The sequence below is a fragment of the Eulemur rufifrons genome, chromosome 13 (assembly GCF_041146395.1).
Source record: "Eulemur rufifrons isolate Redbay chromosome 13, OSU_ERuf_1, whole genome shotgun sequence".
Lineage (NCBI taxonomy): Eukaryota > Metazoa > Chordata > Mammalia > Primates > Lemuridae > Eulemur > Eulemur rufifrons.
This window is the reverse complement of record NC_090995.1, coordinates 10,184,312-10,328,490: the sequence shown is the minus strand read 5'-3', so window position 1 is coordinate 10,328,490 and position 144,179 is coordinate 10,184,312. Positions and strand designations below refer to the sequence as shown.

General features: G+C 40.7%; 5 protein-coding genes and 2 non-coding genes across 9 annotated transcripts in view; 3 read left to right on the top strand and 4 right to left on the bottom strand.

Annotated features, from left to right (window-relative positions):
- Positions 1–2,787, bottom strand: part of PPM1K (protein phosphatase, Mg2+/Mn2+ dependent 1K) — a 23,994-nt gene extending 21,207 nt beyond the window's left edge. For both annotated transcript variants that reach the window (XM_069485518.1, XM_069485517.1), the window contains exon 1: positions 2,671–2,787. The gene's annotated coding sequence lies outside the window, so the exon portion shown is untranslated. The remainder of the gene's footprint in view (positions 1–2,670) is intronic.
- A 24,282-nt stretch (positions 2,788–27,069) lies between these two features.
- On the top strand, positions 27,070–72,874 carry HERC6 (HECT and RLD domain containing E3 ubiquitin protein ligase family member 6). 2 transcript variants are annotated; one of them, XM_069485357.1, is made up of 23 exons: positions 27,070–27,868; positions 29,255–29,414; positions 31,572–31,648; positions 36,181–36,408; positions 38,454–38,548; positions 41,415–41,542; positions 42,238–42,374; positions 42,905–42,972; positions 47,231–47,346; positions 47,924–47,983; positions 50,262–50,355; positions 54,076–54,265; positions 58,319–58,479; positions 60,324–60,437; positions 60,604–60,711; positions 62,723–62,893; positions 64,998–65,141; positions 66,418–66,584; positions 67,650–67,716; positions 68,518–68,588; positions 70,559–70,742; positions 70,827–70,929; positions 72,282–72,874. In XM_069485357.1, exons 1-23 carry the CDS (start codon positions 27,670–27,672, stop codon positions 72,503–72,505), a joined length of 3,066 nt encoding a protein of 1,021 aa, XP_069341458.1. In that variant the 5' UTR covers positions 27,070–27,669; the 3' UTR covers positions 72,506–72,874. The 2 variants fall into 2 exon arrangements, with proteins under 2 accessions (XP_069341458.1, XP_069341459.1); XM_069485358.1 differs by lacking the exon at positions 60,604–60,711.
- Positions 72,875–76,768: 3,894 nt separating this feature from the next.
- Positions 76,769–76,875, top strand: LOC138394016 (U6 spliceosomal RNA). Its single transcript, XR_011235284.1, has one exon. It is a non-coding gene; the product is annotated as a U6 spliceosomal RNA (small nuclear RNA).
- Positions 76,876–80,383: 3,508 nt separating this feature from the next.
- Positions 80,384–111,254, top strand: HERC5 (HECT and RLD domain containing E3 ubiquitin protein ligase 5). The gene is made up of 23 exons (XM_069485516.1): positions 80,384–80,811; positions 82,798–82,918; positions 83,608–83,684; positions 85,261–85,482; positions 86,637–86,728; positions 86,997–87,127; positions 88,082–88,227; positions 89,500–89,576; positions 90,997–91,100; positions 92,411–92,470; positions 93,637–93,730; positions 96,716–96,905; positions 98,693–98,847; positions 100,078–100,191; positions 101,092–101,193; positions 103,019–103,195; positions 103,518–103,661; positions 104,604–104,770; positions 106,378–106,444; positions 107,383–107,453; positions 109,542–109,725; positions 109,812–109,914; positions 111,034–111,254. Exons 1-23 carry the CDS (start codon positions 80,484–80,486, stop codon positions 111,237–111,239), a joined length of 3,132 nt encoding a protein of 1,043 aa, XP_069341617.1. The 5' UTR covers positions 80,384–80,483; the 3' UTR covers positions 111,240–111,254.
- Positions 99,873–99,999, bottom strand: LOC138394023 (small Cajal body-specific RNA 15). The gene has a single exon (XR_011235290.1). It is a non-coding gene; the product is annotated as a small Cajal body-specific RNA 15 (non-coding RNA).
- Positions 111,255–117,011: 5,757 nt separating the features above from the next.
- PIGY (phosphatidylinositol glycan anchor biosynthesis class Y) lies at positions 117,012–117,692 on the bottom strand. The gene has a single exon (XM_069485515.1). The coding sequence runs from the start codon at positions 117,683–117,685 to the stop codon at positions 117,470–117,472; it is 216 nt and encodes a 71-aa protein (XP_069341616.1). The 5' UTR covers positions 117,686–117,692; the 3' UTR covers positions 117,012–117,469.
- Positions 117,693–117,777: 85 nt separating this feature from the next.
- On the bottom strand, positions 117,778–119,642 carry PYURF (PIGY upstream open reading frame). The gene is made up of 2 exons (XM_069485514.1): positions 119,354–119,642; positions 117,778–117,922 (listed from the first exon to the last, which is right to left on the bottom strand). Exons 1-2 carry the CDS (start codon positions 119,554–119,556, stop codon positions 117,781–117,783), a joined length of 345 nt encoding a protein of 114 aa, XP_069341615.1. The 5' UTR covers positions 119,557–119,642; the 3' UTR covers positions 117,778–117,780.
- Positions 119,643–144,179: the final 24,537 nt, after the last annotated feature.

Genomic DNA, 144,179 nt, shown 5'->3' with positions numbered 1-144,179 from the left:
CTGCATTCTCAGCAGTGAACAAATCTCCACTGGAAACATTTTTAAAAACGAGATAAAATCCAAGCTGGGCACAGTTTCTATAAGCCTGCATAGACTAAAATCAATTATCCATCTGGCCTCCTTCCTCATGTATTATCTGCATAATCATCTCAGAAAGTAGGTAGAACAGTCATAGGAAACATTTACTTTAAGGCATATTATTGGCAGAGTTGAAATGTGACCCGGATTTATAGCTAATTTATCATAAATCAAAGTAGGTCAGCAAACAGGAGACATGAAGTGGTTCCATTTCCTTTTCCATCTGCAATATAACTAAATCCTACCACTCCCTCCCACATTCCCAAGAAAACAATGCAAAGGCAACTGGTGATGCCAAACTAAATAACAACGTTGAATTAAATCTGCACATCAACAAGTTTCCTCCAGGGCTTCAAAATGGGAATCTGCCACTGTAGGCCCCCCCAGCTCTCCAGATGCCCAAGGAAATGACAATGTACTGACAGGCAAGGGGAGTAGAATTTTTGATGTGAAAACCCTTAAAGGAAAAAAAAAGCAATCAGTGTTCTCTATAACAAAAAGAGTGAAAACAAACTGACAAACACCTAAGGACTGTCTTCATTCTTTAGTTCTGTAATTATGAACTGGGTTGAGTTTACCATTCTGCAATCTAAGAAACACCGCCAGAAATCTTTTCTGAGTAGGCAGGGGGGATTTATGTCAATCTTTCAAACAGAAATCAAGGCTAGCTTATTTTTACAAACCATGTTTGGCAATTATAGTCAATCGTTTGAAGTTAAGGCATCTAAAAGAGAAGCACTGGCCGGGCGAGGTGGCTCAGGCCTGTAATCCTAGTACTTTGGGAGGCCGAGGCGGGAGGATCGCTCGAGGTCAGGAGTTCGGGTTCAGCCTGAGCAAGAGCGAGACCTCGTCTCTACTAAAAATAGAAAGAAATGATCTGGACAGCTAAAAATATATACAGAAAAAAATTAGCCGGGCATGGTGGAAGTTTACTTTGTCATTTTAAGCATATGCCAAAGTTAGTTAGGACTTCTAAAAATCAGTATTACAGAAATCTGCTTTGATTTCAACACTGTAGAAAAAAAAAATTTAAGAAAGTATTCCTATCTGCCCATTATAAAGTGGCACTCAGGTATCTTATTCTTTTTAAAAATTTTCTGACAAAAATGGCCATTCAGAAGTACTTGGGTATCTTTATATGAGTAAGTTCCACAATGAAAACACAGAGGCATTTTTAATATTCTTAAACCAAATATTTCTTTATCGACCTTTAAAAAACAACCAACCAATGCATCCCAATACACTCAAATGGTATGGAAACTTCCAGAATGTATTTCAGCAAATTCAGACCCCAATAACTTCTTTATCAATACCCTGCTAAGAGAAAGGGAAAGAAAATTTGCTAGTCTATCTGAGTAAAAAAAGAAAACAAAACTCCCAAAGGATTCCCCTCGGGTTTGATGTGAATATGTGTATGTTTAGATGTGTGGAAGGAGAAAAGAACATGGGACCAGTGAAAAGTACCCATTACTCTAATTTCCTAGATATCTTTTAAAATATTTTGGCTAAAAATGTGCGCAGGCCACAGACCATATTTTAAGCCGATAACTTTATGCAGCATTTAAAAAGAATTTTCCTTTACATTCTATAGTATGTCACCAGCACCTCTCTCCTATTCTTTCCTCCTCTCTAAAGATTCCAGATGATCTGCAGTAAGTGACGAAGGTTGCAAGAAAAAAACCCATTAGTTAGAACTCACATACTCAAAGATTATAACTAAGGTAGGCCAGTGGAGCTTTCCAGACTCCAGATTCCCTGGCTGTTTCCACCTGGAGCGTCATCTTTGCCACCTTCAGTTTTTTCTCTCATCTACAGAAAGCGGCTACTAAAAAAAAGACATCACCAGCCACAAGGCCTGGAGATTACAGCGCTCTCCTGGCAAAGCAAACCCTCCAGGTAAACCAGAGTCTCAGATCAAAAGCAGCCAGGGCTCTGCATCCTTCTCCCTGCCGATCTCCTGAAAAGCTCACCTTTGGGCAGTTCAGGATCCCGGCCTCGGTCCCCCAGCCGGGACAGATGCGTAGCCAGTGTGACACTCGGCGGGAAGAACGCCGGCCTACCCGCGGAGGGCTGGGCTCCCACCGAACCTTCCGCCGCGCGGTCTCCGCCTCCCCGCCGCCCTCCCGGCGCTCACACCGCGGTGTCGCCACGTCTCCCTCTCGCGGCTGCGGCGCAGCGCTGATCCCTGCAGCATCCTCGCGTCCCCAGCTTCGGAACGGAGCCTGCGGGGCGTTGCTGCCGGGAAACGCGGGCAGCCACCACCCCCCTTCCTCTGCCGGATCCCGGTACACCCAACGAGCCCGGCTGGCGCGGCACACGCCCCCCGCCTGTGGTCAAGTTCAAGGCCGAGCGCCGTCTGGGCGCAGCCGCGGTGGACCCCACCCCGACCAGCCGCGGCAGACCTCGCGGGGAAGAAAGCAGCGCGCGGAGAACCCAGACACGCCGGCCGTGGGGGCCGGGGAGCCCAGACCTCATTTCCTCTGCGCCTCCCCGGGAAACCGTCCTCGGTTTACTCTGCATCCCAGGGACCGACAATAAATAACACTGGACACGGCCAACAGGAATAAATGAATCGCACCTCTAGGCTCTTACCTCGTGATGGTTATGTCCCTGGAAATGTTTTAATTAGCTAACGGAGGGCAGAGGAGGGGCTCTCTCAGTCGGTAGGTAAGACTGCCTTCCCCGCTGTCCCGGATCTCCGGAGCACGCAGTCAGAGCGGCCACGGCCTCGGCTGCTGGAAATTGGCGAGAATTATTCGCCCGCAGTTGGCCAGATGGCGAGGGGGAGGTCCGTTCCCGCTGACTGAGGGACGCTCCGGCCAATCGGCGCGCGGCAAGGAGGCTCGCCGGCTCCCCGCCCTCAGCGGCAGCCAATCACAGATCCCGCTGGGAACGAGCCTCCCTGTGACTGCAACTTGACTTCGCAGACTCGGAGCAGCGCTAGCGAGCGGCGTCAGCGCGGGCCAGTAGCCGCTCGCGGTGGCGCCCCCCCCCCCCAAACCGGGGCGGCGCCCGGGCCTAAGAGGGGCCGGGAGAGTTGGTACCTCCTCAGCCGGGTGTCGCTTCGGGCAAGGTTGTGACACTAGGAAACCGAGAAGGAAATGCCAGCTCCGCCCGGGCAAAGAGCTCGAAAGCCATGTGGGTTCGTTGCTCTTTCTTTGAAACATTCATTGCAGCGTCCTTCATGGCTGAACAGGCATCTTGTGATCCCTGGGGAATGATTCATTCATTCAACAAGTATTTCTGTGTTTATTCAAGGACATCTTGTACATGCCAGGCACTTGCTAGGCACTGGGCATGCACTTCTGACCCAGATAGACATGCTAGCTGCCTTCGTTGAATTTGCAGTCTAACAGGGGAGAAGAGGGAGAAAACCAACAAGTAAACAAGCACGTGAAATGATAACAAAACATGTCAAGGGAGGAAATAGACAAGGGGTGGATATAGGGGAGAATGGGGGGGTTGACTTTAGATAGAGCTGTTATATGAGAGGCTGTGATAGTTTGGCGTTTAAGTTCAGTCAGTCATTCAGCCATGGAATCAGTATTGGTTCCATAAATCCAACTGATGAATTGTTCTGGCCAGAGCGGACAGCACACAAAGGTCCTGAGTGGGACAGCTCGGCATCTTGGAAGAACAGAAAGAAAACCACATAAGGAGGGAGGAGGGGAGTAGCACCCCCGGAGGTAGAAGAGGCCGGCAGAGGCCTTGGAGTTTGCATTACATTTAAAATTGAATGGGCCTCAGCAGAGGCTTTCGAAGCAAAGGAATGAAAGGATCTGGCTTAGATTTTACATCACGTTGGTTAACTGTGTGGAGAACAGGTAGAATAGGCTTTTGGGATACTGGTTAGGAGAATATGGCAGATGTAATTTAACATGGGAGATGACATGGATTAAACTATGGTGATTGAAAGGACCGGCCTATAACAGGAAAATACCTAATCTCGAAATTTCCCAGTAACAGTTAAAGATCAATCCTGTGAGTTCTCCCGCTAACAGGCACCCGGCGGGAGTTCTGTTTTGCACAACTTATGAAAAGAGCTGAGACGGAGAAGAGATGTTAATCTTTCTCTTTAACACTGTTTTTTTGAGAATCTGCTTTGGCAGAGTTTCCGAGTAAACAGCAGGAGAACGGGCTACAGCCTCAAGCGTAATTCCTGGGGATAATCCCCGCTCCAAGGAAAGGTGGGGAAAACAACTCTTGGACCTTGACATTCTGCCACCGCTTTTGTTATCAACTGACGGCCACCACTATTTTTTTCTCTTTGTCCCCATTAAAATCAGCCAGCCACTTGGCCTCAGCGCTTCTCTTTCTTTGGGATGCTACGCCCTCTCCCTGCTCTCTCTCTCTTTTCTCTCTCTCTCACTCAGTCTCTCTCTCCTTCTAAAAAGATAAAATTTTTTACTTGTATATATCCTAATCTCTGCATGAGAAACTTTTCTCCACCCCAGCTGTGAACACCTGCTAGCCTTTCCACCCTAACAGTGATATCACCCAACGTAAAGAAAAGCAGAGTGATTGGAGATTTTAAAGGTAAATAATTAACTTGTTTTGACGTTTTGGGTATTCTGGTGCAGGGACAACTGTTCTGAATCCAGCACATTTAAGAATCTGGTTACAGAGTGACTCTCACATTGATGGATGGCTCACAAATTCTAGTAGTGACCTTGAGGATTATTATGTTGGACTGACATTGAACTTTCATAGACTTCCTGGAATTTTCTTTCTTTTTTTAACCTTTTATTGAAATATAATATGCCTACAGAAAAGTGCATGTATCCCAAGTGTACACAGCTGAATGAATTTTCGCAGACTGAACACACCTATGTTTCCAGCACCCAGATCAAGAAACAGAACATTATTAACACCTGGGAATCCCACGAACCTGCCTTCCAGCCACTGCCTCCTTCCAGGAGTAGCCTCTGCGCTGACTTTCGACAACATAGTTTTGCCTACCTTTCTACTTGGTATATTTAAAATCATAAACTATGCATTCTTTTGTGTTTGGCTTCTTTAGGTCACCGTTACACTTGTGATATCCTTCCATATTGTTGTACATAGTTGTAGATCATTCATTTTTTTTTCCAGTCTGTGAATATGCCATAATTTATGAATTCATTCTTCTGATGGACATTAGGGTAGTTTGTAATTTGGAGCTATTATAGATAGTGCTACAGTGAACATTCTAGTACATGTCTTTTGGTGATGGCCTTTTCTTTTGATGGAGCATTTGGTAGCTGAGTTACAATTAAGTTTTTTAAAAAATCTGTTCATTCATAACGTAGTACCATGTACTGCAGTATCTCAGGCATTTAGACCAAAGTCTGGTGCAGATAATGAATGACTTTCATAGATGTAAGAATTTTTGGCAACAACAAGGAACTGTTGACGTGTAAAATATTTTGAATTATCCTTGAAGCTTTGACCTTCTTTATAAACATTTGCAAACTGCATGCCCAGTGTCTGAGAACATCGTGACATTGCCACATCCTTTTACTATAATAGACTATAACCCACACTCATATGATAAACAAAGCCAGTTAAGCTGTCCTGAAGAATATTTTTCATACTAACACAGTCCTTGGAATTACCTTTGAAGATCATGGCATTTCACACCCTACCACTGCTCATTAAAAACAAAGTCAGCAGTTTACTTCTTTTGAATTCTATATTTCTGCTTTTTGAATTTCTGAAACATAGATAAATATGTTACAAAAAGAATTCACCACGAGGCTGAATTGGCATGACAGATCACTGCATAACGTCCAAAAGAATCAAGCGGATAGAGCACTCCATACCTTCACTAAGCTGAGCTTTTTTTTTCAGTTTATATTTTATTTAATTAATTAATTTATTATTATTATTTTTTTTTTTTAGAGACAGAGTCTCCCAGTGTTGCCCAGGCTGGAGTGCAGCGACCATTCACAAGCATGATTATCGCACCCTACAGTCTTGAACTCCTGGGGTCAGGTGATCTTCCTGCCTCACCGGATTAGCTGTGACCACAGCTGTGTTTCACCACATCCAGCACAGTTTATATTTTATAGAATTGAACCATTTGCTGAAAACCAGTGGCTTTCAGGAAATTATACCCAAAACAGATCAGAAGACTTTGGACAGGTGAGTGGTGTGGGCTCTTACAAAATAAAAAGTGAGGACTTATGAGTCTTGAGTAACCCATTTGAGCTTTAGGCTAATGAACCACTAGAATTCTACCTATTTTCCTGATTAGTTGTCAATCCTTCTGGGAACCAAAAGCTGTGCAATAATGAATTGATAATTGTATTAATATTCACTAATGAATAATTAATTTGTTTCTTGTTAAAAATTTGGAGATGAATATTTTTGTATACTCAGAATCAGCAATTCTTCAGAGAAGTATCTGTGTGCTACTTTTGGCCTCATGCCTAAAACATGGTCTTGGGACACTAGGATGTATTTTTCCACAGTTCAGGCTGTTCTGTCCTCAATAGCCAGCCCAGATGTCCCTTCTCGGTGTCACCAGGATAATTGCCAAAACACTGACACAAAGAATTTTTCAATCTTGTCCTCAGACCCAATTAAACTTGCAGTAATTATTTTATTTTAAAATATGATTGTTGCTTGCTCCCAACCCTGCATAATTTATCCCCACCCACATGGAACAAATAAACTTCCATTAGTAGCAGCGGTACAGAGATTTGAATTATCTTTCCATTTCCATCTCTGATTATTTGACTCTTATTCTACTTGAAATATTTATTCAAGTACTTAATTTCACTAAGCATCACTTTCTCATCAGAGCTATTGTGAGGACAATTGCATTTTGTAAATGTATTTTGTAAGAAAGGTTATAAACAAAATTGCATTTTGTTATTTAAATCACAAAAGCTCGATATCAAGAAATGAAATATGATAGTCATTATTAGCTCTGTTTGCCAAATATTTCCTGCTCTCCATCACCCAGGCAGTTCCTGGTCCCCTTGTGGGTGGTGTCAGGGGACGGCCCACACCTGTGCCTAGTTCCACTTTCAATGAATTGTGCGTGGAAGTGACAGGGTCATTTCTGAGTTTGAGCATCTCATGTCCCTATGCAAGACCCTCCAAGGCTCACTTTCCCCTGCCATTGCAACCAACGATGTTCCAGATAATGGCCCCTTAAATCTGGGCACCTGAATGACTATGAAGAAGACAATCCTGCAGCCAGCCTATGATGGCCATGTGGCATGAGCCAGAAACAAACGTTTGTTGTTGTAAGACACTATTTTGATATTGTTTGTTACTGCGTCTTAAACTAACTTCACCTAGCCTTTCTCAAAGGATGCAGATATTAACTCCAACTTAAAGCCATTTGCTTGAATGGCTGGGGGGTGCAATTTTAACCTAAGAGAAATTGTCATTCATGTATTCACTAAATATTCATGAAGTTCATACTATATGTAAGGCACTGCATTAGGTTCTGGGTTTATGGCAATAAATGAACAATATAAACATGGTCTCTGCTCTCATGAAAATTGAGAGGGCCAGAGGGAGACAATATACATATATCTAAGTAGGATGAATGCTACAATTGGGGAAGTGTCTATATAGCGCTTTCAGTTGTTGAATATTATATGAGGCTACCAAGAAAAAATGGAGACAGAGAAAACAAATTTTTAACTCTTTTTCTTTTTTTAAGAATCCAGGGTCTTGCTATGTTGCCCAGGCATGTTTCTAACTCCTTTTTTTTGAGACAGAGTCTCACTCTCTTGCCCGGGCTAGAGTGCCGTGGTGTCAGCCTAGCTCACAGCAACCTCAAACTCCTGGGCTCAAGTGATCCTCCTGCCTCAGCCTCCCGAGTAGCTGGGACTACAGGCATGTGCCACCATGCCTGGTTAATTTTTTCTATATATTTTTAGTTGTCTGGCTAATTTCTTTCTTTTTTTTTTTAGTGGGGGGGGGGTCTCGCTCTTGCTCAGGCTGGTCTCGAACTCCTGAGCTCAAACGATTCGCCTGCCTCAGCCTCCCAGAGTGCTAGGATTACAGGCGTGAGCCACCACACCCGGCCTGTTTCTAACTCTTGAGAAGTATCTTGAAAACATAGAAAATATACCTTACACTTGAGTCTGGAGGCCTCTAGGGCTCCAACATTGCTTTTGACCAGCGTGGGTCCTCAGGCAAGTAACTAACTTCCCTGTGCCTCTGTTTCATCATCTGTACAAATAGCACTAAATAGAACCTGCAATGGCTGACTTACACAATTACGGCAAGAACCCAATTAGGTAGAGAATATCTGTCCCATAAAAATAAGCAGTGTCATTATTCTTTCAAGATTTTACGATGCATTGAAGAAGCCTATAAATACGCAGTTTAAAAAAATAATGAAAACACTTGGAAACCCCATTAAGCAACATATAAACAGATTGAAATTAATATTGTACCTTCTAGCTGTGGGAAATGGTACAGAATGACACAGTGAAAATTATACCTTTGATAAGCTAAAGCTCAGTGTTTATTGCCAAGTAACATCTGCTAATGTACTGCTGTGAGTATGTGGCTGAAACAGGCCAAAAATTCCCTTGTCATCCTCATAAAGAATACGCAGTAAATATTTTTCTTGTCAGTAGAATGAAGTGAATGTATAAATATCTAGTTTTATGCAAGTGGACAACAGCACAACAGTGCACGCAGTTCTAAGAAAAACTGCTATTGTCTTTGAAAACTGTAATACTAGAAGGGTGTACGCTTATGACCTGTTGGAAATGATATCTAATTTTTAAACTCATTGCTCTCTTCTGAGTTTCCTTTAGATTTAGGGTTTGACACGTCAAGATAACATTGTAAGAGATGATGAAAGGCATGTTTTTCACCGACTACCAAGCAACCAAGCCCATGATTTTATTGGCCTGTACGAACACACCTCCTTGTTTTCTGCAGAGTGGGTGTAGGTCTGAACTGATTTTCTATTGGTCAGTTTCTCATCCAATGGCAGAAAAGAAAATATTATCTTTCCAGCTAATTAGCATACTCCGGGAAAGTTACCAACTGTGTTTCTATTCCCTAGCAGTGTTAAATATAGGCTTTAAAACCAGGGTTAGTTTTATAAGTTATTTTGGCTTCGAGGGATCTAGGTTGTTTACACAAAAATAGTCCATAAAAAGTTTTAAAATTCAAATAAACTAATAGCACATAATGGTTATGCTATGAGAAGTATGCAAAAGACATTTTTTTTGTTGTTGACAGAGTCTCACTCTGCCACTTGGGCTAGAGTGCCCTGATGTCAGCCTAGCTCACAGCAACCTCAAACTCCTGGGCTCAAGTGATCCTCCTGCCTCAGCCTCCTGAGTAGCTGGGACTACAGGCATGCGCCACCATGCCCGGCTAATTTTTTCTATTTTTAGTAGAGACGGGTCTCGCTCCTGCTCAGACTGGTCTCGAACTCCTGATCTCAAGCGATCATCCCACCTCAGACTCCCAGAGTGCTAGGATTACAGGTGTGAGCCACCGCGCCCCGCTGCTCAAGGGTTTTAAGGTCTGGACTTGGAACTAGCACATGGTCACTGCTGTCTACATGCCGTTGCCCAAAAAGAGTCACATGGTATAGTAGGCTCAACATGACCACGAATTGACTTCAGTTCCTCTCATAAAGAGGTGCAGTTTCTTTCCCACACATATTCCTTACCCCTTGAATATGGGTTTGTGACTTGCTTTGGCCAATAGAATGCAATAGAAGTGAAGTTTGTGGCTTGTGAGCCCTAGTCTAAAAAGGCCCTGCTGTCCTCCTCACAGCCTCTTAGAATACTGCAGCCAGGGACAGGAGGACGAGGAAGGCCAGCGCAGGTGAGCTTCTTTGTAGATAAAAGCCCACTTGGAGGGAGGCCCAGCCATCCCAACTGGCCTGGGTCAGCTCCCAGGTGACTCTGTAGCTGAATGTAACTTCATGAGTGAGCCCAGGCCCAGATGAGAGCAGCAAAAGAACCCATTATCCAACCTGCTGAATTGTTACATAGTTGTTTTAATCCACTCAATTTGGGGATGGTTTTGGATGCAACAACAGATAAATAATCCATATGGCTAAACCCAAAGTCAAGAGGCAGAGAGAAGTATGCTCTGCATAAGACAAGTATGTGGACACAGGAAGGGCGAAGATTTGAAACCAACAATTCAATCCACTCTCGTGTATAACATCTGAATTTTAATTACTTTTACTGTAGATTGATCTTCAGTGGTTATTGGCTTCTAACATATTAAATCTGTTTTCTAGCTCCCCAACCCTTTCTATTTTCGTAATAGCTTATCTCCAATTCTTCCCTGTTGGTACTCACATGTTATTCCTCTGTCAAGAGGTGAAATCTATTTATGTACATCCTTGAATCTGGGCTGGAGTGTGACTGCTCTGACCTCAGCAACAGAGCGATACTCTGGTTCAAAAAACAAACAAACAAAAAGAAACAGCTAGAGGGACCACTCTCTCAGTTCATCCAGGTCTCTGATCACTTACCAGTGTATCTGAAGGGTCTTCTCTCCTCACCTGCCTGAAATAAATCTCCCTCACCCCCTATCCACTTGCCAATCCCCATCTTCAGAGCTCTTATCAGCACCTGAGATGCTTACTCATTTATTTATTATTTATTTATTTACTTATGTCTGTCATTCCCCAGACTGGTAGGAGGTGGATCTTCGTTGTATAAATTGCAGTACCCCTAGCACCTAGAGCAGAGCCCGAGTGCTCGATATATTTTTGTTAAATGAATTAGCGAATAAGTGAATGAATAAATGAATAAAGAATCCTCGGTTTCCTTCAGCAGCCTTGGCTGCACTGAGGACTGTCCTATGGGAAATGACATCGAGGAAACACCATGCAAACTTGGCTGCTTTCAGAGAATTCCAGGGGACATTAGTGGGCCTACCTCTGAGTAGAAGAAAAGAAAATAGAACTTAAAATTAATCTCAATACTTCTGTTCTCCCTTCATGTCATTGTTTCTGCTGCTTTCCTCTTCAGCTGTTTAGGGAAACATTAGGCCTTTTATAGCCTTCAGAGCTTGCTGTTCTTTAAACATTGTGTGGCACAGAACAGTGGGACTGACCAGAAGCCTCAGATCCACTGAAGCCTTAATTGTTGGTGCAGAGAGAGCTGCCTAATTCTCCCTAAATAGTGCTTTTGAAAATCCTCCTCTCCAGCTTTTCTTCATCTCCCCAGTGGTCTCCTTGATGTGTGTGTGTGTGTGTGTGTGTGTGTTTATTTCAAAGTATTACGGGGGTCCAAATGTTTTTGGTTACATGGATTGCTTTTGTAATGCTTGAGTCATAGCTGTAAGTGTGCCCATCACCCAAGTGGTGTTCACTGTACCCATTAGGTATGTTTTCCCCACTCCCCTCCTCCCCCCTCCCCCCTGTTTGATTTCCACTGAGTTTTACATTCCACCGTGCATGTGTGTGCTCATCAGTTAGTTCCAATTTAATAGTGAGTACATGTTGTGTTTGTTTTTCATTCTTGGGATACTTCACTTAGGATAATGGTCTCCAGTTCCATCCAAATTGTTGCAAAAGGCATTAATTCATCCTTTTTATGGCTCAGTAGAACTCCGTTGTGTGTGTGTGTGTGTGTGTGCCCCCCGCATTTTGTTAATCCACTCATGAATTGATGGGCACTTGGCTTGCTTCCATATCTTTGCCATTGTGAATTGTGCTGAGATAAACATTTGGGTACCGGTGTCTTTTTGATAAAATGACTTATTTTTCCTCTGGGTAGCTATTCAGGAATGGGATTGCTGGATCAAATGGTAGGTCTACTTTTAGTTCTTTGAGGAATCTCCATACTGTTTTCCATAAGGGTTGTACTAATTTGTAGCCCCACCAACGGTGTATAATATAAGTGTTCCTTTATCTCTGTATCCACACCAGCATCTATTGATTTTGGACTTTTTAATAAAAGCCATTCTAACAGGGGTAAGGCGATACCCAGGGGTATCCTATGAGTAGTGGTGGAAGTAGTTCCATTTTTTTTATTGAAGCTAAGCTAAGAGGTAACGTGCCCACAAAAATATTTGTAAAACATAATCTGATAAGGGGTTTGTATTCAAGATATATAAAGAATGCTTGAAACTCAATAATAAAAAGAGAAATAATCCAATTAATAACGGGTGAAGGATCTGAACAGATAGTTCTCCAAAAGAGATATACAAGGCCAGGTTCAGTGGCTCACATCTGTAATCCCAGCACTTTGGAAGGCCAAGGCAGGAGGATCGCTTGAGGTCAAAAGTTTGAGACCAGCCTGGGCAACATATTTAGACCCCATCTCTACAAAAAATAAAATATATATTTTTTAAAAAGATATACAAATTGACAACAAGCTCATGGAAAGATGCCCAACATCATTAGTCATTAGGGAAATGCAAATAAAAAAACCATGATGACATACTTCACACCTACTAGGATGGCTATAATTTAAAAAGAGGGACATTAACATGTTGTGGTACAATATGAGATACATTTGGTTTTTGTCCCTAATTCCTATCACAGAGCACCTAAAACCCTTGGAATCTCCTGAGTGATAGGACTATCTTTTTTTACTCATAATGAACCCCTTTGGGTGATATCTGAGATTACGACAATGATGGGACTTAGGGTGGGGCCCCCAGAAAGCCTCAGCATGGGGCTGATCACCAGAAAGACCAAGTGGTTAGAGATTTGGAACTTTCGGTCCCACTCACTGACCTCTAGAAGGGATTTGGTGGACTGGAGATCAAGCTCCATAGAACTATTTGTCTTTCCTTTACTATATTTACTCTCCTGCCAGTGTAGATGATACCTGAGGTATTATACTAATCCATTCGTTTACATAGTTATTAAACATCTTTGATGTCCTGGCTGGTGAGGAGCTCTCTGGGTAAACAAAGAAATTTGCGCAGTCTGTGTCATTGAGTAGCTCCCAGTCTATGGAGAAAGACAGACTCATAAACACGTAATTCCAGCACACCCTGTTCTGAGTAAAGGCCAGGCCATGTATCAAGCGAAATAGAAACAGAGAAGGAAATGACTAACTTCGCCTGGGGTTGCTGAGAAAGACTTCATAGAAGAGAAAAAATTTTTATTAGTGTCTTGAAGGCTAACTAGCCACTCATTAGTTAAAGAATTATAGGAAGATCAATCCCGAGAAAGGAAAGGAAACATGGGCGGGCCTAGAGTCACACCAGTGCAAGGTGGGTACTGGCAATGATGATGTCATGGGTGGGGAGTAGCAGGATTTGAGAATGAGAGGTTGAGTTGGAAACAAATAATCGATGTTGATCATACTCAGCAGGGTTTAAGCTGGGGAGTAACGCATACGCATCTGTATTCTAGAGGCTCTCTGGCACCATCTTGAAGGACATCAAGGCTAGAAGATGCTGCAGAAAGGAAGAACAAGGCAGTAGCTATTGCAGTGATCTAAGTGAGAGTTAATGAATCAACTAAGGCATTGGAGGGGAGAGGGATATTTAGGAGGATGAATCAACAGAACCTGATTAAGTCTGGGGAGAAAGGAGTGATTGGATGACCCGGTAGATAATGGCGACAACCAAGATAGTATTTCAAATTCTACAAGATTACCTTTGAGCCAGCGTCTGCTCAGGGGACAGTCGAAGTAGCACCAGTTGAACTCTGCAGGCCCAGATAAACAACAGCTAACTCATGCAGAGCTACATATCTCTGAGTCAGACATTGTGTCAGTTATGGAAATGGATTAATTCAGTTAATCCACACAACAACTCCGTAAGGCAGACAGGACGATATCCCCATTTTACAGATGTGGAAATCAGTTCAATGCAAAGAGAGGTGAATTGTATTACCCAAGGTGATGCGGCCAGTAAGTGGCTGATGTCAGGTTTCAAACACAGGCAGTCTGTCTTCACGCTGCTTTTTCAGAGGCCTGGGGGGAAAGTGGAGCTCTGTGCTGGGGGTGGGGCTGAGGGATTCAGCACAGGACAAGACAAACCTTCCTATCAATCCCAGTTAAAAATCTCTTTCCCTTCCCACCGTTTGCACTCACCCTGGCTGCGCAACTCTCCCTGCATCTAGAGGCTGTTGCCGCTGCCCTGTTCTGCCTGAGAGCTTCTTCCTTCTGCCTGGCAGTCTCTGTTCCACGCAGCACTGGGAATGTCGCCCTCCTGGCCTTGCGCCGCACTCCTAGGAGAAGTGAAGTCCCCTCCAGATTGGTCTGTGTTTTTTTTTTTTCTGGAGAAAATCAAACCCTGCATTCACTTTGGGGGAAAGCGGGAGGAGGAGCAGAAGTCTGGGCATGTAAAGAAGCTACAATGTTGCGTTTGGTTTCACACTTGTTTTGTTTCTGGTGTCTCAGGGACAGTCAAGGGAAAATGAGAAGAGACACCACAGGGAGAGGAAGCCCGAGGAGGTTTGAAATTACTTACCAAATGTTTGGTTTCAGACACTTCACAGGAGTATTCGAACAGCATCTCTCTGGTTATTATTAATATTTCTAGCATTTTGGAAAGCAGCCCTTGTACTCAGCTAAATGTTTTTTCTAAGTAACTCTTGAAAAGGAAACTAAACCAATCATGTATCACTGGCCAAGATTTTGAGCCTTTTTTTTTTTTTTTTTAAAGAGGATTTGTTCTGAAAATAGTTTGTGATGCACATTCTGAAACTTGCCCTCTATTCAAAGTTTAAAGACCCATGTAGGACCATGTATCAGAATGTGTACAAAAAAACTGGTAATCACCTCTGTGTAAATGTTGTCATTTTCATTTTAAAATTTTCGTGATTATGAAAATAATGCGTGTTGACTATAGAAAACATAAAATACAGAATTTTTAAAATTCATCTCACTGTTGTATATAAGCACCATTAACCTTTTAGATATATTCCCTTCTAGACTTCCTCCCTCTTTTTCTTTCTTTTTGATTGCTATATTTTATTTTGTTTTGTTTTTGAGACGGAGTCTCACTCTGTTGCCTGGGCCAGAGTGCCATGGCATCAGCCTAGCTCACAGCAACCTCAAACTCCTGGGCTCAAGCAATCCTTCTGCCTCAGCCTCCCAAGTAGCTGGGACTACAGGCATGCGCCACCATGCCCGGCTAATTTTTTTATATATATATATTTAGCTGTCCAGATAATCTCTTTCTATTTTTAGTAGAGACGGGGGTCTCGCTCTTGCTCAGGCTGGTCTCGAACTCCTGAGCTCAAGCGATCCACCCTCCTCGGCCTCCCAGAGTACTAGGATTACAGGCGTGAGCCACCGCGCCCGGCCACAAGCAGGTTTTTAAAGGCAGAAAAGGGGCACTGGGGAGTGGACTGATACAAAGTAGCTTGTCAGAAATCCTCACTGGTTTGTAGAGAGATCATTTATGAGTGATTGGCTATACATTGTTAAGCTACAGGGTATGGTTTGGCTGAGATTGGGTCCATTCAGTCAGAGAGGGGCTTAGGACTTATTTCAGTTCACATCTGTTTTAGGATCCAATTCAGGACATCTTAATACATTTAGTTACTTTACCTTTTAAATTACATTGTTTCATTGCCTCTCTATGAAAGATTGTGGGAAGGGGAAGGGGTTAGAGACAGAACACGTACTAATTCATCGGAGATTGAAGGAAATCGAACTATTTCACCCCAAAATATATTTCCTTGACATAGTTCAAGATAGCTATTCAGAAGGGCTGGGAATATTAAGAGTAGCTGAAAAGCTGTCTTTTGTAGGGAAGATTGGCCTCTGTACAGATCTGCGCTGATGTAGCCAGGCTTTCTCCGAGGTCCTCCTTTGTCACTCTGGGAAAGATTAACTGAGAATCTGACACCTTTAAAGGTCTGAAAGATTCACCATCTGTTCTCTCAGGGGGCTGCAACCTGTGGGGTTTCATGCGCATAACAAGACCACTTTGCTAGCCCGGCCTCCTCTTCTCTCCATAAGCTCTGTTTACCACCATATAACCTGTTCTGGTCTTGCTGTGAGTCCCCATTCTTTCTGTAACTTTGAGCTTCTGTTCCTCCACTGGGGGGGCTGGGGTAATCACTCTGAAAATAGCGTGCCCCTCATGCATGCTAATACACTTGTAGGCCTTTTCTCTTATTAATCTGCCTTTTGTCAGTTGATTTTTCAGCAAAGCTTCAGAGGGTGAGCCGGAAGTTTTCCCTTGGCCCTTGCAAGACCGTGCCGGCAACACGAGGTTGTGATCATTAGAGTTCTGGGATTCTCAGTGAATGTTATTCTAGTTTGTCATCCTGCCTCCTTCAGGCAAAGGTGAGGGGTGGCTATACCGAGTGTCATCTGTGAGTAGAAATTCTCAGAGTATGATGTGAAAGAGGAGAGATGTCAGGCATGAAAGTCAAGGCCTAGACAGTTGCTCCTTAAGAGCGGGGACTGTGTCTTACTCATCTTTGCATCTTCCATAGTGCTCAGTCCTCAGTGCTCAGCGCGCTGAATTGAGCAGACCAGCTGGCTGTATTCCACAAACTTCAACACGTTTGCCCTTCATCTCTGGGTACTGGATAACTGTTTTTCTTTTATTTGTTTTTGTGGGACCAGTGTTTATTTTTACTTCTGCTAAAAGCACCTCGTTTTTCTTATTTTCTTGGGGGAACTGTTCCCTCCCAGTATTCCACTATGTAGTAATACTTCAGATGGAGTGAAATCTACTCCTTGGTTCCAGAAGTGGGAATCATTCCGATCAGCCTTAGAAGAGTAACAAATTCTCCTGGCTGCAGTGATTGGCTCCGAGGTGTGCACACAGCTCACGCTGAGACAGAGGAGTCCATCCTGGCACTAAATTCGTTCTGTTGGGGTTGCTACCCTGGAATCATAAGCTTGGAGCCACAACATAGCTGCCTGGAGGTGAGACCACCACCAGAAGAAAGTAGGGCCTGCAGGTAGGCGAGAAAGACGGTGTCCTGATGACATCATTTGAGTACATGGATCAAGCCTTGCCTGAAGCCCACTCCTTGAACTTTCAGGTCTTGAGCCAATCAATCCTCTTTTTTTTTTTTTTTTTTTTTTTTTTTGAGACAGAGTCTCACTCTGTTGCCCGGGTTAGAATGCCGTGGTGTCAGCCTAGCTCACAGCAACCTCAAACTCCTGGGCTCAAGCAATCCTCCTGCCTCAGCCTCCCGAGTAGCTGGGACTGCAGACATGCGCCACCATGCCTGGCTAATTTTTTCTGTATATTTTTAGTTGTCCATATAATTTCTTTCTATTTTTAGTAGAGACGGGGTCTCGCTCTTGCTCAGTCTGGTCTCGAACTCCTGAGCTCAAACGATCCACCCACCTCAGCCTCCCAGAGTGCTAGGATTACAGGCATGAGCCACCTCGCCCGGCCTTTTTTTTTTTTTTTAAATAATCTATGACACCCAGGATAATGATTTAGAGAGTAGATACTTGATACACAATTATTGAATGAATGGCTGAATAATGATAACAACAACTACATAAATTAGGGAAAACTGTTCTCTTTTTCCATACCTTCTCTCGGAAGGCTACGGAAAATCAGTAGCTACATTCAAAAACTCTACTCATCGATCTTTCATCCTATAAGCCACACTTAGAGATGAATACTGACCAATGGAAGTATTCACCAGCTGCCCCCAGGTGTGAAGTGTTGAAAACATGATAAATAAAAAATAATCGAAGAAAGAAGAAAATTAGGATTTAGGGCAGAAAATATTACTGTCTTCAAATATTTGAAGTGGCTAGGAACCGGGGCACAAATCGGGCCAATACATTCAGACTGAAGTTCTTCTGACAGTAAAGACCTCTAACAATGAGGGCCGTCAGTGATAAAACAAGCTGCCTAGCACTCCCTGAGCTTCTCTTTCTGGAAGGTGCCGCTACAAAGGTAGAACCCAAAGAGCATTTGATGGAGAATCGGTAGAACACATTCCTGCATTAGATGGAGAAGGTCTAGAATTCAGATATCTGGCCTTTACAAAGGTCTTCTGCCACCTCGAGAACATTAAGTTTGTAGATGCTTTTTAAGCATTCTAATAATCACAGAAAATTGTAAGAATTTTTTTTTATTCCACTAACCTCTGCATCTTGTTTAATGACGCAGTTACAGATGAAGAATTCTCCCCACCTCTTGCTCCAGTGCAATGCTGACAGGCAAGGCCACCAGGTAGGCCAAAGGTGTGGCCCTGCATTTGATTAGGACAGGGCTCAGCAGCATGGGATCATCCAACATATGCCCTGCATTCTGCTCAAAGCCAACCTTAGGGCTTTATCAGCAAAACCTTTGCTCTAGTATGTGTGGGTGTTTGTGTGCGTATGTGTTTGTTTAATTTTTGCTTGTCTTTGGATGGTGGCTGATTCATTAATGACACAAGACCTTTACATCAGACCTAAACACTGTGTTTGGTAAAAGGATAGGAGGACTCCCTGAATCAGTTTCTCAGAATGCTGTAGTCATGCATATTCCTGGGTCCTACCCAGACTTAATCAGACTCTTTGGGCTCAGGAATCTGCTTTTTAACAAGCAACCCTAGGTACTAATTGTGAGCTTGAAAATTTGAGGACCATCATGTTAGGAGGTAGCAGGAGGGCAATGAGAAGAACTTCCCTCCCCTCAATACAAACACCATCTCTTTGGAGAAAACCACAGACTGTTCTCAGACGTGAAAAAGCAGACTGGTCCACTAGGAAATGGTCCAGCTGAATCTTTTTCATTGCTAATTCACTGGAAAAAAAAAATGCCTTTAATTAAAATGATAGACTTAAAATTATATTTTAATTACTAAAGTGCTGGAAAGATATTTTAAATGACAATTATACAGTCCCCCACATTATAGAATGCCTTTGGCTTATTTAAAAAAAAAAATTTTAATGCCTTTGGTTTAAAAGAATCGAGAAAAAAATATGGAGCACTTGACATATTTAGAGTCTTCAAACAATATTATTAATTTTCCTTGTTGAAATCTTGTGCAATCACCAAGAAGCATGAGAAACATGGGAAAGTAAGCGACTTGCCCTGCAAGCTCACAGTGACAAAATCTCTTCTACCACACTGGAAACCAAGCCAAAGTTTCAGTGGGAAAACTGTGCAATACTTCTCATTTTACACTGGCACTTCGCGTCTCCAAATGGGCACTGTTCCAGGTCATAGAAAGTAAGCTAAGCTGTTCATGAGAACAAGTCCCGAGATTGACATTTTGTTTTAATGAGGACATGGGCCTGTTCATCAGGACATATCTCCAACCAAGTGGCCTTTGGAAGAGATTGCTACCCATAATCTGACCTATTAGACATGCCCTCACCAATCACACTAAAAACTTGAAATGGACATCAAAAGCCTGGAACTTCCAATGAAAAGATAACTTCCACTGAGAAGATTCATATCTTGATACTTAGGCTTTTAAAGAAACACAGAACAGCTAGCACATCTGCATCTCAGGATTGCGTTTCAGAAACTCTTGTTCTAGTTTTGGCTTTGATTGCTAGTTTCTGCCAAGTATTTGGCCTCGCTGTATCTCTACTTTCTGAGTATGTCATAATGGCAATTATGTTCATTATTATGTACGTTCTAGGGGTATCCATTGTGAAGAGTTTGCAAAAAAAAAAGGTACTATGAAAATGACAAGAGATCATATAAGTAACAATAATTTTTCTTGTGTTTTTATTTATTATTTTATTTATTTTATGTTGCCCAGGCTGGAGTGCAGTGGCTATTCACAGGTGCATCATTGTGCACTGCAACCTCAAACTCCTGGGCTCAAGCAACCCTCCTGCCTCAGCCTCCCGAGTAGCTGGGACTATAGGTATGTGACACTGCACCCAGCTTTCTTGTGTTGTTAATTAGCAGTTTGCTCCACTCTCAATCCATGTTTTTCTTTCTTTGTCTCTATTGCTATTACTAGAACTTATTATATGTGGGCCAAAGGCTTATTTAAACACTGTGTTGTCACTGAGAGCCAAATTGTTCCTCAACATAGCAAGGTTCTGTGTGTCCAGAGAAAAGAGTTTTCAGGTAAACAGGCATTGGTTAGATAAGAATGCTATAAGACTTTTTTAAAACTTTGTTTAGGATTAAAAATTAGAAATATTATCTTGGATTGTGATGATAAAATGAAGGAGGTAAATGTGGAAAGACTAACAGTCAACCTCAGTTGTCCAATATACTTTAGATGAGATTTTGTGGATTGCAATTTTAAAAACTCTTGTATTGAAGTATGGCATATACACACACACATATTCTGAGGGAAACTACACAGGCAAACTCCAAAGAGTCTTTCCTCTGCTCTGATTCAACAACAAGCAACACAGAAGACTTGAAAGTGACCAAATGTGTAGAAGTTTTCCCCCACAAGCCATTAATTCTGCGACGGACACCAACTGGGTGTCCTCCAATTCAATGCTGATGTTATCCACTTGGAGATTGCATCAGATCCTGCAGGTTGAGGGCTCAGTCCCACAGGACTGCCCGCTCCACCTCTCCCCCACCCCCACCACACACCAGGTGCAAGTCTGGGCCTCCAGAACCTCTGACCGACCTGTTGCAGGTTGGAGTGCCCACAATCCCCTCTTGGAGTTTGATTCATTTGCTAGAGAGGTTCACAGAACTCAGGGAACACCGTTTGCAGGCTTATTGTAAAGCAGATTACAAAGGCTACAGATGAAGAGATGCACAGGGCGAGGTGTAAGGGCAGTGGGGCTCCCAGGCCCTCCCCAGGTGCCCCACCCTCTAAGAACCTCCAGGTATTCAGCTGTCTTCTTGGGCTTTTTGTGGAGACTTCATTACATAGGCATGATTGACAACCGTATAGAAATATGCTTGGACAAAAAGGGTACTATCTAAGACAAACAGGCTGAGTGGAGGGCCTCTTCGGATTCTTCCTGGCCTCTGTGCAGTGTTCCTTCCTCCAGGGAATGAGGCAAAACCCCTTCTGAAATGAGGGACTTATGAGCTACAATCAGACTGAGTAGGTCATAGAATTTTTTTTTTTTTTTTTTTTTGAGACAGAGTCTCGCTCTGTTGCCCAGGCTAGTGAGTGCCGTGGCATCAGCCTAGCTCACAGCAACCTCAAACTCCTGGGCTCAAGCGATCCTCCTGCCTCAGCCTCCTGAGTAGCTGGGACTACAGGCATGCACCACCACGCCCGGCCAATTTTTTCTATATATTTTTAGTTGGACAGATCATTTCTTTCTATTTTTAGTAGAGATGGGGAGGGGGTCTCACTCTTGCTCAGGCTGGTTACCAACTTCTGACCTCGAGCGATCCACCCGCCTCGGCCTCCTAGAGTGCTGGGATTACAGGCATGAGCCACCACGCCCGGCCTAGACTAAGTAGGTCATAGAATTTTTTTACGGCCAGCTCTCAGACAGAAAGGTGCGGGAAGATTCCTGCCTTGGGGAGAAAAAGGAACAGGTGATAGGAGGGCAGAGACAGAAAGGGAGAAATTGATTCTGTTTTCTGAGGCTGCTTTTGAGGCCTAGAATGACCTAACACTAGAAAAAGAAGACTGTAACAAGGGCTATGGAAGTTATGGGCCAGGAACCAGGAACAAAAATCAATATATATCATAATATTATACATGTATAAATGTGCATAAGCTCAATTCACTAATCATTATAGAAATGCAAGTTTAAATCATAATGAGATAACATCTTACTCCAGTCAGAATGGCCATTATTAAACAGTCAAAAAACCAGAGATGTTGGCGAGGATGCAGAAAAAAGGAAACGCTTGGACACTGTTGGTGGGAATGTAAATTAGCACAACCTCCATGGAAAACAGTCTGGAGATTTCTCAAAGAGCTAAAAGTAGATCTACCATTCAATCCAACGATTCCACTACTGGCTGTCTACTGAAAGGAAAATAAATCATTCTATTAAAAAGATACCTGTGCTTGTATGTTTATCACAGCACTATTCACAATAGCAAAGACATGGGATCAACCTAAGGGTGCATCAACCAATGACTGGATAAAGAAAATGCAGTGTCCGTGCCCCAGAATACTACTTAGCCATAAAAAAGAACGGACACCTGGAGGTTCCTAGAGGGCGGTGCACCTGGGGAGGGCCTGAGAGCCTGACTACCTCGCCCTGTGCATGTCTTCATCTGTAGCCTTTGTAATCTGCTTCACAATAAGCCTGCAAACGGTGTTCCCTGAGTTCTGTGAACCTCTCTAGCAAATGAATCAAACTCCAAGAGGGGATTGTGGGCACTCCAACCTGCAACAGGTCGGTCAGAGGTTCTGGAGGCCCAGACTTGCACCTGGTGTGTGGTGGGGGTGGGGGAGAGGTGGAGCGGGCAGTCCTGTGGGACTGAGCCCTCAACCTGCAGGATCTGATGCAATCTCCAAGTGGATAACATCAGCATTGAATTGGAGGACACCCAGTTGGTGTCCGTTGCAGAATTAATGGCTTGCTTGGTGTGTGGGGGGAAAACTTCTACACATTTGGTCAAACAAATCAGAAAAAAAAATAACCCCATTAAAAAGTGGGCAAGGCCGGGCGCGGTGGCTCACGCCTGTAATCCTAATACTCTGGGAGGCTGAGGCGGGCGGATTGTTGGAGTTCAGGAGTTCAAGACCAGCCTGAGCAAGAGCGAGACCCTGTCTCTACTAAAAATAGAAAGAAATTATATGGACAGCTAAAAATATATATAGAAAAAATTAGCGAGGCATGGTGGCACATGCCTGTAGTCCCAGCTACTCAGGAGGCTGATGCAGGAGGATCGCTTGAGCCCAGGAGTTTGAGGTTGCTGTGAGCGAGGCTGATGCCATGGCACTCTAGCCCAGGCAACAGAGTGAGACTCTGTCTCAAAAAAAAAAAAAAAAAAAGTGGGCAAAATATGTAAACAGACATTTTTCAAAAGAAGAGAAACAAAAGGCCAACAAACATTAAAAAAAATGTTCCACATCATTAATCATTAGGGAAATCCAAATTAAAACCACGATGAGACACCACCTTACCGTTGTCAGAACGGCCATTATTAAAAAGCTGAAAAACATAGATGCAGTGGAAAGGGAATGCTTATACACTATTGGTGGGAATGTAAATTAGTACAACCTTTGTGGAAAACATGGAGATTTCTCAAGGAACTAAACATAGACCTCTCATTTGATCCAGCAATCCCACTACTGGGTAGCTTCCCAGAGGAAAAGAAGTCATTATATCAAAGACACCTGCACTCGTATGTTTATTACAGCACAATTCACAATTGCAAAGATATGGAACCAGCTGGTGTCTACCAACTCATGAGTGGATAAAGAAAATGTGGTATATGTATGCCATGGAGCACTACTCAGCCATCAAAAAGGATGAAATAATGTCTTTTGCAGAACTTGTATGGAACTGAAGACCATTATTCTAAGTGAAGTAATCCAGGAACAAAAACCCAAATACTGAATGTTCTCACTTATAAGCGGGAAAGCTAAGCAATGGGTATGCATGATCATACAGAGTAGGGGGAGCGTGGGAGGGGCGTGTGGGATGAATAATTACCTATTGGGTACAATTTACATTATTCATCTGATAGGTATGTTAAAAAAAAGCCCAGACATCACTGCTATACAATTCATCTATATAACAAAAAAAATTTGTACCCCCAAGTCTATTCAAATTTAAAAAAAGGAAGCTAAAAAAGAAACAAGAAAAAAAAAAAGAAAAAGAGGTCATGTTGACTACTACTGACTAATACTGCCATCTAGAGTTAAAATTAAAAATTATCATTTCTTGTCTATAAGGAGAATATGAAAGGTCCTGGTTTGAGCAGTTCTTTTTTTTCTCCCATTGACTTATGCCGGGCCATCCTAATTGTCTTGTCCATTTGTGAAAAACTACTAGATGAATTTTCTACCTGGAGGTGAGTGGGATGGCAGTTGCAATATAATCAAAAACTAAGCTAATAGATGGAGTCCGTTCTATTTTCCATTGTCCTAAGGGCTGGGAGCACGGAGTGTGGACTTTGAACTCAGAACAATGGGGTTAAAGCAGGAGACCGTGTAGGAAGAAGAGGGCAATGGAGAGTTGCAACACCCCTACCTCTTCTCGGACACTCTTCTGGCTGATCCTCAAGGATTTCCCTCAGACCTCTTCTCCTCCTTCCTAACTGGTTTATTCTGAATCTCTCCTCAACCCCACTCACTCCAGGGCTGGTTGATGGGAAGAGGGTTTGAATCTGGGATCCCCCACTTATCTTACTATTTATCTTGAGCAAATGGCTTAAGTTTTCTGAGGCTTCAGTTACTCACATCTCTACGGGTGCATAATCTGCTTAGGGTGGTTGCTTAAACTGGGAAACGCATTGTGAAAGAGACTGACGCGTGGTAGGCAGCAAGGAAATTTTCTTTTCCTTCTCTCAGTCTCCTACCCTCCATAAATCACTGTTAGGGGAAAATTAATAAAGAAAAAATTTAGTATGAAATATTTCAAGATATTGCCATGAAATATTAGGTACAAATAACACGCAAAGTTCGATTTTAAAGATATGATGACTATGAATTGCAATTATTTTTATTTTTTCCTGGGTGTTCTCTGGAACAGTGATGCAGTAAAAAGTGATGCAGTAAAAAGAAAAACCATGGGCTATTCCACTACTCATCTGCAAATGTGGGGCAAATGACTTCCACCTCTCCAAGCCCTCTTATGCCTGCTAATCTATGGTTATGAGGACACATGAACTAAAATAGCTGGAAGGATTTTGTAAAGTCTAAAGTAAATACTGATGTGAATAATAATTATTATCTTTTGTTTGCTCCATGTTGTATCTATTGTGAACATTCAGTAAAGATTTTTTTTTTGGTAGAGATGGGGTCTCACTATGCTGCCCAGGCTGGTTTTGAACTTCTGGCCTCAAGCAATCCTCCTGCCTCAGCCTTCTAAAGTGCTGGGATTAGAGGCATGAGCCACCACCCCAGGTGATTTAAAAAAATATATTAACTGAAGACAGAATAATATGGCAGTGCAAAGTGAGATTAGTATTACTAATAAATGGGGGAGGGATGGGTACAAAGGACAGCATTTGTTGTAGGAGCCTAGAGGGAGGAATAATTGATATTGTAGAGTCCAAGAAAGGCTTCACAGAGAGGAGATATTTGAGACATAGGTTTGTTTGCAAACAGAAATGGGAAAAAGGAAATTCCACACAGAAGATACAGAATGAGCAGGGGCACAGATTTAGAAAAAAGCAAGTAAGAGGCTGGGCGCAGTAGCTCATGCCTGTAATCCTAGCACTCTGGGAGGCCGAGGCAGGAGGATTGCTTGAGGTCAGGAGTTCGAGACCAGCTTGAGCAAGAGTTAGACCCCCATCTCTACTAAAAATAGAAAAATTAGCTGGCATCATGGTGCACACCTGCAGTCCCAGCTACTTAGGAGGCTGGGGCAGAACGATTGCTTGAGCCCAGCAGTTTGAGGTTCCTGTGAACTAGGCCGACGCCATGGTACTCTAGCTTGGGCAACAGGGTGAAACTCTGTCTCAAAAAAAAAAAAAAAAAAAGAAAGTAGTTCATTGTGACTGTAGTCTGTGTGTGTGTGTGTGTGTGTGTTATACGTAATTGTTGGTGAGATGAAGATGGAAAGGTTGGTAACAGGCAGATCATAGAGGGCCTTAAATTATATGCAAAGGGTTTTGTTTTGTTTCTTTTTCTGTAGGCAACAGGCTGACAGCCATTTAAAAAGGTAAGGGATATGATCAGGCATGTGTCTCCGTAGATAACGCTTATCAGAGGCTGGGAAGGGTGGGGGACAGGGAGATGAAGAGAGGTTGATTAGTGGGTACAAATATACAGTTAGATAGAAGAAATAAGGCCTGGTTTTCAAAGGATCAGTAAGACAACCATAGTTAACATTATTCTATTGTACATTTCAAAATAGCTACAAGAGAATAATTCAAATACTAGCATAAAGAAAAGATAACTATTTAAGGTGATGAACATCCCAATTACCCTGATGTGGTTATATGAACATATCAAATTATCACATGTACCCTGAAAATATGTGCATCTATTGTGTACCAAAGTTCAAGACATCTTTTAGAGAAATAATATGAAGACTCAGTATCTTATGTTGATAATATCAAACTCTAACAGTTTGTGCCTGAGGAAAAAAATATACATTTAGGAAATTGCTATTCAGAAAAAGGTTATATATGGTATATAGGAAAATGAAACCAGAAATATCAATTCTATTCATTTACTGGCACTCGTCAATCCATTTATCCAGTGTATCTTTATTAGCATCTACCAAGTGCCGGGTAATCCTGAGATAGAAAAACCAATAACATTTCTTCTTATCTTTAGAGAATTTAAAAGATGGTCATAAAGAGAGGTGAGTTGAGATTATATGAATAGATTATGGTTTTCGTCCTCTAACTTCTGCTCTACTGTAGCCACACTCCCGCCCTGGGTAATCTCATTCAGCCATCTGGCTTTAAGTACTGTCTCTGCACTGATGGCTCCCAAATTTTCTGACTCCACCCTGACTTCCCTCTCCAGCTCCTGAATGGTTTGTGCTGTTGCCTCCGTGTGTAGCAAGCATCTCACAGTTGTCATTACGGACCTATAATACTCCGGATCCACGGCCCCAAACCTGCACCGCCCTCAGGGCTTCCCATCCCAGGGGAGGATGCCACGGTTCACACAGTTGCTCAGGCCGACCTTGGAGTCATCCTTACTCCCTTTCTTTCTTTCTTTCTCCCACATCCAATCCATCAGCAAATCTTTCTTTCCAACCACATCTTAGATTTGGTAACTTTTTCTCTCCTCGCCTCTAGGATGTCACCTTACTCCAAGTATCATCCTGACCTGGGCTCCTTCAGCAGCCTCTGCCAACTGGCTTTCTGCTTCCATTTTTGTCCCATTGCTTTCCACACAGTCAGAATGATTATTTCAAAACCAAAGTCAGATCATGGCACTTCTGTGTTCTAAACCTTCCAACTGCTTCTTTTTATCCTCTGCCCGTAGATATATATGATCCTGGTGCATTCCTTCATTCCCCACATCTCAGCTCTTTGCTCAAATGTCACCTCATTAGAGAGAGCTCCCCTGATGTCTCAGAAACACTAGTGCCTTCTGCCTCCGCCCTCTAGTTCCCGTTTTATTTTTCTTCGTGTTGCCGCTTGATATTATGCTGTGTATTTGTCTATTTAGGTTCCCTTTCCCTCAGGAGAACGTAACCTCGAGGATCTTACCTCTCGCCATTCTATTTCCAGTGCTAAAACCTGTATGGCAGAGGGTAGGCACTCAGACGCTTTTATTAAGCACGCTGGGCATTACTGTAACACTTTACACATTATCTACAAAAGTACCCTAACATATTAGGTTTGCTGAGCGCTGCCCATATTTCATGGATGTGACGGCTGAGACACAGAATCGCTAGGTAACCTGACAAAGTGGCATGGCTCACAAGTGCCTTAATTAGGATGTAAATCCAGGTACTTTCCCGCTAGAGTCCTCTCTGCTCTGCAGCACTTGGAGCTCAGGCGGTGGGTGAGGTGTCCAGATGACTTGGGGCCAGGACTGCGCTCCGGGGCGAGTGGCAGGCGGGGTGGCAGGGTGGTGGCGGTGGAGGGCGAGGCCAGAGGGCGGCTGCATCACGCAGCGCCGGATTTCCAGGAAATCGGCACACAGTAGTCAGTAGCGTTTGGGAGGGAGCCTGTGCGGGCGGGACGCACAGAACCCGAGAGGCGGCCGGGCGCAGCAGCGGGATGTACTTGTGCCGGGGCGCCGGCTCCCGGGGGCTGCAGCGCCGGCGGGCGGCGGGCCCCGGGGACGCCGGGCTGCAGCAGGCGGCCAGCGGGGAGCGCCACTCGCTGCTGCTGCTGACCAACGGCACGGTCTACTCGTGCGGAGACAACAGCCGGGGCCAGCTGGGCCGGAGGGACGTGCCGCGCGCGGAGCGGCCCGGTGAGCGCTGGGGACCCAGGTGCGGGGGCGCGCGGGCCGGGCGGTGGGTGCTGGCAGCTTGGGGTCCGCTGGGGCACAGGAGACGGGATAACGATGCTCCGCTCTTCCGGGGCGCGGCTTCATCAGTTTCGTTTTCCGGATGTGCCTCGGGTTTGTTTCTGTTTCCAATTCAAGTCCAAAGCGAAACTGAGAGCAGAAACTAACCTGGACCGCGCCCCCTCTGGGCTGAGATGTAGTTCCTCCTGCTAGCCTTCCGCACCAGTCCTCACCAGCACGCACCTAACTGCAGGAGTCAGTCTGACCTGCCAAAAGCGGTTTGTGAGTTGGACACCTGTAGCTCCCTCAGAAATACCATTGGGCATCTTTTTTCTTAAAATTAAAAAATATATAATAGCATTTTTATCATTACCTATTGCAGAAACACGGGAAAGAAAACATCTGTAATTCCAACATCCAAAAGCAACTGCTAACATTTTGATGCATTTCCTCCTTGTCTTTTTTAAATGTATATATTTAATCTTTATAAAAATCATGTTACTATATAGTTGTTTTTTGTTTGTTTGTTTTGGGTTTTTTTTTTTTTTTTACAGAGTCTCACTTTGTTGCCCAGGCTAGAGTGCCGTGGCGTCAGCCTACCTCAGAGCAACCTCAAACTCCTGGGCTCAAGCAATCCTCCTGCCTCAGCCTCCCGAGTAGCTGGGACTACAGGCATGCGCCACCATGCCCGGCTAATTTTTTCTATATATGTTTAGGTGTCCAGATCATTTCTTTCTATTTTTAGTAGAGACAGATCTCGCTGTTGCTCAGGCTGGTCTCGAACTCCTGACCTCAAGTGATCCTCCTGCCTGAGCCTCCCAGAGTGCTAGGATTACAGGCGTGAGCCACTGTGCCCGGCCTTGGGGAAATTTTTTAGCATTGCACAGATTGAAAGTGAATAGTTGAAAAACATAAGAGCACAAAGATAAAACAAAAAACAAAACCCTAAGTGTTATAAAAACTTTACTGGCAGTGCACAGTCGGGTTAGTTGGTGGTTTCTGATTGGTTAAGCTTAAGTTTCATTTTCCTTGGACTAGGCTAGGACTGTTCACTCTGAGTAGGGTTTCAGTTGGCCTCCAGAGGAACCCAAGGTGCTGGAGTTGTGTCAGCCTTAGGGACTCCCAGTTGATCATTTTAACACAGCTGTATCCTGAGAAGACAGGGTAACACACACTGATTTCCTCCAGACATTTAGCCTGGACTTTGGGTCTTGATTCAAAAGACCATTGGAAGAGACAAGGAATCTGGGTGACTGACGCTTCCCTTTGAAGGAAAGTGCTGTCTTAAACTTGTTGTTAAATTAATTATCTTGGCGGGGGGTTTGTTTTGCTTTGTTTTTGTTCCCAAAGAACCAATTCGGGCCCTGGAGACTCTAAATGTGGATCTGGTGAGCTGCGGGAAGGAGCACTCCCTGGCTGTCTGCCACAAAGGGAGGGTCTTCGCGTGGGGAGCCGGTTCCGAAGGGCAGCTGGGGACTGGCGAATTTAAGGAAATAAGTTTTATACCTAAGTAAGTATTCCCGTTCACTCCACCGTTCGATGTTTTTGAGTACCATGTGCCAGGCACCATGCAAGATGACAGCATATAAAGATAACTAACAAACATGGTCCCTAATCTCAGTGTAGTGGGGGGAAGAAAGCAGGAAAAAATTTACAGTACCAATTGTTATTTAATTAGAGTCCCACGAAGGAAAAAGATAGAGTGAAATGAGAAGAGGTGACCCCTTAATCTTAATCTTGTCTATTGGATTATAACTGTAGGGGTCCACTTGGACCCCCCAGAGTGGTATAAAGATTATTCTAAAGTGAAAACATTTGAGCTAGGGAAGATGCAGAAAGAAATCTTATCTGAATTCTCTTTATCTGACTAAAGCAGAGCCTCCCAAAAACACAGTTGCCGTTAACCCCCCTCAGGGGGAGTTTCCCGCAAATTCAGCTGCCAGGAAGACAAACTACCTGTTACCGTTACCATTAAAAAGCCCAATAGAACCTTCCATTGTCTCCAACTGAAAGGCCTGAAAACTCCCCTTTTATGACATTGATATATATAAACCTTCACTTTGGGCTATTCTGCAATAGAGCACAAGTGTAAAAACACCTTGCCTTTTTGTCCTGTTAATCTAGTGTCAGTTAATTATCAGGCCCCCAAACGCTGGACTCAAGTTGCAAGAGGAAGTTTTGCTCTCAACATAACCTTTTGGCTTGCCATAAGCCACTGGGTCCTAATATTTCACTTAGTAAAATGGGGAGAAATATCACATTTCCTCACAAACAGTTTCCCAGGACAAGTAATACGACAATCAGTTACCTCTGAACTGTGTATTTGTGAATTACATGCTTAGGGAATTTTCAAAGCCATGCTTTTTAATACTAGGAAGTTACCTCTCGTTACCTCCTCTGGTCATTAAATTCCATGAAAAACCAGTGTGACTTGGGGAAATGAGCATGTAACTTGGAATGAAAAGACCAGGGCTTGAGTCTAGTTTTCCAACTTGTGAGCTCTTGGATTTCCGCTGGGTTCAACTGTATGAAATTGCTGGTAGTTATTGTTACCAAACTGAGCTAGGATCTGCCGGCCCAGGGCAATAAAGCCAGACACCGATGCCAAGATCTGCAGCCGGGGAAAATGGTAATTCATTGCATGGCACCAAGCAAGGAGAATGGGCAGCTAATGTTAAGACCTGAATTCCCTGCTAGCTTACAAGCAAGGGTTTTTTAAAGGCAGCAGTACTTTTCAGGAAAGCAGAAGTTGCAGGCAAAATCATAAATCGATACGCAAAAGTTATCTGAAGTGGGGGCTTATGGGTCATGGTGGATTCAGAGAGTGTTTGATTAGTGATTAGTTAAGGGAGGAAGTCCTTGTCTAAAACTTGGGGTCAGCAGAAAGGATTTTTAATGTGGGGATGGCTCTTTCCACACCCCTCGGGGAGAAGTTTAGAACAAAGAGCCATGGTCAGAGTTCAGTCCTCAGTTCTCCCTGGTCTTCATTTTCCACCTGGTGGAGGGTTCTGAAAACTTACTCCAGAACATGGGTCCGGATGTCATCTTTTAGTTTCCATAGGGGGACTGTTGTTACTACTGTCTTGTTGCTTACAAGGTCGCTCATTTACTTTTCAAGGCCATCTAGGTGCCTGGAATTTCCCTTGGCGGAACTCAAGATTTTTCCTTTATTTACATGCCTTGCAGGGAGCCTGGCAGGCTCCTAAAAGGGGTCTCTGCTCCATCTCATTATGTGTTTTTGATCCACAAAAATGGCAATTTTGTATGATTCAACTTAATGATTTCTTTATCTCACAGAGCTCAAATTAGGTGATCAAGGTGTTGGTGTTCTATAACTTCTGAAGCCCTATGCTATATGTGTATAAGGGAATTTATAGACCAATAAGTATAGAGTAAATATTAGTACATTATATAAGGTATTAAAGCCCAGTAAAAATCCCTTTTGCAATATATACTGTTTTGGATTCTGTCCTGTACCTTTGTACATGTTGATGTCATGTTAAAAACAGTTTGAGGGCTTTAGAATAAAGGTACTACAGAAATACAAGCAGATGAAATTGTTTTCCTAGGCCAGACGTATTACTTGAGATTCATTTAGATGTCTGTAGCTCACTTGGCAATTCACCCTGTATAAGGATTAACAGATTTTGTATCATTTTTGTTATAGGAAAATAACAACTCTGACTGGTATAAAAATAATACAAGTTTCCTGTGGACACTACCACTCCCTGGCATTATCAAAAGGTAAACAACACTTTTTGAATCTGTAAGTGTCATTAGGAAGTCATTTTTTGCACAGGAATGATAACTATTGATTTTGAATGCATTAGGATTCATTTTGAATGCATTTAGACATTTTTCACTTTTCAGGTTTTATAAGATATGTTGTTCTAATTTTTTCCCAATTTCTTTGTTCTTATTGTACTCTAAATAGTGCCTAATTCATGTCTTATTGTCATAAAGGGCTATCTTTGTTTACATGACCCCTTTAGGATTAGTGTCTGGGGGCTGAGAATTAAATGAACAGAAGATACATTGACAGAGAAAAGGAACCCAATTTTTATTAATATATTCGAGTAAAGAAGTTCACAGAAAAGTGAAACTAAAAGAAGTGGTTACACTTGGAAACATATACCATTTTAAGAAAGGAGAGGGAGTTTGGGCTTCAAGGGATGATAAATTGTGGGAAAGTGACTAGAAATTACATGCGGAAACTAATGGAAGAAAGGATTATTTTATTAAGATTTGTTTATGCAGACTCATCTCAGTGCCAACTCTTTGTCTCCAGTGGTGAAATTTGCTCTTCTCTCCTTGGTGTGGGAGAATGGGGGCACATTTACAAAGGGAAATTTACACCCAGCTTTTAAAAAAAATTTTTTTATTTCAGGAAATTATGGGGGTACATTTTGGTTATGCGTTATGACTTTGCCACATCCCAACCATGATTTGAGACCTGCCCTTTCCCCTCCGCTACACTGCTCACTGTGTCCATTAGTTTTGAGTTTACCCACCCTAAGTCCCCTGCCCCGAAAGAATATTACTACTGTGTGAGCACCTTAGTGTTGATCAGTCAGTGCCAGCTTGATGGCGAGTACATGTGGTGCCTATTCTTCCATTCTTGTGATACCTCACTTCGGAGGATGGGCTCAAGCTCTATCCAGGAAAATATAAGAGGTGCTAGATCACCATCGTTTCTCAAAATTGAGTAGTATTCCATTGTATACATATGCCATATTTTATTGATCCACTCATGTATTGATGGGCACTTGAGTTGTTTCCACATCTTTGCAATTGTGAATTGTGCTGCCATAAACATTCGAGTGCAGATGTCTTTATTATAGAATGTCTTTTGTTCCTTTGGGTCGATGCCTAATAGTAGTATTGCTGGATCGAATGGTAGTTCTACCTGTAGGTCTTTGAGGTATCTCCAAATTCTTTTCCAAAGAGGTTGCACTAATTTGCAGTCCCACCAGCAGTGTAAGAGTGTTCCTATCTCTCCACATTCTTGCCAGCATTTGTTGCTTTGGGGGTTTTTGATACAAGCCAATCTCACTGGAGTTAGATGATATCTCATTGTGGTTTTGAGCATTTTTTAATGTTTGCTGGACATTATTATGTCTTCTTTTGAAAAATTTCTAATGATTAGAGATGATGAGCATTTTTTTATATGTTTGCTGGCCATTATTCTGTCTTCTTTTAAAAAGTTTCTGTTCGTGTCCTTCGCCCATTTACTTGATAAGGTTGTTTGAGTTTTTCTTGTTGATTCTTTTGAGTTCTAGATAGATTCTTGTTATCATCCCTTTATCGGATGTGTAGAGAGCAAATATTTTCTCCCATTCTGTAGGTTATCTATTCACTCTAATGATAGTTTCCTTGGGTGTACAAAAGCTTTTTAATTTGATGAGGTCCCATTTATTTATTTTTGTAGCTGCTGTGATTGCTTTGGGGTTCTTCTTCATAAATTCTTTGCCTAGGCCAATGTCTGAAAGAGTCTTCCCTACATTTTGTTCTAGGATTCTTAAGGTTTCATGCATTAGGTTTAAGTCTGTTATCCATCTAGAATTGGTTTTTGTAAGAGGTGAGAGGTGTGAATCCAGTTTCAATCTTCTGCATGTAGCTATCCAGTTTTCCCAGCACCATTTATTGAAAAGGGATTATTTTCCCAATGTATATTTTTGTCTGCTTTGTCAAAGATTAGATGACAATATGTGGATGGTTTCACCTCTGGATTCTCCATCCTGTTCCAAAGGTCTATGTCTCTATTCTTGTGCCAGCACCATGCTGTTTTAGTTACTATAGCCTTGTAGTACAGCTTAAAGTCTGGTAGACTGATAACCTCCCAGTTTGTTCTTTTTGCTTAAGATTGCTTTGGCTTTCCACTGCGTTTTGAAGTTCCTTGAAAGCCTCCTTCATTTCCAAGATTTCTGTCTGGTTTTTCCGTAGTATTTTAATTTCTTTAGAGAATTTTTCATTCATTTCCTGTATCCTTCTTGGCAGTTGGGTTACAGTTTGGTTTTATACATTTTTAGAGAGACAGGAGTTGCAGGTAAAATTATGAGTGAATACATAGAAGGTATACATTGATTTGGTCCAAAAAGACAAAACATCTCAAGGTTGGGGGAGGAGCAGGTTATAGGTTATAGGTTATAGATTATAGGTTGTTGGTGGGTTCAGAGAGTCTTTCATTTGTAATTGGTTAAAGAAATAAAGCTTTGTCTGCAGACTTGGAGTCAGTAGAAAGGAATGCTTAAGTTAAGATAAGAAGCATCTGCTTACCATAGAGCAAACTACAGTACCCAAAGTGATTGGTTAAATAAATTGATAGTGTGCAGGTGTTACTTAACCTTTGCCTTGCATGGTCCAGTTTGTAATTAGTTTAAACTTCAAAGGGGAGGAGATATTAGGAGGCGTGTCTGAGCTTCTTCATGGCTGGGAACTCAGTTTTAAAGTTTTTCTGGGGTTTCCTTGGCCAAGAGGGGGTCTGTTCAGTTGGCAGGGGTTTTAGGATTTTATTTTTAGTTTATACAATGGAGAGGTGAGAAATGTTGGGGTGTGAACTCGTGGCACGGAATGAGAAAGAATTCTCGACACAAAGATTAAGATAGAAAGAGGTAAAAAGTTTTTCCTGTAGAGAGGAAAGGGCTTGGCACAAGAAAGAAAGAAAAAGAAAGGAAGGAAGGAAGGAAGGAAGGCAGGCAGGCAGGCCGGCCGGCCGGCCCCTATGCTAAGGGGTTCAGGGTTTCTATGGGGATAAAGAGTAAAAAAAATGATTGCTGCCAGCTGGTAGCAGAAAACAGCTGTGAAATGGCTGCATCTGTTTTCTCTTTTTTCTTTCTCTTCTCTGTGAGGTGGCTTATCAGAGTCCTTGGAATGTGGTCTGGCGAGAGCTGGGGATGGGGGAGCCCACACCCCTGTTGTCTGCTCAGGGTTCTTTAAGGCGGTTAAACAAACTCTCAAACTATTTCAGTGACATGTGTTTAATCAAACAAAGGGGCAATTATGTGTATTGAGTTTCCTCTTCTCTTTTCCTTTCTGTTAGATAGTTTATTTTTCCTGTTTGTTTATTAGCAAGGCCATCCTTCAAGAAATGGTTGGATTCTGGTTAGATTTGGAAGGTAGGAGTTTTGTATTTGTTGGCTTGGAGGGTGTTAGAGGGGAGTCAAGGATGACTCCAAAGCTTTTGGCCTGTGCTGTTGAAGGAACATGGTTGCTCTTAACTGGGAGGGAGAAGAGTGGACATCGTTTCAAGGGACGTTTGAGGGTGACCTTGACCACCTCTTTGCCTTTAGTCAGAATACTTCAATTCAGTTTCCTTCTTTATTCCTGTTTTATATTTTAAAGATTTATAGAATTAAATAAAAATAGAAATAGGAGGAAATCCTGCCATTTGGGGCAACATGAAGGAAATTGGAGGACATTATACCAAGTGAAATAAGCCAGGCACAGAAAGACACACACCATATGATCTCGCTTACATGTCAGATGTAAGAAAGTGAAACTCATAGAATCAGAAAGTAAGGGTGGTTGCCAGGGGCGGGCTAGCTGGGTGGGGGAAAGGGGAAGATACTAGTCAAAGGGTACAAACTTTCAGTTATAAGATGAATAAGTCCTGGAGACCTAAGGTACATCCATGTGACTATAGTTATTACAAAAATACTGCATTGTATACTTGAAATTTGCTAAGAGAGATCTTAAGTGTTCTCCCGACACACACATAAAAAAGGTAGCTCTGTGAGGTGATGTCTATGTTAATTAGCTGATTGTGGCAATCATTTCACAATGTATATGTATTATTAAAACATCATATTATGTATCTTAAATATATGTAATTTTTTTTTTTTTTTTTTTTTTTTTTTGAGACAGAGTCTCACTCTGTTGCCCAGGCTAGAGTGAGTGCCGTGGCGTCAGCCTAGCTCACAGCAACCTCAAACTCCTGAGCTCAAGCGATCCTCCTGTCTCAGCCTCCCGAGTAGCTGGGACTACAGGCATGCGCCACCATGCCCGGCTAATTTTTTCTATATATATTTTTAGCTGTCCATATAATTTCTTTCTATTTTTAGTAGAGGTGGGGTCTTGCTCTTGCTCAGGCTGGTCTCGAACTCCTGAGCTCAAACGATCCGCCCACCTCGGCCTCCCAGAATATGTAATTTTTATTTGTCAATTATGCCTCAATAAAGCTGGAAAAAAAAAGATTTGTAGAATTAGGGTGGTAGTTTCTCCTTGAATTTGGTATTCCAATATGTGCAATTCTGAGTTTCTCTTCATTGCTTTTGTAGATAGCCAAGTGTTTTCATGGGGAAAGAACAGCCATGGGCAGCTGGGCCTGGGGAAGGAGTTCCCCTCCCAAGCCAGCCCGCAGAGGGTGAGGTCCCTGGACGGGATCCCGCTGGCCCAGGTGGCTGCAGGAGGGGCCCACAGCTTTGCCCTGTCTCTCTGTGGGACTTCATTCGGCTGGGGGAGCAACACCGCAGGACAGCTGGCCCTCAGTGGGAAAAATGTGCCAGGTAACCAAACAGTCTTCTTGCAATAAACCATTATTTCTTTCCAGGTGGAAGACCAACTTGGCAAAGGGCAGTCTCAACGGTTAAAACAGTGGTTCCAGAACTTTGTGACACATTAGAATCACCTGGGCAGCTATATTCATTTCCTGTTGCTACTGTAACAAATTACCACAAACTCAGTGGCTTAAAACAACACAGATTTACTGTCTTACAGTTCTGGTGGTCTGAAGTCCGACTCGGGTCTCGCGGGCCTGCCTTCCTCCCTAGAGGCTCTGCGGGAGAATCCGTTTTCTTGCCTTTTCCAACTTCTAGCCACCACCTGCATTAATTGACTCATAGACCCCTTTCTTCTTCAAAGTTAGCAGTGGCTGATTAAGTCTTACTTAAGTCACACAACTTTGACATTGACTTTTCTGCCTCCCTCTTCCTCAGTTAAAAGACCCTTGTGATTACACCGTACCCACCTGGGTAATCCAGGCTAATCTCCCTATTTTAAGGTCAGCTGATTAACAACTTTAATTCCATCAGCTTTCTGAACTCCCCTTTGCCACGTAACATAACATATTCACAGACTCTGGGATTAGGATATGGGAGACCATGAGACTTTGGGAGACCATTATTCTGCCCAACATAGGATCCTTTTTTTTTTTTTTTTTTTTTAGATGATGTCTTGCTATGCTGCACAGGCTGGTCTTGAACTTGTGGGCTCAAGTGATCCTCCTGCCTCAGACTCCCAAGTGGCTGGGATTATAGGCAATATACATAGGATCCTTTAAAATTTCCAATGCCCAGGTTGCACCCAATCCCAACTAAATGAAAATGTCTAGGTATAAAACCTCCTCCCCCCTCCACCACCCGTGGAAAAATTGTGTTCCATGAAACTGGTCCCTGGTACCAAAAAGGTTGGAGACCGCTGCCATAGGTGATTCCAATGTGCAGCAAAGTTTGGGAACCTCTGGATTGGAAGACTGCTAGCATTAGAGGAAACAACCTCTAAACAAAACTCTGTACGAAACTCCTCTAAACAACCAGTTCTCCTAAAAACAAAACTCTCCAAGATGTCATCCCCACAAGCCCCATCCTCCTCTGTTCAATTCTTCACATTCGCCTACATAGTTAGCACTTGTTATGTACCAGTACCATGCTGTTCTCTCACATCTCTTTCATTTAACCATCTCGGCATGAGCTAGGTTTTTCTTGTTATCTCAATTATTAGAACATATTTGCAGGGCACCTACTGTGTGATAGAAATATGTGAAAGTCATCAGAAGCCAAATAGAGTCCCTTATGTCAAACCCGAATAAAATAGGGTCGGGAGGCCAGGAAGGAAGGGTACTCGCACATATTTGCCTGATAACAAGAACTATTGAAAAATATTTTGCCAAAACCACAAACTTGCAGTTAAGCCCCCTTCTACGAGGACATCTTTCCAGTAACAACCTTTCCTAACCTCAGCCTTGCAAGTAGCCTTACTAAATTGCAACCTTGCAGTCAGGGTTGCTTCTGTGAAGACCATCTCCTAGCAACGGCCGGTACACACATTATGGCCTGCCACGAGCCCCTGTAACCAATGAACTTTTGTTTCAAAACAACCTGCATGTACTTCTTCTTTTTGCCTTTAAAAGTTTCCCTTTGCCTCAACCTCCCTGGATAGGACTGTGGCCCACCGTGGTACACATGTCCTGGATTGCAATCCTCTGTCATTCATTTGTGAATAAACTCTTTCCATTGCGAACCTGGCTGTTGTTATCTTAGGTAGACAGATGAATATAACATGATGGCAGTATTATTGGGGAGGAGGGTCTTGAAGCTTAGCTTTCAAGGTCAGTAGCATTCCAGATGGTTAAGTAGCTTCCAGAAATAAATGTTAAAGGACCACTTTTTTCCCCCAAAGCTGGGTTTCCCCTCTGTTTTATACTCTTATTGTTCACTTTGTAAAATTATGTGAATGAATTACAAGAATAATAAAAATATAAAAGATATAAAAATATAAAAACTCATGAAATCCGAGTTTCTTATGCTCTAAAAATTCTGCTTTCTTTCAACAGCACAAAGCAACAAACCTCTCTCAATTGGTGCACTGAGGAATCTAGGTGTGATTTATATCAGCTGTGGTTATGAGCACACTGCAGTGCTTACCCAGGTAATCCAAAATGTGTTGCAATTTTTTAAGTTCCATAGAAATGTTAACAAGGTCCATGTACTAATTATTGTTGTGAGTAAGAGGTCTTAGTATATTTGGGCTGCTATAACAAAATACCATAAACGGAATGGCTCATAAACAATAGAAATTTATTTCTCACAGTTTTGGAGGCTGGGAAGTCCAAGATCAGGGTGCCAGCAGATTTGATGTCTGATAAGGGCTAACTTTCTGCTTCATAGACTATTGAATTTTCACTGTGTCCTCACATGGTGGAAGGGGTAGGGGTCCTTCTTGGACTTCTTTTGTAAGGGCACTAATCTCATTCATGATGGCTCCACCACCATGACCAAATCATCTACCAAAGTCCCCACTTCCTAGTAGCACCACATTGAGGGTTAGGATTTCAGCATATGATTTTGGGGACACACAAACATTCAGCCGGTAGCATAAAATATATGTCAATATCTAGACATATTTATTCAACGTACAAATATCTAAAGAGGAGAAGTGAACCAAACACAAATCATGAGATTTTCAAGCTCCTATAGCAAAAGCTAATTTCAGCTTTAGGAAATATTTTTAGGTTCCTACTAAATAAGATTAATATAGGAACGAATCCTTTTAAGCAATTATTTATTGACAATGTAATTCTACAGATAAAAATTATTATAGAAGCAACAAAGTAATTTTTATAGTTTTCAATAACCCACTTTATTGTTTATGTATTTACTTTATTAAAAAAATTTTTTTAGAGACAGAGTCTTGCTATGTTGCCCAGAACTCTTGGGTTCAAGTGATCCTCCTGCCTCAGCCTACTGAGGAGCTGGAACTACAGCTGGGATTGCAGCCACTGTGCTTGGCTTAATAACCCACTTTATAGACTAGAACATACCTTGTTTCGTTTCTTAGGGGGCACGATTATGACCCAGCTTCTTGAATGTTTTCCTCCCCTTCTTGTCCTGGCCATGCAATATTTTCCAGCAGGATGGATTCTTTCCATAGCCATAAGGAATAGACTTGAAAACTATTTGTGTTGTTGAAATGTTTGTTTAAAAACTATATACACTAAATAATTTTTATTGTTTGTTTTAAACACATGTCTTAAATTAGAAAACTCTCAGTTGTTTGAATTATATTATTTGTAGTTGGAAGGAGAAAGCTAGTTGTTTTTAATCATAGAATCATCTTTTGAAAAAACAGTATTTTCAGGAAAATGATCAAATAAATAAAGCAACTGTATACTTAAATGTTGGTGTTACTCTTGAACCAGTAAATTTGACCATTCATTCATTCCTTCAACAAATAGTTACTAAGTGCCTAGTTCTTTTTTTTCCAGCATATTATTGATGAGTCTTTACTATAGTAAAGGAATTTTTTTCCAGGTTTATTGCATTATAATTGACAAATAAAAATTGTATATGAGGCCAGGCGCGGTGGCTCATGCCTATAATCCTGGCACTTTGGGAGGCTGAGGTGGAATTATCACTTGAGCCTAGGAGTTTGAGACCAGCCTGGGCAACATCGAGACCCCATCTCTACAAAAAAAAAAAAAAAAAAAAAATAGAAAAAATCAGCTGGGCATGGTGGTACATGCCTGTAATCCCAGCTACTCAGGAGGCTGAGGTGGGAGGATCATTTGAGTCCAGGAATTTGAGGCTGCAGTGAGCTATGATTACACCATCACACTCCAGCCTGGGTGACAGAGTGAGACCCTGTCTCTTTTTTTTTTTTTTTTTAGATGAGAAGACATTTATTTTTTTTTTTTTTTTGGGAAATATTCATGATAAATTATTAAGTGAACAGTGCAAGTTAAAAACAATAGTTTCATATTTTTTCCCCACCCCCCCTTTCCCGAGTCAGCACCTTCAAGTGTTACCACTCCCCAAACGGTGCGCAATGCACTCATTGTGTAGGCATACCCCCATCCCCTCCCCCACCCCCCACCTCAGTCTGATGTCCAATTGGTGTCGTTCCCAGATTTGTATTTAGGTGATGATCAGGGAAACCAATTTTCTGGTGAGTACATGTGTTGCTTGTTTTTCCATTCTTGGGATACTTCACTTAATATAATGGGTTCCAACTCTCTCCAGGAGAACCATAGAGATGTCGTATCTTCATCATTCCTTATAGCTGAGTAATATTCCATGGTATACATATACCACAGTTTACTAATCCAATCATGTATTGATGGGCATTTGGGTTGTTTCCACATCTTTGCTATTGTGAATTGTGCTGCTATAAACATTTGGGTACATGTGCCTTTGTTACAGAATGACCTTTTTTCCTTTGGGTATATGCCCAGTAATGGGATTGCTGGGTCAAATGGCAGGTCTACTTGAATCTGTTTAAGATACCTCCATAATGCTTTCCACAGGGGTTGCACTAGTTTGCAGTCCCACCAGCAGTGTATTAGTGTTCCTGAGACCCTGTCTCTTAAAAAAAATTGTATGTGTTTATGGGGGCACAACATGATGTTTTGATACACATACACATTGTGAAATAATTGCCACAGTCAAGCTAATTAACATATGCATCACCTCACATTATCTTTTTTTGTGTGAGAATCTTTAAGATCTACTCTTTTAGCAATTTTCAAATGCATATAATAACATATTATTGTTAACTATAGTCACTATGCTGTACGGTACATCTCCAAGGTGCCTAGTTTTTAAGGGAATCCCAATGAGTTTTCATGTTTAATGTGTTAACTCACCATTAGAAATAACAAAGGACTCTACCTATTTATATAGAGCTTAAATTTTACATAGTGCTCTCATATTAACTCTCTTATGATATTTAATTTGTAAGCTTTTAGTTACTTCTTTTTTTAACCTGAAATTATTCTGATTCCTCCTTTTTAAAACAGGATGGGAAAGTGTTCACATTTGGGGACAATAGCTGTGGACAGCTGGGATACAGCCCCACTGCTGAGAAGAGAGGTCCGCAACTTGTGGAAAGAATCGATGGTTTTGTTTCGCAGATAGACTGTGGAAGGTAACAGGCTATTTTTTTTTTTTTTTTTAGAATGGATTGAAAGTGTTATATTTTATTACCCAGAAATGACTCATATGGAATGTTACCAACTCTTAACCCTAAAATATGTGGCTGCTCCTATAGGGCATTTTCCTTTTTGAAAATTTACTTCTTTCAAATATAATTTAATTTTTCAGTTTTTTTCTTCTTCATTTTATTTATTTGATGAGGAATTATTGGAAGTCTGCTGTATGTAGACAACCTTATTAGGTGCTGTAGGATGGGGTGTGGTTTGATAAGAAAAATAGCAGAGCCTGCCTGCTTTAGTGGATAAGATCAGATGAATCTGATGCATGTAGAAGAAAATGTTTATTTGCGTATGTATTCAGAGTTTTGCATAACTTTATGAGAATACTTTGAGTGTTTGAGATTCTACCCAATGCATTAAAAAATAAAAAATGCTTGCACTTAAAACATGAATGATATAAACCATAGTAAAGACTCATCAATAATATTCTGTTTTTAAGGTTAGTAATAAGTTCATAGTCACTCACCATCTGGTTAACCATCTCATTTGGTACCTGCTAACCCTGACATGTGATAAGGGAGCCGGGTCTTTAGTAAAGTTAAATTTGTTATTTTGTGTTAAGGGATGTCATCTTTGTCAAAACTATGAGTACTTTGGTCTTCACTGTAGTGTATTCTGTCTCTTGTAGTTATCACACCCTTGCCTATGTGCACACCACTGGTCAGGTGGTGTCTTTTGGTCAAGGACCAAGTTGTACAAGCAATCCAGGTCGTCCAGAGGCCCCGACAGAGAACTTCGACATTAGCTGCCTGATTTCTGCTGATGGTATGAATAATCCCGCTAATTCATGATTTTGTGTTAATTGATGTCACTGGACAAGAAATATTATTCAGCTTCCTTTAAAAGGATCTCATAGAACGGTAGTTCCCCTAGTGCTTTTATTTTAAATCTGTACATTGTGCATTTTTTTAATGCAATAACTCCTGGAGTATTTGATAATTGTTTCTAAAGATTAAGGTAACACAAAAGAAGACCCTGAATTGATTACGTAAGCCTCAGAACAATACACTTTTCTTTTTTTTTCTAACTTCTCTGAAGCTCAAAGACACTTTTATATGTTTAATCAAACCTCTTCTAAAATACATCAACTTGGCTTCATTGTGCAAGTGCATGAAAAACTAAATTCTAAACTAAGTGAATATATGACATGTAATCTGATCAAAATTAATCTTCTATGATGTTTGTATTCAAAATCCATTTTCAAGAGTAAAAATTGTCAACAAATAAGTATTTTCAGGTTGGTAATGTATTTTTACTTCTATAACTGTAAGTATGGATTTATGACTATCTTTTAGACCTCGCAGATGTTCAAGTCAAACACATTTTTGCTGGAACCTATGCCAACTTTGTGACAACTCATCAGGTATGCTTTCTGTTACTTAAAAAAATTTTTTTCCTCTAGATTTCAGAGCAGTACTGGAAACATTATATTATTCATATAAATTCAGATTTCTTACTAAAGCAATAAGGTCCTCTGTAAGAATGCTTTTGAAGAAATATTATGTAATTCTTACTTCCTCATCTGTCAAACTTCTAACAGATTAGACTCCCAAACTCAAATTCGTTGCCTAATAAAATTAAGCAATAAAAATAAAATTAATGATGATAATTACAGTAATAATTGCAGTAACTATGTGTCAGACACCAATCAAAGTACTTCTGAGGGATCATGTTTAGTGCTTATATCAATTCCAGTTGATGTTATTTCCCCCATTTTACAGATGAAAAAAATTGAGTCTCAAAAAGGTGAATTTACCCAGTTACACTGTTAGTAAGTGGTAGAGCTCAATTCAAACCCAGGCAGTCCAACCCCAAAGCCTACACCACACCATCCTATGGTGTGTTCTTAATTGTTAACAGAGAGGACTTTATTATTATATTTCTGGGTGAGTTCTGAAATGTTTTTATGGAAACAAAAACATACGTAGTTATTTTCCTAATTTGTACTGGTTTCTATTATCAGGATTGTTTTAAACTTGACATCCATATAGATTCTTTCTCTATTCCCTGGGACAGAATATGGTCAGAGGTAAAGGTTTCTGTGCTGCTGGGGACAGTCAGGAGATTATACTTGGGTTGCTCTGTCATTACCACTCAATCAGCCCATCAACAAAAATTGAGTGCTTTTTGTGTATCAGGCTCTGCTCTTGGTATTTGGGACACAAGTGGATAACACAGACAAGCTTGCCCCCACTGAAAGCATTTGAACTCAACAGGGCGTGCCAGGCAGTAAACATGTCATGCAAAATAAATAAGATTGTGCTAGAGAGTGACAAGTACGCTGAAGAAAACAAAATGGGCCGTTCAAACTATAGATGGTACTTAACACATAAACTGCTGTGTGAGTTGTATTTAACTCATGCTAGTTTTGAGCCTGGAGCCTCGTGAAGCATATGTGACTCGCCCGTCTCTTTACCTTGGGAGCTGCGTGACCTATTTTTCAAGTGGCCTATAACTCACACACAGAAAGCAATAAAAAATAACAAATTTTTCATTAAATTAGAAAGGATCATTTTGTTTTTGAAGTTTTTATTCTATTTTCGTAATAAAACACTGTGGTCCCAAGGAAACATTTTTTTTTGTAGTGTGGTAATCAGTGTGTTAAAGCCTAGGGCCTGGGTGAAAGCTCACTTAGAGAGAGAGTGTGAAAATGAGAAGAGAAGGGGACAAAAATCAAGCCTGAGGGACGTCTCCATCAGATGTCAGACAGTGGAGAAGGAGCCAGAAAAGGAGCCTGACAAGGACCAGTTTCTGAGGGAGGAGGAAACCAGAGGGAGGCTCAGCAAGCCAAGAGGAGAAAGTTCTGGGCAGTGGGTTCCCTGATTTCACTCTCGTTGGTTCCAGCTACCCATTCTCAACTGTGGTCCAGAAATATTAAATGGAAAATTCCAGAAATAAACAATTCATAAGTTTTCAGTTGCGTGCCAATCTGAGTAGCAGGATGAAATCTCGCACCACCCTGCTCTGTCCCTTCTTCATCACGAGAAGAAGGGTGAGTACAGTATGTGAGATTTTTAGAGACAGAGAGAGTGACATTCACCTACTTTTATTATACTCTCTTGTTATAAATGTTTAGTTTATTAGTTATTGGTGTTATTGTACCTAATTTATAAATTAAACTTTATCATAGGTATGCATAGGAAAAAGCAGTATATAGAGGGGGATAAGGGAGGACTGCTGTATTTCTAGAAAGGGGAGTCGTTAATCCTGCCAGATAGAGCTGAGAGGTTAAGAGGAGAAGAGAGGATGAAACCTGACAGCGAATAGGAGTGAGCAGAAGTGGTGACTGTGACAACTCTGGGACGTTGTGACGCAAAGGGGACTCCCCCTGGTACAGGAGAGAAAGTGGCTACTAGCAGAAGTAATGTCCCCGAATAGATGGGGGAAGCAGAATCTGGTGCAGAAATGAGGCTTTGAGCACATGTATTTACACCGTCGTAATAAGGACCAGTGTGAGTGAGGGTAGGTTGATGGTGGGAAGGCGACTGGTTTTTGTTTGATTGCTTCAGTTTTCTCAATGATGCACAAGGCAAGGTCCCCCTCTGGGCATGAGAGAAGCAGAGGAGTGTGACAGGTTTAGGAAGAAAAGGAAGGTGTGCACTAGTTATCTCAGAGAGGGAGAAAGCAGATAGCATCAGAAATGACTGGACGGTATTGAGAGAATGTCCATTTGAAATCTGTGGTCATAGCTTTAAAGTGAAGCCAGTCAGCACAGCTGTGCAGTTTTCTCCAGTGCTGTTAGGATGCTTGGATTTGTTGTTGGAGTCACCGAGAGTTGAGTTGAACTACAGACGGGACGTTGCAAGGTCAGTACAAGAGGAAATGATAAATGAGTTATAGGGGTGGGTATGGTGCTGAACCATGGGCAGCACCACTACAGAGAATTATCATCTGACCCAAATGGTCAAGAGTGTCAGTTTAGAGACCCTGATCCAGGGCACTCGTGCCTGAGGTGGAGCAGAGAAAAGAGTGGAGATGAAATTGAGAATTGAGAGATGAAGGTGGGAGATAGATTGCGTTCACCAATTTTGAAGTTGCCAAGAATGACAGTCAGCAAGTGCTGAAGCTTCCAGTGAATGAGGGGAGTGAGCAGGACATCGGGAGGTGATGCTAAAAGAAGAGGGGGCAGTTGATGACAGTCTGATGTCGTGTGCTTCGGTGCAGGTGGGGATTTTGAAGCAGAAAATGGAGAAATGATATGGAAGTGCCACTAGGGGGTAACTCGTTGTCCTGAGGTTCCTGGGATTCGGGAGGAACAAAATCTTCCTCTTGATCAAACTACAGGGGACACTCAGGACTCAGATCTAGAAACTGAAGGGAACTTTAAGAGTCATGGTTATGTTTCTTTTTCAAGAGTTCTTTATTTCAGCATTAAACAAAAGTGATGTAGAATTTCCTGACTCATAACAGGTTCAGTGGAGGCACAGGTGTAATTTATAGCACAGCACTAGTGCCTTTGGAAGACTATATTCAGGATGGATTTCTCTTTCCAGACAGTGATTTTGGACGCCTCCGGCTAGGCTGTTTGGTGTCAAGTATTATAGAACTATGGTTCTCAAGGTGTGGTCCCCAAACCAATAGCATCAGCACCACTGGAGAATTTGTTAGATGCAAATTCTTGAGCTCTACCCTTGACCCACTGAATCAGAGGTTATGGGGTTGGGGCCCAGCAACCTGTACTTTATCCACCCGCTAGGTGACTCTGATGCACACTAAAGTTTGAAAATCACTGATATACATGTAAACATTTGTGGGTGATTAAAGGGGAGAAGAAAACTACTTATTGAGTGCCTACTTTAATCCAAAGGCTTCGTATACCTAATATAATTTAATCTTAACAAGAGCCCAGAGAGGTAGGTATTATTATTGCATTCTTTTTATTGTGGTAATATAAATATATAAGATACGATTCACCATCTTAACCATTTTTAAATATACAATTCAGTGATTACAGTTACAAAATTGTGCAACTCACATCACTATCCATCCCCAGAACTCTTTCATCACCCCAAGCAGAAACTCTGTAATGATTAAATAATAACTTCCCATTTCCCCTATCTCCCCCAGCCCTACGTAACCTCTATGTTACTTTCTGTCTCTCTGAACTTGTCAATTCTAGATACTTCATATAAGTGGAATCATACAGTATTTGTCATTTTTGTATCTGGCTTATTTCACTTGACATGTTTTCAGAATTCATCCATGTGGTAGCATGTATCAGAACTTAATTCCTTCTTAAGGCTGAGTAATAATTCCATTGTATGTACATTTTGTTTATCCATTCATCTGTCGATGGGCACTTGGGTTGTTTCCATCTTTTAGCTATTGTGAATAATGCTGCAACAAACGTTGATTTACGAGTATCTGTTTGAGGCCCTGTTTTCAACTCTTTTGTGTTATCCCGTGTTTCTAAATGACAAAACTAAGGCTCAGACCAAGCAAAGTGTCTCAGGCTAGGAAGTGGAACAGCTGGGCCAGTCTGATGCCAAAGCTCCTCCCACCCAACGCCACTGTGAGGGCGCGGGGCCCGTCTCCCACCATGCCAGCCGCTTTCTGGTGTTCTTTATGACTTTAGCGTGTGTATGTGTTCCTCATCGTTCTTGTTTTTCTCTTCCTTGAAGGATCCTAGCTCCACAAGTGCTTCCAGGAAAACTCTGCCAGAAATAAGCCGAATTAGCCAGTCCATGTCAGAAAAATGGATAGCATTGAAAAGAAGGAGTACCGAAGAGGCAAAAAGGTGGCTCTGTCTGATACATTATAAACCACTTTTATCTGGTGCTGAAGCCTTGGTTGTTTTATCCTAGACATAAGAAAGAGGGTGTGGCTTTGTGGTGAAGGTTATTGCATTTCGACCATGATTCTCTCCCACCACCTCTTAATTTGAATAGACCATTGATGTATTTATTCATTCATCTTTTATTTAATATAAATAAGAGTTATATTAAGGACACATGGTATCTCAGGCACCTTGTTAAGTGAGGGAGATGCAGGAGTGAATCAAAAAAGCTCACAAAGCCTTCAGTAAGATGAACTGTTTGCATATCTTCACTCTGGAGTTCCACGAGATTTGGTCTTCAGAGGGATGGATTTTACTTACATCTAGATGACTTGAACAAATCAAGTACAAAGGGTTTTGGTGAGATTTAGCTATAATATACATGAAGTATATCTAGAATTTGGGAGACTCTTAAGTGAATAGTTATTTTCATTGATAATGATTCCACACTCTCAGTTATTTTTTCAGACACAGTAAGACAAAAGGAAACATGCTTTATAGTATGTTGTGACTTAACCCTCGTTTTTTACTTTTGCAGTGAAATGAGAATAATATTTTCATCTCCTGCTTGTCTGACTGCGAGTTTTTTAAAGCAAAGGTAATATTTATATGAGATTTACTTTCCTTTAAAACACTGGGGAATATTTAAAATGAAATGTTTCTAGTCAGTTAGTTTAATTTGTGGGGTTTTTTAATCTATGTACAAATAGTCCAAAATAGAGAACTCTGTAGGTTGTTACAGAATTTTTCCATTCTGTAAAATAATTTTCTATTAGACCACTATAAGCTGTAATTCCTAATTAACATTGTTTACTTCTTCTGCACTGCCTTACTCTGTCATTTGATTAGAAGGAACGGTGTTAAAATTTTAAGGATCTTTGTGTCTACAAGTGATCAGCTAAATGTAATATTGCTTTAGTACTTAGAAGCCAAGGGTACACTTTGTAATTCTTACTGTGTGGGATCAATATGGAAAACTCACTACTATAGGGGGAAAATCTAATTTCACTCCTATTTGGTTTAACACTTGGTCTGATCTAATAGTTGAAAAACAATTCCTTTAATGCTCAATATTTCATATTCTGTTTCTGCCGCTTCCTTCGAGCTCTCCAATGTGACACCTGGTGTAAAAGGGGGGAGGAGGAATCACAGTGTAGAGGGCTTCCAGGCTGCCCTCTGCCTTCTCTGAAGGCTGGAGCCCTGCTGATCTGTCTGCAGCTGGTGTAACTCATTTTGGTCTCCCTCCTGGTCAGGTCCTGTCCCTACCTTGTTAACTTGGCCTCAAGTTTGCTCACTGGTTCAGAAGATGATGGTACACATCTTGCCCCCTTTTGGCAACTGGGTGGTTCTCACTTAACCCCTGTTGCTGTTCCTTGCTCCTGCACAACCCCTGCTGCGTTCTAAGTCAGCTTGGGGGACTAGAGCAGTGGTCCCCAACCTCTTAGGCACCAGGGACTGGTTTCATAGAAGACAGTTTTTTTGACAGGAGGCGGAGCTCAGATGGTAATGCCAGTGATGGGGAGTGGCTGTAGATACAGATGGAGCTTTGCTCACTTACCCACCACTCACTTCCTGCTGTGTGGCCTGGTTCCTGACAGGCCATGGACTAGAACCGATCCACGGCCCAGGGGTCAGGGGCCACAGGTCTAGAGGAGCTGCTGGATCCCAACGGCATCACTGCAGGCTAATCCTTACTGCATGTAGGAGAATCTTTCTCCAAGAAGAATACCATCTTTCTAAAGTGGGAAAGTAACCCTGCTCACTTCCCAGGAGTGAGGAACTCGTGGATGCCAAAGGCTGCAAAGGAGAATATATTGTAAGGGGAAACTGATGGAACTTTGTTTTAGTACTTGAATAAATATTTCAGCCCTACTATTACTATTGATCAGTTAATTCAGCAAGCATAAAACATTTCTTGATAATGAATTATGAAAAAAATTGTTAGACTTATCACACACTGGCTCCTTGAATATCACCAAAGCAACCTGTTGAAAAGGCAGGCCAAGGAGAACACCTGGACAGAGCTTTGGTAGTGTTTCTGAGAGGGACTACCAGGTCAGAATTTATTGAGACTTGGAAGTTTGGCTTAAGGCAAGTGTTTCAGTGTGGAAGGGGAAGGCTGGGGGATGGATTAGGATTGGGTAAATGTACAACAGTCTGTGGCCAGTGGAAATAGCAAGGCAAGGGTTTTGAGGAAAGGGATTCAAAGAGCCTTAGGGCACAAACTGTTGATGCCTTCCATTGAAGAATTAAGAGATCTTTCAGGAAATGCCTATAATGAACAATCAAGCCATTTGCAGTAAAGTTTCCTGGAATAGTAAAGCTGTGCTAATGAAAAGGGTGGAATTGCAGAGTTCTGTAAATATAAATGGTAAGGTATGTGGGTGGTAGGTAGTTTCAGTTATCAGTGTGCAAGCTGAGTGTGGGGGTAGATGCTTTCAATTCTCAGACCCCAGCATATAAAATTTGCTAATATTCTATTCAGGAGGCTGTGGTGGAAGGGTCGTTTGAGCCCAGGAGTTCGAGGCTGCAGTGAGCTATATTGCACCACTGCATTCCAGCCTGGGTGACAGAGCAAGACCCCATCTCTTAATAATAATAAAAAATAAAAAATTGTTAAATATTGTAGCCCAAATGATGTAACTACTATAGAGATAATAAATTGTAACCTACTCTCTTTTTAAGAAGGAGCATGTAAAATTTATAAATATTTTTATGTCAAGAAAGTTGATTATTTTGAAAGGAGACAAGCTTTAAGAAAAAAGTTTATCTTATATGTAATAAAATAAAACAACAAATGACATGGGAAGTTTAGAAATATCCCTTTCCACATGTTTATAGTTTATTTATGTATTTTTTATTTCTTGTTTCCAAAGAGGACCTGGAGAAGTGCCTTCCATCCATGTGGACTTACCAATGGCAAGAGATACATTCAGGAAGTTAACTGAAAAGGAATGGATTTCTTCCATGGTAATAGCCAATACTTACCTGAGAAGTAGAACAATACAATTTCTTTACAGAAACAAATACGATTACACTTTAATTTTATTGAGAGCTGGGTGAGAGGGGGCTACGATTGGGGCTGGAGTATGTACATATAAGTCGTATTCATTATGCAGTTACTATATTCCAGGTTCTTCATTTGGTGCTGGCATTTTTTTTTTTATCAAACTCTTAAATGTATAATGGATTCAAGATTTTTATTTTCAATATGAGAAAACAAGTGCCTAAGAGGTAGATAATCTCTAGCATGTTTGAAAAGAGTGTGGGTTTGGGAAGCAGGATAACCTTATCCTGCACGAAGAGATAAGCCCGTTCTCTATTTCGAGATGAATTTCTGTTACTGATTCATCCCTTCTCTTTGGATCACATTTTCTTTACCTATAAGTTGAGTTCATCTTTAAAATCTATTTCAATTTAACATTCTGTGATTCTAGGTTGTATTGGGAGGAAAACTTTTCCTCTACCAACTTAGGTTTCAGTTTGGGGGGAGGTCCTGCAAATTAACAATAGATTAACTGGATGTGTTAGTACTTTTGGGGCTACTATAACTGAATACCACAGACAGGGTGGCTTAAACAGCAGACATTTATTTCTCACAGTTCCGGAGGCTGGGAAGTCCAAGATCAAGGCAGCAACCAGTTCAAAGTCTGGTGAGGGCCTGCTTGTTGGTTCATTGAGGACCATGTTTTCACTGTGTCCACACGTGGCAGAAAAGGCAAGGACTCTCTCTGGAGTCTCTTTTGAAAGACACTAATCCCATTCAAGAGGGCTCCACCCTTGTGACGTAATCACCTATCAAAGGCCCCACCTCTCACTACCATCCCATTGGGGGTCAGGATTTCAACATATGAATTGTGAGGGAACACATTCAGTCTGTCGCCCAAGAGATAAGAAAACACGTTTATTCACTGCCATGTGGGAGCATTCAGATGAAGAGGCTCCCTGAACAGCTAAGGGTAAGGGTTTCCACACCAAATTCATAGAGGAAAGGGAATGGAGGAGAAAGGGATTCTACGGGAAGAAGAGATGGGTTTTTATGAGGACAAATGGGAGGTATGACAGTTTGTGGTATTTGTTTATACAATTTCTTATCCAGGTATTATACAAGCGGTCTGAGTGATTGGTCTCCTTTTTTGGCAATGAGGCTCCCTGAGAGGGGGGATTTACGGCAGCTTCATTGTCAAAAGGCAATAGTCAGATAAGCGAAGCTCCAAAAAGGCTTATTCTACATCAGCTGTATCTCAAATGTCTTCAGTTTGAAATAATCTTTATACCATTTTGATGAGTCTGAGTGGGTCCCTACATTCAGGGAAAGGGAATGTGTAGTAGATACTCCATTTTCAAGATGAAGTAAGATAGCAGATGTTATGAAGTATATTTTTTAAGTGAATTTATTTAGGTGACACAGGAGATAACTTGGGGTGCTATTCTCTGTGTGAGTTCTCAGGAACATTAGTTTCATGGAAAGCTCCATGAAAAAGGGTTTTTAATAAAAAAACTTTTGGGAACACTGCATACTCTTATGGAGTCATGATGAACATCAGTAAATCAAAGATTTTATGATGTCATATACTAAAAGAAATCTTTTTTGACCCTATTTTTCTTGGAGTTATTTGACTTTGTGATGTTATTTTCCCACATGATACCTATTGGCATTCCACAGAAATCATGTTCTGCTAGGCACGTGAAAAAACAAATTGTAAGAATATTAATGTAATAAAAACAACACATTGTACTTAACAGTTTATCGTTGCACAGATCATCTTATTTAACCCCTTATGACATGTAGGAGCAAACACTATAGTTAACAGAGTGTAGATCTATTGTGTAGAATAAATAATGCTAACTGCTGTAACAAACAACTTCCAAATCTCAGCGGCTTACTACAATAAAGATTTCCCCACATCATAGTCCAACCAGGATTGGAGGTAGGAGGCACCTCTGCACAGATTCGTTCATGGGTGACTCAGGCTTCTTCTTTCCGGAGTCCCTGGACCTTGGGGGCGTAAAATCCTTGGCTGGATCTTTTGTGTTGGTTGGCAGAGAAGGAAAGACAGAGAGTATGGAAAATCCAATGAGAGGTTTTAGTGGCCGTGCCTAGAAGTGTTCCATTCACCTTCACCCACATAGGTGAGCTGGGACTCAGTCACATGGCCCCAACTAACTGCAGAGGAGGCTGGGGAATGCCATCTTCCTGATACCAGACTTCAGGTTCTCGGTCCCTGAGTCAATAGAAATTGGCACGAGACCAGAAAGATGTAAGCAGGCAAGACTTTTACTAGGGCTCTTTGTTTAAACAAAAAGGGAGACAGTGCTGGTTACGGGGCAACCAGCCTGGCTCTCTGAACAAAGGGCTGGGGAACTTTTATGAGGTTGTAAAGAGGGAGGGAGGTGTCCATTCTGAAGTCATCACACGTAGAGGCGGGGTTCTGTTGGCGGCTGTACACTTGGTGGTCATGCTTCTTTGTGTGTGACATGTATCATTTGCATTTTAAACCTTCACCCCTGTGTGCGATTTTTAGCATTAAAATGAGATTACAATGAGGGAAAATTCAGGTTAAGGTCAGTATAGGGGCGCTTTTCTGGCTTGAGGCAGTTAGATCCAGATAGGTCTAGTTTCTTTGCAACTAAGTTCCTTGTCAGCTGGTGTCAGCATCTTGCCTCAGTGGAAGTAATGGAAGACATTGCTCAGGAGACACAGTTTGACCCCTCGTTATATGGGTATGGGCTGAATTCCAGTGGCTAGGACGTCACTTTTTTTTTTCTTTTCCACAGTTAATTAGGCTGGGCCATGCTGCCCCGGGTTGCCTCCCTTGGTCAAAAGTGAGGCCCAAGCCCTGTCCCTATATTGTCTCATTCCTGTGACCCCAGGAGGAAAGTGAAACAGGGTTGGTGAGGGAAACCTATGGCATTTTCTCTGCTGTGGTAGGTTTTAGGTCAGGTAGACCTAGATTTAGATTCCTGATCTGTCGTTTTCTAGTTGAATGACCTCCTTCCTCTGACTTCCTCTAAGTCTTTGCTTCCTCATCTGTGAAAACAAGGTAAAAAACAAAGAAAGCCAAAACGACCTTACATGATTATTCATAAGACTAAATCTAATGATTTGCGTAAGATCCCCTAACACATGATAAGTACTCAATGAATGCTTAAACAAATATAAATAATACCATACAAATTACTTCCCACTACTATTTTTTTATATGTTCTATTTTAGAAGTTTACCTGTGGGTGAAAAAATAGTACAAAAATTCACAACTGTTAATATTTCTGCTCTGAAACGTTTCTAGTTATATATAAGAAAACGCAAAGGGAAGAAATGGATGGGGTGTGTATTTGAGGGTAACAGCTCCTCCTTTTAGAAAGAGGAAGACTAGTGTAACCTGTAGACAACATTGCTTTTGGAAGGCCTTGTTTTCCTTTTGAATCCATGATGTCCATGCACATGTGATTTCACTTCATTTCCTTCACACAGCCCGATATAAAGTGGGGAAGATGGTTTTCACATACTATCTCAGAAGCGTTTGGGATGGAAAGAGTGATGGAGCTTCATCAGTAGGTTTAAGAATGACAGAATGATCATTCCAGCTCAAACATGGTGGAATGAAACCCTGGTCCCACAGCTTGTTTCTCCTAATACTCTGCATCTGATATATCCTGAATCTTTCCCTGACCGTGTTTTGACCACAGATAACTGCATGTCTCAAGGATGATCTGCTCAGAGCTCTTCCATGCCGCTCTCCACACCAAGAAGCTTTGTCAGTTTTCCTTCTGCTCCCAGAATGTCCTGTGATGCATGAGTGTAAGAACTGGGAGAGCCTGGTGGTGCCATTTGCAGTAGCTGTTGGTAAAATGAGTGACCAATCTTTACGAGTCCTGAGTAAGTTTCATGTCATTTTATCTGTACTCTTAATATAGAATCACTGTCTGATATAGAAGTTTTGGCAAATTTTAGATAGAAGATTTCAAAATACACAGGTATTTGTATACGTGGATATGTGAATTGTTGAGAAGATTAACCTAAAGCTACGATAATCATTACTCTCATCATACAAAGCAGGTGTAGTTCTTAGGCTTGGATGTGGCTTTGACATTAGAGTTTGATAATTACAGAGTATTCAGTCAAAATAAATCCATACTTTAAAACTTTTTGCTCATATTGGCTTGCAACTTTAGACATTTTGACCAGAGATGGTGAAAAACGAATGTTCAATTTTGTCTTATTATTGTTTATTTTATTCAATACTATGGAATGTCCTTTTACAATTTTCAGCTAATGTTGAGAAGTCCAGTGATTACCCAATAACCCAATGTGGTACAGGTGTTTATATACCCTTCTACATAGGGGAAAAGTAGATGGAAAATGTAAACAGTTCTTTTGAGGGATAGTAAATGATTATTTGGGAGAATGAATGGACCTAGGAGATAGAAATTAATTTGTAGGTGATTCACTTTAGAATTTGAATGAGCCTAAGAGGCAGACATTATCTTTTGAAAAAGTGCATCCAGATGGGGTCACATTCCTCAGTCTTATTTACTATGACAGATAGTGAAATTTTAGGGAGATGATGAAAGGCAATTATCTTCTCTTTGGTGGGTCCAGTCCTAGGCTAGGTAAGGGATTATCAGAAAAAATCTGTCAGCCATGGTGGCTCACACCTGTAATCCCAGCACTTTGGGAGGCAAAGGCAGGAGGATCCCTTGATGCCAGGAATTGAACACCAGCCTGGGCAACATAGTAAGACCCTCATCTCTACAACAAAATTTTAAAAATTAGCCAGCCATGATGGTGTGTCCCTGTAGTCCCAGCTACTTGGGAGGTGGAGGGGGGAGGATGGCTTCAGTCCAGGAGTTTGAGTTTGCAATGAGTGATGGTGACACTACTGCACTCTAGCCTGGGCAACAGAGTGAAACCTTGTCTCAAAACAAAAACAAAACAAAAAGAAAAAAGCTTCTGTCAGCATCTGCTGACCTTCAAGGGCCTTTAATTTAAAATAATCAACATACCAGGGTGCCATGTTTTGGGGTGAAATTCCCTGGGCTCCTTCACTTAAGAGGTACAGAGGATACGTACAATGAAATATAAGCCACCCAGTTCCCCTCCCAGAGGTGGTTATGTTACCAAAAGTTCAGGAATTGCCCCGAGCCTACATCAGAAGAAAGAGGACAAGTGGTTTGAGGAGAGGGACAGGGAGGTTTATTAATTTTTCGGCAAATGAGGAGGATGGAGACTCTCATCTTAAAGTGCTATTGTCTTAACTATAAGCAGAAATACAGAGCTTTTGTTTTATTTATTTTTTTGAGACAGAATCTCCCTCTGTTGCCCAGGCTAGAGTGCAGTGGTGCCATCATAGCTCACTGCAACCTCAAACTCCTGGGCTCAAGTGATCCTCCTGCCTCAGCCTCCCAAGTAGCTAGAACTACAGCCATGCACCATGATGCCTGGCTAATTTTTCTGTTGCTTGGATAATTTTTCTATTTTTAGTAGAGATGGGGTCTTGCTCTTGCTCAGGCTGGTCTCGAACTCCTGACCTCAAGCAATCCTCTCACCTCGGCCTCCCAGAGTGCTAGGATTACAGGTGTGAGCCACCACACCCAGCCAGAAATACAGAGCTTTTAAAGGGAGGATTTTCAGGCTATCACTGTTTACCTATAGTTGATGGTTCTGATCCATCTCATCTCTGAGGAAGACAATTTCATGATCTCTGCCCAGACAATTCTGCTGAGCCATCTCCTTTGGTACAATTAACAAAGGACACTCCCCTGCCTCTCTGATTACTGGCCTCAGGCAGAAGTCACTAGATTTTTTTTTTTTTGAAAATCAACTTAAGGTTTATTTTTATTTATTTATTTTTTTTCATCTTATTGTTATGAGGGATACAGAATTGCAGGTTACATACGTTGCCCATGTACTGCCTTTCCCCCCAAGTCAGAGCTCCAGGCATGTCCGTTCCCCAGGTCGTGCGCATTGCACCCATCAGGTAGGTATATGTCCCTCCCCCCCACCCCCCCCTTCCCGAGTCAGCACCTTCAAGTGTTACCACTCCCCAAACGGTGCGCAATGCACTCATTGTGTAGGCATACCCCCATCCCCTCCCCCACCCCCCACCTCAGTCTGATATCCGATTGGTGTCGTTCCTAGATGTGTATTTGGGTGATGTTCAGGGAAACCAATTTTCTGGTGAGTACATGTGATGCTTGTTTTTCCATTCTTGGGATACTTCACTTAATATAATGGGTTCCAACTCTCTCCAGGAGAACCATAGAGATGTCGTATCTTCATCATTCTTTATAGCTGAGTAATATTCCATGGTATACATATACCACAGTTTACTAATCCAATCATGTATTGATGGGCATTTGGGTTGTTTCCACATCTTTGCTATTGTGAATTGTGCTGCTATAAACATTCAGGTACATGTGTCTTTGTTACAGAATGACCTTTTTTCCTTTGGGTATATGCCCAGTAGTGGGATTGCTGGGTCAAATGGCAGGTCTACTTGAATCTGTTTAAGATACCTCCATAATGCTTTCCACAGGGGTTGCACTAGTTTGCAGTCCCACCAGCAGTGTATTAGTGTTCCTGTCTCTCCACACCCACGCCAACATGTGTTGTTTTGGGGTTTTTGATAAAGGCCATTCTCACTGGGGTTAAGTGATATCTCATTGTGGTTTTGATTTGCATTTCTCTGATGATTAGGGATGTTGAGCATTTTTTCATATGTTTGTTAGCCATTCTTATATCTTCTTTCAAGAAGTTTCTATTCATGTCATTTGCCCACTTTTTGATAGGGTTGCTTGATTTTTTTCTTGCTGATTTTCCTGAGTTCTAAATAGATTCTTGTTATCAGTCCTTTATCTGATGTGTAGTATGCAAAAATTTTTTCCCATTCTGTAGGTGGTCTGTTTATTCTCGTGACTGTTTCTTTGGCTGTGCAGAAGCTTTTTAATTTAATCATGTCCCATTCATTTATTTTTGTTGCTGCTGTGATGGCCTTAGGGGTCTTCTTCATAAATTCTTTGCCTAGGCCAATGTCTGTAAGAGTCTTTCCTACATTTTCTTCTAGAATTCTGATTGTATCACGCCTAAGGTTTAAGTCTGTTATCCACCGTGATTTGATTTTTGTGAGAGGTGAAAGCTGTGGGTCCTGTTTCAGTCTTCTACATGTGGCTAACCAATTCTCCCAGCACCATTTATTGAATAGGGATTCTTGTCCCCAGAGTATATTCTTTCCCGCTTTGTCAAAAATTAGGTGACTATATGAGGATGGTTCTATATTTGGATTTTCTGTTGAGAAGTCACTAGATTTTTGGAATCTCTACTCAATCTGCTTTTCATATGTCTGGGTAATACTGTTTTAATTACGTTGGCTTGACAGTTCATTTTAACATTTAATAGATTTGTTTTCTGAGAATTATCCTTTAAAGCTACCAAATCCAGCTTGCAATCTCAATAGCATTAAAATATAGTTATTGGCTATTTTGAAAAGTATACATTCATATGTACCACATGTATATAAAATCTGAAAACGTAGATAATATTATTTTATTTTTTACAGATTAAAAATATCCTTGATGACACTGTACGTGCATGTATGTGTATTCACCTATGTATGTTTTCAGACTTTATAGATACCCTGTAAAGTTGTCAGTTTGGAAATCATGAAGTCAACCCATTAAGCATAAATGTGAATGATCAACAAATTTCTTTATTTCCTGAATTTGAGCTTTTAATTCTAATGGTACTTAATCAGGGGGGAAAATTTCCATATCTGTGAGTAGTAAGTGTTGCCCAGGATATCCCCATGGGTTATGCCTTCAGAAATGGAAAATACTATTTATTTCCTACATGAAAGAATGTAGTAGAAACTGAGGGATTTGGGAGACAGGAGGAAAAAACCATACTTACCATGACTGACTTTACACCCCTCAGAGAAGTGCTGGGCATCTTTGCAAAAATCTTCTCTGAACGCACTGGTCCAGATGCTTAAAGCTGCCATTGTGTATCAGCTGGTTTATTGGACCAATCAGAATTACAGTCAGAATACCTGCAATGTGAAAGCTCTCCTCGGAGTGATGAAAGACGTGCACAAGGTAAGTGTTTATCTAAAGGAATGTAGATACCATTTCATTAAATCAAAATCCCCTAAGTCTCAGCCAACTGGAGTTTTTAAGAAGTCAAATAGAAATGAGGAGTCTATTTTTTTAAAAAGTAATACATAGAAGGGAAATGTTTATCATAAAATAATTAGGTATTTAAAAACTTTATGATGTCTTTTTTTTTTTTTTGGAGACAGAGTCTCGCTATGTTGCCCTGGCTAGAGTGCTGTGGTGTCAGCCTAGCTCACAGCAACCTCAAACTCCGGGGGTCAAGCAATCCTTCTGCCTCAGCCTCCTGAGTAGCTGGGACTACAGGCATGTGCCACCATGCCTGGCTAATTATTTCTATATATTTTTAGTTGTTTGGCTAATTTCTTTCTATTTTTGGTAGAGACGGGGGTCTCGCTCTTGCTGAGGCTGGTCTCAACTCCTGACCTCGAGCAATCCTCCCGCCTCAGCCTCCGAGAGTGCTAGGATTACAGGCGTGAGCCACTGTGCCCGGCCCATTTTTCATTCTTGATATTAGTTATTTGTGCTTTTTTTTTTTGGATCAGCCTTACCAGAACATTGTGGGTTTGTTTTTTTTTTTAAATCAACCTTTTCATTTGTTGATCCTTTTCATGTACAATTGTTTATTTCCTTAGTTTATATTCTTAAATTTCTTATTTCCTGCCTTCTATCATTTGAATTCATTTGATGTCATGGAGATGTATTTAGATCATTGATTTTCAAGCATTACTTCCTCTGGGAAGCCTTCTGGAACCCTTTAAGTCCTTCCCCAATCAGAAACTGTATCCCAGATGCCTGGTTCCTTCTTGTTTTTACCTATTAGACCACGAGTTGACAGTCTACACCCATGGGCAGCCTCCTATTTTTGTAAATGAAGTTTTATTGGAACATATTCACATTCATTTGTTTACATGTTATCTATTGACTGGTTTTGTGCTAAATGGCACATAAAAGGGCAGAGTTGAATAGTTGCAACAGAAACTATATTGTCCCATGCCCAAAATCTATTATGTGGATTTAAGAAAGAGTTTTGCTGACTGTTGCATTAGACAATAAACTGTGTATAAACCAGGACTATTTTTATCTAATGGTTTGTCCCATGCTTGACAAAATAGTGTGTGCCAGATTAATATTTATCACTTAATAGAGAAAGTGAATTTGTCAAAAGTAACCTGGATTTTTATGGTGTTTTATTCTTAAGATCTAGAAACTATTTCCAATAAGCCTATGCCTTAAGAATTAGTTTATTAATTCTCACTGCCAATATCTCATCTTTGACAATATTTCTTTATGAAAATTGAAGAAATCATAGGTCAGAAAATGGAAACTTTATAGAACTTTTTTTTTTTTTTTTTTTTTTTTTTGTTGAGACAGAGTCTCACTTTGTTGCCCAGGCTAGAGTGAGTGCCGTGGCGTCAGCTTAGCTCACAGCAACCTCAGACTCCTCGGCTTAAGCGATCCTACTGCCTCAGCCTCCCAAGTAGCTGGGACTATAGGCATGCGCCACTATGCCCGGCTAATTTTTTTTTATATAGATTTTTAGTTGTCCATATATAATGTCTTTCTATTTTTAGTAGAGACGGGGTCTCGCTCAGGCTGGTCTCGAACTCCTGACCTTGAGCGATCCACCCGCCTCGGCCTCCCAGAGTGCTAGGATTACAGGCGTGAGCCACCGCGCCCGGCCTATAGAACTTTTTATCATTGGCAAATATGTTCAGTTTAAAGAGCTCCATTCTGATTATCTATTTCATAGCCATATATATCTATATATCATAGATTTAATCATTTATTGGTAGAAAATGAAATTCACAGGTCATATTCTCTTTAAGGTAAACAAAGCTAACTCTCAACTACCAGAAAATACTTTCAACATAAATGAACTCCCCAACTTATTGGACTTTTATGCAGAGAGAAGCAGACTGTTCCTTCGGGATAGCAACCTGGTAAAAATAAAATTTTTATTTTCTTGGAAGTTTGTTTCTAGGCAATTTGGATTCTTAAAAACAGATTCCAAAAAGTATAGATAGAAATAATTTAAGGTGATAAAGTAAAGGAATGAAGTTTTTTCCTTGTTTTGAATTGTCAAAATTATTATCTGTTTATTTTTAGCTACCTGCAGAAAACCCCAGTCCTGTTATTTTCAGTGATTTTCCATTTATCTTTAATTTGCTCTCCAAAATGAAATTATTGCAAGCTGATTCACATTTAAAAATGCTGGTATGTATGCCCCAATTTTTGATTATGAAAAATTTCAAACATATGTAAAATAGAGATAATAGTGTAATGAGCCCTATCACCAAAATTCAGCAGTTATCAACATTTTGCCACACTTTCTTCATGTGTCACTTTTGTAGTTGTTACTGTTCTTGCAAGAGTATTTTAAAGCAAATCCCAGGCCCAATTTCTTTGAACCTCTCCATATTTCAGTGCGTTGTTTATGGTTGTCTCATTCTTGTTCATGCTTCGTGGGTGAGTCCAGGTGGTGACCACATGGTTCTATTTGACCAGGTCATCTCTTCTTTTGTTTCTGAGCCGTCTCTGTTTTTATTTTCCTGACATCCCTGGTAAAAGGAGAAAGTAGATTAAGTCTTTTCTTCCCAAACCCAACTTTCCCATAAGTTTCCCTTAAATAAAACTTTCCCTCTATGGTCTTTTCTTCAATAGCAGTGTTTTTCTCTGTCTAATCTGTCTCTTCTGTTAGTGAGTGGTTGAGATTTGAGTGGATAGCAGACCCAGGCAGGATGCACATTATGAAGGATTAGGAATGGTTTGAGGACAAGAAACTCTTACTTGTAGTTGTCATGAGTGAAGTTGGAAAGCTGACTTCGCAATCCTGCTCTCCAAAGGAGAGATGACGGACATAGTCAAAATTGTAAGCTCTAAACTGGGTTACCAATTCAAATGTGTACATGTAGAAAGGGAAAACCAATATAGAGAGAACTGGGGTGGAGAAGCTGGAAAATAAGATAAGATGCAGGTTTCTGGTCCAGCTCTTGGTTCGATAAAAGAAGGTACAGACACCTGTCCCTGCTGTAGCCAGTGGAGGACATTGCTGGCCACTGCCTGCCACTCAGAGCCATGGAACATGTTCCCAGTGGTCAGTATTGCTGGAGTGTCCCAGAGCTGCAGACTCCTTGGCTTCAGGAGGAGATGACCCACCACCAGAAAGGAGCAGAGATGTTCCATTGCCCTACAAACCTGGAGCTTCTCTCCAAAAAATCTTAAGGAAAAACAAGAAGAATCTAATAGAATCACACGTAAATTTCTCAGTATAGAGTGGTGGCAGAGTCTGGGGCAGAGATTTCCCAAACCCAAAGCCACATGCATGCTTCTCTGAGGTACTTGTAAAGAGTTAATGTGGGCAAACACCCAGCTTAGAAACCTGGAAGAGGATGGCTGTTATCCACTGGTCTTGCTGTCACTATTGCAGGACAGGCCCCAAGAGGGCTCCATTGGTTTACGAGTCCTAAATATCCCTTTATTGTCCTTGCAATATACCAGAAACCCTAGAGGAGTGCTGAAAGTCAAAGCAAGGATAGCAAGTCCAACACTAAGTTTCTAATCCTAAGGAGTTCAGCAGAAACAAGATCAAGGATTAGAGTAGTGAGCGAATGTTGAGAATTCAGAAAAGCTAACGAGACGTACTATTTAGGGTGGCCAGGAACAATGCTAGATGCAAAATGAGGCCACCTGTGGCATATTTTTAGAGATTTCCCATGCAAGTTGGGTGGATAGATCATAGTTATTTGAAAGAGGAGAGTGGATCTTCTCTGAGCAAGTTCTTTCCTCTCATCTTTTTCCTACAGCTAACATTATGCCTGAGCTCCACACTGCCCTTATATTTCTGAGGATTACAGCGCTAACACTCTGCTTCTTAAGACTGATGGGGGATGAAAATCTCAGCATGTTGAATACCAGCATGGCCTTTAAGGATCATGTTTACTATAACAAGTGATCTGAGAATGTTTTTAATTAACTTAGATGTTCATCCATGCTGACTAATCTCCTGTACACAATTCCTAGGTGCCATAGTTTCTTTGATCTTACAGTCACTTTATCTTCCATACTGTAGATATGTCCTTTTTCTTAAATAATTACAATGTGAGTATACATAGCAATGGCAAGGTTAAGTATATGCTACATGAAATATGTTTATTGGAAGTAATAAACGATCTCTGGGATTCCAGTTAGGTCAAAGGAGAAGCCAACTAAAATATTTCTTTTCTAGGGGTTAGAAAATACTGCATACCTGAGTTTGAGGCAAGTGATTCTGCAAAGAAAGGATGAATTTCCTCCCTCACCCAGATTTATACTTAGAGTCAGACGAAGTCACCTGGTTGAAGATGCTCTACGCCAGTTAAACCAAGCTGATGTGATTGACTTTTGGAAACTACTAGTGGTACAGTAAAAAGTCTCATTGAACATTTTTACTGGTGTGGGAGTTAAACTTTCATATAATGTAACATATTCTCTCTTAAAAGAGCCTGCACTTGCAACTATAATTATCAGTCTTAGGATTTCCAGAATTCTCCTCTTACCCTTCAGAGAACAACAATGAGATGCTTAATTGCACATTGGGTTATGAGTCAACTATTAATCTTAGTTACTATGGCTATGAAAATGCTGCATATTGAAATATCCCAAAGCTTAATGGCTTAAAATAACAATAATTTATTTTACACATCTACAGTTCAGCTGAGGATCTGCTGGTCCAGACTGAACTCATCTGGGTGGCTTGGTAGATTTTTGTCTGAGTTTGTTTCCATGTCTGGGAGTTGGCTAGGGATTGGCCAATCTAGGCCTGGCTGGGCAGTTTGACTCTGCTTCCCATGTCTTTCATCCTCCTCCTGGGACCAGCAAGCATGTTCTTCTCACAGCAGTGCCAGAGGTACAAGATAGCAAGCCCAATCATGCAACAAACATTGCTTTAGTTAAAGCAGTCACATGTCTGAACCCAAATCAACGGCTGGAGAAATATACTCAGCTTCCTAAGTGGAAGGAACTGCAAAGTCACATACAAAAGACATGGCTCAAGAGGGGCGAAGAATTTGGGCTACTAATGCAATCAACAAGCAGCTAGTGGAACGGATACTTTTCCTACATTTTGGCTTTAATTTTAGTTCAAGACCTTCCACTATGTGAGTTTCAATGCCAGCCATTCTTCATTTCTTCCGTTAGGGTTTTTATTATGTAGTGCCTCAGATCATTTGCCCTGTTGAGACTATAGAACAGCAACTAACTTTGTACATAAGAGCTGGAATCTGTGCTGAAGGGAGTGCCTTTTTCTGATATCAGCCATAAGAGAAAGAGTTGGGCTTTCAGAGAAGAAACCAGAACCTGGAAGGTGGGACTCAGAAGAGGGATATTTCCCAGCATGAGACTCCAATGGAAAAAAATCTTTCTATAAGCCAGACTTTCTGGTTGTATGTCTCTATCTGTGTCTATTTTTTCTTTAAATTCTTGACTGTGAGGAAATTAGTAGAAAATTATACTCTTACAGGAGATGACCAAGAGATAAGAAAGCAAACTTCAAGACAGATCCAATCAAAATGTAGACTCTGAACAAGACAAGGTTATCAGGGCCCCGTATGAGTGAGTCCTGACCCAGGCACAGGCAGACTTGCTAGTGTAAATAAGCAGAAATAAGAAAATCAGAAGTTACTAGGAAGTTGTAATTGGGATATTTAGATGGGAAAGTGGGGCAGGCCCTTGAACATGAGGGTCTGTGACCAAGGAGTCGCTCAAAGTGGTAGTAGACAAGATTTCCCAGGCAAGGAGAGTAGAAAGAGAACAAAAATCCAAGAAGTGAAACGTAGTGATGTTTCCATTAAAAAGATAAAAGGAAATTACCCAGAAAATGAAGTAGAAAAGGAGTAGAGGAGAACCAAGATAGCACTCAGCCACAAAGTCCAAAAGTGGAAAGAGCTTTTAAAAAGAGAGGCTGGTTAATACTGATTTCTCACTTGAGGGCTGCGGGCACTCAGGGTTGATGGTCCCCGCAAAGGTCTCATGCCCAGGCTACTGGGGAGGGCTGTTTAGTGGAAGCCTGAATGAGGGTAGGAGGGGGAGAAACCACATAGTTGTTGGCTGGAGCCAAGGCTGTGAAGTTTGAATGATGAGATGACGATAGACAAGTAAGATGGACTAATCGGGGAATTTAGTGGTCCAGGGGTTTGAAGCACGTCAAAACTTGGTTCAAGGTACTGGTCAACATTACTGGTAAATGCTAAGTCTTGCCAGAGTCCCCCTTCATTGGGTCATGTGGCAATGTCAAGGATCCATGTGTTCACTGTACAACAACCTGAGAGTAAATCGGTTCATGACCTCGATGCTCAGTAGCAAATTGAGGGAGGATAGATTGCAAGGAGGTAAGAGGTGTGTGATTCTGGTAATTCTGGTGACTGCAGGTATAGTTGTTAGAGGTTTAAAACTTCTCCATAAAGATACAAAGCATTGTATTAATATTTTAAATCAGGACCTTGGACTATGCTCTCTTTCCTTAGGTTGGATTTATTGAAGAAATTCGTCCTGAGTGTGGAGGGGTCACTTCAGAGTTCTTCCACTGTGTATTTGAAGAGATGACCAAGCCAGAATATGGAATGTTCATGTATCCAGAAAAGGGTTCCTACATGTGGTTTCCCGTCAATGTAAGTCTTTTATTTCTTTGCTTATTATTTTGTCAGAACAGATAAAGTATCCCAGATACTGCAACATGAAAACCATAGATAATAGTGTAAAATTAGGTCAGAAAGAGCCTTTTGACAGAGAGGAGGAAAAGAAAGATGAACAGGTGTGAAAAATACGGAAAGGTGTTTTGTATCTTTTTGAGAATGAACCTCTAAAGGATAAGAATGGCTAAGGTGTGCCAGTGGTAGGATTTTATTGAATGTTTCTTAAGGTTCCTACATTGTGTTAAAATATTGTGGGAGATTTAAATTAGTAAATGACATAATCCCTTTCCTCCTGAAATTTTATATATATGGACAGAATGATAAGACTAAAACAGCAGAAACCTTACCAATTGGTTCTAAATAATAGATTGCTGACTTGATGGGTTATAGTTATTGGGAAGCGTGGCAGGGTGGGGAAGGAGATGCCGGTGTTGGAACAGAAGCCTTGAGTTCTAATATGAATGATGGCGGGTGTCGCATTTAGCCTCTCTGAGTTTGCAGTTTCCTCACCTGTAAAATGAACATCATAATTTCTGCTCTGCCTGCTTGTACAGGGCTATGGTGAGAATAAAACAAGATAAGGTATGTGAAACAAGAAAACTTTAGGGCACTGTACAAACTTAAGGGATTCTTTATAAGGACAGGAAGAAATCAAGGGGAGGGACTGAAGTGATTGGAGAAGGTGTCATGGAAAGTGGAGGCCCAAGGTTCGTGGTAAAGGATAGAGATGAAATGGACCAAAGACACGCAATTGGGATACGCAGAAGAGAAAAATAAACCTTACACTAGGTTGTGGGCTGCACTGCTGAAGGGGCCACCACACAAGTGACACTCATCTGATGTGCCTGGTACTGCCTGCAAATGTAAAGTGCACCCTTCCTTTCTCAGTCGTTTTTCTACATGAATTTGAAGGCAAAGACAATAAAATTAAATCATGGAAACCTTAGTTTATAAGGCTATCTGGCTGTATTTTTTTATATTTCAGATGTGCTGTTAGTAACAAAAAAGTAAATTCATCTATTTAATGTTCTGAACTGTTAATTTGCATTGAAAATTATGGAAACAATTGAAGTTGTATTATAACCTGTGTAAGGACAGCTTACACATTTCTGTTTTCCTGAAGCCCATTTTGTTTCTAACTTGTGACTTTAAGAAAAAGGAACCCCAATTTTTCTTTTACTCATCCAATTATCCCTGTGTATTACTGATGATTTATAATACCTTAAGGGTTTTTTTTCTTCTCCTTTCCCAGCCTAAATTTGAGAAGAAGCGCTATTTTCTCTTTGGAATTCTGTGTGGACTCTCCCTGTTCAATTCAAATGTTGCCAACCTTTCTTTCCCACTGGCTCTGTATAAAAAACTTCTGGACCAAAAACCATCATTGGAAGATTTAAAAGAACTCAGTCCTCTCTTGGGAAAGTAAGTAAATAGAGTTGCTTTTTCAGGATTCTATCTAGTAAGTCTCAGTTTTTTGCGCATAAATAATGAATAATGTCACACACACAGAGATACACAGACTAAGCCTTCAGTTGGAATAATGTGTGCCCTTTAGATGAATTTGAATTTTAGCGTGACTTATAATTGAGTAAACCTTCAAAAATGGAGAAAAGCCAAATGCTTCTCTAATTATTAACTAATACAATAAACAGAGTTCTGGCCTGGTCTCTTGACTTTATCCAGTTGGAAAGAGTTGCTTTGGACAGTATACGATATATATGTGTCATGACATATGTAAATATATTTGGCTATATAGGTGTATATATGGTTGTGTGTGTGTGTGTGTGTGTGTATATATATATATATATATAGTATAGCTAATTAAAAAATGAAAATATGCTCAACCTCAGTAGTAATTGAGAGAATGAAAATGAGATGTCATTTTTCTGCTTACAGATTGACAACTATTAACAAGTTTTTGTTATAGTATTGGCAATGAGTTGGGGAAAAGGACTGGCTTCCCCTGTACTGTTAGTAGAAGGATACATTGGCTAGATTTATGCTAACGCAGAGTTTCTCAGCCTTGGCAATACTGACTTTTGGGCTGTTTAATTCTTTGTTATGGGAGGCTGTCCTGGGCATTGCAGGATGTTTAGCAGCATTTGGGCTTGTACCCACTAGATGCCAGGTAGCAGTCCTCCTCCAATTGTGAGAACCAAAGATATTGCCAGACTTTGCCAAATGTTTCCTGGGGGTAGGGGAGTGGGGCAGAATCACCCCTCATTGAGAATCACGGGTTTAGAGGAAGAGGGTCCTTTCTGTAATTTCCACAAAGATGTAGCAGTATCTGTGTGGTAGCAGTGGTCCAAGAAATCAAACTGCAAATAGAGGTTAACTCTACAACCACAGAGTGGGAAGGTGGAGAGGAAATTTACATTGCATTTTATACATTTCTATATTGTTTACAATTTTTCCATTGAACATTTATTACTTTTGAAATTTTATAAGATCAACAAATATGATTTTTTAAACCAAACTTTTCATTAGGAATTTGCAAGAAGTTCTAAATGATGAAGCTGATGACATTGGAGAAGAACTTTACATACACTTTTCTGTGAGTACTAAAGAAAGCCAGATATAGTTTAGCTTTAGTAAGTCTTTTTAAAATATTTTTTTATTGTAGTATCTTAAATATGGGATCCCTTTTTTGAAAGATATTTTACTTCTGTTCTGCAAGACTTTCTCTTCACTTGCTTCTCATTTGATACCTTATGTCCATATGCTTTCAAATAAAGTGAAGATTGGTGATTATTCAGTTAATGTGAATAATGTAAACAACTAAACAGAATAATCTGGCCTAAAAGCTATATATTACACGTACTAGGGTAGGTTTTTTATTTTTATATGAATTTATTTATTTATTTATTTATTTATTTTTTGGAGACAGAGTCTGGCTCTGTTGCCCGGGCTAGAGTGCCGTGGCGTCAGCCTAGCTCACAGCAACCTCAAACTCCTGGGCTTAAGCAATCCTTCTGCCTCAGCCTCTCGAGTAGCTGGGACTACAGGTATATGCCATCATGCCTGGCTAATTTTTTTTTCTATATGTTTTTAGTTGTCCAGATAATTTCTTTCTATTTTTTAGTAGAGATGGGGTCTCACTCTTGCTCAGGCTGGTCTCGAACTCCTGACCTCGAGTGATCCTCCCTCCTGGGCCTCCCAGAGTGCTAGGATTACAGGCATGAGCCACCGCGCCTGGCCTTTATATGAAATTTAAAAGGCTGAATTACATAATTATTTGGCTCCCAGCTATTTTCATTTCTGTAGGGGAAAATGTACTGGCAATAATTGTATCTGTGAGTGGCCAATTATTCAGACTTACTTTCATGTTTAATACCTGAATATATTTTGGTTACAGATACATTGGGACCAAAATGATGTTGATTTAATTCCAAATGGGATCTCTATACCTGTGGACCAAACCAACAAGTAAGTCTTGGGACCTAGATTTTCTGCTTTGAATATACTGTACATACACTGCACATAAAATGTTTGTAACACTATACTTTAAAAATGTATTTTAGCTCATATTTTAGAAAGATGAAAAGGTTATAGGGTAAGAGAAGAAGAGAAAAGATTCAGGATTAAATCTTTCCTTTGTAGCACTTTTCTCTATTTATTCATTTAACAAATATTTTTGAGCCCTATTCTGGATTAGAATACTCTAGGTGCTGGAGGTACAGCAGCCAAAAAGACAGACAAAATTTGGAACTTAAATTCCAGTGGGCATGCTCGCTTTGGCAGCACATATACTAAAACTGGAATGATACAGAGAAGATTAGCAAAAAAAAAAAAAAAAAAAAATTCCAGTGGGGCAGTAAGACAATACACAAATACGTTATGTAATATTATGTAATATGTCAGATAAGGATGAGTACACTGAAAAAAATTAAACCAATTGAGAGACTAAGGAGTTACAGTAGTGGTGTGTTGGAGCCAGCTGGTACCAGCTTGCAAGAGCTGATGGTTAAATTTTCAAAAATGTTAAGAGTTGGCCGGGCGCGGTGGCTCACGCCTGTAATCCTAGCACTCTGGGAGGCTGAGGTGGGCGGATCATTTGAGCTCAGGAGTTCGAGACCAGCCTGAGCAAGAGCGAGACCCCATCTCTACTAAAAATAGAAAGAAATTATATAGACAGCTAAAAATATATATAGAAAAAACTAGCCGGGCATGGTGGTGCATGCCTGTAGTCCCAGCTACTCGGGAGGCTGAGACAGGAGGATCCCTTGAGCTCAGGAGTTTGAGGTTGCTGTGAGCTAGGCTGACGCCACGGCACTCACTCTAGCCTGGGCAACAGAGTGAGACTCTGTCTCAAAAAAAAAAAAAAATGTTAAGAGTTTATCATCAAAGTGTTAGTAGCTTAAAATCAGCCACGGTGGGAACATGCACGCCATGCAAATCAGCAAATCTGCAAATGTGAATTCCCTCCCCTTCCCTCCTTTTCAGAGAGCTGCTTGTTAAACATTTACCAGCATACCACTGGCCACAGGGCAAGGCAGACAGGTTGATGTAGGTGGGCTAGTCCACAAAGGCTGCTCAAAGGGTGGGACACAATCCTGTCTGGTGAAAATGCCTCCAGTAGCAACCCCACCATCAGGAAATTCATCATGTGGTGGAAATTGCATCCTGTGGTGCAAGACAGGCCTTGCAGAAATAATTTCCGCAAAGTGACACGTGTCGGTAGAGGAGAGAGGGAGAAGAACAGAAGGACCAACCCTGAGAAAGTCTTGTTTATATTGAAATCTGGTAGATGGTAGAAGTTGACAGGTAGAGAGGAAATGCTGCACTCTGTGGCCTAATCACAGAAGCGAGGCAGCCAGGCAGTCAGGTGAGGGTCAGTATGGCCAGAGGCGAAAGTGAAGTGGGAGCGGGGCATGGCGGTGCACACCTGGAGTCCCAGCCACTCGGGAGGCTGAGGCTGGAGGATGGCTTGAGCCCACGAGACCCGCCTTGGTGATGTAGTGAGACTCAGTCTCTAAAGGAAAAAAAGAAAGAAAGTGGAAGAGTGGGAGGAGGCTGCTGAGTCTAGCAAGGATCAGATTATGGGAGAAGGTTGGTCCCACTGCGGAGGTTTGGTGTTTACCCAAAGGGCGATGGGAAGGCTTTGCCAGACTTTAAGCAGGAGAATGACGTATTCAGACTAGTATTTTTAAAAAATCCTCAGGACTGCAGTGAGGAAGATGAGAGCTGAATAAAGTCTTAATCCTTCCGCTTATATTCTCTAAGTGTCCTTCTAGCTGGCCACACAACACAGCACGTCATCCTTGTGCCATATAAAGTAATTTACTTTTCCTTCTCAGTAGCAATGGGAAAGAGGACAAAGTATAGAATATTTTAGTCGTTAGTGAAGTGTGTCATTGGCCTTTTTTTTTTAATTTTAATTTTTTGCTTCCTTCAAGGAAAGACTATGTTTCTAAGTGTGTTGATTACATTTTCAACATCTCCGTAAAGGCAGTTTATGAGGAATTTGAGAGAGGATTTTATAAAGTCTGTGACAAGGAGATACTTAGACGTTTCGAGCCTGAAGAACTAATGACAGCAATAATTGGAAATACTGATTATGACTGGAAACAATTTGAACAGGTAGGTGATACCTAAAGTGCCCCGATTTTTCCCAACAACTTTTATATGTTCCTCCTCAAAAACCATTTTTTTCTCTCTCTCAAGAATTCCAAGTATGATCAAGGATACTACCAATCACATCCTACTATACGGATGTTTTGGAAGGCTTTCCACAAACTAACTTTGGATGAAAAGAAAAAATTCCTCCGTAAGTATTGTAGTAATAGATGGATCTATAATTATATATCTTTTAAAAAGATAAATATCTTGTTTGTGATGAAGCCATTCTTACTGCTGGGTCACACGTGTTAATGGCCAAGCAAGGATTAGAACTCGGCTCCCTGCCTTCTAGACCGGCATGCTTGCTCCTACGCGAGGCTGTCTCCCATTTAAAGACAGAGAGAGAGAAAGACGTTGTTATTTTACTACCATTTCTACACTGACTCTATCCCTCCTGTGTCTCCTTCCTCACTCTAGCTGGCTCGTAAGCCTTTTATCTCACGTTCCTATCTTCACTTAATTATCTAAGTCCCATGATATTAGAACAATGCAAACTGTCTGTTTTATAATAATATACCACTTAGAAATAATAATAATAGCAATGATAACTGATGATAATAGTAACAGCAGCAGTGTTTACTGTGTGCTTACTCTGTGCCAGGCACCGTACTGATCACTTTATAGCTCTTACCTCCCTTTATCCTAATAGGAACGCTATGCGGTAGGTACTGTTCTTTTTATTCCATTTCAGACATGAGGGGAAAAGAGGCTTGGAGCCTTTAGTAGCTTGTCCCATGTTCAGACAACTGGTGAATATGAGAACCAGGATTTGGGTCCAATAGGCTGATTCCAAAGCCCAAGCTCTGTGGTCTCACGGTATAAGAACTTCTCTTGGTGGGAACCCTAAGGTTTCTCTAATGACTTATTCTCACACCTTCTCATCCCATTTTTCAGTTCTTCCTAAGATATTCATCTTTCTTTTGGCTACTTGTGTTGCTACTGAGGATGTTAGAGGACAATTCCAACCTCTCCACAAACCCAATCTATTCCTCTACCTTTCTGATCTTCTCTTTCAATGGGAAACTTTTGCTTTAGCCCAGTGGTTCCACTGTCTGTATGTTCAGGGAGTTCACGTACTTCTTCCCACCTCTGGCTTTTTCGTGGGCTTTGTCCTCTGCCTTGAAAGCTCCCCCAGCTCTTCTCCTTGAGAACTAGCCGGGTGTGACCTCTGTGAAGTCTCCCTGACTGGCACATCCTGGCATCTCTCTCCCTGCCTTGAGTCCCATAGGCTTCTAGCCTCATACTGCCTAGATGAACTAATTAAACTTCCTTATACCTTGCCACTATCTTTTCATGTATGTAATTTCCCCCCAATTAGACCATGACCTCAGTGATGACAAAGACCAAATGATTTTTCTATGCTTTGTACCACCCTAAGTAGTCCTCTCTGCACAAGGGCACCAATAAATAGTTCTTGAATGAAGTGATTAGTTTCTTCCTTTTCATTTTAAGTTTTGCTCTTTCTATGAAATATCTTAACCAACTTTTATTTCTTTCTAGTTTTTCTTACGGGACGTGATAAGATGCATGTAAAAGGCTTTCAGGAAATGGGAATAATATTTCGCTGTCCTGAAACTTTCAGTGAAAGAGATTGTCCAAGATCATTGACTTGTCATAATATTCTGGACCTCCCTAAATATTCTACAATGGAAAGAATGGAGGAAGCACTTCAAGTGGCCATCAGCAACAACAGAGGATTTGTCTGTCCCGGGCTCACGCTGTAATCCAATCATCCGAGTGTCCCCGTGAGGGCTCTCTCACCCTTGATTCTTCTGTCCTTCCATACATCTAAGTAGTACAAGGGCTTGATGGGTTTTAGTTAGAATTAGTTGACATGGGGGTAGGGAGAATGGGGAGATGACGGTCAAAGGATACAAAATCTCAATTAGGAGGAATATTTTTCTCCATTTTTTGAGTTCTATTGCACAGCATGGTGAATATAGTCACTAATAATATTAGTATTGTTCATTTCAAAATATAAGAGAATAAGTTTCAAATGTTCTTACCACAAAAATGTTAAGTATTTGAGGTGATGGATATGTTAACTAACTTGATTTAATTATTCCACATGGTATTCATAAATTATAACATCACTTTGTACCCTATTCATTTTTATAATTCTGAATTGTCAATTTACAATAAAAAGGATTAGTTGACAAATGTTTGGATAAATAATAAAGTGATGAATCAAGAATAATATTTTTAATGAAACAAAATTATGTAAAACATTTCCTATATCTCTAACTTTGGTGTTAGAATGTTTGCTTTTATTTAAATATTTCCTGAACAATAATTATCATTTAAAAATAAGGCCAGGCACAGTGATCCACACCTGTAGTCCCAACTACTCAGAGGCTGAAGTGGGAGGATCACTTGAGCCCAGGAGTTCGAGGCCAGCCTGAGCAATATAGTGAGACCCTGTCTCTTCAAAATAACTAAATTAAATGAAATTAAAGTGAATATTAAAAGCTGACAGATATTTTTAAAAAATATTGTACCTTTAATAAACATTGTCTATAAGTATGAAAAACATACTGAAGTTTGAAAAATAAAACAAATTAATTTCAATATGTTTTTGAGGCATATAGATATATATTTTATATTCAGGAATGTATCTAGATTTTTGATTTTAGCAAACTGCTGAAAAATTTACTTGAAAAATCTGAATGTTAAGGGATTCATTAATTCATTGAATAATTACTGATACTCAGTACTGTGTTCCAGGAGCCATTCTAAATGCAGATATCATTATTTTGGTTAAAAATAGCCCAACAAGGAGCTTCTGTCTAATTGTAGTTGGGGAGGTATGAAGAGGATGAAATATGTCTCAGTATCATGGCTACAAAGCAAATTTATGGAGAGATGTAACTATTGTGAGAAATGGCCAATGAATTTTATGGACCAGTTCTAGCTAATATTAAATTTTAGACTGCGTTATGGAGCTTCAAAATGATTCCAAACACTTGCATAGTTTGCTACATGAGTGACATATGTTTTGCTATGATGAGAACTTAAAATGAACTCCCCTCTTTAAGCACTGGGGGGAAAAAAAGAGAAAAATCTTTGCATGGCAATAAACCGTGTGATTCGTGAAAACATGCTCTGATCATTTGATTTTAACCATATGAAACAAACTGTAAACTGTTCTGTAAATCCCTGCTGTTATCGCAACCATTCCCAGAAGCCTTGTGTTCGTGGTACTGTTAGGTAGATAGTGAGGGATTCCGGGTCTCCTGGGGACGAAAGTGGGTGCTGTTGTCTTGGTGCAGTTGCCCCACCTGGGAAGAAGGAAAAGGGTGGGCCCCAGGCCCCCATATTGGTCCTGCTCCACCTTACTCCTGTCTGGAGCAACTGCCATAGTGGGGGTAGGCGGGAACACCCTATGAATTTGCCAATCAGAACTTGGTGCGCCATCTGCAAAAGAATTCAGAGGACTCTCTAGCCCATGGTCCAAGCAGCAAAGGTACAACCAAGTCCGGAAAATGACCTAGAACCCACATGCGCAGTAAGACGCAGGTCATGCAGCTCCCAACTGCCCAAGCAAAGTGGTTTCGTGGTGACATTTGAACCATAGGGATGTTCCTATCCAGACACCATAAAACAAGACCCAGACTGTAGCCAGACTCTCTTTTACTACTGCGACAAGGGGTCTGGTCGTCATCTGTGGTGCATGTATCTCACTTTGTAAACCTATGTCTTGTTCTTGCTCCAAAATCCTATCTTGCTCCCCCTCAATAAATTTCACCTCATGCGTGCCTTACTTTGATGTGTCTGGTTATTCTTAAGCCATGAGCACACCAAGAACCGACATTTCTGACTGAAACCTGACGGTACTTTGGGAAATAAAAGACTACGGGGCAAGTCCACACTGGGTGCTGATGTGGAAAGCGGGCAGGAATCGCCTGAGGACAAACGTAGAACAGAGATAGAGAATTCAACAAGGACTCTAGAATGTGAGGTGGCCAGGAGAAATATTTAATACCAGCCCCCAGCAAATCCTCACAGTTATCTTGGACCTGTCTGGTTTCCACAATAAATGGAATGAAGGGCCAGATTTATTCTATTTGACTGTTAAATGAAAAGGTAGTCCCTAAATATTACAGACCTCCAGGCACCTGACTTCTAGGTTGTGTCTGCTGGCCTTTCACCACCATTACTTTTTCTAATGCAAATGAGTGAACTGTACTAAACAGCTAAGAAAGAAATAGTACCAATTTTTTACACATTCTTTCAGAAAACAGAGGAAGAGGGAACTTCCTAATTAGATCTATGACACCATCATTACCCTAATAGCAAAACCAGACAAAGACATCATAGGCAAAGAATACTACAAATATCTTTCATGAACGTAGACACAAAAATCCTTTATGAAATTTTCATATATCAACATATCCAACAAAATACAGAAAGGATAATGCTTCACAACCAACTGGGGTTTAGCCTAGAAATGCATTTGAAAATCAATTATATTTCACCATATTAATAGGAAAGAAAAACTATATAATTACCTCAGTAAAGGAAGAAAAGGAATTTGACAAATTCAACACCCACTTATGCATGATAAATACTCTTAGCAAACTAGCATTAGAAGGGAACTTCCTTGCCCTCATACAGCCTATATACAGCTAACCTCATACTTAACGGTAAAAGACTATATACTTTCCTACTAATATTGGTAACAAGGCAAGAATATCTCTCATCACTTCTATTCTATATTGTACTGGAGATACTAGTCCATACAGTAGGGAAACGAAAAAAGGTATACGTATTAGAAAGGAAGGTGTAAAACTGTCTTATTTGTAGACTACACTATCACCTATAGAGAAGATTCTAAAGGATCTACAAAACATTACTAGAACTATCAATATAGAGAGCTCTCAGGATTCAAGGTAAATATATAAAAATTAATCGTACTTCTATATACTCATAAAAATCATAAATTTAAATTTGAAAAGGTACCATTTGCAATATCAAAAAAAATGAGGATAAATTTAACAAAATATGTTTGATGTACACTGAAAACCATAAGATATTGCTGAAGGAAATTAAAGAAGCTTTAAATTAATGGAAAGAGAAATCATGTTCATGGACAGAGGAAGCATGTCAATTCTTCCCAAATTGATCTAATTTAATGCAATCTCAGTCAAAATCCCTACAGTCTATTTTGTAGAACTCTTAACGTATATATGAAAACACAAAAGACTTAGCATAGCCAAAACAACATTGAAAAGGACAGTGTTGGAGCACTTGTATGAACTGAATTTGAGGCTTATTTTGAACCTACAGTAAATATGACAGTGTGGTATTGATCTATATGTGTTCCATTGAGCTGTATGTCTCAGAAAATCCAGAAATAAATCCAACTGAATTGTTACAGAACAATGGGCTCACTGCTCAATGCACACAGAAGCCAATATTATCACACTAGCTTTTGAGGGAAAAAAGGCTTTACTGTGAGGCTGACCAGCAAGGAGATAGCAGGCACAGCTCAAATCTGTCTCGCCAATTTGGGATCTGGGGCAAGTTTTAAAAGGTCAGAGGACAAGGGAAAGTATTAGGAATGTTGGCTTAGCATGGTCTGATTGGAAGGCTTCAAATGTGATCATTTATGATAAAGTACGGTGAGGTGGATTTTAGCCCCAGATTTTCCCGGCCAATGGACCCCTCACTTCTGAAAGGGTTCCGGCTTTCATGTTCTGATCATATCCTGGTCTTCTTGGTTCCACTGGGAAGAAATGGTTCCAGGTGCTGTTAGAGGTCAAAGCTTTTTCTACTGTACATGTTCAGGCTACATGACTTGTAGTTTTGGCTCTGTTATACCTACAAGGTGACCTGACATTCTGTTATCAACTGAGTAGGCCTGTTTGGGCAGATCCTGCTGTTATATTACATGGCCAGCTGAATTTTGACAAGGGCATCAAGGCAATTCAACGGGGATAGGCAAGCTGGAACAACTGGAAATCTATAAGGACAAAAATGAACCTCTAGTGCTCGCTTCGGCAGCACATATACTAAAATTGGAACGATACAGAGAAGATTAGCATGGCCCCTGCGCAAGGATGACACGCAAATTCGTGAAGCGTTCCATATTTTTCTTTGATTCTGTAAAATTAAATTGAAAAAAAAAAAAAAAAGAATTGGTGAATGTCTCGAGGAAAAAAAAAAAAATGAACCTCTACTCTCACCTCACACTATAAAGAATAATTCCTGTGAAATATAACAAAGACTTAAAATTATAAAACTTCTAGAAGACAACAAATTAGAAAAATCTTGTAACTTTATATTTGGCAAAGATTTCTTAAGTAGGACAAAAAAAGGCATGAACTATGTAAAAGAAAATAAATGGATAAATTGCACCAAAATTAAAAACTAGCTTTTCAAAAGACTTTTAATAAAATGAAAAGGCAAGCCACAGACTGGTAGGAAACATTACAAAACATATAACTAATACAGAACATGGTATAAAACATAAAGAGCTCAATTATAACATATAAGGAACTCTTAGATAATAAGTCAAGCCATCTACTAAATAAATGGACAAAAGATTTCAATAGACACTTTACCAAAGAAGAGATAGAGAAAAGATTCTCCAACACCGTTAGTCATTAAGGAAATGGAAATTAGAACCGCAATGAGGCCAGCCATGGTGGCTTTGGGAGGCCAAGGCAGGAGGATCTCTTGAGTCCAGAAGTTTGAGACTAGTCTGGGCAACATAGCGAGACCACTTCCCTACAAAAAATAATTAGCTGGACACGGTGGCATGCACCCATAGTCCTAGCTACTCAGGAGGCTGAGCCTGGAGGATCACTTGAGCCCAGGAGTTCAAGGCTGCAGTGAGCTATGATCGTGCCACTGCATACTTTCCTGGGTGACAGAGGAAGACCCTGTCTCAAAAAAGGGAAAAAACCACAGTGAGATACCATTACAGTTGCTAAAATTAAAAAGACTGAGAATACCAAGCATTGGCAAAGATATAGAGTGACTGGAACTCCCATGAATTGCTGGAGAAAATACAAAGTGGTACAGCACTTTGGAAAAGTTTGACAGTTTCTTATGAAGATATTCATAAACCTACCATATGACACAGCAATTTCACTTCTAAGTCTGAAAGAAATGACATTTGTCTATTCAAAGGCTTATGCACAAATATTCATAGCAGCTTTATTCATTGCAGCCAAAAACTGGAAAGGATTATGAAGGAAACCAAAATATTTCACTTCAAAATATACTTGACTAATTTCAAGATGGCTATTCAGAAGGGCTGAAGTACAAGAATAGCTGAAAAGCTGTCTTTTGTGGGTGAGATTTGCATCTGTAGAGAAAATCTACATTAATGCAGCCAGGACTTCTCTTATTCGATCTAAGAAAGATCAACTGAGAGTCTGACACCTTTAAAGGTCTGAAAAAAACATTTACCATGTACTCTCTCTGATAAAGCCTACCTGAGAGGTTTCATCTACATAACAAGACCACCCTTTGCCAGCCACACCTCTTCTCTCCCGCCCATAACCTGATTTACCAGCATAATCTGTTTTGGTCATACTCTGAGCCCCCATTCTTTCTGTAACCTCAGGATGGTATGTAAGCTTCTGAACCCCTTTGGGAGGTTGGGATAATTCCTCTGTATTTCTCCCCAATGCACATTAGAAAGTTGTATGTCATTTCTCCTATTAATCTGCCTTTTGCGAGGTGATTTTCAGTGAGCCTTCAGGAAGCAAAGGGGAAGTTTTCTCTTGGCCCCAATAGCTGATATGCCCATCAATGATAAATAAATGGTATAAAATGGTGAATGGATAAATAAATTATGGTATATCCATATAATACAATCCCACTCTGCAGTAACAAGGAGGGAACACAATGAAATACAGTAGTAGTGTTATCATCTAACCAAGTTCATTGTCCACTGCTCAAGAGGAAGCCAATACACTGAGACGGCAGGGGTTAGAGCAGAGAAAGAGTTTAATATCACAGGCATCACGTGAGGAGATGAGAGGAAGTTCTCAAATTTGTCTCCCCAAGAACTTGGGGGAAAGAATTTTTAAAGATAGTTTGGCTGCTGATTGGCTGGATTCAGGGTGGAATCATAGGGGTGTAAAAATTGTCTTCTTGTGCTGAGTTAGTTCTTGGACGGGGGCGGGGGGGGGGGTCGCAAGACCAGTTGAGTCAGTTCCTGGGTATGGGCCACTGGTCTGGGTGGTCAGCTATTCCACTGGAATGCAGGGCCTGGAAGATACCTCAAAAACTATCCCTGCGTTTCACAAGGGTGACGTTATCTATGGGAGCAATGAAGAAAGCCAAGACTCTTCATGACCACCAGCTGTATGACTCCTGAGTAGTAAGCAATTATAGGAAAAAAAGCTAGGGAACAATGGCTGGTGAGATATATATGTATATATATAGACACACACACACATATATATATCCCCCTACCACATATATGAGACTTTTTATTAATTTTATAAAGGCTGGTTTCAGTTCCCCTCTCTCCACTTCATCCCCCCTCATTCCTGAGGTGTGGGCTAATGAGATGGAAAAAGGGGAGACAACTGATGGGGCTTCTTCCTGCTGACAATGGGCACAGTTGGGGCTGAGGCCGGGATAAGAAGAATGAAACCTTTTGCAGTTGCCTTCAAGTACTCACGGGTGCACGGTTGCACGGTTGCAGACCTAAGGTTTGCATGACAAGAACATCAGTCCTTTCATTTACAGTCTTACCACAGTACTTAGGTCAACAGCTGGACTGTAGCATAGGTAACGAGCCCTAGGTTGAAGAGTGAGAGTCCCAGCTTCAGGAGTTCCTGCAGAACTGATCTGAAGTCCTGGGGTATGCACGTGAAGAACCCCCCAAACCAATCAGAGCCCTGCTGTAGCCCCATAGCTTGTTAGGAAACCGTGATTGGGTTTCCATTTTTCCTGAGGTATTCATATAGGGAAAGCAGGTAGTGTTTAACACCAGACTCCCCCTTGTTTCGCCAGTTGGAAGTTTAGCACCACCTGGGTTACAGAGTTGAAGGACGTTTGTCGAGCCCTAAGACGCTCTGCAGTTTCTTCTCAGCAGGATGAATCACAAAAGCATTATGCTAAATAATAATTTAAAAAGACAGAAAAGACCACTTAGGTATGGCTCCATTTGTACATTCACGGAAAGCACGCACAGTTTGCCCGGCTCTGAGGTGTGTGTGTTGGGGGCGGGGGGCGGTATACTGTGAGTTTAACAAACTTAAGCTTTCCCGATCGCTGCATTTTCTGGAAATTCTGCAAGTCCGCCCGTGTTAGGCCGCCTCCTAGCGGAACTGCAGTTTCCTCGAAAGCCATTCGGTCCAGGCGTGAGTTCAGGTGGCCACTGCCCGCCGGGGACGCCGACTCAAGTCTAACTCGCTCACTTTATCACCTGGCGGCGACTTGTTTACTCTGGCCACCTCCCAAGCCACTGTCTTTGGCGTTTCCCTTTCCTTTTCGATTCCGTCCCCTGAAAGATTCAGTTTCGTTTCCTACTTGAACTGCCGGCCCCGCCCCCAAGCGGCGCGCGGGAGCCGGCGGTGTCGGGCAGGGGCGGCGCAGAGCAGGCTGCGGCTTCTGCACGGCGCGGTGCCCGGCCGGCGGGCTCCGGCTCTGTCCGGCGGCGCCTGGCGCAGAAGAAAGAAGCGCGCGGAGCTTGGCGTCTTCTCTCGCCTCCCGGAGGTGGAGTCCCCCAAAGCGGCGATGGAGCGGAGGCCGGCGGGGAGGTCGCGGGGCCACGCGCGCTCTGCTCCCGGGTCGGCCTCCGCGTCCCGCCCCGCCGCGTCCCGCGCGGCAGCGTCCCGCCCTGCCGAGTCCCGCGCGGCCGCGGAGTCCCGCTCGGCGAAGCGGCCCCGCGCGCAGCTCTGGCTGTTCCCCAGCGCCGCGGGGCTGCACAGCTCGCTGCTCCGGAGGGCCGAGGCGACGCGCCAGATCTGCTGCTCGCGGGGCCGCCTCGTGCTGCTGGAGCGCGGCGGGACCGGCGTCGAGGTCCACCAGCTGCTCGCGGGGAGCGACGGCGCCAGGAAGCCGAGTGAGTGGGGCCGGCAGTGCCCGCTTGGCCGCCCCGCCTCGGGCTGCGGTGTGAAGGGCTCGCGGCCGGGGCTCCGCGCCCGCAGCGCCTGCGGGGCCGGCACCGACGCTCCTCCTCATTGTGGCGGGAGTTGCGGGCTGCGGCCCCCGCTCAACGCCGAGGAGCGCCCAGAAGGGCCCCGGCGCCGCGGCGGCCGCAGCCACGCGGGCTCGCGTCGTTCCCCGGTCTGGCGGTGCCGCCGCGCACCTGTGCTCTCCTCTGCCCCTGTCCCTGTCCCTGCCGGACGGGAGTTCTCAGGATGTGGGCGACACATAGATCGTCCCCTCAGCAGACTGACCGGCACGGAGTACACGGGCAGCATCCTCGTCATTTTATTGGTTTCTTGTCAGAGTTGGTCCCCCCTCGCTCTTTTTTAGAACATACCCGCTCCGATTTTTGTGCGGCTTTTGGAGAACATCCTTATCATGTCCTCGCTCGGTGATAATATCTTACATTTGCCTTCACTTGCACCCCTCTCCGATCCTAATCCCCGTAGACATCGTGGTTGTGATTTTACAGGTGCGGGAAAGTAAATGCCCACACTCTTCGTCTTTCAAATTTTGCCCATCTGTGGAGTGAAGAAATTGGTATTTTACTGTGGTTTATTTTGCATTTAACTTTAAGTCTGAGCATCTTTTCCATTTTCTACTGGGCATTTGCATTGCTTTCCCGGTAAACTGCCTGTTCATCTCTGCCTGCCTTTTCAAAAAATTGAGTTGTTACTTTTTTATTTACTTGAAAGAGGTATTTGAATATTAAGAATAGCCTTTTACCCGTCATATATGTTGTAATATTTTTCTTACCTTACCTTTTGTTGGTGACTTCTGGCTGTGCACAGTTTAAACTCTTTTATAGTCTTTCAATTTTTTTCTTTTAAGGAGGCCTTTTAGGTTTGTGCTAACTTAGAAAGCTATCCACACTCCCAAGATGTTAAAAAAAAAATGTGCTCATCTCTTTAGTACTTTTAAGGTTTTACTTTTCAAGTTAAAATTTTAGTACGCTTGGAATTTATTTTGATTTAAGGAGTGAGGTGGGAGAACGATAGGTTTATTTGTTTGTTTTCCCAAATGACTACCTGGATGTTCTAATTCCATTCTCTGAATACCCCTCTTTTTCAACTGATCTGAAATGCTAAATTGCTTTTTTTAAAAAGTCTATTTTGCCATTTCTTATTACCAAACTGTTTTGTTTCCCCTAGCGTTTGTAATATGGTTTGTGCTTTGAGATTTTTGCATGAATAGATTCCATTTTATTAGCACTGAAGAGTGAAAAAAGGTCCCAGAACTATCCTAGTTTAATTTTTGTGAACAAATTAAATGAGATAAAAGTAGTAACTAGTGGACAGTTTCAAATCTCATAACTTTTAGTAAAGGCAAAATGTGCACTAATGCCAATGAAAATTCTTTTGAAAGCATTCCCTTTAACCCCTGCCCCCCGGAACCCAGTCCTTCCTTTTATAAATAAAAATAAAATAAAAATACAGGCTTTGGCTTCTATTGGGAGCAGTCAGGAGGTGTTTGTTATTGTTATTTGCTTTGTTTTTGGAAAGAATATGTTTCAGAATTTGCAGTATATTTGTTCTTGAAATGAGTTATGTTGTCCTAAAATTAAGTTATATTTTCTTACAGACCTTTTCATTTTTATCACTTCAAATTTAGTTTGTCTCCACTTAGTAAACAAAAATCTAAAAGCAGATATTTAACTGGCTACCTTAAGGGTATATTCCATTTAAAACAAAGTATAAATCAATGAAAATCCGTGTCAAGACAACTGTCGTCCCTAATTTACTTTCCACACTTGAATTTTCTTAAAGAGAAATTCATGTTAACTCAAAGGTGGTCTAGTTGAAATTTTTTCCAGATGTTTTAAGTGTATTATAATGAAATCAATAATAATAGAGGATAATAATCAGAGTGATGATAGTTCCTGGTTGGATTTGCTCTACAGGGTACATTAAGTTAGGGAAAAAAATGAAGATACATTCCATGGACCAAGGAACAGAGCACTTGCTGATTCTGTCTTCAGATGGAAAACCATTTGAGTACAACTATAGCATAGAACATGCAAGGTAGGGAACTTTTTTCTTTTATTAAAAATTATTTTAATTTTACTCAAAGGACAACAATAATTTTGTAGGAAAATGTTACCATATATGCTTCTTGTCCCCTGCTTTATATATAGAAGCATCTTAAGTAAATGATGAATTCTGAACTGACTGGTGAAGTCCATCGGTATACTATTAGTACAAACCAATATGTCTCCTAGGGCAGGTATTATGTTGCTTTGGCATTTAAAGGAAATGATTGAGTAGTCCAACTAGTCCCAAACTGGACTATTCATTGACTAATTTGATCCTCACAATAATGCTATAAATTTAAGTTTCCAGAAATGAAAATTTTGAACCTAGAAAAAAAAATGCATTATCATGGAATGATTTGTGGACTTTTTCCTAGCAAATCATGTGAATTAGAACTTATTTTCATCTTGCATTTATTCCTACATCATAAATTTATTGTTTGCATAGGAGTATTTTAGAATCATCTTGTTACACTTATATAATGCACATTTTCTCCTTAAACCACTAATTAAAACATACATGGGTTTAAAATAATTGTAGATGTATATAGTGAATGTGAAGCAGTAAATTTAAAGTTTTTTCTTGAGCTTCATTCCCAATTAAATACAGTTAATACTTCTAACATCCACCTTGTGACTTCCATTATGTTAATTAGCATAAAATATATTTTCTTTCATCAGGTTTCAAAGCATTTTACGAGAAAAAAATATAATTCAGATCACATGTGGAGATTATCATTCTCTTGCACTCTCAAAAGGTATTTTTTATATTGCTTTTTATAAGTAATAAGTGTGTGTATATGTAGAGCCAGTAAAATGTAAATGCCTCACTTTCCAACAGAATAGAAAAATGGTTTTGAATTTGGTATGGTTCGGAGTACTATTCTTAAAGGAGATATAAAATGAGAGAGAATTCTTAGATCTATAAAATCTTCAGATTTCCGTAATTACTATTCTTACCTTTTGTTCCATGTTTTTATTTTTCAAGTTTGAAACAGTGAAAACTTTCTAAATAATCAAAACCATTCTCTTAGGAGTCTGGTCCAGACCTGGGCCACCCCTTTCTAGAACCTTCTTTCCTTTTCTTAGCAGTCTTTTAGCTTAAATGGTAGGAGCTCAGGATCCCCCAGCTCTGCTTTTATAGCCAAGTTGCAGGCCTCTGATGTGTTTTGACATTACTTTTTGAATTCAAGGATTCTCCCCAGCCCTTCAGTATTTCCTATTTCCTATCAGATACTGTAATGGTGGGAAATGGAAGCGGTGAATATGGGTTATTTCCTAAAGTAATAATTAAGACATGAGGGCGATGGAGGGGAATTCAGGGTCAAAGGAATTTTTGTCAATATATAAGACATATGTAAGCATGTTCATAAACTGAATGGAAGCTGGGATTTGAGGGACGTTAACAAGTAAGTATTCGACCTGTACTGAGGGGCTTTTTGAAGTTTGTGTATGAATTTGTATTGGAAAAAAGCAGTCATTTGACTTCAGCCATTCCTGAACAGATATTTCATATGGACTATCTACCACGCTCAGGTTATGAAGATGAAAAAGACACACCCTAGCCCAGGGTCTAGTGGTGTGTATGTGCAGGGGGCAGGGATGTTCAAGGTTTGCTATTGGTAAATCACAAGGCAGAAAGAATAAAGTTGGAAAAGCAAGAAAGGAAGCCGGTTGTGCTCATCATTGTATTTCTGGTGGCCGGTAGGCACGCGATGGTGCTGTTTGCAGGAGAGGCTCTGCCTCCCACCAGCTCCTGCACGGTAGCTTGCAAAGACGCGCTCAGCAAACCTTGGTTCTCTGATGTATTTTTTCCAGACTCCATTAGATATTGTCAGCTCCATTAGATGACTCCTAAGAACTTTCCTTGAAAATTGTCCTTCATTTATTTAATTAATGGAAGAAGAAACTGACTTTTTCAAGATACTGTAATTTCACATGAATTTTTAAGTTTATTTGGAATCGTCAGGCGTATGAAAGGGAGGGAGGTAGAGAACAGAATAATTCTAGGTTTTATTTTCCCAGAGATAGAATGTCTCTGTTTTTTCATGGGCCTATCCTCTGGGTTTTTAAAAGTAAATATTTCTTCAATGTTGATTATAACATATTTAAATAGCTTCATTCTACCCTTCGAGGTAGGAGATAAGGAAGTATAGCTGTTACTCCTAAGGAGAAGATTCTGTGTTTTTCTGAGTCAGACACATGGGATCTGAGAGTCCTGTCAGCGTGAAGGTAAAGGATTGTGATGTACTGTGTAGAGTATATATGATGTCCTAGAGTAATGTCTGCTACAGTCTAAACTTAATAAGACAGCGTTTTCTTTGTCTACATCAGGCGGTGAGCTTTTTGCCTGGGGACAGAACCTGCACGGCCAGCTGGGACTTGGAAGCACGTTCCCCTCAACCTCCATCCCACAGTTGGTGGAGCACCTCGCTGCAGTCCCCTTGGTTCAGATTTCTGCGGGAGGAGCCCACAGCATGGCCTTGTCCATGTCTGGAAACATTTACTCCTGGGGAGGAAATGAATCTGGACAACTAGGCCTGGGCCACACCAAGAGTATGGAATATATTCGCAGATTCGTATTCTCAACAAATGATATGTTAGCTTAGAGATGAACATAACATGGACTTCCCTGTCAAAACCGGTTCACATCTCCACTTTCGCTCGCACTGTTCTTCCTGATGACCTCTCTGTCTTCAGGGCAGAATCAGTCCAAGAGACAGGCATAGTGGGAAGTTGTTACTGCAGCTGAGACCCAGTGCAGGGCTGCGTGGGAGATGGGAAGAAGCACTGCCCTGGGCTCAAATACCTGGGTCCCTGTTCCCTCTTTGCAGTTTACTAACTGCAGGCCGTGCCCAGTCACTTAACTTTTCTCTAGGCCTTATTTTCTCTTTCTGCGAAGTGACACGTTTGGATGAGATGACCTCTGCATTAGCACTTGAAGTCTATTAATATAATTATATTATTACATAAGGATACTAAAATTCTATTTAGAAACTCACATATCCTGATCTTATTCTATAAGGTACATACACACAGACAGAAAAGCACACAACTCCCATTATTGAACAAAGCAGATGGCAAAATTGTTTATGATCCCAAACAACTATTAGGGTTTTTGGGTGTAAAAAATTTTGTGGCTTTCCCCAGCATAGTGATGTATGCATTACCCTGGATCACTGGTCAAATACTGCCTCTCTCCCTGACATGGTCCAGTGCTAATTTTGCAGGAGAACCCATAAGTCAGTGTTAGACAAATATTTAAAAGAGGGAAAAGAGTAAAGCAACCATTAAACTCTTTTTGCTGAATCTCTGCTTTGATGAGAAAGTAATTGTCAGGGAAAGAAAAGGTAGTGCAAGGCAAGGATACTATAGTAGAGAATTTAAAAGAAAAAATGTTTATGTTCATTAAAAGAAACATCTGATGTGCCATAATTAAAGTTGATCAAGTCAGGTAGAAACAAGAACAAGCTTTGGGAAGCAACTTGACCTTTCACTGGTGGGTGCCCCTAAGTGTGACCCTTTTAGCCACTGCTCTGCTCCCACGTTTAGACCTAGCATTTGGGCCTGAAGAGGCTAACAGAGAGCCTTTCGTGTCAGAACACAATAGGAACTGTTGCTGCTGGGTTGAGAGGAAGCAGTCTAGGTAACTCCAATGTGAAATTCAGTATTTCCTTTTGGTCACTTGAGCTGTTCTTTCCTTTACATAGATAAAGATTCTCCTTCCCTTATCGAAGCACTAGACAATCAGAAAGTTGAGTTTCTCACTTGCGGTGGCTCTCACACTGCCCTGCTCACGCAGGTGGGTATACCCTTGTGTCTTCTTGACTGTATTTCTGGAAGAATATTTTGTATGCAGAGTTAGTGTTTCCCCGGGAAGAAAGTTGGTCACTTCCCACACGTAGGACTGTCCTCTTTGTAATTTGGGAACTTTACTTTGACAATACTTTTATTTATTATTTACTGATGTAAAAGCTTTTGCATTAGGGGATATGACTTCTATATTACATTTATAGTAATTTACATTACTTCTATATTACATTTCTCTGGCATCTGATATCCTTTCTTAGGATGGCCTGGTGTTTACTTTCGGTGCTGGAAAATATGGGCAACTTGGTCACAGTTCAACACGGAATGAGCTAAGACCCCGTTTGGTGACTGAGCTCACTGGAAAAAGAGTGACCCAGATAGCATGTGGAAGGTAAGTTGTAAATGTCAGTGAAAATTGATCAAATGAATATAGTAAACTAGGTAGTAATTCAATAAAATTTCCATCAGTTTCTTTGGGATATAAGTATCAATCATTTTCAAATGAGTAAAGATAACTTGATTTCCATTATTAATCATAATGAATCTTTTAGTATACACATTTATTTTCTTTGATTTTTTTTAAATGAGCAAATACTCTTTCTGTTGTCTCTTTAGTGAAATACCTTTGTAGCTATTCAGATGTACTTTCATCTTTAAGAAAAATAAGTCATTATTTACTTATGTGGGAAAAATAAATAAGCATGAATTACAAAGGATTATTCATTAGTATAATCACTCTCTTTCACAACCCCTCAGAACCAACATGCTTTTTAGTTCCCATAATTCTTTCATAGCAACCTACCGTAATCACGGTGGAGTGTAAGACTCAGTGGTGGTTTCAGTGGAATATTCCTGAGAAATTTGTTTTTTACAGCTCACTTTTTCTAAATAAAGACAAAAAATCTTACTCAAACTCCATGATTTACTTAATTATTTTCTTTAATTATCAGATTTATCAACCTAATTCTTGCCAGTGGGATGTTGGGACTCGGTGGGGTTAAAAAATATTTTCACCCAGATATACTTAGTCTTCTTTCAGACAGTTTTTTCCTTACTAACCAAAGAGCGAATTCGGACTCTGTCTGAATATTGGGTTCATTTGTTAGTGTACCACCACCCTTCCTATGAAAGACTATTGTACATTATTTTCAGTCTATAGACATATTTTCTTATGCTCTTGGAGAAAAATTGCATAAATGGGTAATATTATTAAGGTAAACCAGAGTATTGGAATATGTTTCCCTTCACCAAAGAAAATGTTCTCTTTAGTATTTTTAAAATTTTCTTTAGTATTGATACATCATTCAATTTCTCTTCATCAAAGCAGTGTGCTTTCATTTAACAGGTGGCACACACTTGCCTATGTTTCTGATTTGGGAAAGGTCTTTTCCTTTGGTTCTGGAAAAGAGAGACAACTGGGAAACAGTGGAACACAAAATCAGCTGCTACCACTTCCTATGAAATTATCATCCAATGAAGAACTCAGATTCGGTAAATTCTATAGGAGCACAGGATTTGGAATAATATCTTTTTAGAGAAAGTGAATTTTCTAAGTGTGTAATGTGGCAAGAAAAGCAGTGTATGAATGTGAAGGGAGTTTCTCTGGACATTGGTTTCATTTTTTTACTGGAAACAATTTAAAAGATTCAGTCTAACTTACCAAGTCAAAATAATCATTATTTTATATGACTCCTTCAGATTAGGATCAATATGAATTGAAATGATAACAAAATAAAATAGACCGTATGGATTCAGAGGCATATGCAGCTCTGATTCCAGTTTTCAAGAGACTTATTAATGCCATGGTGATTGGTTCTTCTGCCTGGTTAAGTTGACCCGTAATCATGTAAAACCGTCAGGATGTTGAGCAGTTGACTTAGACCAGGTGCTGTAATTATGCTCAGCACTCACCTGTGTCAGCTCACCAATCCTTCTAGCAGTTGTGGGAGGTGTGTCCTGTCACTCCCATTTTACTGGAGGATGCAGAGATTGGAGAGCAAGGGGTAGCCACTCACAGCCAGTAAGTGGCTTGGCTGGAGTTGAATGATGCCCTGTGTAACCTCAGAGCCTGAGCTCCAGAACACTGCGGTAGAAGCATCTCAGAGCACTTTTGTTACTTGTTTCTGAAAGCTCAGTGGTGACCTAAAGTCACAAAATTTACTCATTTCTCGGGAGGAAATGAACAGTAGAGTTACTACCCTGATCAGTTCATACATTATCTTTGATTCCTTATAACTTTATTCTTCACAGCCAACAGTGATAGGTTAAATATCGAGCACATGATTTTTAGTAATGGGTGCTGAATTAAACTAATTCAGAATTGAAAATTTGTGTTTTATATATAAGCATTTATATTAATTATGTATATTAAACTGATACATTAATACACGTCAACCTTATGAATCACCTGTTTGCCAACTAGACTTTACTCCTAAATGCAGCAGCCCCAAGCTTTTTGGCAGCAGGGACTGGTTTCATGGAAGACAATTTTTCCACAGACTGAGGGGGAGGTAGATCTGGAGGGTGGGGGGTGGAGCTCTGCTGCCCGGTTGCTGACAGGCCGCAGACTGGTACCAGGGGTTGGGGACCACAGCCTAAATGCATATATTTCCGCTGCTTAATAGGTGGAAAATGTGCTGGGTATTTGTCTATTAAAAAGATAAAATGACTATGATCAAGAAGAATCTGAAGTTATTTAAACTGAATATGCATGTTTGTGCCAAATGACTTTCTAAACTCTTACTTTTTGTGCATCCTTTTCAGAAAGCCATACTTCAGAAAAGGAGTTAATAATGATTGCTGGAGGGAATCAAAGCATTCTTCTCTGGCTAGACAAAAAGGTAAAAAAAAAATCTCTAGGCTGGGCATGGTGGCTCACGCCTGTAATCCCAGCACTCTGGGAGGCCAAGGCAGGAGGATTGTTTGAGCTCAGGAGTTCGAGACCAGCCTGAGCAAGAACAAGACCCCATTTCTACTAAAAAAATAGAAAGAAATTAGGCCGGGCGCGGTGGCTCACGCCTGTAATCCTAGCACTCTGGGAGGCCGAGGCGGGTGGATTGCTCAAGGTCAGGAGTTCGAGACCAGCCTGAGCGAGACCCCGTCTCTACTAAAAATAGAACGACATTATATGGACAACTAAAAATCTATATAGAAAAAATTAGCCGGGCATAGTGGCGCATGCCTGTAGTCCCAGCTACTCGGGAGGCTGAGGCAGTAGGATCGCTTAAGCCGAGGAGTCTGAGGTTGCTGTGAGCTAAGCTGACGCCACGGCACTCACTCTAGCCTGGGCAACAAAGTGAGACTCTGTCTCAACAAAAAAAAAAAAAAAAAGAAAAGAAATTAGCTGGACAACGAAAAATATATATAGAAAAGATTAGCCGGGCATGGTGGCGCATGCCTGTAGTCCCAGCTACTCAGGAGGCTGAGGCAAGAGGATCACTTGAGCCCAGGAGTTTGAGGTTGCTGTGAGCTAAGCTGATTACCATGGCACTCTAGCCTGGGCAACAGAGCGAGACTCTCTCTCAAAAAAAAAAAAAAAAAAATCTCTAGATGTCCTATAACTTTGTGTTTTAAGCAAAACAAGGAGTTCTAGAATCCAGGTTTAGTGAATTTCAAAATCATCAGGTTACTAGGCTGACTTTGTGGGGAATACCTGGACATTATTGATCCTTTATTGTTTAAACTTCATCAATATTTACTCAAAAAATCAGATTTTCCCCTGGTGAATGTCAAATCAGTGTGATTTTCTTAGACTTTGCTTACCTTTTGGGGGGGCTCCTTGCCAATGGTGTTTCGTCATTGTCCTAGTGAGCCATAGCGTGACAGATTCTAAAAGCAACTCTGCCAGCTAGTACTAAGAAAGACCCAAGTTTCATAGGCTTATGAATAATAAGTCCATAACTTCCCTGCCCTATTTTCACCAAGGGAAATCGAGTTCTTCCCGTTTCTGCACACACCTCTTTTAGATTTTCCCTTCAGTGCTGTCTGATGTTCAGTTTAATCTGACTGTACTTGTGTAAAGTGCTGAGTGTTGGAGCACTCAGGGAAGTTTACTTTGAGTCTGAGCCCCTTTGGACAAGAAAGTGGCCACTGACAAATGGTTGATTACTCCTTGGTAGAGGTTCACTTTATGATTGTCCCAGAGCTGTATTATTCATATTTAAAGATCAGTTTTACTCTATTCTTAGAATGTGCCTAAAAGTTGGGTACCTATTTCTGACACCTCTAAATTAATGTATTTTACTTTTTCGTATGTTTCAGAATTCCTATGTTAATCTGAGGAGGAAAATTCCTGTGCTGAATGAAGGGACTGTAAAGAGATGGATTGCTGATGTGGAGACTAAACAGTGGCAGAGTACAAAAAGGTACCCCCATGCGTCTGACTGACTGCTTATATAGCTCTCTAAAGTAGCGTCTCCCAGACTGGTTCTGTACAATGCAGAGGTATGAGATTTTGTGGCCTGTTAGTGTATTAGTCAGAATTTTCCAGAGAAACAGACCAATAGAATGTGTATGTATATACCTTTATATCTATCTATCTCTCTAACTATAGAGAGAGAGAGAGAGATTAATTTATTTTAAGGAACTGGCTAATGTGATTGTAGGGGCTGGCCAACCAGAAATCTGTAAGGCAGGCCAGCAGGCTGGAGACCCAGGGAAGAGTTGCTGTTGCAGCTCGAGTCCAAAGGCAATCTGGAGGCAGAGTGCCCTCCTTGTTCCTTGGATGACCTCATCTTTTCTCTTCAACTGATTGGGTGAGGCCCACCCACATTGTGGAGGGTAATCTGCTTTCCTCAAAGTCTACGGTTTTAAATGTTAATCTCATCTAAAAAATACCTTCACAGAAACATCAAGAATAATGTTTGACCAAATATCTGGGTACTATGGCCTAGCCAAGTTGACACATAAAATTAACCATCACCACTAACGTGTATGCTCCATGAGGACAGCTTTCTTTACTGTATTACTTCTCTGGGCCTTTAATATGTTTATATATATTGTTGACTCTGTGAGCAGGAAATACAGTCTACAGTGTTTCCCAGTCCCGTTTGACCCTGGAACCACTTGTTTACGCACCTCCTATTCATAGCTGAGCAATTTGAGCAATGCTTCTCTGAGCCATAGAACTCCTACAACCTGTAAAGATTAAATTCATTCTTAGGAACATCTCCTTTTATAGATATTTTTAGGTGTGGCTTTCTAATTCTGGGAAATAGGTGTACAAAGTAGTTGTATCATAGTTTGCAAAGCATAAATGATCAAGAACTATTTGTACAATTACTTGTAAGATGAAACTGAACATATGCACCCCTCCCTCCCATTTAATTTCTGGTAATTTATTTTGTTTCCACTTCAGTGGAACAGAAATAAACAGGGCTTGCATAGTCGGTAGGGTGGGAGTCCAAGAAAGTACTGACCCTGGATCAAGCCTTTTCCTCTTTATCCGAGGCTTCTCTGAGTACATATAAACCTTTTTATTTCTCATATTTACAACTGAAATTTTGAGATTTAGCAAATGGAATCGACTTTTAGATGCCAAGACAATATGCATACAAATAGGAGACAGAGGGAGAAGTTTGAAGGACAATTATAAGATGTTGTATTTATCATGTCTCATACCATGAGGAGGCATACTGTATGATTTGGTTTAACCACTGTTTTATTCCTACTGTAGGGACATCCAAGAGATATTTTCATCTCCTGCTTGTCTGATTGGAAGTTTTTTAAGGAAAAGGTAATATATGTGTATAATAATACATTAAAATCCTATTAAAAATACCATGGAAGTATAAAAAATGATTCAAGGATAAAATAATTAGCTATATGTTTATCTCTTTTTAACAAAAGAAAATATATGCTTGCTGTAGAAAATGCCAAAAATATAGACATACAACAAAAAAGAGAGTGAAAATGACCCATAATCCATCACATGAGAGTAACAGCTAGCATTTATGTGTATGTATATCTTTTTTCTATGCAAATATATTTTACAAAGAAGGAGATCATATTATTTTATTTATTGTTTTTTTACTTAATGTTTGTCTGTTTTCATTTTATTCATTTTCCATATTCAGTATTTTTCTGTAACATCATTTTTAGGGCTGCATGATATTTCATGAGAAGGTCAGACCTTTATTTATTTAACTATTTCTTTATTGCTAGATAATAAGGGTTTTTTGCATTTTTAAATATTAGGAGAGAAAAACTTGTACTTTTTTCTCCTAAATATTTGTATGATATTATATTTATTTCTTTAAATTTTTTCCTGTTTTTTAGACACTAAATATATGTATTATTTTACAAAGAATGCATATATTTTCAGACAGTGAATCTATTCATTTCAACATGAACATTATTCATGGGTTAAGACATATATCATTAATCATTTTCTGTTGGAGTACATCGTATTTACGGTCCTGAAGCCCCTTCTTTTGGTCTCCACTTTTCAGTTTATGTAATTGAAAGAAATGGTCATCTTTTTTCAGAAATGGGAAAGACTTTTTTCCTGTGGCTTTCTATTTTTTTTTTTTAACTGGGAAAGACATATTTATTGATTGTCCATTTTGAATAAAACTGAGTTAAAATTGTCTTATGTTATAGATAGTTAATGCAGCCTTGATATTTTTGGCATTTTAGAAATAATCATACATTGTCTTCTTTTTTTTTTTTGCCCCTGCTGCTCCCTGGGTTGGATCATACATTGTCTTCTACATTTTCAATTGTATTTTTATTCAGCAAGGTTATTATGGTTATTATAAAGTTGAGAAAAAAGGTAATTTTATTGAAATGAGGCAAGCTCTAGAAGAAACTTTGCATCTAGATAGATAATCTAAGAAAGTACTTAATATTATGTCCATTTTCATTTACTTACCCATTTATTCATTTATCTTCCTCCTACAGAAGAGCTACAGAAATGATGTCTATTCATTTGGACTTAAATAAAGCAAGAAACATCTTTAAGGAGTTAACCCAAAAGGACTGGATTAGTAACATGGTGGTATTCTTCAGATTGTTATTTGGAGAAAGAAAATACACTAGAACATTTCTTATAAGAACTCAAAATTTCAGAAGAAATACTTTGTTTTTTATTTTATTTTTTTCTGTTCACTGTTTGAAGAATGAAATATTTTGTTTTAAGAGATTCTGTGAGACCCTGTGGCATATCCAGATTAAGTTAAACTAAAATAGCATGCCGGAATTTGCACATTTAGGGTGAAATAGTTGGTATAATAGTCACATAGGTTACAAATAGTCTATAAAGTGCATCTGTACACAGACACATATACACATACATGCATACACATTCCTGGAGGGAATTTTTTCAACTCCGGGCTTTAGGAAGATGATTAAGGATTTGTTTAGACTGACACACTAGAATAAGAACATTTTATATGCAATTCTTTTAAGCATAAATATAGAAATGAGAACACTTTTTCTGAGGTGAATATCCCCCTCACCAAGGACTACCTGGATTCTTCCTCTCTCTGTTTTGTTCCATTGCTCTTTCTGTTCCGTGGGTTCTAGAATGTTCTTATTCTTTCTGGGATTGTTCTTCCTATTTCAGCACCAATACTTCTGTCTTTAGGTTTTCCACTTGCAGATACTCCAGACACGCTTTCTTTATTAATGAAACTAAATCAATCTGTTCTTAATGCAGCCTTTATTAATTTATTGTTCTGTTTTATTGTACTGTTTGATCTAGGGATAGTACTTCCTGTGTTTGCTCAGTCTTTTTCTCCTGGATGTCACTGTGGTTGCTTCTTTTTTCTCTTTTCTCTTTCCTTCTTCTCCTGCCCCTCTACTCTTTTTGGTCTCTCCCTCTGTTTCTGTATCTCACTTCTCTTTTCCTTCAAGTCTTGCTCCCCTCTCTCACCCTCCCTCACCTGTTTCATTCTCTATTTTAGCTGCAAGTTTTCTCTCCTTTCTTTCAAGGGAAGATGGAAAGTTTAATCCTGTTAACTTGGGCAGAACCACGGCCCCATTAGGGATCTGAGGTAAAGTGGATCCCTAATTAGGTACCTCACTGGGACTCTGCAGCTCTTAGTCCTGCCTGTAACATTAACCCAAGAACTACCTGGTGGACTATTCTATCAACATTTGTTCTTGCCAGTTTTCTTTGATTATTTAAAATCCTCCTATTGGGGCCAGTTTAACTGTCTTTCTGTAAGATTCTGAGTCATCGCTACTGAATACAGCCATGGAAACAGCACCAAAACTAGAAGGCCATTTCTGCCCCTGTGACGGGAAAGGGTTGCATCAGTTCATCACTGAGTGCTTTCCTGCTTCCTAAGTATACCTTGATTATTCCTGGAAAACAACATCTGATATATAAGTTACATAATCATAGGGCATTTTTCACCTCCGTTGTCTCAGAAGGAGATCGCTGGATTAGGAGGCCTGTAATGTTTCTTTCTGTGATACGGACTCACAGACTTTTGGCATTTGTTCATTTATTTAGCAGGCGTTTGAATGCTTGCTGTATACTGGGTACATAACGATGACTCTTGATGAAAAATGAAAGAGACATGATCCTTGTCCTGTAGAAGCTCATGGTTTAGTAAGACAGATACATACCTGCATACTTTAGTGCAAAGACTGGGTGTGTTTTACACTCCACTGTGTTCCCTACTGCCTATCTTAGAATGCAGTGAGTGTACTATAAGTATTTTTGGATGAACTCAGTCATTATTCGGATGGCGAATGGTCAATTCTACTTAGAGTACTCAAAACAAGCTACCCAGAGGAGTTAGGAATTTACCACGTGGCTGCAAGGATAAGGGGATTCCAGGCAGCCAGAATAGTACAAACCAAGGCATAGTGTATGAAACAATAAAGCTGGCTTGAGAGCATCATGATAGTTCTAAAGGGTCTGGAGTAGGCCAGGAGGTTTGGGGATGTGGCTGATCATGAGCAAGGAGGTAGGAGGAGTGTGTGCCCTTGAGACATGAAAACAAGAGTTGTCAGGTGTGTGTCATTGCAGGGGCTGAACCTCATCGTAAGAGCCCAACATAGTATTTTAATATAAAAATAGATAATTATAAGAATTTGTATATTTAGAGATATCATTTAGCCAATATCTCATAATGATTAAGAGTTTAGGCTTCGGAGTCAGAAATATCTAGGAGAAATTCCCACTTTGCTGTGCGACCTTAAGCAAATTACTTAATTTCTCTGAAGCACAGATTTCTCATCTGTAAAATGGGATTAATAATATCATCTATGTTATGGAGAAACTACAAGGATTAAATGACCTAACTAATATACGTAAATCACTTAGCATAATATCTGACAATAAGTACTCCATAAATACTAGCTTATCTGCATAGTCTTATCGTCATAGTGGGTTTTTAAAGAAATGATTACTACTAAGTACACATAACAAATAAAAATTCAAAATTCTGTTTGAATTTTTCCTGAACAATTGCATCTGGACTGGGGAGACTGCAAGGAGATTGGAAGGGCTAGAAACTGGAGTTTGTGATAGAGACAGATAGTCCTATGGGAGGGTAATAGGGAACTATGGTAAGTTTTGTTGTTGAGATTGTTACTTTCTGCCTGTCTTTTGATTTTTAATTTTATTTTACTTTTTTTGGGTTCTGACAAATTCTTCCTCTAAAAAAAAAATTAGGTGTGATAATGTGAAATGAGGGTAAAATGTAGCACTTCCTGGGAGAGGGCTGCCTGGGAGTTCTCAATCCACCATTCATCCAGTGTAACCCTTGCACGTAGGATTTCTTGAGCTTCGTGCACCCCAACAATTGAATGGGGAGAATACTTGTCCCATATCCCAAATACCTCCCATATTTGGGAGGCTAGATAAGATGGGATGTAAACATGGATTTTTAGAAAAACTAAATGATTATTCTAATTTAGTGTTGGAATGCAATTCCAGGTTCTGTACCTCGTTTTATTACTGTTAAGTTGCACCCAGTTCCTGCTGAGTTTTGAGTGCCTTTTCCCTGATCCTTTCTGACCACAGATAAGCATCTGTCTCAAGGATAATCTGCTCAAAAACCTTACATTTCATTCTCCACACCAAGAAGCCTTAGCGGTATTCTTCCTTCTCCCAGAATGTCCTGTGATGCATGAAGGTAACAGCTGGGAGACCCTGGTGATTCTGTTTGCGGAGGCTGTTTGTAAACTGAGTGACCAGTCTTCATGCGTTCTGGGTAAGCTTGATCATTTACATTTGAAAATACTTTACCCATCTTCTCAATGGAAAGACATGCCTAGTAAAGTTATGGCAAAACTTAGATAATTATAAATGCATTCATGTTTTTAGTTCATATTCTTAGCATGCTCTAAAGATGCTATAATAATTATTGCAGTCATCTAAAGTAGATTGTTCTAGTACCTTTCTAGAGGTCTTGGAATGATACATGCATGGCTGGGTCTTGAGGTCCTTTGTCCATAACTTGTCATTGTGGAAAATTTCACAAACACAGAAATTGAAACAATAGTACAGTGAATACCCATGTACCCTCTACCTTAGAGTAGCAACAATAAATATGCTGCCATATGTGTTTTTGCTCTGTTTATGTACAGATGACATTTTATTTTTGATGAGCTATTTGAAAGTAAATTGAAGACATGAGATTTCACTCATCATATTTTAGCATTCATCTAAGAATATAGAATGCTACATCACCATGACATCATTATCATGCCTAAGAAAATTTGCCGTAATTCCATAATATTATCTAATATTTGAGCCATATTCAAATTTCTACACTTTTCCCAAAAAGTATTTTACAGCTTTTTTTTTTTTTTAAGGAATCCAAGTCACTTGTTTTGTAGAATGTCCCACATCCGGATTGTGTGATTGTTTCTTCCTCTCCCTGTATTTCCAGTACACTGGAAGTTAGGTATAGGAGCATGAATAGACTTTAATGGAGTTTTTGACATATATAGCGTATATGCAGTCCAAGAAAGTTCATTTTTTATGTTTTATTAAATATCAAATATAACATTATAAGTGATGAAAAGCTACTTTAAAGCTCTTTTTGTTTTTTAAAATGCTATTTTTTAAGAGTTAAAAACTAAGGCTGATAGCACAAAAAGAGAGTTGTATAATCACAAAAAATTCTTAATTTTTAATATATTATACTATTCATTGGGGCAAAGACTGTGATAATTTAATTTTGTCAGTATTGTTTTTTGCACAAGTTAATTACATCAAGTTTGTGGTTCTATTAACTGTCAAGGAATACTCCCAGGATGTTAAATTCTAAACTTTTAATTGCAATTCACTGAAAAGCTTATTATAAATGTGTTTTTGTAGTTATAATCTGTACTGAGATATTTTGTTATGTGTTTGGGGAAATAATGACACTTTTTACGTTTAAGAATCCAAGAGAAGTCTGGGCCTGGTGGCACCATACTGGTAGTCCCAGCTATTCAGGAGGCTGAAGAAGGAAGATCGCTTGAGCTGGGGAGTTCAAGGCTGTAGTGCACTCTGATTGCACCTGTGAATAGCCACTGCACTCCAGCCTGGTCAACATAGCGAGACCTTGTCTCCAAAAAAAAAAAAAAAAGCCAAGAGAAATTATGTGCTAAAAATTATATTGACCTTCTTTGTAAAGGTCAAATGTACAGAGATAGATAATAAAATAGTGGTTGCTAGTGGTGGCTAGGAATCGGGGCAGGGGTAGAAAATGTGGAGATGCAGGTCAGAGGATACAAAGAAGGAGACATGTAGGATCAACAAGTCTAGAGATCTAATACACAACATAAGGACTACAGTTAATAAAATTGTATTAGGGATTTTCATTAAATAAGTAGATTTCAGCTGCTTTTGTCAGAAAAGTAACTATGTGGGATGATAGATATGTTAATTTGCTTTGCTATAGTAACCATGTTATTATCTATATGTAATTCCATAACATCATGTTGTAAACCTCAAATATACACAATGAAATTTACTTTTCCAAAAATTTGCCTTCTTTGTATTCCTCAGAGGAGTACTGGGCAACTCTGCAAGAATGTGCTTTTGGCAAACTGGTCCAAATGTTTAAAAGAGCCCTCATCTCTCAACTGCATTATTGGACTGGAAGCGGTGAGAATAACTGTCATGTTAAAGCTCTCCTAGAAATGTTGAAAAAGCTGCACAAGGTGAGTTTATTTAGAAACTTCTATGTCTTTATTTGGCAATAAAAATTTCCTTGCTTTCAACTGGCCTGAATCTTAAGTAGACTCATAAGAGACATGGGAAGTTTATATTGCTATTTTAAAATATTTCTTGTGAATTATATCATGCATATAAAAAGGAACATATACCTATGTATAGTTTGAAAAAAAACAGTAAACACCAGTGTACCTACAACCCATGTTAAAAGTTAAAATATTTTAGACATGCTTTAGAAATGCCTATGTATCCTCACAAATCGCAACCCCTTTACCTCCCCGAGGTAGCCATGATCCTGGATTTTGAGTTAATCATTCCCTTGCTCTTTATTTTATTACTGTTAATATAGGTATGTATCTCTAGACACTCTGTTGTTTAATCTTGCTGTTTTTGAAATTTATATCAATGGAATACATGCTTCTTACACTTAATATTTTATAGATTCACTTAGATTAATTCTTATGGCTGTATTTCATTCATTTTCACTCTGCATTTTAGTCCATTGTATGAATACACCATAATTTACTTACCCATTCCCATATTGATGGATATATGTGCTATTTGCAATTCTTGGTTTCATTGGTTTGGCTTGGTTTGTGGAGGGGGGTGGTTCCTCTATGAGAAAACATGCTGCTATACACATTTTCGTGTGTATCTTTTGCTCTTCATGTGTCATGAGTTGGTTTTGGTTTTTACACGTAATTCTGGAATTGATAAATTGTAGATATGTATGTGTTCTTTACTGGGCGTGACAAACTGTCTTCTGAAGTAGTTGGACCAATTTAAGTTTATCATCTTATCATCAGTCTTTACTATTAAATCTTAGATATTCTTTATGTCCATGAAAATTTGAGCCTTTGGCAATGGAGGAATTGGATAGAATTTTATTCTGGTCATCAAAAAAGAATGTTTAATTTAAAATTTAATCTGATAATCTAATTAACAGCCATTAAGCAAAATTGTTTTTAAATATAAAACTTTTTCACAAGTCATTTTTTGTTTTATTTTCTTCTGCTATTGGTAGATAAGTAGGTCTTGGATTTATTTTGCAAACAAGACCTGTTCTATCTACCTTTTCGTTAAGAAGGCTAAAAGCAGTGTCAGCTTGATTTCAGTGACTCTATTTTCTTAGTCTCCAGTCATAAGTCACATTTTATCAAAGGTAAACCAGACTAGATGTCAACTGCCTGAATCTCACAAATCATATTTTATTTAAGGTAAACCAGACTAAATGTCAACTGCCTGAAAATATTTTTGAAGTAGACGAACTCTCACACTACCTCAATTTTTACGAAGAAGCAAGAAGGAGGTCCTCTTGGAAAATGAGCCTGGTAGGTGTGGCCATGTTTAAAGGGGGGAATTTATAATCAGTGAATTACTACAGGCATTTCTGCTATAACGTGCGACATGAGTTTCTGAAAAACCTTGTGTCTGCAAAATTGCACAATAGGAATAGCAGGGCTTATGGGAAAAGTAAGACTTCTCAGAATCTGTGCAGTTTTGTAGCCAGAGCACGAGCAGAAAAGCGATCGATACCTTGGGAGATAATTTGGATCAACCAGGCAAGCAGCTCACGGAGAGTGCCATGAGAATGTGAAAAAGGCACAAAGAGAAAAGGGTAGAAATCTGTCCATGCTCTAGTTAGAGAAGGACCGAGACGACCCAGGTGGAAGTGGAGCTCCGTAGAAGACAGTGCAGCTCCCCAGGAGCCAGGAGCCGGCAGTAGAGGGATGAGGCTTTGGGGAGGGTGTCTTGGGCACAGGGATTCCCTTTTTATTTTCTGAAAATACAGTTGAAGGGCTCCTGCTGCCAGGACAGCAGCTGACCTTTCTCTGAAGGTTATAATTCTACTCCTTCTAGCGCTTGGACCCTGGCCCAGCAAAAATCATGTATGAGCTAACCCGCTCTCCACGTTCTGTCGTTCCCCTGTTTACCAAATGCCCCTGAGCTAATGCACATCGCAGAGACTCAGGCGGCAGCGGAGCAGGACTGGGAAAGTGTCCAAAGTTTGTATTAATTGCTAAATTAAATGGGCGTTGAAGATTCTAGGTTTATATACCTTTCATTGATACATATAAAACACATTTTCTACTACTAGTACTACTGTTCAGCAGTTTGGATTGTTTTGCCTAGACGTACGGATGACTCATACCACCACCAATGTAAGGTTACGAAGTAAGGTGTAAGATTTCTCTGTCATTTATCAGAATTATTGTCATTTCCATTTTTAGGGGACTTCAGATGTACAGTGTTGTGTCTTCAGTAACTTTCCATTTATCTTTAATGCTCTGTCGAAAACTAAACTACTATATTCAGATTCATTTTTAAAAAAGGTATGTATGCCTATTTCTTTGTCTTCATTAGCATAAACCACATGATAAATACCATCTTAAGCATGTGATATTTTTGGGGTGATAAGGGAGCCGTCCACTGGTGAAACCAATGGTCAAGGCATTCAAGGAAGAAGGCAAGGCAGATTGTCATGATTTGGGTTGGCTTGGCCATGAGACATATTAGGGCCTTGCTAGCAAGGGACAGAGCTTGGGCAACTGATGTAGTTGTTGGGTTTTTACTAGAAGTTGGCAGCAGCAGCCCTTGGTCTTCTGAATAGTACTCAGAGGTATAACGAACTTGGGCTTGATCAGGACTAGCACCAGTATTTAAGTAGGTGCAATCTCATGAAAAGATATGGCAGCAAGAATGGAGGTAGCAGAGGATACTTGAAATTAGGACCCTGATAAATGGCTGGTACTCTGTGATGATACCATAATAAAGGTTTGTAAAAGTCCCCTTTTTTTAGTGTGCAGTACTGTCACCAACTGAGGTGGTTGTGTTTGTTGGTATATCCAGCAAAGTGGTTTTGAACTTAAAACTGGGCAGTTGAAAATACCCAGGGAAATGTATCAGGTAATCCCTGTCTCATTGTATTTTTATAAGGATTAAATTTGTTAATATAGGTAAAGCATTTAAAACAGTGCCTTACACAAAGTACCCAAAGGTATTAGGTATTGTTATCACTTTTACATATGCAGACATGTATATGTAGACATAATATGCAAATATGTGTCTTTTGATACTTTCACATAATGCATTTACATTAATAAAACAAAACAGGAAATTGATTAATTATTATGAGTCCTAAATGTGACCATTAATGAAATATTTAACAAAGAAAATTGAAAGAAGAAAGATCTAAGAACTCTTACAATCTCTTCTCTCTTAATTTTAAACAAGCTTCCAGTGATAATTTTATGGAACTGGTATATGATTGCTCCTGCTTCTGCTAAGAACCACAGACTTTAATGACCTCAAATTGCCATTTGGTTTCAGAACGAACATTCTCTCTCTCTCTCTCTCTCTCTGGCGCGTGCTCTCTCTCATCTAGGTTTTCCCCCTAGAGGACACTATCTTTGAGAATTCTGTCATACCTGGATTTTTCCTACAGCCCACTTCCTCTCTAAACATCTGAACTTCTCTTCTGAATGATACTGTTATGCCTCAGTGCATTGTTTTAGTGCATGCTAATACATCGCTGAGCCTATTAATGATAGCTAGCGTTGGTAACTTAAGCATTAATAATTGTGTTTATGGGACACAGTGGTCCAATGAGACTTACAGTTGGTCATGTACCTGCTAATCCAGGTTGGCTCCCCAAAGTCTTTCATTCTGATTGATTGATTGATTGATTGACAGAGTCTTTCTCTGTCCCCCGGGCTAGAGTGCGGTGGTGTCATCATAGCTCACAGCAACCTCAAACTCCTGGGCTCAAGCGATCCTCCTGCTTCAGCCTCCCGAGTACCTGGGACTACAGGCGCGCACCACCACACCTGGCTAATTTTTTCTATTTTTAGTAGAGACAGCATCTTACTCTTGCTCAGGCTGGTCTTGAATTCCTGGGCCCAAGTGATCCTCCTGTCTTGGCCTCCCAGAGTGCTAGAATTACAGGCATGAGCCACTGCACCCAGCCCAAAGTCCTTCATTCTTCAGGTCCCGCGTTTCTTCTGCTCACTGAGAGCAAATTATCTCCAGTGGTGTATATAAGGCTCTTTTTGTAAATGTGATGTGCCCTTATAAACAGACTCAGTTTATTTCACTTTATAAATTTGTACTTAGAGAGGGCCAATGGTAAAATGAAGTAAAACATTTCTGTTTTCCTAGGAGAAAAACATTAGAGCTTATTTGAGGTTGGCAGAAATTATAGAACAAAGAGGATCCGAGATTGTCCCTTTTCTGCAGCCTGCCGTTGCTCTAACAGTCAGGAGGAGTCATTTGATTGAGGATGTTTTGAATCAGCTAAGTCAATCTGAGAATGAAGACCTGAGGAAGGAGTTGTGGGTAAAGTATAATTCTCACTGAATATTTTTACTGCTGAGAGAAGAAAAACATACGAGAATGTAATGAAGAGTCCCTTAGAGGGGAAATTGTCCCCCTTTGCCACAGAGGTTGTCTGTCTGGGGCTTCCCTAATTCCCTAGTTACCTTAGGGTTGCAGGTGGTGGCCGTGGGTGCTCCGTACGTTCGGGCTAACGAGCAGCAGGCAGGTGGTTGCTCTCCCCGGCCCTGCTCAGGGAGAGTCCAGTACTGGCCCTAAGAGGCCCAGTCTGCCCTGGGCTGGCTGGCTACCCGGCAGTGATGTGTTGTTCGCTCTGTTTCCTCAGATTTCATTTCATGGAGAAACTGAGTTAGAGTTAGGAGGAGTCAGGAGAGAGTTCTTCCACTGTGTGTTTCAAGAGATGACCCGGCCAGAATACGGGATGTTCTCATACCCTGAAGAGGCTTCCTACATGTGGTTCCCCGTCAGGGTAAGTCCTCTTTGCTTTGCTTATGGTATTTTGTAACAGAAAAAGTATATACCACATAACATAGAAAATTCAGTTGTCTAGACTGTTTGTATTCGGAGAGGAGTTACTGGTATGATAATCTTTAATTCCTAGAAGGTGATTATTTTCTTTAGACCAGAGCCCCTTTTCCCCTGGTTCCCATGTCTGTTCACACAGGAGAACTCAAGGAATATACTTTTTTGGCCATTTATAGAATGTCTGGATAAAAAAGAACCCTTTCTTAGGCACTCATTCTTTGTTTCCGTTCTATTTTCCTGATGAATTTGAAGACAAAGGCTATGGAAAGAAATTCTGAAAACTGTAGTTTATAAGGATTACTGAGCCTAATGTATTTTTATTCTAGTTATGCTTTTACTAACCAAAACTGTGGCAGGGATTTAAATTGACATGACCAAATATAAATCCTAAATATGTTTAGCATGAGGTTTTTATTTTATATTTTTTATTTTTATTTATTTTTTTTGAGACAGGGTCTCACCCTGTTGCCTGGGCTAGAGTGCCGTGGCATCAGCCTAGCTCACAGCAACCTCAAACTCCTCGGCTCAAGCATCCGCCTGCCTCAGCCTCCCAAGTGGCTGGGACTACAGGCATGTGCCACCATGCCCGGCTAATTTTATATATATATATACACACACACACACACACACACACACACTTTAGTTGTCCAGCTAATTGCTTTCTATTTTTTTAGTAGAGATGGGGTCTCGCTCTTGCTCAGGCTGGTCTCGAACTCCTGAGCTCAAACGATCCGCCCACCTCGGCCTCCCAGTAGCATGGGGTTTTTAAATTTTAACTTGTAACTTGATTTTCTGAAAGAGGAAAAAAGTTTATTTAATATAAATATTTTATAGTACTGATAAACACTCATAATACTTTAATCTTTTTTTTTTTTCCTCTTTTCAGCCTAAATATGAGGAGAAGAGATATTTTTTGTTTGGGGTTCTATGTGGACTTTCCCTGTTCAGTTGCAACGTTGTTAATATCCCTTTCCCACTGGCGCTGTTTAAGAAACTTTTGGGCCAAGTACCATCATTGGAAGACTTAAAAGAACTCAGTCCTGTTTTGGGAAAGTAAGTAAACATAGTTCCTGAAAAAAGGACCTATGTAACACCCCCATGTTATTTTCAGGTTCAATAGCATTTTAAACCGATTTTAACTTTGGCCAGAATTGTTGGATAATAGTTTTATTTTCTAAAATTAAGAAGAGTTGATGATTGCCATGACTAGTCCTCAATGCTTGCAGTAATCTTTGAACTTTTCCTGTGTAGAAACAGTTATGGACAGAGCATAGTACAGAGAGCCCCCACCTAGGGCAATACCTGGCGGAGCTGTGGAGGCGGGGTCGCACCAGAGACCCCAGCACAGTGGAGCTGCCAGTGCGCAATGCAGCCTGGGAGAGCCCTGGGTGGACTGGGCCCGGCACAGCCATGGGTGGGGCTGCCTGGAGCTTTGGAGGCCCAGGGCCAACCCCAGTTTGTCCTGAAGATGAGACATTCAGTCCAAGATTTTCCTCAAGCTTTAAGATCTAATGTCACTTGCCCTGTTGGGTTTTCGACTTTCATGGAACCTATTGCCCCTTTCTTCTTTCCTGTTTCTCACTTTTAGAATGGGAGTGTCTATCCTGTGCCTGTCCTACCATTGTGTTTTAGAAGCGCATAACTTGTTTGATTTCCTAGGTTCACAACTAGAGAGCAATTTGCCTCCCTTACCCTCAAAAACACCACAATGAATAAAACATGGTCTATTATATTACTATACAGTAATAAAAAAAATCCAGTGGAAAAAGAAGTCAACTTAGATTCCACCTTACCCCAGAGGCCTTTTGCAACGACACGCATCCCTTTGGAAAGAGTTAACTAAGCTCTTTCAAGCTCTACCCGTACCGTTTCCATAGTTCTCTGGCTGCGCCTACCTCGCTGTACTGTAGATGAGACTTTCAGCAGCATGTATTGCCCATCGGGCTCCGAGTTTATTGGTAGTAATGTCTTAGTCTCAACTTTACATCCCCTTTGCCTGCCACATTAGGGGCTGCTCCAGTGTTTGTTGAATAAACAAATGAGTGAATGAGCGTCACTTTAAAAATACGTATAAAGTACCATAGGCTGACAGGATGGAAACGTCAAAAACTTGGCCCCTGTCCGTTTTGATATAATCTCCATTGTCCCAGGTACATTGAAACAATGAAGGCATCAAATTTCAGGTCTTTCGTAAGCTTGATAATATCAGGCCAAGAGGTACAGAGATCCTTTGACCTACCTGCTCCTCAGATTTCCTAAGTGATAACTGATATTTCACAGGAAACCTATTATTTGTTCTGTAAGTAAGTTCAAAAGCTTAAATAAAGGTGATAATTCCCCTTTGAATGCTTTCAGTATCAGTAAACATGTGATCGGTCCTTTTCTAAATAGAAACCTATGACCAGTGGGTAAAGGAGACTACGGCCAAAGGCACAGAGCTGCACCGCGGGCAGGGAGCCTGCAGGGTTACAGACTCCTGCACCTCACCCTGCGGCTGCGGCCTGGCTCTGTTCGGTCCTCAGTACACACAGAAATGGGTGCTGTGAACCCTACCTGACCCCCTGCCTTCCGAATAGCTGTGCACTTGACCTTTGTTTTAGATGGTGTGTCTAGGGATCTTGACTCTTGCTCTTTTAAAAACAAAATTATTTGTTCCTTAGGAGTCTGCAAACGCTTCTGGATGATGAAGGTGATGACTTCAGAGAAGTATTTTACATCCATTTTAATGTGAGTAACAATAAAACTAGGTAACAGATCGGCTTTAATCTGATTAACCCTTTACCTACTTAAACCTGTCACCATTTACTTTAAAAAAATAAATAAATAAATAAAACTTCTGAATTAAACTAGTGAAAAGGGGTTTTGTCCCCTCATGATGAGCCGGGTGCATCAGTTAGAGTTGTAACAACCAACGCTAAAACTCAGTGGCCTAAAACAACAAACATGCGTCAGTGGGTTTCCACACTGGGCTGACTTGGCTGGGCTGGGTGGTCTGCAGGGGCATCACTCACATACCTGGTCATCGGAAGGCTGCTTGGATTATAGGGTGTCAGCCAAAACAGCTTGTCTGTTCCCCGTGATCTCTGATCCCCCAGTAGGCTAGCGGAGGCTTCTGAAGCAAGACTGCAGTCTTTATTCTTCACATGCTGGTCTTGGGGTTGCAAAGAGTAGGAAGAGATAACAGGCCCCCCCATACAAGCTTCTGCCCCCGTCAGGTCCCATTGGCCAAAGCACCTCACATGGCCATGCCCAGGTTCCAGGGCTGAAGAGACAGATCCTCTCTTGATGTGGAAGTGTTGCAAAGTCACATGGCAAAGGGCTGGGAAACCAGAATGGGAGGAATTTATGGCCATTTTTTGCAAATTTACCACACTGGGTCTACGCTGTATAAAATGAATACTGAGATACGGCCATTTTCCAATTAATTCGTTTAATATGACCAGTGAAGATGATTCAGGTTTTTAAAAATATTCATTTTTCATTCTACATGAAAGGATGGCAATTTTTTGTTTGTACATTTCTTGCTAGTTTTTATGACACAATGTACATTTTTACAGATTCCTTAGGAACAGAAGTATGCTCCAAAGTACTTTTGTTGATGATAGATTGTTCGGAATTATGTTGGAGAAATCATCTGAGTTTATTTGTGTCATTTGTGGTTATAGGTGCATTGGGACAGAAATGATGTAGACTTAATTCCTAATGGAAGTTGCATAATTGTCGACCAGACTAACAAGTAGGTATAAAGAAATGAAATATGTGCTTTGTGTATACACTATATTTATTTTACTGGGATGTAAGAATTCCTTTTAGTTCATATAATTTTTCATTCCCATTAGTCACTTTTCAATAAGGCAGAGAAGTTGGTGTGTGCTGTGTGTATGTGTAACATCATGGAGTTTTATTGTGGTAAGGCAGCGGTCCCCAGCCTTTTTGGCACCAGGGACTGGTTTCATGGAAGAAAATTTTTCCATGGACTGGGTTGCAGGATGGGGGAATGGCGAGCAATGGGGAGCGGCTGTGAATACAGATGAAGCTTCACTTGCTCAACGCCTGCTGTGCAGCCCGGGTCCTAACAGGCCACAGACCTGTACCAGTCCTGGCCCTACAGTGGTAAGAAATGGAAATGGCTTTCACAGAGAGGCCTTCCTTTTCCTACTGTCTAAAATTGTACCACCAACCTCCATCCCTCTTTATCCACTTACTGTGCTTTACTTTTTCTTTTCGTATCACCCATCTCCTACCTTTAGGATTTATTTTCTTATTTATTTCTCGGTGTTTCCACCACTATCCTGAAAGCTGCATGATGGCAGGGACTTGGTCTGTATTCTTCACCACTGTGTATCCAGGGCCTGGAGCAGTCCACAGTGGCGCCGGGTACATAGCAGGCACATAGTATTTTTTGAGGCGGTAACTGGATTCTTGTCTTCTCTACATCTTACAGGATGCCACGTAAAGTTACCGTAGAGCTTGGGATTATAGAATGTGCCCTTGACAGTTGGTCAAAGTAGCAAAGAGATCTCTAGTGAGCATTCTGGCCTATGCCAAATCTTTTTCTATGGTTTTGTTTTTTTTTTTTTTTTTTTTTGAGACAAAGTCTCACTCTGTTGCCCAGGATAGAGTGCCGTGGTGTCAGCCTAGCTCACAGCAACCTCAGACTCCTGGGCTTAAGAAATCCTCCTGCCTCAACCTCCAAAGTAACTGATACTACAGGCATGTGCCACCACAGCAGGCTAATTTTTCTATTTTTTGTAGAGACAAGGGTCTCGCTCTTGCTCAGGCTGGTCTCAAATTCCTTAGCTCAAGCAATCCTCCTGTCTTGGCCTCCCAGAGTGCCAGGATTACAAGCGTGAGCCACTGCACCCCACCTGGCACTCTTTTTTGCTTTTAATCTCAGAAGGGAAGTTTTCAGTATGTCATCATTAAATATGATGTTTGCTGTAGGTTTTAATTCTTATTAGGTTAAAGATCTCCCCTTCTATTCCTAGTTTATTAAGAATTTTCATTATAAATGAATATTGAATTATTATCAGATGCTTTTTGTGCATCTATTGAAATGATCATATGGGTTTGTTTTGTTATGGGGAGAATTATATTGTTTGGTTTTCCAATGTTAAACCAATCTTGTGTTCATGGTATAAACCCAGCTTGCTGGTCATCTATTATGCTTTTTATATATTGCTGTTTGCTAATATTTTGTTTATGATTACTGTGTCTATATTTGTAAAAGATACTGGTTAGTAATTTTCCTTTTCTTTAATGTTAATACTGAGGTTACATTATGGAGGTTTGCTGGCCCCATAAACTAGTAAGGAATGTTACTCTTTTTCTGCTCTTTACAAGAGTCTATATAAGATTGGTGTTGCTTCTTTCTAAAATATTGAAAAAATTCCCATCAATGTCATTTAGTTATGAGATTTTAAATTATAGATTAAATTTCTCACATTTACTATTTAAGTCCTATTAAAGAAGAAACTTTACTCTTTCTTCTTGTGTGGCTAGCTGTGGTTTTCTGGGAATTTGTTTCATCTAAATTTTCATATTTATTATATAAAGTTGTAACATCCTGTTATTAGCTTCTTAAAGTCTTATTAATATATCTATATCTGTGGTTCTCGATCAGGGGTGATTTTTGCCCCCCAGGGGACATTTGGTGAATTGTTATGAAGCTTGAATTAGATCATCTGTAATTAGTGGCTAGAACAGTCCATGGCACGTGGTGAGCACTCAGCAACTGTTAGGTGTTCCAGCTTTTGTTTTTATCCCCCAACCCTATCGTTCAGGGTATTGCAGTAAGCGGAAATAATTTTTTGTTTTATTAAAGGAGAGACTATGTTTCTAAGTGCATCGATTACATCTTCAACATCTCTGTGAAAGCAGTTTTTGAAGAATTTGAGAGAGGATTTTATAAAGTATGTGACAAGGATATTATTGAATTTTTCCATCCTGAGCAACTGAAGGACGTGGTTGTTGGACATACGGATTATGACTGGGAAACATTTGAAAAGGTACATCGTCGTCACAAAGGCTAAGCTGATTAAATTCAGTTCTCCTGCCTATTTCCTGAATACCTTTTTTTCTGCCTTTTCTCCAGAATGCGCAGTATGAACAAGACTACGACAGTTCACACCCCACTATAGTGATGTTTTGGAAGGCTTTGCACAAATTGACTCTGGAGGAAAAGAAAAAATTCCTGGGTAAGAAATCAAGGAATAGATATCAGGGAGTAGTAATCTTACGTCTTTTCAATGGGACAACAGTTTCATTAGTGATAGGTACCGTTTGCAACGAATCACAGTGTCAGCGCCACTCCTAGGCCAATTGAATGTCCTCTATGGCCAACATCAAAAACCAAATGTTAACATAGGTGATATTTTGCCCTGTGATTTCATCCCTTCTCATTGCTTTTCAAATTATCTTCTTTTCTTTAAGCTAAATATTGAGTCTTCTTTCTCTAGTCCCTGTCATCATTCCTTTGGCCAGCCCTTGTGGGATTAACCAAGATATTTTATTTGGCTAATTTTCACTATTGTTCTATGATTATTATTAATATGAGATTTGCTATTACTGCACACAAGCTATTTTATTTGTGTCTCTAAGCCTGTTTTACCTCACATTCTAGATTTTCATTTCCGTTTTATGCTTACCTGAAGATTTTCCTGAGACTGGCTTAATAACTTTCTCTTTCATTTTCTTGTCCTGTTTCCTTATTTTTGAGAAAAATTTATCTTCTTCTTCTTATTTTTATGGATAACATGTATGTTAGAAGATACTCAGACTTACGTGGAGCCCAGCCTCCCTTTCCGATCTTAACTCTTAGAGGAAATCTTTGTTGCAGTCAGACGGGTCCACTGTCTGAACACTCCTGAGCTCACCTTGCACCTCGCCACCTCCAGGCTTTCTCTGAAGCACCTTCCCTTGATCTCACCCACCTCCTTGCTGCCTCGCTAAACCTTTCCCTCCTTGAAGGTCGGAGTAATTCTGAACTCCTGGAAGTCCCCCAGGGACCCCGGCCTGGCTGTCCCTCCCTGCTCTGAAGCGCAGCATTTACAGTCAGGATGTACTTAACCCCGTGATACCTGCACTGGCTACTTACACATTTTCCCTTGCTGTTTGTCGCTTTCTTCACGAGACTGTGATATTCCCAATCAGACTTTAAGCTGCTTGAGGGCAGTAACTGTAGTCCCCAGTGCACTTGCTAATGTAGGACTCCGTGCCTGGGCCCACGATGAAGTTTTTTGAATGAACAGATTTTCTCTCTGTAAGGAGATGTGGGTCTCTGTGTGAAACTGATCACCCCATTTTCTCCTTTTTAGTGTTTCTTACAGGAACTGACAGAATACAAATAAAAGGTTTAAAGAACATGAAGATAACTTTTTGCTGTCCTGAGAATTTGACCGAAAAAGATCCCATGAGAACATACACATGTACTAGTGTTCTCTGCCTCCCTAAATACTCTACAATGGAAAGAGTGGAAGAGGCGCTCCAAGTAGCCATCAACAACAACAGAGGATTTGGCTGACCTCACAGCACAGTATTTGCCTCCTTTTGGAAATACCATTAAAAATAAATTTAATAACTCAAAAATTAACATAAAAGTCTCATTCACTATTCACTGTGTTTATCTGCTCTTTTGGAATTGCTGTTATTGCATGTAAGATGTATGAGCTATGATACAGATTAGGCTGTGTCTCTAACACAAATGTTAGATATTTGCATGAATTAGCCTGAAAGGAGACTCTTTAGCTTAGCAGTATTTTTTAAAAGACTGCAATTGTCTACCTAGTATCTGTTCTTTTCAAATTGCACAGTGTAAGGTATTCTGTTACAGCAGCACAAAGCGAACTAAGACACACTTGTAGCGTATCCATAATATAAAGAACTCTCAAAACTCAGCAGCAAGTAAACACGACAGGGTGCAGGGCGCCCTCCTACAACCCCAGCACTTTGGGAGGCTGAGGCAGGAGGATCGCTTGAGCCCAGGTCGCAGTGAGCTATGATGACACCACTGCACTCTAGCCCGAGCAACAGAAGCCATACCCTGTCTCAAACAAACAAACAAAAAAGTAAACACAGCACAATTTTTCTTGGCTGCTTTTCCATTGCGTTTGCGCCCTTCCCCTTTGCTCCCCTGACTCATCTAGTCCGTGGCTTCAGTTACTGCGTCCCTGCCGATGACACCCAGAGCTGGATGCCTCTGACCTACAGCGATTCATGTGTTCCAGCGCCAGAGCCATTTTTCTGTGTAGTCCGTGTCTCTACCTGCGTGCCCCATGGCTCTTTCATCGCAACACGTTCGAGAAGAAAATTGTCACTTTTCATTCCCACAATGTGTTCCTGTGCTCCACAGCTTGGAGTGGAACCACCAGGATCTCCTCCATTCCTCCCTCTGCTTTACCCTCCACATTCAAGTCAAGTCCCAATAATTCTAGTTTCCGTATGTCTCTAACCCCACTGCCAGTGCCCTGAGTCCGAGCTCTCGGCATCTCCTGTCCCACCGCTTCTGTAGCCTCCACTTTGGTCTCCTTGTGCCTAGACCAACACTGTCCAGTAGAACTTTCTGTGAGGTGGGAAATCTATGTCTGCCCTGTTCAGGAACGTGGACCCCTGCAGTGGAGGTTTAGTCTTTGAAGAGTTTTGAAGAGTGAAAACTTTCATTGGCAACAGTGGAAAAACAATCTAGAGCTGTGCTGTCCTATATTGGCTCTTTAATTAAATAAAATTTAAACTTGTCACATTAGCCACATTGTAAGTGCCCAATATTTACTTGTGACAAGTGGCTACCGTAGTGGACAGCGTAAATACGAACACTTGTTACAGCATGGGTCTATAACATACAAACCCACTGGAATTTTGCACGTGCTTTTTTCCCTCTTTCTGGGAAAAAGCCATCGTGTATATCAGCTGCACAAATAAAAATGATTTGAAAATCAGGCAATAAAGTCTGATTTCATTAACACTGTTATTACTGCTCCCAAATAACGGCTCCAACCTCATCACCCACCATTGTCCTGCACACATTCTAGTCATATGTAACTAGTCCTGCATCATGTAACGATGGGAATATATTCTGAGAAAGCGTCATCTGGAAATTTCATTGTGCGAATGCCATAGAGTGTATTTGCACAAACCTAAATGGCATGGCCTACTGCACACCTAGGCTATAGCGTGTAGCCTGTTGCTCCTGGGCTAAAAACCTGTGCAGCATGTTACTGTCCTGAATACTGTATGCAATTATAACATAATGGTAAGTACTTGTGTATCTAAACATAGAAAAGGTATAGTAAAAATACAGTATAAAAGATAAAAAATAGTACACCTGCAATAGGGCACTTGCCATGAACAGAGCTTGCAGGACTGGAATTGCTCTGGGTGAGTGACGGAGTGGTGAGCGAATGTGAAGTCCTAGGACATTACTGTGCACTACTGTAGGCCACTAAACTTATTTTTAAAATAAAGTGATTGGTTTCTGACATCACAACAGCTACTGGATGATAGGAATTTTCAGCTCCATTATGATCTTACAGGACCACCTTTAATAGAAATGTTAAGCAGCCCGTGACTGCACTTCATTTTAGTTTCCTGAATGGGCCATAGTATCTTAGTCTCTCTTCTGTGTTTTCACAGTGTTTTTTCTTCTGCCTGGAACCCTGTTCCCCTCGCTCCCCGCTCCCTCCCCCTTCCTCACCTCCTCTCTGTAATTCTGCCTCCTCCACCGTCTGGGTTATTCCTACTCATTCTTCATGATTCACTTCACCTGTCATGGCCTTCTAGTAGATGCTAAATGAATGAACGTGGGAAAGATACGGCTACTTAGAATTTCTCAGGTGCATCCTTTGGTTCCTTCTGAGGCCTTGGCTGCCGGTGGTCACTTGAGTTAGCCAACAGTGCCATCTAGTGGCAAACGCGGAGGACAACAATCACCTCCAAATGGAGCATTTCACTAAGGGACAAAACTTGGAAAAGGGGGACAGGCTTTTCTCCCCACCACCGCACATAATAGTGAGAATCTACTATAGCTCTTGGCTATGCTGGATAATTTCGTATTTTCTACCTCCACTTAAAACCCACCTGGTCTGGAAGTGGGAGTCATCATTTCCATCTTACAGATGCAGAGTCTGAGGTTCAGAGGGGACCTCCTTAAATTAAGCCCTTTCTTGCAAAATTGGAAACAAATGAGGAAGAACAGGTCACAGCTGGCCCCTTTTTGCCTCCCTCCGGGTGGTAAGTTCTCAATTAGAGCTGGTGGGAGGGAGCTCATTAACGGGGTGATTAAAGATGACCCCCCGCCACCGGTGATGGAGCTGAGGCCACTTAGGAAGGGGAATCTTGTTGAGTCTCTAAGGAGGCAAGAGGTCCGCTGGTGTGAAGTCTGCTAACTACCGAGGAGCAGGTGTGACGAAGAGTTCTGTTAATGAAGGAACCAGACAGCGTTTCTCATGGTGAGTTTACAGCGCGGCACGTGGGGGTGGTGGGGCCAACGTCATGGGGTGCGGCGTCATGGGGTGCGGCATGAGGCACCGAGGAAGGGGAGTCCCCGCAGATAGGAAGCCAGGGTGATTTGCTAGCGAGGAACTTGGCGTGGAACACTAGAAGCCTGTTGAAGAATTCCCAATAAAGGATGTCCCGTCTGAGAGGGTCCCTAGAAGTAGCACAATGTGGAAGACAGAATTTAGAAGGTTTAAGGCCTGCATTCCACTTTGGGCCATGTCTCTAAGCAGCATGCGATGCCCAGCAAGTGATCTGGAACCCCTGAGCCTCAAGCTGGACACAGCTAAAACTGCTTTTTTATTGTTGTTATTTTTAACTGGTAACACCCTTACTGAGATAACTCACATAGCATATACTTCAGCCACGTAAAACTCAATAGTTCTTTTAGTATATTCACAGAATGGTGCAACCAACACCACAGTAAATTTTAGAACATTTTTATGGCCCTAAAGAGAAACCCTATACCCTTTAGCCAAAACTCTACAATCTCCCTCTCATCTCCAGCCCTATGCAACCACTAATCTGCTGTTTCTGTAGATTTGTCTATTATAGACATTTCATGTAAATAAATTCAAACAATGTGATGGTTTTGTAACTGGCTTTTCACTAAGCATATTTTCCATGTTCGTCCATGTTCTAGCACGTATCATCAGTACTTCATTCTTTTTTATTGCCAAATATTTTATCATTATATTCATATCACATTTTACCTACCCATTCATCAGTTGATGGACATTTTGGTTGGTTGTACTTTTTGGCTATTATGAATGATGCTGCTATGACCATTTGTGCACAGGTTTTTTTTTGAGGACATAGTTTTCATTTCTCTTGAGTATATACCTAGTAGAATTGCTCGGTCATATGGTAATTCTGTTAAACCTTTTAAGGGACTGCCAACTGTTTTCCAAAGAAGCTATAGCATTTTATACTCTGACCAGCAGTGTATGAGGCCTAAGAGGTCTTTTAAAACTACAGATCTGCTCATAAAAGTGTTGTGGAGATCTAGAAACATTACTTTTATATAGCACTATTCCTTCTTCCCTCTTTCTGTGCTATTATTGCTAGGAATATTGCACCTGTTTGTTACAAACCCACTGATACTTTGTGATACTTTACATAATTTAATGTCTCCTAAACTGAGAAAGGAGAGCAAGTATGTATTTATAGCATTAGTTATATTAACCTTCTTTTTTACCTTTTCTGGTTCTCTTCATGTGTTCCTATGAATTCAAGTTGCCATCTGGTGTCATTTCCTTACTCCATTTATTTCCTTTGTGATGTTAATACCAATGTTATATGTCATAGGCCCCAAAATACAATTGTATACATCTTTTCTACGATTGCTTTGCAAATCAGTTAAAGAAGAAATATGCACTATCTTTTATAGGGACATAATTACCTTTACTATGCTAGTGGCTTGCACACCCCATGAGACACAATGACCCTCAGCTAAGAGATGGGAACAGTGACCCATGTATCCTGGCTGCACAGGAGCGTCACTCTGAGCTGAAGAGGAAGAAACAAATGGTTGGTGGGTCAAATGCCACAAACTCCCTGTTTTTACCAAGTTTTAGTAGACTTCCTCGAGCGTTTCTTCATTTAATGAGCTGTATGCCCTTAGGATGATTTCCACACACTTAAAATAGTTTTGTTTATAATTTTCACTTAGCTTGTTTCATTGGTGAATGGGTCCACAGAGCTCCTCACACTGTCATTCTAAAAACCAGTGTCATTTAGTTCTGTACAAAGTAGCTTCACATATAAAATTTTATTTGATCCTCATAATTTTATAAAAGGATTTTTAGCCCTAGAGATGAGTCCCAGAGATGTTAAGTAACTTGGCTAAAGTTGTAAGACTTATCAGAGCCATGTGTTCACTCAGGAAGGGCTTATTTGCTGCTCTGTGCTAAGAATTAGATTAAAAAAATGAACAGTTTACTATGTAGACAGGGGACTAAAACCAGGCTATTACAGCACAAGATTAAGTGCTAGAATAAAGCATATGATGCTTTACACAGTAAGAATGCCTTTAGGGTTAATCGAAAGAACAAATCTTCAGGAAATGAAGAAAAAAACAACTCTTAAGGAAGTGATCGGGATTACTTCCAAGTGATCTAGTCTTCCAAGTTACTTGCCTGCCATCGGGTAATTTTAAAATGTGACTTGTGCTACAGTATATGTTGAACTAATGCAACAGAAAATACATCTAACGTGTTTTTCTTTTGATAGGTAAGAATCACTGTTTAAAGTTTGTTAAAATATTTTTATATTTAATTCTTAGGTTTCTGTAGGGTAACTACTGAAACATTTATGCTATACTTCAGAAATACTGTACCATACTTGATCAGTCTTACTGAAAGTTCTGGAAAATCAGGGGCTATTAATGTGTTGAATGCTCATACCCTTAGTAGTGTTACTAGGTCTCCTGTGTAAAGCAGGAAAATAAACTGAAATGTGGCTCAAAACACGGCTCTAAGTTCTACAGGGCACAATCAGCCATATGTAGGTCTTCCCGTCCACTTTCCTGGGAAATGATTCCATTTTGGGAATGAAGTGCCTTTCTAAACATAGCCTATATTTTTAATTTAGAACACTTTTACATTTTCCCTTAGTACTACACTCTTGTGACCTCCCCCCCCCCCCAAAAAGACTACTACAAACTGGTTTGTTTTTTTATGGGAAGATGTCAACATCTTACTTCATTATTAACGTAAGCATTTGATGCCAAAGAAACGAAGGTAATTTCACAAACTCAGAATTTTTGTGTAAGTACATGAAATTTCCATTTTATTGTATGGTTTTATAGTCACACTAGTGCAAATGCATTTCTCTGCAACCATTTCAACATAGCTCCTTTGGAATTATTTCAGTCATCTGTAATGTGTGACTTCACCAAATACCTTGAAGCTACACCAGCAAACAAAATTTCAAACGACCAACTTTTAGATGAAAGGGTAAGAAATAGTCATCAGATGATGACTGGGGGGTGTTAATCTCCGACAAGACACTGTGTCGAAATGTTTCTTCTGATGCAGCAGTTATAAGTCAGAACCTTCAAAAAACAAGGGCAGAACAAGAGTGTGATAAAAGCAGCTTGGGCAGCGTGAGCCTCCCATAGTCCTAAGCCTGACACAAGCCAGGCGAAGCATCTTTCCTGCAAACTAAGTGGGTCTCCAGTATTTCCACCTCGCTGAGCTTTCAGAGATAGAAGCCCAACACATATCATGAATCTATCTATACGCCATCTTGGCTCTGGTTGCATTAATTATGCCTGAAGAGTTTAATACCCATCCAAGTCCAAAGGTGGAAGAACACATACACTGGTATGGTTACCGGCAGGAGCAGACTGTAAAAACAAAGGCTGGCTGTGCTAGTGCAGCCCTGGGGGAAGTTTTCTTCCACAGAGGCTGAGTAAAACAGTCCTGCTAGAGAGACCAGTGGAATAAGAACAGTCAATGTAGGAAGAGAGAGATACATTCTTCTCCTCCAGTTATTACCCGCCACCCTGCTTTAAAAGGTATATGGTAGTAAGAAAATTTAGTTGTTGTGCTTTTGTTTTTTTAAATTAGGATCTATCGCTGCTCCGTTTCTTCTTGCTTCTTACTTTGATGTGTCATCCTAGCTGCCTGTGGTATCATGTTAGGAATCCCATCAATGATTGGATAGGCTATTCCCAGCTCTTCATTAATCAATTCGTTTGTTGATGCTTCATATCTGAAGAGGAAAAAAAAGAACAAGATGAATTGTGGAAAACAAGATGTTTGGAAGACCTTAATTTTCAATATATAATACCATCTATCGAATTCTTGACACAGAGTTAATCCCAGAACAGTCTTCTTTAATTCTAAAAGCAGCAATAGCTAATGCAACCATTTCCCTTAGAATCTATAACTATTCCCATTTAAGTTAGTTTCTCTGATTCTCTTTTTCCCCTATTCCCAAGTAATTCCTTAATTTTTTTTTTCATACCAGTCAGAAAAGATCTGGAAAAGGTATTTTATCCAAATATTCCTTCATTATTTTAGTCAACCCCAAAACCATCCTGTTATTTTTATTTACTACTGGGACAAAAACTAGAGGAAAATCAACTTCTTAGTTTTAGAATAAATACTGAATAGAGAACCTTAACTGATTCATTAGAAGGAAATCACTGACAAGGATGAGAGCAGAAATGAGGAAACTTTGGAAAGCAGTGAGTATGCCGCGAGCTAGTTATAATTAGCTAAAAGGTAAATCAAATGGTAATTTCACTGTTTAAGAAAGTTGAATAATATGTTCATTATAGGACAAAAACACAGAAATATGAAAATAAAAATTGCTAGCAATTACAATCCAAAGATAACGACTGATAATTGTTGTGTTTGTGCGATTTGTAATACCAGTATTAGTGTTGTTCGTATTCGGTTGTAGTGGTCTGGACCGTAGAGCTGTTTTCCCAAGAACTAGGTTAAAGGTTAAAAAGGCTTTTACAAAATCCTGCCGGCCCAAAACTAACCGCCAGTGGGCAGCACACGCAGCGTAAACGCTCAGCACTGTCGGGTATCAGTTGTACTCTGGCGGCCACTGCAGTATTTTTCATCATCTTCACTTAAAAACCTGAATACTCTGGACTTGTCCTGAATTCCAATGGTTCAGAAACCCGGCTGTACATTAGAATCATTTAGGGACCTTTTAAGAAAATACAAAGGAGCCGGGCGGAGGCGGGGCAGCGGTGCCCGTAGTCCCAACTGCTCGGGAGGCTGACGCGGGTAGTTCAAGGTCAGCCTAGGCAACACAGAGAGACCAAAGAAATAATACAAATGTTCAGCTCTCACCCCCCCAGCATTCGCATTCAGTCCCCCTGAAGGGGGCGAGAATTGGCATTTTTAAAAAGGTCCCCTTGGTTGTAATTCGCAGCCAGTGGCTAACCTGAAAACGCCTCGATGCATTCCTGCGGGCCGGCGACCTCACTTGGGAGTTCTGGGACTCGGCTGCCCCGGGTTTCCTCCGGCCCGGCCCGGCCGGACCAGCGTCCAGAAAATGGCAGCGGGGAACACCCGGGGACCCGAAAGGCCCCCGCGGCCGCGAGAGGCCGCGCGGTCCACCTGCCCCCACCCCCACCTCCACCGGGAGGCCGCGCAGGGAGAGCCGAAGCCGGCGGGTCACCTGAGCGGCTTCTTCGAGAGCGGGCACACCAGGAACTTCAGCAGCGCCGGGTCGAAGGCGCGGGGCGGCTCCTCCGCCTTCTTGCTCCGGTCTGCCGAGGGCCGCGACCCCGACGCGTGCAGGCACCGACGGGCGGCCGCGGACGTCGGTGCGCGTGTCCCCCGCAGCGCTAAGGCGAGCTTGCCGCGTGCTCCGCTCAGCATGGTCTGGCGACCGGCGACCGTCCTCAACCGTCCCCTCCGCCAGCGGGGTCCAAACTTCCCGCTCCCGGCCCCCCGCGCGTCCAGTCCCGCCGGCCAGGCCCCGCCCCCTCGGTGCTCTAGGAAACGCTGCCCCCCGAGTAGGCGGGGCCCGGCGCTTTGGTTCCGAGCGTGCTCCTGGCCCGACCGCTTTTCCGGCGGGCGCCGCGGCTCAGTAGCGAGCAGTGCTGTCCCGGCCGGAGACCCCTCGAAAGCGCCGCCGCGCTTGCACGGCTACAAACCAACCGGGCACCGTGGGCCTGTCGCGGGGAGGCCAGGAAGCCGGTGGCCGCACCTCAGAGTGGCACAGCGTTAAGCCACTACGTGGTTCTCTCCTAGCGAGGCTGCAAACACAGCCGTACTGGGTGTGTTACAAGTGTTAATCGGTTTAATGGAAATTTTTACCACAGTTGCCATAACCTTGTGTGAACGGAAAAAAAGCCAAACTCTGTAATTTTAAAGAGATTTACTCTGAGCCAAATCTGAGGATCATGACCCGGAACCTCGCTCAAGAAGTCTTGAGCACATGGACTGGCTGTGGCTGGGTTACAGTTTGGTTTTATCCATTTCAGGGAGCAGGCAGGGGTTACAGATAAAGTCTTAAATCAATGCATGGGAGGCATACATTGGTTTGGCCCAAAAAGATGGGCCATCTCCAAGCCGAGCCTTACAGGTTACAGGGGGGTTTAAAGATTCTTTGGCTTGTAGTTGGTTAAAGACATGAAGCTTTGTCTAAAGGCTTGGAATGTTTTAACCTAAGGAGCGGTTTATCAGAGATAAGCCACCGGACACAGATCTGTTGTGTAAATTGGGGACCTGTAGGTTCATTTGCATACCTTAGGCCTGTTAATGGGTTAGGAAGGATGTCCCCAAGAAGGGAGGGGGCATGGTGAGGCATGTCTGACCTCCCTCCTCCTGGCAGGCAATTTAGTTTTAGGATATTCCTTTGGCCACGAGGGGGTCCATTCAGTTAGCTGGTGGGGAGGGGAGCCTTGAGATTTTATTTATTTCACACTTGTTTGGTGCTTTTTTTTCCTCATTAAAAAAATTTTAAGAACCTGAAAAGAATGGCTTAGGTTTCTCACCCTCCAAGATGTTTAGATTCTTCCCCCATGACACCTGGTCATAGTGCATTCATTTACATAGTGAAGCACAACTGACTTACTTCTATAAATGAGCTTAGAGGCCACAAGGAGTCTAAATAACTGATCAGGCAGTGTCCCTTAGTCAAATAGACGATATATTCGGTTGAATTTTTGATCTCAAGTTTGTCCAAGAAAGTAATGCATGCTTATGTCTTTCTTAATAATGTAGTAGACAAGAACCTGAGCTCTGGGGCCTGACAGCTTGGTTCCATGTCCACAGTTTACTAGCTGGATGACTCCTTCAAATGACCTCACTGCTCATTTTCCTTATCTATATGATAAGATTAATAATTGTACCTGCCTTGAGAATTTCCCTTAAGGTCGGGGATTCAGTGTGATAGTGCATGCAAAGAACATTTAGAAAAGTACCTGGCACAAATTAATATTCAGTTAATATTATCTGTTGTTATTTTTCTTTCATCTATTCTTCCCAGATCAATATATTCAAAGATTCCTTGTTAGTCATCAAATTTTTCCCTTTGTTTTGCTGAATATTGAACTTTTTTGTTTTGCTTTGATGGACTTTGTCATTTCACACTTTGAGTTCCTGGGAGTTGGGGTGGGAGTGAAGGATATACAGATACATATTTATATTTTCAAACTTCTCTTCCATTCAGCAATGTAAAATAAATTGAGAAATTTTAATTTTATTTGTCCCTCCTATTTTTTAAAAAAAACACCACTACATTATTTGATGTTCTTTGTTCACTAATGCTTAAAAGATTTCTAAAGGCTACTGTAGTTTATAGGATACTAAAAAGGAAATTCTTCTCTGGGTAGATAGATATTTAAAAGATAATGAACGTCTCTAGTTTCCAAACCCTACCTTGGTCACAAAGAAATCTTTCACAGTCAGAACTTTCCGTTATTAGAGTCACTAATGGACTAGAGAATGGGGCAGTTGGCAGGGCTGTACCCTCAAGAGGGACTATTGTAAAGTTCCTATGCTGCTTTCACCCTATTTCCTACCAGGGGAGTAGCAGGAATGAATTTTTCAGTCGAAGTTAGTTGATACTTTGGGCCCAAGGGAGGGGGTGAGCTGTAGGAAAGATATGTTTCGGTGAGGCAGGGGGAAGCAGAGTTTGACTTCTGCCAGCTCAGAGTGGGCCCAGCCCTTTGCCCCTGTGAGGTTGGGACCGGCACCCATGCATAAGGCCAGCTTCATTAGCTAGTCTGGCTGACAGATCCCTATCAACTGGGTTTTCTAACCGGTTATAAATAAATTAGTTTCAGTTAGCCTCCACGCAGAAGGGTTGAGGCAGATCAGTTTACTTTACATTAGTTTAGGGGAAGAATGGAGAGTAACAGCAAAGTATTTAAAATAAAACATCCTTGAATTTATAACACAAAAAATCGATAACCAATATTTAAGGAACATCTGAGTGTGTGACTGTATTTGTCCAACTATGGTCCATATTAAGTTGCAAAATGTCAAAGCAAAATGTCTCCGAATAGCCCTCGGTAATTAAAGACTACAACTCATTTCTGCATGTAGTATCCTAAGCTAAATGTAGGTGACGGGATAGAATCATGGGACTGGAATTGATCTTTCAGAAGTTAATCTCTTTTTACCATTTGCATGACAATGACCTTTCCTGGCACATAGGCTTGTGCACAAGTAATAACTGCATAGGCTCTGTGTGACCCAGTCCTGGGGAAGTTACTTAAACTCTCCACCTCAATCTTCTCACCTGTAAAATAAGATAATAATAGTATCTACCTTAGAGTGTTTGAGCAGACTAACTAATACAAGTTGAACAGCACAGGGCCTAGCACAGGTTACACATTTAAAGAATGTCATCAGCAACAAAATTACTTATTGTGGTAAAGTTAGTAAAAATTCTGATGAAAAGGGAAAATGCGATGCACCTCTAGGGACCTTCTTTCTAACTGAGGTGGAATTTTTGTAGTCTTCAATATGGATGCTGTTGAAACACCAGTCTTGGACTATCATATGCATAAAGTAAGTTAGAAAACAACAAGCCAAAGAAGGGCTACACTACATATTTTAACAAAGCCCAGAAATTTCAAATCAGGGGCATTGAAATTTGGGAACCTCTAATCCAGAGAGATAAATTTTTCACTAGATGGTATCAGTCAATATTTGAACTAACATTTATCGCTCCTTGTTCTTTTCTCTCTGTGATTACAAAGATTTACTTTCATTTACCGATTGTTTTCTTCATTTGATGACATTTATTTTAGGAATGAAAATCACAAAAAATCTTATTAATGAATTGCAATCGTAATGAGTTCATTAACATCAAGATTCCAATAGATAAATGGACAAAAGGCTTGAAAAGAAAAATTCACAAAAGAGAAAATGCAGTTGACCAATGAGCACATAAAAAAAAAAAGAATTCATCCTCAATAGTAAAGTAGTAATGCAACTTTCAAACATCAAAGAAGTTTCCATTTCTCATCTATCAAAATATAAATATTTTAAAAATGTAACTCTTAATATTGATTATTCATTTATTAATTTATTGAATGCCCACTATGTGGCAGGCATGTACCATTTAAAAATAGCTTTAAAAATAAAAATATAAAAGCACAGAAAATAATTATAAGTGAAAAAATCAGCACATAAAATTTTACGCACAATGATTAAAATTTTTTTTTAAACCAAGAACTTAGGCATAGGGGGAAAAAAATGAATAAAACCCAAAATGTTGATTGTCTTTAGCTGGTTGGAACATTACTGAATTGTTCTTTAAATGTTTCTTTACTCAAAATTTTTTCTTTAATACAGTCATTTTGAAATATAACCATTACTAGTTCATAATTGATAAAGGTGTACATTATTTCAAATCCATTGAATCAGTTCAATGAATATTTACTAATCACTTTGTATGTCCTCAGAATTATGTTAGGAGGTAAAGAAAAGTGGAACAAGGCATGTAAGATGCTATCTCTATTTTTAAGTTCATAGTCTTAAGTACAGTATACAGCACAGGATAAAGTTAAGTAAAAATCCAGATTTATATATAATACATTCTTTTGCATATTCATTGAACTTATACTATACACCAGGCTCACAGAGAAGGGTTGTGCTTAGGGAAGGGTTAGGGGTGTGTCAGTATGGGTAATATAGGAGATACCTATTTTATCTCCTTTTATAATCTTTTTTTAATTCGTGAAAACAAAATTTTAGTTTTGCAAGTAGGACATAGAAGCTTGCTAGGCAGAGATGAGTATGAGGAACCATCAAAACTATACAGCAGCTCAGAGAAGAATGAGTAATATGGACTTGAGTGGATATTGTAGGACTGCACGTTAATATACATTTTAAATGGCTTCTGTATATAACTGTCAGATTTTTTTAGGTCCATGAGCTTTTAAATTTAATTTTTTATTTCAACATATTAAGAAAGTACAAATGTTTTTGTTACATAGATACTTTTATAATGCTTAAGTCAGGGCTACTAGGGTGCCCATCACCCAAATAGTGTTCATTGTACTTGTTAGGTAGGTTTTTACCCTCCTCTCCTCCCTCCTTTCCCCTCCCCCTTTCTTAATTTCCAATGACTTTTACTTCTCTGTGCCCATGTGCCTCCACTGATTAGTTCCCAATTATTAGAGATACCTATGGTGTTTGTTTTTCCATTTCTGAGATATTTCACTTAGGATAATGGTCTCCAGTTCCAATCAAATTGCCGCAAAAGACATTAATTCATTTCTTTTTATGGCTGGGTAGTTCTCCATGGTATATATTTAATATATACCATATTTTGTTAATCCACTCATGAATTGATGGGGAATTAGATTGATTCCTTTTTTATTTCTGACTGAGCTTATTTGGGTCCTTTCTCTTCTATTCTTGGTTAATCTAGTAAGAGGCCTATCAATTTTGCTTATCTTTTCAAAGAACCAACTTTTTGTTTCATTGATCCTTTGTACTGTTTTGTTGTTTTCCATTTCATTTAGTTCTGCTCTGATCTTTGTTATTTCTTTTCTTCTTCTGGGTTTGGGTTTGGTTTGCTCTTCCTTTTCTAGTTTCTTGAGATGTGACATTAGGTTGTTAATTTGTAATCTTTCTGTCTTTTTGATGTAGACATTTACGGGTATGAATTTTCCCCATAGGACTGCTTTTGCTATATCCCATAGGTTTTGATATCTTGTGTCCCCTTTGTGATTCAGTTTGAGGAATCTTTTGATTTCCATCTTAATTTTATCATTGACCACTGATCATTCAGCAGAAGGTTGTTTAATTTACATGACTTTGTGTAGATTTGAGCGATTCTTTTAGAATTGATTTCCAGTTTTATTCCACTGTGGTTTGAGGAGATATAGGGTATGATTTCTATTTTTTAAAATTTGTTGAGACATATTTTATGGCCTAAGATAGGACCAACCTTGGAGAATATCTCATGTGCTGAGGAGAAGAACATATATTTCATAGTTTTTGGGTAGAATGTTCTGTAAATGTCTGTTAGGTCCATTTGTTCTAGAGTCCCATTTAAGTACAGTGTTTCTTTCTTTATTTTCTGCTTTGATGGTCTGTCCAGCTCTGTCAGTGGGATGTTGATATCCCCAGTAATTATGAGGCTGCTTTTTATTTCTTTGCTTAGATCTAGTAGAATTTGCTTTACGAATCTGGGAGCTCCTGTGTCAGGCGCATGTCTATTTAGGATTGTTATGTCTTCTTGTTGAATTGCTCCTTTTACCATTATATAATGACCATCTTTGTCTTTCTACACACACATACACACAAACACACACACACTCTTAATATAACACCTGTTACTTCCTTGTAATTATCCATTTATAGGTCTATCCCCTAATAATCTGTAGGATTGTTTAGGTCACATACCATGTGCATTTTATTTCTTTATCCCAAAATCTAGCACAGTGACTGGCACATAATAGATGTTTAGTGAGTGTTTGTAAAACGAATGTAATCTGTCTAGTGCCAAAGGTTAGTTGTTCCTCTTAACTTGCCAACAGAAAAATTATTATGCAATTATAGAACATACTGGGAATTTAGCTACCAGTGAAAAGGACAAGGAACATTTCTTTTTTAATTTAGATAAAGTCAAAACAAATAAACTCTTTCACAATCTGATTATAATTTTGAGCAACGTGAGGATGGACATACTAGAAGGTGTACTATATAAGATGTGTCTTCTAAGTTCTTTTTCATCTGAGATTATATATTTCTTTAAACTTACATTCAAGTTACAAAAATGCAACCAAGAATTCTTACCTACTTTCATCTAGATTCCCCAGATTAACAGCTTTCTATAGCTAGATTTAAAAAAACCATTTGAGAGTAACTTGCAGGTATAAAGTCCATTTACACTTAAACACTTCAAAACAAAAGATATTCTCTTATATCACCACAGGACAATTATCCAAACCAGGAAATTAATATTAATTCAATATTATTATATATTTATAGATTTAAATTTCACCATTTGTCCCATTAATGTATTTTTATAGCCAAAAGAAAAAAATATTTCTGGTCCATGATCCAATCCAGGATTAAACATGGCACTTAGTTGTCATGTCTTATTCATCTCTTGTTATCTGAACCAGTTCATTGGTCTTTTTTTGGTCTTTCATGACCTTGACATTTTGAAGCCTACAGGAAGGCCGTTCATAGCAAGTCCATTCTTCGATTTGAATGCATCTGATGTTGCTTCATGATTAGATTGAGGTTAGGCATTTTTTTTCTTTAGGTTATGCATTTTTGCCAGGAATACCACAGCACTAACACTGTCTTTCTCAGTGTATCCTACCGAGAAGCATTACTTGTTATACTAACCCTGACCATTTTATTAAAGTGGTGCCTATAAGTTGTCACTACTGTAAGTTACTGCTTTTCTCTATGTAATGAATAAGTATCATATGGGGATAATGTTATATTTAAGGCTAAACACAAAGTAGAACACGTGTTCCTAAGTGATCTAAATGGAAATTGTTTGGCTCTGTTATGTGACCTCACTAGAGATTACTTACAAGAATGAGAAGACTGTTTAAAGTGGCAATCTTCTGACATTTTAAGTGCTTAGCTGAAAAATTATTTACAAAAACAAGACGTGGCTCTGAAATCCATAGAAGTGAATATTAAAGCCTTCAGTAAACGGGACTTCTGCACTCAGCATCTTCCCTGGGAGATGAAGCCTCAGTAGTGGCGGAACTGTTGTTTGTGTGAAGCTGTCTGCGTCTAGCTCACTGACGGATTGCTCTTCAAAAACCCTCTGACAGGAAGATAATGTCCCATGTCATTAGTCATGCTTCACAATCAAAAGACTAGGTTTATGTTGGTGTTAAAGCTAGGAATCCTGACTCCCCGCGTCTTTGTTCAACCCACATATCCCTTCAGGGAGAGCTATGTTGAACTTGTACAGGTGATTCTGATGCATGTTTACCTGTTTTCTGGAGTTATAAAAATTCAGCACAATAAATAGGATGTTCTTAAGCTATTCTTCCAAATGGTTCTACATCATAGCAAAGGCATCATGTAGTTCTGAGTACAAGATCTGTTTCCCTCACTAGATCTAGCTCCTGGGGACCCTTCCACACTGGGCTGGGCTTTGGAGATAGTTGCCTGTGCTAGTTTGCTAGGGCTGCTATGACTAAGTACACAAAGCCACAGACCAAGTGGCTTGAACAACAGAAAAATCATAGTCTCGAAATCCTCGAGGCTAACGATTCTTGGGTAGATCAATGTGTCCGCAGAGGTGGTTTCCTTTACAGCCCCTCTCTTTGGCTTATTGATGGCCCTCTTCTCCCTGTGGCTTCATGTGGTCTTTTCTCTGTACATGTCTGTGTCCTAATGTCCTCTTCTTTAAGGACATCTGTCATGTTGAATTAGGCTCCATCCATATAACCTCATTTTAATTTAATTCCATACCTTTTGAAAGGTCTTCTCTCCAAATACTGCCCCGTTCTCAGGCATTGGGGGTTAGGAATTCAACATACAAATTTTAGCGGGACACAGTTCAGCCAATAACACTACTCTTTCAATCCCACTGGCTTGGTGTAAAATATTTTTGGTTATTCCACCAACTCTACAGGGTTTTAAAAAGGATGGTATTATACATTCCAATGTCTCTTTTTTTTTTTTTTTTTTTTTTTTTTTTTTGTGGAGACAGAGTCTCACTTTGTTGCCCAGGCTAGAGTGAGTGCCGTGGCATCAGCTTAGCTCACAGCAACCTCAGACTCCTCTGCTTAAGCGATCCTACTGCCTCAGCCTCCCGAGTAGCTGGGACTACAGGCATGCGCCACCATGCCCGGCTAATTTTTTCTATATAGATTTTTAGTTGTCCATATAATTTCTTTCTATTTTTAGTAGAGACGGGGTCTCGCTCTTGCTCAAGCTGGTCTCGAACTCCTGACCTCGAGCGATCCACCCGCCTGGGCCTCCCAGAGTGCTAGGATTACAGGCGTGAGCCACCGCGCCCGGCCTCCAATGTCTCTTAATTCTCTGGAAGTCTCTTATAATACATTTAAGTTTTTTTAATTATTTAAAGGAAGTCAGTCATTTGGAGAATTCTTGATGATTAGGGAATTATGTATTAGAAACATTCTTTTTTTTTTTTTTTTTCTTCTTAGAGATGGGGTCTTACTATGTTGCCCAGGCTAGTCTTGAGCTCCTCAGCTCAAGCAATCCTCAGCCTCTGGAGGAGTAGCTGGGACTATAGGCACATACCACTGCACCCAGATTCTTTTTTTTTTTTTTTTTTTGAGACAGAGTCTCAACTCTGTTGTCTAGGCTAGAGTGCCGTGGTGTCATCATAGCTCACTGTAACCTCATACTCCTGGACTCAAGGGATCCTCCTGCCTCAGCCTGCTGAGTAGCTGGGACTATAGGCACACATCACCACAGCCGGCAAATTTTTAAAACAGTTTTTGTAGAGATGGGGTCTCACTCTTGTTCAGGCTGGTCTCAAACTCCTGGCCTCAAGCAATCCTCCTACCTTGGCCTCCCAAAGTACTGGGTTTAACATAACGTAAACTTCTCCTAATGAAAAGATGTGATTATTCAAATGCTCTTCATATTTCGTCATTCCTCCTTAATAGTGGGATAAATGTGAACCTTGACCAAATATTTTAGAAGAGATTTCCTTGCTCTTTGGGAAAGAATCAGTTAGGCTAGACTAGGTATATTACAGTAAAAACAACCCAGATCTCAGTGACTTCAAATAACAAGTTTAGGCAGGGCGTGGTGGCTCACGCCTGTAACCCTAGCACTCTGGGAGGCCGAGGCAGGAGGATTGCTTGAGCTCAGGAGTTCGAGACCAGCCTGAGCAAGAGCAAGACCCCATCTCAACTAAAAATAGAAAAGAATTAGCTACAGAACTAAAAATAGAAACAAAAAATTAACCGGGCATTGTGGCTCATGCCTGTAGTCCCAGCTACTCGGGAGGCTGAGGCAGGAGGATCGCTTGAGCCCAGGAGTTTCAGGCTGCAGTGAGCTATGATCAGCTCACTGTACTCCAGCCTGGGCAACAGAGCAAGACCCTCTCTATTAAATAAATAAATATGTCTAGTCCCTAAGCTCCTGAGAGAGAAGGAAAAAGAAAAAAAGAATTAAAAATAAATAAATAAAAAGTTAACTTGAAAGCATGTCTGTTACTTGTAAGTAAATGAAATATTAATAACTAAAAACACTCAACATAATTTTTGTCACATTTTTCTCCAGTATCCCAAACTCCGAAGGGAATGACATGGGAAAAGAGAATAAATATTATTTGAGGAGTAGTAAAGGATGAAATGCCTGAAAATAATGAAGAAGGAAGTTAGGAGAGCCGTAGGGTACTTGCCTTAAGACACCTGTGGTGTTAGAAATGTGGTTAGTGTTGAGTAAATAATTCCTATATAGGAGAAATATTTGGTAAGGTGGTAATAACAAAATCGTTAAAATGACAATATTGTGCTTAATAAATTCTTCAAAAATAAGGCAGTTGAGAAGAAACCTTGTTTTTTTTTTGTTTTTTGTTTGTTTGTTTGTTTGTTTGTTTTTTGAGACAGAGTCTCCCTTTATTGCCCAAGCTAGAGTGCCGTGGCGTCAGCCTCGCTCACAGCAACCTCCAACTCCTGGGCTCAAGCGATCCTCCTGCCTCAGCCTCCCGGGTAGCTGGGACTACAGGCATGTGCCACCATGCCTGGCTAATTTTTTCTATATATTTTTAGCTGTCCAGATCATTTCTTTCTATATTAGTAGAGACGGGGGTCTCACTCTTGCTCAGGCTGGTCTCGAACTCCTGACCTTGAGTGATCCTCCTGCCTCGGCCTCCCAGAGTGCTAGGATTATAGGTGTGAGCCACTGCGCCCAGCTGAAACCTTGTTAATGGCAAACATCTTCCAAGGATTTGCAATGGTATGGTGGCGACATCTAGTACAGATGATGTAAATGGCAAGAGGTTATGTCTTGGTGGTAGGCATGTGATTTTCAGTGAAGAATTAAAATAATTGTGAAGATGAAGCAAATAAAATGATTGGGGTTAATTAGAGTTGGGCTTTAAGCAACAATAACTGCTATTTAGTCTTTGTGAACAAGTGAGGTGTAGACTATAATTTTTCCCAGTTGAATTTGATTAAGCTTTCTCAGCTGCCACATAAAGCTAAGGACTTTGCTAATGGAAGACAGGAAGAACTAATGCTGGGAAGAGTTAGTATGTAATTGAGATTGGGGGCAATTTTTGACATGTGAGAAGAGGATATGAAGAAGTAAATGGGATACGTTGGCATTTAACTGGGAAACAAAAACGACCTCACTCCATGGGTGTCAGAGTTATAGTGATAGAGGTATGGAGCTTACATTCCATATATTGGTGCAGGAATCAGGTCTTGAGAATTATAGAAAATATACTACAACGTGCCGATGCTTTTGTTGACTTTAGATGGTGATTTTTAGCTCGGGTGTTAATTTTCAGGCTTACTCAAGCTAATGTTTATGGAGAGCCAAACATCAGATTGTATCGAGAATTAAACTAAATAAAACAATTACCACACAGGTGAACTGTAGTATAGAAATGATATGGTATAAGGCAACATTTTTAGAGTATAGAATCAATGGTTTAATTAACCAACTTCACATAAATATAGTGGAGTATGAGAGCCTGGAAATTTTGCATTCTCTCATGCAGGTTTGAGTCCTACGATTTATTCTTTCAAAATAACTCTTAGCATTCATATTTCTGATTGCATATGCAAGTTAGTATGAGGCAGTTTGAGATATCTTAAAAACATTTGATTTGTTTAAGGTGGAGAAAGTTTATTTACAAGTGGCTGTTAGGTATGCTACAAGTGAGAATTTGATTAAGCTGAAGGAATCAGAGTGTGTGTGTGTGTGTGTGTGTGTGTGTGTGAGGGAGAGAGAGAGAGAGACAGGGTCTTGCTCTGTCTCCCAGGCCACAGTGCAGTGGCATTATTGTAGCTCACTACAACCTCAAACTCCTGGGCTCAAGCGATCCTCCTGCCCCAGCCTCCCAAATAGCTGGGACTACATGCTCGTGCCACCATGCCAGCTAATTTTTCTATTTTTAGTAGAGATGGGGTCTCACTCTTGCTCAGGCTGATCTCACACTCCTGACTTCAAGTGATCCTTCTGCCTCAGCCTCCCAAAGTGCCAGGGTTACAGATGTGAGCCACTGTGCCCACCATAGCGTGTATGTGAATACAGCTAATTAGTGTTAACTGTGGTAGTGGTTGATATAAAAGGCTCTTGAAAGAAAGATATTTTATATGTTTATTGAAAGCGATAATGCCATATTCCATTAAAAAAACATTTCAAGTGGGTATGAATTTTTCATATGACCTGAAATAAATTTAAATTTACTTACTGGTTTGATACGATGCTAATTGCTTAAGTAAGCATGCAGATAAATCTCATTGTTACCAGAGATTGAGCAGGAATAGAATATTAAGTTTGATATGATGAGAATGAGGAAAGAGGAGCATTATAGTGAATGTTTATCTAAAAGAAATTGGAGGCATGTTAAGCTCCAGTGAAAAGCTTCTTTGGTAAGATTATCTAGACAAGAGAATAGAGTAGTTTGACAAGTTAGAGGTAGTGAAAATGAGTGGGCATCTCCAGTTTACATTTGTAATCGGGTCAGATTTGGGGAGAGGGGTCAGAACAAGAGTTAAAAGTTAGACTCCAGTGGGGGTTAGCTGCTTTGAAATTGATGGTGTTGGCAGCTGTAAAAATATGACAAAGGAACTGTTCTTCCTTTCTTGATGCTAGCTTTCCAACTCCTTGGCATGATACATAAAATCGTTGTAGCCTTATCAAACACCTTGCCATTCTCTCATGTCCTTGAATGAAAAATGCAGCGATCTGGGTAGGAGCAACTCTGTCACACAGGAGGTGCGCTGGAGCTTCTAAACCCCCGAGTGTCACCGTGAAAAGCAATCGCTCTGAATATTAGCAACTCTCGCTATCCAAAAGCTTTGTGCAAACATTCGCAGTAATGGATTAAAGCATGAATAAAATGGTGGCAAACGCTAATAGCTCTAAAACCACACTCTTTTGCAGTATTAACTGAGGCAAATACTCTCATTTGGCAAGAATTAGTTGGTTGAGCTAAACCCATTTAAAGGAAAAAAAAAAACAGTTTAATTACATTCTATCAACATTTATGAGCGTCTATGATGTGACAGTGATCACTGTGGTGACAACTGCAGAAGGGGTGTTCTTCAACTCCTTGCTTTCCTAAAACCTCCCCATCAGCTCAGTCACAAGTCCTGCAAACGCCACCTCTTTATCCTGGCCTTGACTTAGACCCTCCCTTGCACTCAGTTCCAACCTCGTTACTGACCTTGCTTGCTCGCCCTTCTGCAATCTGTCTGCCCCCTGCCACCCCGGCCATCTTCCTAAAACACCAGTCAGGTCACGTTGCCTGCCTGCCAGAGTTCATCCATGGTGCCCCTGCAGCCGTGAGAACTAATTTCAAACTCCTCTGCACGGCACAAACCCTCCCTGTTCTCCTCTTGGTTTCTCCAGCCTTATGTCTCACCACGTGCTCTCATGTGCCTTGTATTCGCACCCAGCAAGCTATCTGAAGTTCTGCAAAATGACCATACATCTCCCCCTTCCTCTATGTGTCCCTTCCAGGTTGACGTCATCTGGGAAGCGCCCACCTCTTCTTTCCTCTCCCCTCCCCACCTTACATAAGTAGCCTCAGAACCACAAGGTTTTCTTTGACCTTCTCCTGCCCTCCTGTCCTCCCCTTGAGGCCAGTTGTAGAAACTAGAATCCCTCTTCCCCAAGGTGGGTCATAGAAACCAGAACCTGCTTTCCTCAAAGCCAGCCATAAAAACCTAAAAATACTACTCTGACTTTCTGTGTAAAAACTGGCCATCAAGAAATGATCTGACCTACCATGTTTGACTGTAGGTCCTAAGACCCCCATTCCAGAGAGGGTCCTACCCCATACTCAGAAGGAAGGAATGCATGCTCTAGAAAGGCCAAGAAGAATCTAGACAGACAGGCCTTGCTGGGTTTCCCCAGTTTATTAACATTAGATCATACCCTCTTTGTCCAAACATATTTCTACATAGCTGTTCATGTTCTGTTTCAAATTATGTAACGTGAGATAGTATACAGTTATTTTTGTTTTTCTCAACAAAAAACCAAGAAACAAATTCTGAAAAACAGCCCTGAGATGTGAGGATTTGAAAGAAGTGTTTCATGAACTTGTTAAAGTAATTTTGTCAGTATTGAAACAATCTCTTATAGTCAGAGGGCTACTGTCTTTAAAAAAATTAATTTTAAAATGTGCACTCTCACCAGCCTGAGCAAGAGCGAGACCCTGTCTCTACTAAAAATAGAAAGAAATTATATGGACAGCTAAAAATATATATAGAAAAAATCAGCCAGGCGTGGTGGCGCATGCCTGTAGTCCCAGGTACTCGGGAGGCTGAGGCAGGAGGATCGCTTGAGCCCAGGAGTTTGAGGTTGCTGTGAGCTGGGCTGATGCCACGGCACTCACTCTAGCCTGGGCAACAGAGCGAGACTCTGTCTCAAAAAAAAAAATAATAATAAAATAAAATAAAAATAAATGAAATAAAATAAAATGTGCATTCTCTTCTCCCTCCTACCTTCCCTTGTTTTTGTTCGAATGATCCCCAGATCGGATTGAGGTTAATTCTTTTATCCACTGAGCATTGCTGTGCCAGCTCATCCTTATTCTAGAGATGAGAAAAACGAGCCCTCGGCAAGTGAGGTACCATAACTAGCGCACAATTCATCTGTGGGATTAAACAGATAATGTGCAAATTAGTGATGAGACTGCCCATAAAGGTGAGTGGGATGATCCACGTTTTAGAGCAATGGTGGCCTTTGTAGACTTGAAATGTCCGTGGCTTTAAACTAAGGAGCAAAAGAAGAAACAAGCCTTGGTTTGAAAGTATTTCCAAAGATCTTTAGAGCAAACTTCGTGTGCAAACCACAGAGCCCGGGTGCAGAGTCTCAGGTGTGTCTAATCATAGCCCTTACACGTGCATGTGTTGAATTTCCACTGTACCTGGAACCCCATTATTCCTGATACACCTCTGAGATCCTTAGGCTTGTGAGATTTGTAGGTCCAACAATCTGCCGTCCTTAATTAACAATTAGCATTTAGGAGTCTGCAAACAACCTATGCTTGCGCCATAATCTGGCTTCCGTTTGAACATAGTTGATACGTATTCTGTCTGCATAAGAAACAGTTATCATCTGGGACTACTTTATTCCACTTAAACCAAACGAAAAACATGGGAAGTCTGTGAGTTGGGGTTATGGGCTGAATCGTGTCCCCCCCTAAGATTCATATGTTGAAGTCTTGATCCCCAGAGTGTGCCTCAGAATGTGACTATATCTGGAGATAGGTTCTTTAAAGAGGTAATTAAGTAAAATAAGGTCATTAGAGTGGGCCCTAATCCAATATGACTGATGTCCTTATAAGAAGATGAAATTGGGACACAGACGTATATATTAATAGAAGGAAGACTATGTGAAGTCACAGGGAGAAGATGGCAATTTATAAGCCAAGCAGAGAGGTCTCAGAAAAACCCAGTCCTACCAACATCTTGATCTTGAACTTGAGGAAATAAATTTTTGTTGTTTGAGCCACTCGATTGGTGGTACGTGTCATGGTAGCCCTAGCAAACTAATACAGTTGGCTTCCAACTATGTGCTGGACGCGTTGTGAATTTCCAGATAGACACATTCAATTTAGATAATCTAATGTGGTAACAAAGAAGAAATCCTCCAAAATAATTTTGACAATGTAGTTTTCCTGTTAATATCAATTATATTTTACTGAGGATTGAGCCCCTAGAAAGTCAAGGTTATGGCCTTTCTTCAGTTAATGAAATACATATGGCCTTAGGCCATCTTCTAACCAAAAATCAATTTATCAATATGTAAAATTGATATAATTGCAGTCTTTTTCTTTGTGAAGCCTATAAAGTTATGTAAATAGGGAAATTTTAGTCATAAACTCAAAATTTGTAAATTCGTTAAAAAATTGGTAATCTGATTCTGTTATCTGAGAAATTATTATATTTTGGAGCTATTTCTCCCTCGTGTATCATGTGCAGAAACTATGGAGGAAGACTACATAAGGAGACAAGGAACAGGAAAGTGTATTCACTGGATTTTAATTAAAACGTTATTTGTTGAGTGTTGCACTTTTCTAGAGTGAAAGACATGTGTGTGTTATAAAAACTAATTAAGACTGCTTTTTGTTCACAAAGAGAAACAGCTGGGTTTTAACATCTGAGCATATTCAAGACCAATGTTCACCGAGAAAAAGCAAATCGTAGCCATTTGGAGAAGAAAATGAAAATTTAGCTTACTCATCAGTCATTAAAAAACATTCATTGTGTGCATGTGGAACATAAAGCTTATCAGGTTTAGAAACCAGCCACTATTCCAGTTATTATAAAGCTTAATCTCTTGACTAACTGCCATTTTAGCTGAATATTTTAAATCTGAAATTGGAAATTTGCACAATATAACCATTTATTCACACTGCTGCCAGTCAGTGTCATTAGGGCCCCCGGAGCCATGAACTGTTTGCCTGCTCTAACTTCTGGAATTTGGAGGTAGGACGTTAGGATGGTGACCCAAAGGGTTGAGAACTTCCCTTCACCCCTCCGTCTCTGCATTGGTTGGAAATGTAACTCTAAACTTCTCCGAGAATGAATCTGAGAAAAGGCAGATCCTCACCACAGATTCATTGATAGTCCCAAAGGAGATTCCCATGCCTTAATCTGCCTTTTTGAAAACAAATCAGCGGGAGTAATGATTTTAAACAACGCCCTGACAGCGTTTCCTAGCTGTCAGTGAAAAGAACTGTGATGTCTTAGAAAACATAAGAACTTGAAATTCCCCCTCCAAAAATGGTAGGATTTCTCAGTCTAATGCCAGGATCTAAAAAGCATTTCTATCATCCATAAAGCAACAAAACACAATGGCAAAATGCGGATAGACCACCCAAATTATGCTGCCAGAAACAGAATGATCCCTCCTGATTGAAAGCACATGGAAAGACCCTTCCTCTTCCTTTCTGCCACCCCTGGAGTGCGCAGGCGCTACTTTCTGAGGCAGCCAGATTGTGGGCTTCCCCATCCCCACCCACCTCCACTCCCCAAATCAATCAACAGCTGTTTGAGAATTGCAACTCCCTGAAAGCAACTGGGCAGGATCTAGGAAGCAGTGGTCCATTGCGTCCTGGGAGACAAAAATCCCACCACACTCCCAACTCCAGAGCATGATAAGGAGAAGGGACAAGGACAGGAGAAGTTCTGTGGTAGGGCACACTAAGGTGGTAACTTTATGTGCATTCCATCTTTTCACAATATTAGGGCTCTGGAAGATGAGAGCAGAAGATACACTGTCTTATTCTTCCAGAGTTGCAGTAGATGAAATTCTGCAGGTTACTAGAAATGGGTCTAGGATTTCTCACCCTTAGCACTATTAACATTTGGGGCTGATGTGTTTAGTAGCATCTCTGGCCTCTACTCATTAGATGTCAAGTAGCACCTTCCTCCCAAAGTTGTAACAACCAAATGATGTCTCCAGACAATGCCAGATGTCCCTCAGGGGCAAAATCACTCCTGGTCAAGAACCACTGGTGTAGGTGGAAAAAGACAATCAAGACACAATTGAAGAATAGATTGTTGAACAGAAAAAAAATGGCCTAGGTTTATAGATCAAAATGGATCACTGAGTTCTAGGCAAAATCTATACCTGCTGATATTTACTGAGAGCTCATTATATGCCGGATACAGTTCTTACTGCTTCACCACGTTATTTCATTTAATCTCAGACCACCCTGTGAAGCAGGTAGTGTCATTATCTCCATTTTACATTTAAAGAAGTGGAGACACAGAAAGTAAGTTAAGGCCCCTCCTGTCAAGTGGCAAATTGATTTAATGCCAGAAAAACTGATTTAGAAAGGCAGCTTTCTAATCACAAAGCTATAAAAACGTGCACCTGTCCTGTGCAGGGCACTTTCTCAGTTCAGTTTTATTTCTCTCCCTGATTCACCTATACTCCATGGTGGTTTCTTCTTAGAGGTTTAACTTCAGGAAGCTGAAGAGTCTATTTTGACCAAGGCAGCGGTATAGTTGCAGCACCAGGCCCATCAGTGGGGGGTCTGCTATTAATTTTAATGTTTTAAGTCAAGAATATGAATATCTATTTTTCTTTTTTTTTTCTTTTTTTTGAGACAGAGTCTCGCTTTGTTGCCTGGGCTAGATTGAGTGCCATGGCGTCAGCCTAGCTCACAGCAACCTCAAACTCCTCGGCTTAAGTGATCCTCCTGCCTCAGCCTTCCGAGTGGCTGGGACTATAGGCATGCGCCACCATGCCCGGTTAATTTTTTCTCTATATACTTTTAGTTGGCCAGATAATTTCTTTCTATTTTTAGTAGAGATGGGGGGGGTGGTGTCTCACTCTTGCTCAGGCTGGTCTCGAACTCCTGACCTCAAGTGATCCACCCGCCTCGGCCTCCCAGAGTGCTAGGATTACAGGTGTAAGCCACTGCGCCCGGCCTGAAATATCTAAATTGAGCCCTTCTCTACCTCCCTCTACATTGGCCTATACCCCTGGCATCTGCCTCATTTTCTTCCTAGGTCTTCCAGATAACCGGAACCCCATCCATCCACTTGGCTGAGACCTTGGTCAATCTAGTTCTTGCCAGTTGCCTGCCCCAGGTGACGTATGAGAATGTACTCTTGAGGCATTGCTCTCCTTGTGGGACTGAGCCTGCACAGATAGGACTCTGACCCTCATCAAGCCTGAAATTGTTTTCCCTTGGCACAAGTATGTGGGCTTGTTAATGCTGCCTTAGCCTTTGAGGGAACCCTACAACACAGTGAGTCCCTCTGGTTCCGGTCCCTCCCTGCCCAGACCTCCACCCACCTTCCCCAGGGCTCTCTCGTAAAGTTCGTGCGTGACTTCTTGCCAATTAAGGTAAGGACACTATTGGCCTTCTTGTTCTGTTTTTGTTGTTTATTTATTTTAAAATGTTATTTTCATCCTCCAAAGAACTTATGTAGCAGGCAGTGTATATACCATAATCCCATTTGAGCAAAGAAGCTAACTGACTTTACCGAATGCCCCAGCGCTACTGAGTTGGCAAAGCCGAGACTTAAACATAGGTAATGAAACCACAGATTTTTCAGGCCTTGAAAGGCCTTTGAAAGTCATCTAATCCAACAACGAGAACGAAGCTTGGACCTCCTCCATAACATCTCTGCCAGGTAGTTAACTAGACTGTGTTTGAACATCTTCCCCTCACATGACTGGTCAGTTTCATCTTTGGCTAGTTCTGGCAGTCATTTGTTTAATCATTCTCAAACTCTATAATTCATTCAGCAAGCATTTCAGAGCCTCATATGCGCACCACTAGGTGCTGTGTGGATATTGAAGTAATTTCTGGAAGTAACTTTAGTTAAAGATAATAAGTGGAAAGTTCCGTCCAGGTGTGGTGGCTCACGCCTGTAATCCTAGCACTCTGGGAGGCCGAGGCAGGAGGATCGCTTGAGCTCAGGAGTTCGAGACCAGCCTGAGCAAGAGCGAGAACCTCCCCCCATCTCTACCAAAAATAGAAAAAATTAGCTGGGTGTGGTGGTGCACACCTGTAGTCCCGGCTACGTGGGAGGCTTAGGCAGGCAGGAGGCTGGGGCAGGAAGATCGCTTGAGCTCAGGAGTTTGAGGCTGCAGTGAGATACGACGATGCCACTGCACTCCACCCAGGGCGACAGAGTGAGACACTGTTTCTAGATAAATAAATAAATAAATAAATAAAAGTGGGAAGTTCTGCAAGAGGAGTTCTGATAAAGTGCTAAAGTGCTACGGAAACTATCAGAAAGTTCTTCCTTGTACTGATCCAAAAGCTGTCTTACGGTGTAGCTTCTGACTTTTGGTCTTAATTCTATTCCTTCCAGCCATAAAGAAACACACCCCTTTTCATGACAGTCGGTCTGTCATCCTTCAGGTATTTCTCATACACAGGTTCTCTTTTCCTCCTGATTACTCTTCCTGGAACCTGTTTCGGTTACTCTATGCTGAAAAGTTCCTGGGTACCTGAACAGAATTCCACATGGACTGGTCAGAAGATGAGAGAGGTGGACCCCACTTTTCTCATTCTAGAGAAAATAATCCTATGGGGTGCACTAAAACTATGTTTGCTTTCAGGTGACCACACATTGCACTATTGTCTCACACTGACCTTACTATTAACTAAAACCCACTGCGCCATTCAGAAGACAGCGTGATGACTAGAATTCTAATCTTACATGTCTTACACTGCCAGATTATTATAATATTGCTCATATGATAGATTAATGATGACTTATAGTTAGTCGTTCTTTATTATTATTTTTAATTGTGGTAAAATACATGTAACCTGAAGTTTATCATCCTAACCATTTTAAAGTGGACGGTTCAGTGGTATTAAGTATATTCATATTGTTGTGGAACCATGGCTACCCCTCCATCTCCAGAATTCTTTCATCTTAAAGGATCAAAACTTAGTACTTATTAAACAAAAACTCTCTGCTTCTCCCTTCCTCCAGCCCCTGGCAATCACAATTCTACTCTCTGTCTTCATAAATCTGACTACTCTAGGTACCTCATAGAAGTAGAATCATACAGTATTTGTCCTTTTGTGACTGGCTTATTTCACTTAGCATAATGTCCTCAAGGTTCATCCATGTGGTAGCTTGTGTCCCATACTACCTTTTTAAGGCTGAATCATACCCCATTGTAGATATACTTGTTCTTGATCCATTCAACAGTTGATAGACACTTGGATTATTGCTTCCACCTTTTAGCTACTGTGAGTCACACTGCTATAAACAGGGGTCTACAAACATCTCTTCCAGACCCTGCTTTCAGTTCCTGTGGGTGGATACTCAGAAGCGGAATTGCTGGATCATATGAAATTATTAATTTTATTATTTCAGAATATTTTTAAAATGTCTTGCTTGGCTATCCTAGAATGTTTTTCTAAAAAAAAAAAAAAAATCTCATTTAGACAAGACATAAACTTCATCTCTGGATATATTTAACTGAATTTGAGGTCTCCTCAATCAAATCTCATTTTCAACGATAGAGAGCACCCATTTTTGAAAAGCCTTTATTGGAATAGTAAAGACACTAGATGCCAATTACCTATCAAAAAGTATTGAACTTATACCTTTTGGTGGAACACCGGTAAAGATACACTTTTGTATCCTTCTGTATAAGATTTTTCCTTTTCATACAATGAATAATATAATCCATGATTCATCATCTAGTAGAGCTGGAACGTGCAAATAGCACGTAAATGTGATTATGCTAAAAACCCTGTGGGCCTCAGAGGTTAGAATCTGAATACCGATTTGGTCTCAATGTCATCCTAGAGCTCCTACTTAGCCTGTCATATCTGACAAGCATCAACAGCTGACACAAGATGATGTCACTTGCTCTCTTGTTTGCTCCCCTGTCTAATGAAATCCAGTGGTACAAGGCTGATGTGTACCTAAGAGTCAACTCACTAAGACAATAGAATTTAAGAGCTTCAAGCACAACAAACAAAGAGCCCTCATCTATAATGAAGTTCTTAGGACTTTTTCCTGAAGTACCTGTTTATAGCATCAGACATTCTTTACACAAGATATTTGGTAAAAATGTCCTTTGCTTTACATAAAGCTCATATATGTAGAAGACACTAACTTATCACTGTCATTTCATGCACAAATTTGAAACATGGATCTTGTAACTCTATCCCATGTCTGTTTACTGTTTCATTTAAATTTACTGAACCCCACTTTGTTTTTTTATTTCAGCATATTATGGGGGTACAAAAGTTTAGGTTACGTATATTGCTTTTGCCCCCCCCAAATCAGAGCTTCAAGCGTGTCCATCCCCCAGATGGTGGGTATCACACTCATTATGTATGTATACACCCATCTCCCCACCCCCCACATCTGCCCGACAATGTTATTCCTAAATGTGCTCTTAGGTGATGATCAGTGAAACCAATTTGATGGCGAGTACATGTGGTGCTTATTTTTCCATTCTTGGGATACTTCACTTAGTAGAATGGGTTCCAGCTCTATCCAGGAAAATACAAGAGGTGCTAGATCACCATTGTTTCTTATAGCTGAGTAATACTCCATGGTATACATATACCACATTTCATTAATCCACTCATGTATTGATGGGCACTTGGGTTGGTTCCATATCTTTGCAATTGTGAATTGTGCTGCTATAAACATTCGAGTGCAGATGTCTTTTTTATAGAATGTCTTTTTGAACCCCACTTTGTAAAAGCTGAATGGTCAGGATGTTACAGGATTGTCATCAAACCCAGTTCAGTTTGTATTCACTAATCCAATGAATACAAACACTGCCTATGATGTTAGGCAGTGCGTTAGGTGCTGCGTATATACTGGGAGGCAAAATTTAAACAGACACTAGCTCTGCACTTTCAGAGGACGCTCTTGATTTATATTCTAAACTTGTTCCTTTCTCAATCTTCTTCACCTCAGTAAAGGACATCACTATCTAACTAGCTGCTCAAGCCAATAATCTAGGATTTTTTTTTATTTCACTAGATTTAGGGGGTACAGTATTTTTGTGAAGCCAGGGCTTTAAGTGTACCTGTCACCAGAATAGTGTACATTGTACCTGATAGATAATTTTTCATCCCTCACCCCCTCCCATCCTCCACCTTCTGAGTCTCCGATATATAGGAATTTGATTTTCCCTCTCCCAACCCTCCACTCCTAGCTCTTTTCTCTTCTACCTTCAGAATAGCCCCTGACTCCGTCTACTTCTCTCTATCATCTCTGCAGCCACCATCTCAAGCTATTGCCATTTCTGGCCCAGATTACTTTAGTAGCCCCCATAACCTTCCGATTGGTCTTTCTAACTTCACTTTTGCTCCCCTCCCGCCCCTGCCATCTATTCAGGAACCAGTAATGTGTGTGAAACCTTCCAGCAGCTTCTTATTGCTCTTATAATAAGATCAACATCCCTGCAAGGCTCTGCATGCTGTGTCCCTGCCTTTTGCTCTGAACTTGTCTCCCGCCACGTCCCCCCTCCACTCACCCTCCTCCGGGCACACTGGCAGTCTGGTGACCCTTTCAGAGCCATGACAATGACAAGCTCTTCCTAGCCACAGGACTTCCACACATGCTGTTCCCTCTGCCAAGGATGCTCTTCTCCTGCCTGGCAGCCGCTCGTATCCCTAAGGCTTAATTAAGCTTATGTGTTTTCACTTCAGGGCCAAATTCCCTGAAAATGGTGCATAGGTCTTTGTCATATATAGTACATTTTCCCAGTTAGATGTTGCCTTTTAACCTTTTTAAAGTGAAATTTCCTGCTTTAAGTTTCAAGTAATGAAGTCCATGAATCTTTTCCATCCTTTTCATGGTACCATGCGTAGCGAGTCCTTTCCCTCCACGAAATTTTGTGAGTAATCCCTTAGTTTTTTTTAATGAAACTTTTGTTGTTATTTCTCAAAATTATCTGGAATTTCTTTTGGTATGTGGTGTAAGGTAGGAATTTGTCTTTTTTTCTCCAACTTCTTGGCCATGACAATTTCTTCTTTCCTCCAAGGAGGAGTTGCTGCTGCTATAGATTTTTAAAGGACACTAATTGGGTCATGTTTTTTCAGAGTTGAGTCTGAGTTGAGTAGCAAGAGCTGTGAATTTGAGCTACGGGGCAGAGGTACAGAAAATATGCCCCCCCAACCCCCATTTTGGTTCAAGGTCTTTTGGATTTAGGTAAAGGTTTTAGGTTTAGGTAAAGGTACTTTTTCTCCAAGTTCCAAACTAGTTCCCTACACTTCTGCATTGAGGTTTAGCATTAAAGCTTACCTAGTAGCAAGCGTTTTTTTATTTGCTTCATCCTCTGTGCATGTATTTCCCTAGTGGACCTTAAGGGAAGACATTACTGACCTAGAGTAGAATGTAGATAGTTCCTGCCAAAAACTGTATTAATTGCACTTTCACATTTTCCACCTTAATTACACATTTGCCTTCAAAAGTGTATTTTATTATATTATCTTCAATCAAAAGAACATTTATATAGGTGCCACACATATATATATATATATTTTTTTTTTTGAGACAGAGTCTTGCTTTGTTGCCCGGGCTAGAGTGAGTGCCGTGGCGTCAGTCTAGCTCACAGCAACCTCCAACTCCTGGGCTTAAGCGATCCTACCGCCTCAGCCTCCCAAGTAGCTGGGACTACAGGCATGCGCCACTATGCCCGGCTAATTTTTTGTATATATTTTAGTTGTCCATATAATTTCTTTCTATTTTTAGTAGAGACGGGGTCTCACTCTTGCTCAGGATAGTACACATATATTTTGATTGAAAAAAATTTTTTTTTTCATTAGAACGAAAGATATTTTATAGTTATGTCCATGTAAAATAGGACTGTAATACCAAAGGACCCGGGCAAAAGAGTGAGACTCTGTCTCAAAAAAAAAAAACAACAGTTTCTGTAGTTCAGTTGGATGGCAGCCCTAGACACTGGAGATATCCTTGTCCGTGAGGCTTAGATTCAACATGTCCAAGTTCACCAGATGCTTCAGAGGCTGACCTGGGGTCAGAGTATCTCCCCTAGGAAATTTACTTACATAAGTGGTTTTCCATTTCTGTACCGATCAAGATGAACAGTTTCCATTTTGTTTTGCAATATAATGTTGAAGCTTTTTTTTTTTTTAAAATAAAACATTTATATGTCAAGATTTCCTTTTAATTTTTTTTTTTTTTTTTTGAGACAGAGTCTCACTCTGTTGCCCGGGCTAGAGTGAGTGCCGTGGCGTCAGTCTAGCTCACAGCAACCTCAAACTCCTAGGCTTAAGCGATCCTACTGCCTCAGCCTCCCGAGTAGCTGGGACTACAGGCATGCGCCACCATGCCCGGCTAGTTTTTTGTATATATATATTTTAGTTGTCCATATAATTTCTTTCTATTTTTAGTAGAGACGGGGTCTCA

Excerpts from the sequence above, each read along its gene's own strand:
- HERC6 (XM_069485357.1), top strand. The coding sequence starts at position 27,670 with ATGTACTTGTGCCGGGGCGCCGGCTCCCGGGGGCTGCAGCGCCGGCGG. Across the intron at positions 29,415-31,571 it reads GAAATAAGTTTTATACCTAA|GAAAATAACAACTCTGACTG; the intron begins GTAAGTATTCCC and ends TTTTTGTTATAG. Across the intron at positions 62,894-64,997 it reads ACTTTTGGAAACTACTAGTG|GTTGGATTTATTGAAGAAAT; the intron begins GTACAGTAAAAA and ends CTCTTTCCTTAG.
- HERC5 (XM_069485516.1), top strand. The coding sequence starts at position 80,484 with ATGGAGCGGAGGCCGGCGGGGAGGTCGCGGGGCCACGCGCGCTCTGCT. Across the intron at positions 106,445-107,382 it reads TATTTTACATCCATTTTAAT|GTGCATTGGGACAGAAATGA; the intron begins GTGAGTAACAAT and ends TTGTGGTTATAG. Across the intron at positions 109,915-111,033 it reads GGAAAAGAAAAAATTCCTGG|TGTTTCTTACAGGAACTGAC; the intron begins GTAAGAAATCAA and ends TCTCCTTTTTAG.
- PIGY (XM_069485515.1), bottom strand. The coding sequence starts at position 117,685 with ATGTATCTCTCTCTTCCTACATTGACTGTTCTTATTCCACTGGTCTCT.
- PYURF (XM_069485514.1), bottom strand. The coding sequence starts at position 119,556 with ATGCTGAGCGGAGCACGCGGCAAGCTCGCCTTAGCGCTGCGGGGGACA. Across the intron at positions 117,923-119,353 it reads CTCTCGAAGAAGCCGCTCAG|ATATGAAGCATCAACAAACG; the intron begins GTGACCCGCCGG and ends TTTCCTCTTCAG.